This window comes from Procambarus clarkii, chromosome 39 (assembly GCF_040958095.1).
Source record: "Procambarus clarkii isolate CNS0578487 chromosome 39, FALCON_Pclarkii_2.0, whole genome shotgun sequence".
In the NCBI taxonomy this organism is placed as follows: Eukaryota; Metazoa; Arthropoda; class Malacostraca; order Decapoda; family Cambaridae; genus Procambarus; species Procambarus clarkii.
The window spans coordinates 13,894,345-14,038,523 of NC_091188.1; the positions used below are offsets into that span (position 1 = coordinate 13,894,345).

Genomic DNA, 144,179 nt, shown 5'->3' on the forward strand with positions numbered 1-144,179 from the left:
ATCAAATAAATCTCAGAATAAACAATACCCAAATTTGTAACAAATTAGATGGCAAATTCCTTGGCGTTCTCATTGACCTCAAGCTGCATTTCCAGGGACACATTCTAAATATATCAAAAAAAGTTTCAAAAACTGTTGGCATTCTTTCTAAGATCAGATATTATGTACCCCGCCATGCCCTGGTGACGCTCTATTACTCCCTCATCTATCCATATCTCAACTATGGTATTTGTGCTTGGGGTTCTACTACCCAAAATCATTTGCGTCCTCTAATTACTCAACACAAAGCTACTATTAGGACAATATCCAACTCTGTCCCCAGACATCACTCGGTACCCCTACTCAAATCTCTGAATATGTTAGATATTAAGTCACTGCACATTCTCTCATGTGTATTATACATATATAAAACGCTGAACTGTAATGCCAATCCTGACCTCAAAAAGCTTCATTGAAGGTTGTAACAGAGCCCATGAGCACCACACCAGAAATAAATTCAGTTTTGATATTCCAAGAGTACGACTTAATCAAACTAGAAATGCTCTACAAATCAAGGTACCCAGAATGTGGAATGACCTTCCCAACCATGTTAAAGACTGTACCTCTCTCAACCAGTTTAAGATAAAAAACTAAGCACTACCTAATAAATTCCATGTAACCTACTTTACCCCTCTATTGTCAACCCATGTCTGTTTTCTTAAACAACGCTGTTTGTCGACCTAATTGTATTTGTTGCTGCATTTTCAGCCATGTTTCCCCCTTTTTTATTTTTATTTGTTCTCATCACATTTTATTCTTTATACTCAATTAGTATTAAGTTTTAGTCATTAATGTTTTTCCTGCCCGAAACGCTTTGCGTAATAGTGGCTTTAGGCATTGTATGTACTAGCTCTATCTATAAATCGATCAATTTATGTAAAATCTTTTGTATGTATGTACCTTTCCTGAATAAACATTTTATTTTTATTTTATTTTATTGCAGCCTATTTAAACACTATTTCAGCCTAACTAAACACTATTACAGCCTAATTAAACACTATTGCAGCGTAACTAAACACTATTGCAGCTTAACTAAACACTATTGCAGCCTAACTAAACACTATTGCAGCTTAACTAAACACTATTGCAGCCTAACTAAACACTATTGCAGCCTAACTAAACACTATTGCAGCTTAACTAAACACTATTGCAGCCTAACTAAACACTATTGCAGCCTAACTAAACACTATTGCAGCCTAACTAAACACTATTGCAGCCTAACTAAACACTATTGCAGCTTAACTAAACACTATTGCAGCTTAACTAAACACTATTGCAGCCTAACTAAACACTATTGCAGCCTAACTAAACACTATTGCAGCCTAACTAAAAATATTGCACTAATTTTATATGGTATTATAAAAACCGCTCATTTATTAAGGGTAACGTCCAGTTTCTTTCTTATGAGCACGTTTATCATGCGACGAATAAACTCCTGACCCGGACGTTCAGCTGTTTCATTGCTCGAAATATGCCTGGTTTTTCTACAAGTGTGGTTAAACTGACATTTATATTTAAGAACATAAGGACAAAGGTAACTGCAGAAGGCCTTTTGGCTCATACGAGGCAGCTCCTATTTATAACCACCCAGTCCAACTCATATACATGTCTAACCCACGCTTGAAACAATAGAGGGTCCACACCTTTACTGCGTTTCGTGGTAATTGGTTCCACAAATTAACAACCCTGTTACCGAACCAGTATTTACCCAAGCCTTTCCTAAATCCTACGCTGTACACGTTCAAGTGAATTTAAATACATTCTATAGTACGGAGACAAAAACTGAATTGCATATTCTAAATGGGGCCTAACCAGAGCAAGATATAGCTGAATGTGAGTGTCTCTCAAGATTCTCCCACAGCTGACTGAAATGGCTCATTGCTGTGCACAGTGCACCGATCTTGTGCACAAGGTTCTATTTCTGTTAACCCTGGATAGTGACCTGGCATGTTGGGTATCTCCAGAATGCCTACTTAATCAGGAACACTTTTATAATATGAAGGCCGCCGTATGTCCAGGCAGGAAGTAGATACAGGGAGTTAAGCATACTTGCCACCAAAGGGTCAGTGGGTACAGTGGGAGGTGGGAGCGTGAGAGCAGAGGGGAGACGCTAGCAGCGTCTGACCTCTGGGGTCAACCGGCGCGATGGTGAATAACAGCTATGACGTGTTCGTGACATGTTCATGACGTCACTCCTGCTACTGCTCATCGAACGAGCTAATATGATTGGTTCCCGCCCATTTGCTGCAAACTATTGGTCAAATTGTAACTCTTTTGTGCTGGGTGCCACGACTGCCCGGCACCCCTTCAAAAACCATTCAAGTGAGGGATACCAAACCAAGAGGACGTGTTCTGTTCTGTCCAATAGACTGAACAACCGTCTATTCCTCACCGTCAAGTTAACTCAGCGTCTGAAGATTATACGACACACTCGCCCAGAATCACAAGTGTGAATATATTATTCAGAAGCCTAAAGTGACAAATCTCCAGAGCGAAACAAACTGGTATCAAAGTTACCAGGGTATATCCCTGGTGACAAAGATCGTTGTGAGTGACTTAGAGTGAACTAAGGCAGTGCCGCCGCCTAAGTAACCTGTGTGTGACTTTACCACAAGTGTACCTGCATGGTACCACAGCCGCCGCCAGCCGCCACGAGCATGTACCCCAGTACCTCAGTACCTCGAGCGCCCACCGCCGCCGCCCTCACTACTACGTGACGTCACCACCTTACTCATCGCCAGTGCCAGTGTGTGTGCGCGTGTCTGTTAAGCATACAACCCGCCTTACTGCAAGTACCCTCCGTGTCTACGAGCGAAACCAGCTGTCAGGCCACCTACGAGTGCTTGTATACACGTGCCTGAGTGAGTGAGTAAGGAAAGGTACCTTATCTGTAAGTACAACAAGATCTAGTCATTGTTTTATTGTGTCTGTGTTGATCTGAGGGATCAACCACAGTTCTCACCTTCTCATACCTGTCACAGGTCATAGGTAAATCGACGGTGAATGCGTGTTTATCTGTGTGGTATCACTGCATTTCACTCGTCTGTTGAATGTGAGCTTCACATACGCCACACACTTAGTTATTGTGTGTGTGATTATTATTGTGCATTTTATTGCCTGTCCCATTGACAGTGTAGTTGTTGATTTATTGCATATCATCATTACCGAGTATCCGGTTGGAACTCTTGTGATCCCTTTGCATACCGGCAGTTAGGTTGCAGTGTTAATGATTGGCTGTCAACTGTATCAAGTTAGGTGTTTCTTCACGAGTGGATACGAGTCGTTTAGCCAGACGTCAAGAGTCTCGCTAATATAACCATAGCTTTGCTGACGCCAATCTAAAGTAAATCAAGCACCCTGTGTATTAGTGGTTAAGTTAGTAAATAAACTACTGTTAAGCTTTATGCGGTGTTTCCGTTGAACCACTTCTGAATACTGCCAACAAATTACTCAAGCCTTCAGCTCTAGTGTCTTCAACACCGAGTTGCCTATTATTCACTAAACTAAAAATGTGATGAGGACCCTAAGAGTCCCTTAAAGTGTTAAATCATTGAGGAGATTCCAACGATCAACGTGGAGCAGGACCAGGTGAGGCTAGTCTGAGAAGATACCCTCTAGGACTCTAACTCGACCTTGCTCCCAGGCCCTGTATGGTTGCTCTCGTATTTTCTATTCTGCTAATTCCGACAGCTTCGTGAAGCGTCTGCCACATGCACATTGGCGACGTATGCATTGCAGTCGTGAAAGCAAAAAAGAAAACCCCCACATCTGGCGCCCAACGTGATTGGCTTAGTTGGAACCTATGAGCTAGGTTGTACAGTAAAATTTCGCACTTAAATTTTCCCTGCAAATTCAAAAGTGACAAGCAGTATTCAGAGTATGTTTAACACCCTGTTAGGTACACACACCACCAGTATGTCTGATTGTGTAGAGTACAAACAGCGCTACTTGCATCTTCACCTGGCCTTGATCGCTCGTAGACCTGACGACTACGACACTCTTACTGAGCAAGAGTGTAAGGAACCAGTGGAACAACACATGAGGGCCGTGGAAGAGGTGATGCTACAAGCACACATGCAGGGTAGTACTGAGGTTTCGTGCACGAGTCTCATCACACTGGATGAGGCTACCGGTGGTGAGACCCCGGTGAGAGATAACACAGAGGTAGAGACCCCTGTGGGTGACGTCACCGAGAATGATGTCACCAGAATCACGCGCGCTGCGGAAGAAAACGGAGTCACGCGGGAATCTAGCCCTTTAAATACTCCGTTGGGGGGATTCTGTGGGGAAGAATCTCAGCCTAAAATGTCCTTGTAACGACACTAACTCAAAGAGTAGGTATTACAGGTTCGCATTTATTTACCTTAGAGGAATATCGTAACCAAGTTAGGGAGTTGGGATTCGAAGGGAATAAAGTAGCAGAGCAAGCTATGAAACTCTGGACTTGTTATGTAAATGGTGGGCTTGCTATGGGGAAACTGGTACTATTAAGGGGTAAGGGTAGTTAGAAGACAGAGTTATCAAATATGGGAGAGCTAAAAGGCCCGGCCCCCAAAATAAACTATCCACAGTAATAATAACTTGCTACTAGACCATGTCAGACTAAGGGTTGATCAATGCACTCCCACACAGGAAGAAGGGATACTCTGTTCTAATTTACTTATTTATTAACCCCTTAACAACCCCCCATATACACTCACACCAATAACAATAATAATAATTACTTTACCACACTATCTTACGTAAAAGCCTTGGTCCACATAAGCAGGATACAAGGTTTACACTGGATACAAGGTTTACACTGAGAACAAGCTAGGGTAAAGTACTACTGGATAAGCACTGAAGCTGGATGCAGCTTAGGGTAGTGAGACCACATGGTACCCCTAAGACCAAAACACAACACTTAGGGGTACCCAAAACACTGGCAAATACTACCCCCAGGTCTCACCAATCGTTACTACCAGAGTAGGCACACTTAAACACACAGTACTTAACTTAATGGTACAGGAACTTAAGGTAAGGGAAATAAGTAAGAGGAGAAGGGAGGAGAGTAGGGGTGCAGCCACAGAGTAGGTCTCGTCCCCACGGACGCCAGCCAGAAGAAGTACGCTCCCAGCGACCAGCTCAGGCCTCCCGCATGTGGTGGTGCTGGGAGGAGCCTAATTGATCGTGCAGCTAAGCACATTAAAAATCTTCCCCTATGCAACATATTGTTACTTTACAAATGATTAGAAAGTATTAGTAAACATAGTTGGTGCCTATGTTATTATTTAATAATCAACCCCCAAGCTCAGTCTTTAAATGCTCTTTGAGAAACAAGAATAGTCTTACATCTGGCAGGGAAGATACAAACAAAGACACATCGACTTGCGTTTTGCTAATCTAACGTAGCTTATTTAGTACTTGGCGTTTCCCAGCTCGTCGATGCAGTCCTCGAGGAGGGACAGCGGATAGGCATCCACAATAGTCACCTTGTTGAGCTGCTGATAGTCGGTGCATAATCGCCAGGAGCCGTCTGGTTTGGGAACCAAAAGGCAGGGCGAGCACCAAGAGCCCTGGCTCGGCCGGATGAGGCCGTGCTGGAGCAAGAAGTCGACCTCCTTCCGTACGATGGCCTTCTTTTCTGGACTCATCCAATAGGGTTGAAGGCGAATGGGGGTGTAGTCCGTCAACTCGACATCATGGCAAATGGCATCAGTCTGGGTCGGGACCTTCCCTAAACAAACTGGAGAATTCATCAACCAACGACTGCACCTCTTCACGCTGGGCCATCTGCAAATGTGACAGTCCCTCCTCCACAGCATTCACAGAAATAGAATTATTGAGAAAGAGATTAGTTGGGTCCCCAGAACAATCATTCTCTCCCTCACTGGAAATGGAAACATAGGTTAGTGCAATGGGCCTGCAGGGGCCCTGGAACTTCTTCAGCCGATTTACATGTATGAGCATTACCTGGTTACGCTTGTCAGAGTGCCTCACTTTGTACGTGAGGTCCCCAGTCTTTTCTGTCACGATGTAGGGGCCTTCGTACTTGTGGGACATAGTGTTCCCTAGCCGAGGCTTTAATACCAGGACACGGTCGCCAGGCTGAAATACCCACAACTTAGATTTAGCATCATTTCGTTCTTTCATCTTTTCTTGGGCCTTCCCAAGATACTTTAGTGCCGCCGCCTTGCAGTCCTTGATTCTCTGGTGGTGTTGCGCAAAGAAAGCCGAACCTTCGGTTAACGTTACGTTCCCTAACAGATTCTCCTGTAACATTTGCAAGGGTCCACGAACTTTATGGCCAAAGACTAACTCAAAAGGAGAACAACCCAGTGAACTTTGTAATCCCTCTCTGGCCGCAAACAAAACATACGGTAAATTCTCGTCCCAGAAGGTGTGGGAACTCGTTCTAGGGAACAGCTAGAAAATGCAAACCTGAACCAGTGCCTGGAAAAAATATGCTCCGTAGCACTTGAAATATGTTCAAACCGCATACCCCTAAGAAAAAAGAGAAAGAGATGCAGATTGGAACGGGAACGTCGTTCCCTATATAGGCGAAGAAAACGAATCGCGGAACAACTTGAGAGTCGCACCTTATCTCAAGAACGGCGAAGAAGGTTAGGTAGAGAAATAGAAACAATTGAACTCAAGCTACAAGAATCATACAAAACCCAGGAGAGGCAAAGAGAGCAAAAGGCCACCAGTGAAATAGAGAGAAATCCGAAATATTTTTTCTCCTATGCAAAATCAAGATCAAAAACCACATCTAGTATCGGGCCCCTGCGAAAGGGAGATGGAACTTTCACCGATGACAACAAAGAAATGAGCGAGCTACTGAGGAAGCAGTACGACTCTGTTTTCAGTGAGCCATTAAACGCAGATTAATGATAACCCAAATGAATTTTGGGTTATCAAAACCCTAAAGATTGATAACCCAAATGAATTTTTCATGGATATGATACCAACATCAAATCATATATCAGACGTCACCCTATCCCCACTAGATTTTGAAGAAGCCATAAACAGTATGCCTATGCACTCTGCACCAGGCCCGGATTCTTGGAACTCCATATTCATCAAGAACTGTAAAAAACCACTATCGCAGGCTCTCCACATTCTGTGGAGACAAAGCCTAGATACTGGCGTTATTCCTGATATACTAAAAACAGCAGAGATAGCACCACTTCATAAAGAAGGAAATAAGGCAGAGGCAAAAAATTACAGACCGATAGCACTAACATCGCACATTATAAAAATTTTTGAGAGAGTGCTAAGAAGTAAGATCACAAAATACATGGAATCACAGCATCTCAATAACTCCAGACAACACGGTTTCAGAACAGGGCGCTCTTGCCTGTCGCAGTTGCTGGACCACTATGATATGGCATTAGATGCTATGGAAGACAAACAAAACGCTGATGTAATTTACACAGATTTCGCAAAAGCTTTTGATAAATGTGATCATGGCGTTATTGCACATAAAATGCGTTCAAAAGGAATTACCGGAAAAATAGGCAGATGGATCTACAATTTCCTGACCAACAGAACCCAATGTGTAATAGTCAACAAAATAAAATCCAGCCCATCAACCGTGAAGAGCTCAGTCCCCTAGGGTACTGTGCTTGCTCCAGTACTTTTTCTCATCCTCATTTCGGACATAGACCAGAACACAATCTATAGCACTGTATCATCCTTTGCAGATGACACTAGGATCTTCATGAGAGTTGGCAACATAGAGGACACGGCAAACCTCCAGTCAGATGTAGATCAGGTCTTTCTATGGGTTACAGAAAATAATATGGTGTTTAACGAAGATAAGTTCCAGCTCATGCGCTATGGAAAAAATGAAAATATAAAAACGGAAACCACGTACAAAACTCAGGCAAATCATGACATAGAACGAAAAGGCAATGTAAAGGATCTGGGTGTACTCATGTCGGAAGACCTTACCTTTAAATAACACAATAAAGTAGCCGTCACAACTACAAGAAAAATGACAGGTTGGATAACAAGAACTTTTCACACTAGAGATGCTATACCGATGATGACACTTTTCAAAACGCTTGTGCTCTCTAAAGTGGAGTACTGCTGCACAATGACAGCCCCTTGCAAAGCTGGAGAAATTGCCGACCTGGAGAGCGTGCAGAGATCCTATACTGCTAGAATTCACTCAATAAAACACCTAAACTATTGGGACCGACTAAAGAGCCTAAATCTGTACTCCCTTGAGCGCAGGCTGGAGAGATATATAATAATTTACACGTGGAAAATGTTAGAGGGGCTGTTCCCAAACCTGCACACAGAAATAACATCACATGAGACCAGAAGACATGGCAGGATGTGCAGAATACCCCCGTTGAAAAGTAGAGGTGCAACAGGTACTCTGAGAGAGAACTCTATCAACATCAGAGGCCCGAGACTGTTCAACACGCTTCCACTACACATAAGGGGCATAACTGGCCGACCCCTCACAGTGTTCAAGAGAGAACTGGATAAGCACCTCCAAAGGATACCTGATCAACCAGGCTGTGACTCATACGTCATGCTGCGAGCAGCCGCGTCGATCAGTCCAGCAACCAGGAGGCCTGGTCGACGACCGGGCCGCAGGGACGCTAAACCCCGGAAGCTCCTCAAGGTAACCTCAAGGTAAGGTAACTCTTGCATGATGTCTTCAACATCTGCTTCAGAGTTAGATGGAAACGTTCAATTACCCCCTGACTCTGTGGATGGTATGGGCTGGAAACCTTATGAGTTATTCCATGGTCCTTACAAAATTGTTCAAAAATATCAGACTTAAAGTTAGTACCATTGTCAGTTTGCACGACCCGAGGCAGTCCAAAAGTTGAAAAAAAATTGCAACATACGAGCAACAACAGTCTTTGCTCGGATGTTCCTTACAGCAAAAGTCTCTGGGTAACGAGTAGTGATACACATCATCGTGATTAGGTAAATATTACCAGACTTAGTTCTAGGTAATGGACCAACACAGTCCATTACCACATGAGAAAATGGTTCCTCTGGCACGACAATAGGCCTTAGAGGAGCTTTAGGTGGAGTCTGGTTTGGTTTCCCAACCAGTTGACAAACAATACATGCATTACAAAATTTTGCCACATCGCTTTTCAGCTTGGGCCAGAAAAATATACTTTAAAATTTTGTGATACGTAATATTAATGCCTTGATGTCCCCCCATAGGATCATCATGAGCAGCTGCCAAAACTCTTTCTCTATAGCAGGTCGGCAACATAACCTGGTGGACTACCTCCCACTCATTTGACAAGGGACCACTCTGTGGTCTCCATTTTCTCATCAAAATCCGATCATTGTAGTAGTACCCAGTTGCTGCGTCTACAATTTCCTCCATAGAGACGGCTGTCTCATGACAATCTGCAAGAGTGGGGTCAGCTTTCTGTAACTCACTCAAGGAGGCATCTAGGCCTTGGTCAGATGCCATTGACCGAGGCTCAACAGTGTTCTCCTCCACCTGCCCACTACTCTCGGTAGGTGGCGGTGGCAGGCTCTCCACAATGTCCTCGGCCACGTCATCGAGTTGGGCCATGAATGTGTCCGCGAGGTCCACTTGGTTTTCACCACTCGGAAAGTTCCTTGTGTCCTCAGGATTTACCACCTTGGCAAGCACAGGGCTGCCCTTACACTTAAGTCCCATAGATCTGGTCACTGCGCACGCAGGGTATACAACATTATCCTCTGCGGCGGGTGGATCCAGGCAAACCTTAGGGGTTGGCAACATAATAGGCAGTCTGGAGTCCCCTACCTTATCCCCTGCTAAATCATTATCAACTATTACATCAACATTAGGGAAAGGTAGGTATGAAGTGACTCCGACTGTACAAACACCCTTGTGGAAATCAGATTCCAGGGTAACCTTATGGAGGGGTACTGCTCGAGTATCACTAGTGACACCCTCGACCAGTACCACCTCTCCAGTGTCGAGAGTGTCGGCACCTTGCAAAGCACTCTCTAAAATTAAAGTCTGGATGGCACCGGTGTCTCGGAAGATCACCACGTCCTTCCAGGAAGAACCCTCAGACAAAAGTAATCTCCCTTTCGATAAGAATGGGGTAAGCAAGTCCAACCACTGTGGGTTGGAGGTCTTACTCCCTAACCCTTCCAAAGGCCTCAAACCCTGTGTCACAACTAGAGCATTGCGTCTTTTTTCCGGGTACAGTTGCCAACAACGGCTAATAGTTTGGTTTGGACGTTTACAGTGACCACAGAAACGTCGGGGAGAAGAGACATTACTAACAGAATTATCCTTCGGTTCACCCTTAAGTGCCGTGGGGCTAGACACTTTAACAGGGCTAGTTATGTCTGAAACAGAAAGTGCAGTAGGTAAAGGGTTAGAATGAGCTGGTCTGGACTGGCTGTGGTTATAAGTTTTGCTACTCTGTGGGGTATAATTATTTTTATTGGGCCTTTTGCACGCCAATTGGTAGTTTTCTGCCATCTTGTCCAAATCCCCTATCTTAGAATTTACCTCTATCCTACTTCTAATGTAATTTGAAACATTCTCTGGCATAATATCTATAAAATGCTCCATTAAAACTACATTCCTGAGAGCCTCGTATGTTTCGGCTTTCGCCGAGCGAATCCATTTATCAAACAATCTAATTTGATCATTAACAAATTCAGTGAGCGGTTGGTTGTGAGTAGGCCTAAGGTTACGATAAGCTTGGCGGTGAGCTTCAGGAGTAATTTCATATGCCCGCAAAATACGTTCCCTGACTTTATCATATTCAAAACACTCATCGTCAGGCATGTTTATAAAAATATCTTGTGCTTTACCCCTAAGTCTTCCAGATTCAGATGTTTATTCAGGTAAGGTATATACATACAAGTGATGTTACATTAATGGATTGATATATAGATAGAGCTAGTACATACAATGCCTAAAGCCACTATTACGCAATGCGTTTCGGGCAAGAAAACATTAATATCTAGAACTTAATACTAATTGAGCATAAAGAATAAAAAGTGTTGAGAACAAATACAAATAAAGATAAAAAAAGGGGGAACATGACTGAAAAAGCAGCACAAATACAATAGGTTGACAAACAGTGTTGATTAAAAAAAAAAAGAAAATAACAGACATGGGTTGACAATAGAGGAGTGAGGTAGATTACAGGGAATTTATTAGGTAGTGTTTAGTTTTTATCTTAAACTGGTTGAGAGAGGTACAGTCTTTAACATGGTTGGGAAGGTCATTCCACATTCTGGGCCGCTTGATTTGCAGAGCATTTCTAGTTTGATTAAGACGTACTCTAGGAATATCAAAACTGTATTTATTTCTGGTGTGGTGCTCATGGGTTCTGTTACAACCTTCTATGAAGCTTTTAAGATCAGGATTGGCATTATAGTTTAGCGTTTTATATATGTATAATACACATGAGAGAATGTGCAGTGACTTAATATCTAACATATTCAGAGATTTGAGTAGGGGTACCGAGTGATGTCTGGGGCCAGAGTTGGATATTGTTCTAATAGCAGCTTTGTGTTGGGTAATTAGAGGACGTAAGTGATTTTGGGTAGTAGAACCCCAAGCACAAATACCATAGTTGAGATAAGGATAGATAAGGGAGTAATAGAGAGTCACCAGGGCAGGGCGTGGTACATAATATCTGATCTTAGAAAGAATGCCCACAGTTTTTGAAACTTTTTTTGATATGTTTAGAATGTGTCCCTGGAAATTCAGCTTGTGGTCAATGAGAATGCCAAGGAATTTGCCATCTAATTTGTTACAAATTTGGGTATTGTTTATTTTGAGATTTATATGACTAGAGGATTTATTGCCAAACAGAATATAGAAAGTTTTGTCAATGTTAAGGGTGAGTTTGTTGGGAGTTAGCCAAAGATGGACTTTATTTAGCTCAGTATTTACTGTGGCATTTAGAGCAAGAGGGTCAGGACTGGAGTAAATGAAGGTTGTGTCGTCAGCAAATAGAATTGGTTTGAGGTGTTGGGAGGCATTTGGAAGGTCATTAATGTAGATGAGAAAGAGGAGAGGGCCAAGTATGCTGCCCTGAGGAACACCAATGTTGATGGGTAGGGTGGGAGAAATTGTATTATTCACAGAAACATATTGGAGCCTGTCAGTAAGGTAGGACTCGAGGTATTGTAGGGAGTGTCCTCTGACTCCATAATGATGTAATTTAAGAAGAAGGTTATGGTGGTTGACAGTATCAAAAGCTTTACGCAGGTCCACAAATAACCCAACAGGGAACTCCTTTTTATCAAGAGCTGTATGAATCGAGTTAAGCATACTAATAAGTGCATCGTTAGTGCTTTTTTTGGGTCTGAAGCCATATTGGCAAGGGCTAAGTATATTGAGTTTGGCTAGATATGAGTAAAGCTGCTTATATATAAGTTTTTCAAAAATTTTTGACAAGTTTGGCAGGATTGATATAGGTCTGTAGTTGTTAACATCTGTGGGGTCACCACATTTGTGGACAGGCGTTACTCTCGCTTTTTTTAGAATATCTGGAAAGGTTTGGAGTTCAAGTGACTTGTTGAAGAGCAAAGCAATAGCAGGGGCTAAAGATCTGGAGGCTTTTTTGTAAATTAAAGTTGGTATCTCCTCAAGGGCACCAGACTTGGTTTTAAGGGAAAGGATTATCTCATTGACGTCAGTGGAGTTAATAGGCTTTAGGTACAGAGACTGTGGATAGTTACCTGTAAGCTAGTCCTTAATGTCAGTACTGGAAGATGGAATATCATTTGCAAGGGATGAACCAATGGAAGAGAAGAACCTATTGAACTCAATAGCAGAATCAGAGGCTGAAAGCTGACCATCGTTATTAGACAGGAGAGTCGGTTTGTTATTTAAAGATTTCTTTGATCCCAATATTTGTGAAATTGTGCTCCAAGTTTGTTTAATGTTGCTCTTTATTTGAGTAAATTTATCTTCGTAGTATTTAGTTTTGGCTCGTCTAATTATCTTAGATAGCAATAATGAGTAATTCTTTGAGAATTCTTTGGAGACAATTCCTAACCTATACTTCTTCTCAAGGTCGTGTTTTTTGTTAATGGATTTCAGTATTCCCTTTGTAAGCCAAGGATTGTTAAGCCTTTTACTTGTGACTTGTTTTGTAAGCCTAGGACAGTGGGTGTTATAAAGGCTAAGAGTTGTTTGTAGAAAGGATTGCACTGCTAGGTTGATGTCCCCTATGTTACCTAACTCGGACTCCCAGTTGACATTATCAGCAGCAGTTATAAAATTGTTTATAGCAGTTTCATTGTGCAGCCTAAAGCTTAACTCCCTTGTTTCTAGAGGTGGTGTGCTAATGTTAGTTAAGAGAAATGTGGGGTAGTGGTCTGTAGTGCTATCGGTGATTATACCTGAAGTAAGCGGAGAGGTTATGTTGGTCCAGATGTGATCTAGAGTCGTGGCAGTGCTATCAGTGATTCTAGTAGGTCTAGTGATTAAGGGTATGAGGAAGCAGGAATTCATACAGTTGAGGAAGCTAACAGCAGTAGGGTGTTCTTTCTCGCAGAGGTCAATATTAAAGTCCCCTGCGATAATTAGGTGGTTTTTGTTCAGTCTGTTATCAAGTATTAGATTTCTAAGGTTTGAGTTGAATTCAGACACATCAGTGTTGGGAATTCTATAGACTGCACCCACAGACAGGACAGACTCGGCACCCTTGACTCTGAAGCTGGCGAAGATATACTCCCCATAGCAGTCTCTAGTTCTAATTTCTTTTAAGCATGTTAGTTCTTGGTGGTAGTAAAGAGCAGTGCCACCACCTCTCTGAAGTTGACGACAGTTGTGAATTGCTGAGTAGTTAGGCATGTTAAAGAGTTGAGTAGTATCCTCTTTCAACCATGTTTCAGTAAGTATAATAAAAGAGAATTTGTTGCCAATAGTTTCAATCAAGGCACTAACATCATCGAAGTGTTTACCTAGGGATCTAACGTTCAAATTGATTACAGAGATATTGTGATTATGAGTTAATACATTGTTTACATCATGTGCTGCAAAATATCTGCAATTTAGATCATTAAAGTGATTATTGTCATAGATAGTGGATAAGAGGTTAAGTTCTGGGTCTATACTTGTCTGCATAAAAAAAGCTGATTGTAGAATCAGAAATAAGTAGAAATAAGCTATAAAATAGGGAAAAATATGTACACAATACTGTACAAAACAAACACAAAAGGGGCTTACAGGGGTACAATGGAGTAAGGGAGTATGGCTAGGCTAGGCAACCTAGGCAATTAATGAGATTAAAGAAAAAACATGTAAACATGGACTATACAAAACACAAGATATAGAAATACAAAACAAAAAATATAAGCAAGACTAAGCAATACAAAAAAAAAAAAAAACAATTGAGCAAAAATGAAAAAAAAAAGAAAAAATGAGGTAGATTGCTTACGAGTACTCTCAGGTACACTGTAAGTAACAATTTGCAATTTGAGATGCAGGCAAAGCCAGGGGTACAATGGAGTAAGGGAGCATGGCGAGGCTAGGCAACCTAGGTAATAAATGAAATCAAAGAAAAGTTGAATAATAAACATAGGCAAATTTAAGCTAATGATTAATAACTATAGATAGTTCAGTAATGACTGTATAATTAAAAAGACCTGAAGAACTACTTAATACACTCAATTAAATAATTTCGGTAAATGACTAGGTAAGAGTAAGTTAAAAATTAAGTCAGAAAATGAACCAAGGAGACTTAGGATACCTAGCCCCACTAGTTGACAGGGGGTTAATTAAGTTAATTCATTGGGAGTGATAAGGTGAGACAAACCACATTGGGAGAGGAAAGTGTTGAGGTTTTCTTCTCTAGTAATTGTAAACATTTTGCCCTCTGCGGTTTTTCTCACCTTTATCAGACCATCTCTAACGAAGCACTGATGAATCGCATCTGGGTTTTGTTGACGGATTTGACGCAGGCGGTAGAGGATTTGCTGTCTGTTCCTGGTCAAGCACTCGTTGATGTATAACCCCTTCCGTTGGGATGCAGCTGTCCGGACTAGATGGGATTTCGTGAACTGGGAAGACAGCTTCAGGCGAATTTTCCTTTGATTTAGACCTGATGGATTCTTTTTGCCTACTCTGTAGGCAGCAATAACGTCAGTTTTGTTTAGACTGAGCTGCAATTTGTTTTTTAAGAGATCCTGAGCTATTTCGACACAATTTTCACCTTCATGTTCCACAGGTATATCTTGGGACGACACGATAACAGAGTCTAGCAGCTTTTGCTGGTCTTGTTCCTCCTGGGAGACGGAACGTTGGGCTGAAAATGTACTGATACATGCAGTCATTTTGCTGAGAGCTTCCTCCTGTTTTTTTAAGGCTTCATCAGTTTTCCGAAGGTTGTTTTCCTCATGGAGATCATTCAAATCATGCTGTAGTTGGTCATGGCTAGCCTTGTAGTTTCTAATATCCTCGCGGAGGAGGGTTATTTCTTGTTGTTGTTGTTGGAGATTAGCGCGGTTCGCTAGATTCTCGTTGAGAAGACTCAAGATGATTCCCTGTAGAATTTTCACCTACTCTTCCTTTGGCCAGTTCATGGACATGGCCAATCTCTGAAAATGGTTGAAAAACCTTTCAGGGTCCGATTTTGAAAATTCAGGCAAATTATGCTTTTTCTCATAATGTCTGGGGTTTGAATCCCCGGCAGGTGGAGGTCCAGTGGCATTCGCTCTAATTCTAGCCTCCTCGGTTTTGAGTCTTTGCTCCTCTAATTTTATTCTTGCTAACTCTAGAGCTAACTCTCTGTCCCTATGAGCTGCACTTTCCGCTTGGCTAGGCTGGCATAAAGGTGTATCACTTTCCAATAGTTCTTGATCAATACAATGTTGTAATATTTCATTCACCAAAGTCCACTTTTTATCCGCGTCATTTAATTCTAGGCCAAATTCCTTGCCTAACAATACTAAATTAGACTTGGTAAGTTTCTTTATCTCTACCACTGAAGGATTCTTTGCCAGTTCCTGCATTTCAGATGCCATCAGTAATTAATTTTAAGTAAATAATTAATTTGTAGTCTCCGTGGTGTAGTGGTAAGACACTCGCCTGGCGTTCCGCGAGCGCTATGTCATGGGTTCGTATCCTGGCCGGGGAGGATTTACTGGGCGCAATTCCTTAACTGTAGCCTCTGTTTAACGCAACAGTAAAATGTGTACTTGGATGAAAAAACGATTCTTCGCGGCAGGGGATCGTATTCCAGGGACCTGCCCGAAACGCTACGCGTACTAGTGGCTGTACAAGAATGTAACAACTCTTGTATATATCTCAAAAAAAAAAAAAAAAAAAAAAAAATTAGCTCCTAGCCAAAGAAAAAAAAAATGAAAAATTGGAAAAAACAAAAATTTGCACGGCCCCTAACACAAGGCCACACTTACCTCAATCGTGAAGAGATCCAGCTAGGTGTCTAGTCAGTAAAAATGAATCCTTTGCTAGATGAGCTGGACCCTAGGCTAACACACAACCGTTCTGCGGAAAACAAGAATTTTTAGTTTTGGCACTCAAAAATTAAATTTTTTCAATTTACTGTTCCTCCCGGACAGGCCCCCACTTGTTATGTAAATGGTGGGCTTGCTATGGGGAAACTGGTACTATTAAGGGGTAAGGGTAGTTAGAAGACAGAGTTATCAAATATGGGAGAGCTAAAAGGCCCGGCCCCCAAAATAAACTATCCACAGTAATAATAACTTGCTACTAGACCATGTCAGACTAAGGGTTGATCAATGCACTCCCACACAGGAAGAAGGAATACTCTGTTCTAATTTACTTATTTATTAACCCCCTTAACAACCCCCCATATACACTCACACCAATAACAATAATAATAATTACTTTACCACACTATCTTACGTTAAAAGCCTTGGTCAACATAAGCAGGATACAAGGTTTACACTAAGAACAAGCTAGGGTAAAGTACTACTGGATAAGCACTGAAGCTTTCAACAGTCTCCGTGGTGTAGTGGTAAGACACTCGCCTGGCGTCCCGCGAGCACTATGTCATGGGTTCGTATCCTGGCCGGGGAGGATTTACTGGGTGCAATTCCTTAACTGTAGCCTCTGTTTAACGCAACAGTAAAATGTGTACTTGGATGTAACAACGATTCTTCGCGGCAGGGGATCGTATTCCAGGGACCTGCCCGAAACGCTACGCGTACTAGTGGCTGTACAAGAATGTAACAACTCTTGTATATATCTCAAAAAAAAAAAAAAAAAAAAAAGCTGGATGCAGCTTAGGGTAGTGAGACCACGTGGTACCCTAATACCAAAACACAACACTTAGGGGTACCCAAAACACTGGCAAATACTACCCCCAGGTCTCACCAATCGTTACTACCAGAGTAGGCACACTTAAACACACAGTACTTAACTTAATGGTACAGGAACTTAAGGTAAGGGAAATAAGTAAGAGGAGAAGGGAGAAGAGTAGGGGTGCAGCCACAGAGTAGGTCTCGTCCCCACGAACGCCAGCCAGAAGAAGTACGCTCCTGGCGACCAGCTCAGGCCTCCTGCATGTGGTGGTGCCGGGAGGAGCCTAATTGATCGTGCAGCTAAGCACATTAAAAATCTTCCCCTATGCAACATATTGTTACTTTACAAATGATTAGAAAGTATTAGTAAACATAGTTGGTGCCTATGTTATTATTTAATAATCAATCCCAAGCTCAGTCTTTAAGTGCTCTTTGAGAAACAAGAATAGTCTTACGTCTGGCAGGGAAGATACAAACAAAGACACATCGACTTGCGTTTTGCTAATCTAACGTAGCTTATTTAGTTCAGTTTTGACCTTTGGTTTCCACTGAGGAACCCAGGGTCGTAACAGGACTGATCAGCAGGACAGAGAAAGTAAACTGTGGACTGATCAGCAGGAGAGAGAAAACAAATGCTGGACTGATCAGTAGAACCGAGAAAGTACTGAACGCATAGCACGCATGCAGTTGCAAGCAAGGCAGGATGACCAGACAAGTGGTCGTTCAACAGACTAACGTCGAACAAGGTAAGACTGTCAAACTACCTAAACTAGCTAACTTTGATGAAAGGGGCGACTCGATGGATGCATACAACAAGCGTTTCGAAGGTCACGCCGCTGATTGCGGGTGGGAAAGATCAAAGCGGGCACTCGCTCTTAGTCCATTGTTAAAGGGTAGGGCACTAACTATCTACCACAGTCTGGGTCCGCACCAGTGCGGAGATTATGAGGCATTGACAACAGCGCTGCTGAACGGTTTTGGCATCACTGCAGACCGGATGCTAGAGAATTTCCGCAGAGCTCAATTGCAAAAAGGAGAGACATATGTGTTAATGTTACAGCGGTTAGAATCGAATCTAAACCGTTATTGTGAACTCATGGAGACTGCTCCTGCGAGCATGGAGTTCTATCAACTGATGATTCGTGAACAGTTCTTAGAAGCATGCGAATCGTCTCTGCGTGTCAAGCTCAAAGAGCAAGAAATTGTGTCAAATCTGTCTATGGCCAAGCAAGCTCAGTCTCCGTGGTGTAGTGGTAAGACACTCGCCTGGCGTTCCGCGAGCGCTATGTCATGGGTTCGTATCCTGGCCGGGGAGGATTTACTGGGCGCAATTCCTTAACTGTAACCTCTGTTTAACTCAACAGTAAATGTGTACTTAGATGAAAAAACGATTCTTCGCGGCAGGGGATCGTATTCCAGGGACCTGCCTGAAACGCTACGCGTACTAGTGGCTGTACAAGAATGTAACAACTCTTGTATATATCTCAAAAAAAAAACCTGATCTGTGGGCTGGGGCCAGGAGACAGGTGAAGGGGGTGAAGCCGCACGAGAAGCATCATGCTACAGGTATTGGCGACGGAGCTAAGCCTAAGTCTGGTGTGTCGGGGGAGCAGGAAAACTCCTCCAACAAGCATGTGCACAAGTGCTACACCTGTGGTAAGCCAGGTCATCGTGCAGCTGATTGCAAGGTAAAACCGAAATCAGGTTACATAGCAGGTGTGAGCTCATGTGGTAAGAATCATCCCAACGTCGGAAAGGATCCACTAGCTTGGACCCTTGAGGTGGTGGACGGAAATGTTAACGGAAAATCGGCGAAAATCTTCCGTGACAAAGGCGCCACTACCCACATGGTGAGAAAAAGCTTAGTAAAGCCTGGATCTGAGACAGGTAGACATATCTATGTCAAATTCCCAAATGGCTATACTAAAGAGATGGTGGAGGTGTATGTATGGGTCGACACACCTTACATCAAAGGTAAAATCCGTGCCGTTCAACAGGAACGTGCTATATATGGATTATTATTGGGGAATGTACCGGGAGTCTCTGATTACGCAAGTCCGCCCTCAAAGAAAACGGGGGAGAGTAAGGCGCGCAGCCGACCTCAGTCAGCTGATGCCAAGGACGACTCGCCCGGGGATGACGTCACAGGGAGTGACCACACCCTCACCCAGCTGAAGAATAAGGGAGAGAAGGCAAGCTGTGATGTAATGGAGAAAGAAGCAAAACCTCTGGTTGAAGCGACAGCAACTCCATTAACAGGTAACTCGCTCGTGGCAGCTGTCACTACGAGGTCACAGAGCAACAAGCTGACTCGCCCAGAAAAACCTTTGAAATTACGAGACATTCAGGGAGTGTCTGCAAAGGAGTTTATTGATGCCCAAGGAAGCGACCCAACACTAGCCCAGATACGTAGGTATGCTGAGGAGAAAAGGGTTTTCCAACACCAGGAAGGCAAGTACTGGTACTTGCACCGTAATGGGAAACTCGTGCGCAGAGTTGAGACGCCCCACGACACTTGGGACCAACTCGTTGTTCCACAGGAGCATAGACTGGCTGTGTTCCGTTTAGGGCACGAAGCTTTGATGGGAGGTCATATGGGTCACGCAAAGACCAGTGCGAGGATACAAGCTGTGTTCTACTGGCCAGGAATTACTGGGGAAGTACAGCGTTACACTCGCTCGTGTGACACCTGTCAGCTGGCCCGGGAACAGCTAGCAAAAGCAAAGGAGTACCAGAAGCAAACATACGACAAAAAAGCAAAAGAACGCAAGTTCAGTGTAGGTGACAAGGTACTTTTCTTACTTCCCACCAGCAGGAACAAGCTCTTGCTGCAGTGAAAGGGCCCATTCACGGTAGTGGAGTGCTCGCACTCGTTAAACTATGTGTTCAACGTCGATGGTGCCAGGAAGAAGTACCACATCAACATGCTCAAACACTATGAGGACCCTCCTGTAGATGTATCGACAAAGCCAAAGAAGCATGTAAGATGCTTCTTTGAGATGAACAGGAGAGGACCACGGGCCTCGACATCGACAGAGCCGATCGACAACCCACTGCTCTCAGCAGTAGGTGCTGACTGGTTGAGTAGGTCAGGGGTGATTAACGAGACATCGAACGAGGGAGACATGAGCGAGGAAATGCAACGCGAATCACCGGACACTGGTTCCCAGTGTGTCTGATGTTTCAGGCATGACACAGGTGGAGAGAGACAGTGGACAGACTAGCGCCACTCAGGGTTTCGAGGTGTTGAGCCGACCCAGACCTGGAGCTACGTCCGACCACAGTGCCTGCTCAAAACCTGACAAGATAGCCACATGTGACCCGGTGACTGAAGAAATTCCTCACTTGCCAGAAGAAAATAGTCTAGACGCGGACCCGCCTCGCCTAGCTGTATAGAAAACGGGCCTACTAGACCCGGCCGTGCCACGTGCACTCAGAGTGCGTGCACGTGCAGTCAGCGGTGTGTGAGGTCTGAACGAGCACCACTATTTGGGCTCGGTCTTTGTTGGGGGTATTGTGAGAGTGTCTCTCAGGATTCTCCCACAGCTGACTGGAATGGCTCATTGCAGTGCACAGTGCACCGATCTTCATGCACAAGCCTATTTCTGTTAACCCTGGATAGTGACCTGGCATGTTGGGTATCTCCAGAATGCCCACTTAACCAGGAACACTTTTATAACACGGAGGCCGCCGTATGTCCAGGCAAAAAGTAGATACAGGGAGTTAAGCATACTTGCCACCAAGGGTCAGTGGGTACATTGGCCGGTGGGAGCGTGGTGCAGAGGGGAGACGCTAGCAGCGTCTGACCTCTGGGGTCTACCGGCGCGATGGTGAATAACAGCTATGACGTGGTCGTGACGTGTTCATGACATCACTCCTGCTACTGCTCATCGAACGAGCTAATATGATTGGTTCCCACCCATTTGCTGCAATGCTATTGGTCAAATTGTAATCCCCTTGTGTGTGCCAAACAAGATGCCCTGAGCTTCAGGCAAAACCATTCTTGTCAGGGATCTCTTGCAAAGGGGACGTATAGCTGTTCTGTCTATCGGCCAATAGACTGAATAACTGTCCATTCCTCACCGTCAAGTTAACTCAGCATATAACAAATATACTCACACTCGCCCAGAATCACGAGTGTGAATATATTGTTCAGAAGCCTAAAGTGACAACTCTACAGAGCGAAACAGACTGGTATCAGGTAATCCCTGGTGACAAAGATCGTTGTGAGTGACAGAGTGAACTAAGGCAGTGCCGCCGCTTAAGTAACCTGTGTGTGACTTTACCACAAGTGTACCTGCATGGTACCACAGCCGCCGCCAGCCGCCAATCGTCCCGAGCATGTACCTCAGTACCTCGAGGCGCCCGCCGCCGCCCTCACTACTACGTGACGTCACCTCCTTACTCATCGCCAGTGTCAGTGTGTGTGTGCGTGTGTCTATCTGCATACAGCACGCCCTACTGCAAGTACCCTCCGTGTCTACGAGCGAAACCAGCTGTCAGGCCACCTACGAGTGCTTGTATTAATGTGCCTGAGTGAGTGAGTGAGTAAGGAAAGGTACCTTGTCTCTAAGTACAAGATCTTGTCATTGTTTTATTGTGTCTGTGTTGATCTGAGGGATCAACCACAGTTCTCACCTTCTCATACCTGTCACAGGTTATAGGTGAATCGACGGTGAATGCGTGGTTATCTGTGTGGTATCACTGCATTTCACTAGTCTGTGAATGTGAGTTTCACATACGCCACACATTTAGTTATTGTGTGATAATAATATTGTGCATGTTATTGCCTGTCCCATTGACAGTGTATTTGTGATTTATTGCATATCATCATTACCGAGTATCCGGTTGGAACTCTTGTGATCCCTTTGCATACCGGCAGTTAGGTTGCCGTGTTAAAGATTGGCTGTCAACTGTGTTAAGTTAGGTGTTTCTCCACGAGTGGATACGAGTCGTTTAGCCAGACGTCAAGAGTCTCGCTAATATAACCATAGCTTTGCTGACGCCAATCTAAAGTAACTCAAGCACCCTGTGTATTAGTGGTTAAGTTAGTAAATAAACTACTGTTAAGCTTTATGCGGTGTTTTCATTGAACCACTTCTGAATAAATGAATGAACCCCCCCCTCTTGTAACTCTATCATCATTAGGTAATGATGATAGAGTTACAAGATATGAGCTAGATGGTGTTTGAGATTGCGAAGTCGAATTGCGAAAGGGATCTGGGAGTTATAATTAGTAAGAATTTAAAACAAAAGGATCAATGCATGAATGTTCGTAATAAGGCAAATAGGACACTTGGATTTATTAATCGAAGCGTTAGTAACAAGACACCTGGTGTGGTTCTTCAGCTATATCTTATGTAACCTATATCTTATATATCTTATGTATTTATGTTCTTATGTAACTGCAGAAGGCCTATTGGCCCATACGAGGCAGCTCCTATCTATAACCACCCAATCCTACTCATATACATGTCCAACCCGCGCTTGAAACAATCGAGGGACCCCACCTCCTACCACGTTACGCGGTAATTGGTTCCACAAATCAACATCCCCGTTACCGAACCAGTATTTACCCAGGTCTTTCCTAAATCTAAACTTATCCAATTTATGCCCATTGTTTCGTGTTCTGTCTTGAGTTGATACTTTTAATACCCTATTAATATCCCCTTTGTTATGTCCACTCATCCACTTGTAAACTTCTATCATGTCACCCCTAACTCTTCGCCTTTTTAGTGAATGCAATTTAAGCTTTATTAATCTTTCTTCATATGAAAGATTTCAAATTTGGGAAATTAACTTTGTCATCCTGCGCTGGACACGTTCAAGTGAATTTATATACATTCTATAGTACGGCGACCAAAACTGAACTGCATAATCTAAATGGGGCCTAACCAGAGCAAGATGTAGCTTAAGAACCACACCAGGTGTCTTGTTACTAACGCTTCGATTAATAAATCCCAGTGTCCTATTCGCCTTATTACGAACATTCATGCATTCATCCTTTTGTTTTAAATTCTTACCAATCATAATTAACTCCCAGATCCCTTTCGCAATCCGACTTCGCAATCTCAACACTATCTAGCTCGTATCTTGTAACTCTATCATCATTACCTAGCCTCAGAACTTTACATTTACTAGCATTAAACTGCATCTGCCAGTCTATTGACCATTTTAAAACCCTATTTAGATCAACTTGAAGTGATAGCGAGTCTTCTTTCGTGTTAATTTCCCTACCGATTTTTGTATCGTCTGCAAATTTGCAGATGTTGCTACTCAAACCTGAATCTAAATCATTTATATATACTATAAACAATAGAGGTCCCAGGACAGAGCCCTGAGGTACTCCACTAACAACATTATCCCACTCTGACTTTACCCCATTTATACTAACTCTCTGTTTCCTTTGGAATAGCCATGCCCTAATCCAACTTAATATAGCACCCTCAATACCATGAGCTTCTATTTTTTTAATTAGTCTTTCATGTGGCACTGTATCAAAAGCTTTGCTAAAGTCAAGGTACACAACATCACAATCCTTACCACTATCAACTGCCTCAACTATGCTGGAATAAAAAGTTAGCAAATTTGTTAAACATGAACGGCCATTTGTAAAACCATGTTGTGACTCATTTATTAATTTATGTTTTTCAAGATGAAGACGAATTGTATTTGCAATTATTGATTCAAGTAACTTTCCCACAATAGACGTTAGGCTAATTGGCCAATAGTTTGACGCAAGTGATGTATCTCCTTTCTTAAAAATTGGTACCACATTAGCTACCTTCCATGACTCTGGCACTCTGCCTGACTCTATTGATTTATTAAATATGTTAGACAGTGGCTCGGAAAGCTCCTCTTTGCATTCTTTAAACACCCTGGCAAACACTTCATCCGGCCCTGGGGATTTGTTTGGTTTTAGTTTTTCTAATTGTTTAATTACATCCTCCCTGGTAACTGCTAAACTCGTCAACCTGTCCTCATCCCCACCCACATAGACTTGTTCGGCTGAAGGCATATTGTTAAGTTCTTCTTTAGTAAATACAGATATAAAATATTTGTTAAAAATACTACTCATCTCCTTGTCATTATTTATTTATTTATTTATTTATTTATTATATATATACAAGAAGGTACATTGGGTTTGTGAGAATACATTGGATAGTACAGTATTTACACTCTTGTAAAGCCACTAGTACGCGCAGCGTTTCGGGCAGGTCCTTAATCTAACAGATAATTTTAAGTAGGTAATTTCTATCAGAATTGATAAATGATAATGATACATTGCAAGAGAAAAATGAGATGAGAGAGCTTAGTAAGTATATTAAAGCTCTGATTGATTACATTGACAGCTTGATTAGTAATTTAAACAAGATTAATAGACACCATACAGCAGATTGACAGCACATTATCCGTTATTTGACCTGTTTCAGTTTTTAATGGACCTCTCCTTTCCCTAGTCTTAGTTCGATATAACTGAAAAAACCCTTTAGGATTTGACTTTGCTTGCTCTGCTATGCGAACTTCATAGTTTCTTTTTGCTTTCCTAATCTCTTTTTTAACATTTCTAACCAGTTGTATGAATTCCTGTTCTAAACTGACTTCCCCATTCTTAATCCTTTTGTACCAAGCTCTCTTTTTACCTATAAGATTCTTCAAATTCTTTGTTATCCACTTTGGGTCATTAGTATTCGATCTATTCAATTTGTATGGTATACTATGTTCCTGTGCTTTGTTTCGAATATTCTTAAATAAGTTATATATTAAATCCACATCGAAATCCCTTTTTACGTCACCTATCGCTGGGTTCATGTCTCGCTCCTAAGACCTGCCCACACCCCATATCCAAGACTTTCCAATCTATTTGACCCCCAAAATTTCTTAGGCTATTAAAATCAGCTTTTCGAAAATCTGGCACTTTAACAGAATTTTCTCCTACAATGCTATGCTATACAATTTCTATGCTAAATCTGATTTCTTTGTGATCAATGTTCCCTAGCTCACTCCCTATTTCGATGTCATTAATTTGTGTTTCCCTGTTAGTTAACACTAAATCTAAAATATTATTTTCCCGCGTTGGATCCTTAATGTGTTGCGTAAGAAAGCAATCGTCAATTAATTCTAGAAAATCTTCTGCTTCACTATTCCCTGTTTTGTTCAACCAGTTTATTCCACTAAAATTAAAGTCACCCATGACATAAATACTGTTAGAACTAGATGCTCTAGATATTTCATCCCATAGATGCTTTGCTTCCATTCTGTCTAAATTTGGTGGCCTATATATAACTCCTATTATAATATTATTTGCTTTTTCGTTTAATTCTATCCAAATAGTTTCTGTGTGTGGCTCAGTTTTGATTCCCTCTTTGAGACTACATTTCAAATTGTCCCTAGCATATATGGCTACTCCCCCTCCTCGTCTAATATATCTATCTGTGTGAAATAGTTTAAATCCATTTATTTGATATTCAGCTAATAGCTCTCTGTTTTCTACATTCATCCACGTTTCGGTAAGTGCAATAATATCTATTTTTTCTGTGCAGACAAGAGCATTTAAATCGTTTATTTTATTTCTTAGACTTATAGTGTTTGTGTAATATACCCTAAGTGAATTGTTATTTTGAGGCTCTTCTCTTTTCCTGATCATTTTGCCAATTCTTTTCTCCCACAAACACATACTTTTATTACCTCCTTCCTCCAAATCGATTCCCATACCACTATCTACTAACAGTTTAACCCAAACCAACGCCTCTAACCACTGGTTCCAACGAGTTCGCAACAACAACAGCCCTCGATAGATGCACCCCATCGCGAGGATACATTTCAATTTCTTCCATAGAAGCGTTCCCAGTTGTCTATGAAAGATATTGCATTTGATTTGCAATAACTTTCCAGCCGGCAATTGATACCAAGTGCCCTCGACATCCATTCATTTCCCACTACCTTTTTGGGAAAAATGCCACATATGATCTGGATTCCTCCCTTGCTTCTAACTAATTCAATTACCTCTGAGTCAGTTCCTCACTCCTAACTCGACCAACATCATTTCCTCCCGCACTAATGCAAATAACGGGATTGTTCCCATTTCCAGCCATAATATCATTCATGTTGTTTATAATATCACCAATACCAGCTCCGGGATAGCAAACCCTTAACCTGTTCCCCCTATCTCTAGCACAAAACGTTCTATCCAAATACCTTATCTGGGAATCTCCCACAACTAAAGTTTGCTTAGGTACTTCTTTTACTCTCTGAGGGGCCTGCGCTTCATTGCTTTCCCTTTTGCGTGGTCCACAGTCTCACCACAGCACTCGTCCTCCAATACGGCAAATAAATTAGACGTTCTTAGTGCGTCTGTAGACGGCTTTATCAAAGTCTTCTTAAGGCCCCTGTCCTTTACAACTTTCCAAGACGAGGTCTTTTTACTACTGGTCTCCTCCTTCGTTCCCTCTTGTTGCTGTTTCAGCTGTCGTACCTCCTCTCGTAGAGAGTCCAACTCTGTCCTCAGAGCCCCAATCAGACTCATCAGTTCCTTCACCACAACTTCCATATTGAAGTATATACAATCGGAGCTCCAGCGAACACAACCTCTCACTTGCGTAACTGCTTCGTGAATCTGGTCTTGTGTGTGCAGAGGCCAGGTGTGCAGTGGCCAGGTGTGCAGAAGCCAGGTGTGCAGTGGACAGGTGTGCAGAAGCCAGCTGTGCAGTGGCCAGATGTGCAGTGGCCAGCTGTGCAGAAGCCAGGTGTGTAGTGGCCAGCTGTCCAGAGGCCATGTGTGGACAGGTTAGGCAGGTATGTTAGGTTTAGAATAAGTTCCGAAAGTAAAGTGATAATTGTAGTTATCTTGTAGAAACTGTAACCACTTGACCTCATTAACATTAATACTACCCACTGTCCCAAGGCTTGTGTGCCGAGCATTAAGGTCCCCAATGACCAGTGAAGGATTAGTATAAATGCAGTCAGGTAGATATATAGTTAGCGTCGAAGCAGTTCCTGGATACATACAAATTAACTACAATAAATTCCCCCTCCCTTAATGATAATTTAACACAGACACTCTCTATACCTTGCGTTTTTGACGGGGGTTCTACTAACTGCTGGTATGGAGCTCTTAACATAAATCGACGTCCCTCTGATGTTATTTGCGGCGAAGAGGTGAAACCCTTTATAGCCATTTAAATTCAATAAGCCTTCATTCCTATCCCCTGTCTCCTGGAGAGCTACAACATCAATATCATATACTTGTACTTCTACTACGTAAAAAATAAGCTCCATGCTGTTGGTGTCTTTTTCCCCTGATCAGAAAATATAACTGCTGTTAGCTTCCTCAACTGTATGAATTCCTGCTTCCTCATACCCTTAATCACTAGACCTACTAGAATCACTGATAGCACTGCCACGACTCTAGATCACATCTGGACAAACATAACCTCTCCGCTTACTTCAGGTATAATCACCGATAGCACTACAGACCATTACCCCACATTTCTCTTAACTAACATTAGCAAACCACCTCTTGAGTCAAGAGAGATACGTTTTAGACTACACAATGAAACTGCTATAGACAATTTTATAACTGCTACTGATAATGTCAACTGGGAGTCCAAGTTAGGTAACATAGAGGACATCAACCTAGCAGTTCAATCTTTTCTTCAAAAAACTCTTAGCCTTTATAATACCCACTGTCCTATGCTTACAAAACAAGTCACAACCAAAAGGCTTAACAATCCCTGGCTTACAAAGGGAATACTTAAATCTATTAATAAAAAACATGACCTTGAGAAGAAGTATAGGTTAGGAATTGTCTCCAAAGAATTCTCAAAGAATTACTCATTATTGCTATCTAAGATAATTAGACGAGCCAAAACTAAATACTACGAAGATAAATTTACCCAAATAAAGAGCAACATTAAACAAACTTGGAGAACAATTTCACAAATATTGGGATCAAAGAAGTCTTTAAATAACAAACCGACTCTCCTGTCTAATAACGATGGTCAGCTTTCAGCCTCTGATTCTGCTATTGAGTTCAATAGGTTCTTTTCTTCCATTGGTTCATCCCTTGCTAATGATATTCCATCTTCCAGTACTGACATTAAGGACTATCTTACAGGGAACTATTCCCAGTCTCTGTACCTAAAGCCTATTAATTCCACTGACATCAATGAGATAATCCTTTCCCTTAAAACCAAGTCTGGTGCCCTTGAGGAGATACCAACTTTAATCTACAAAAAAGCCTCCAGATCTTTAGCCCCTGCTATTGCTTTGCTCTTCAACAAGTCACTTGAACTCCAAACCTTTCCAGATATTCTAAAAAAAGCGAGAGTAACGCCTGTCCACAAATGTGGTGATCTCACAGATGTTAACAACTACAGACCTATATCAACCCTGCCAAACTTGTCAAAAATTTTTGAAAAACTAATCTATAAGCAGCTTTACTCATATCTAGCCAAACTCAATATGCTTAGCCCTTGCCAATATGGCTTCAGGCCCAAAAAAAGCACTAACGATGCACTTATTAGTATGCTTAACTCGATTCATACAGCTCTTGATAAAAATGAGTTCCCTGTTGGGTTATTTGTGGACCTGCGTAAAGCTTTCAATACTGTCAACCACCAAAACCTTCTTCTTAAATTACATCATTATGGTGTCAGAGGACACTCCCTACAATACCTCAAATCCTACCTTATTGACAGGCTCCAATGTGTTTCTGTGAATAATACAATTTCTCCCACCCTACCCATCAACATTGGTGTTCCCCAGGGCAGCATACTTGGCCCTCTCCTCTTTCTCATCTACATTAATGACCTTCCAAATGCCTCCCAACACCTCAAACCAATTCTATTTGCTGACGACACAACCTTCATTTGACGACACAACCTCCTGATCCCCTTGCTCTAAATGCCGCAGTAAATACTGAGCTAAATAAAGTCCATCTGTGGCTAACTGCCAACAAACTCACCCTTAACATTGACAAAACTTTCTATATTCTGTTTGGCAATAAATCCTCTAATCAAATAAATCTCAAAATAAACAATACCCAAATTTGTAACAAATTAGATGGCAAATTCCTTGGCATTCTCATTGACCACAAGCTGAATTTCCAGGGACACATTCTAAACATATCAAAAAAAGTTTCAAAAACTGTGGGCATTCTTTCTAAGATCAGATATTATGTACCACGCCCTGCCCTGGTGACTCTCTATTACTCCCTTATCTATCCATATCTCAACTATGGTATTTGTGCTTGGGGCTCTACTGCCCAAAGTCACTTACGTCCTCTAATTACTCAACACAAAGCTGCTATTAGGACAATATCCAATTCTGGCCCCAGACATCACTCGGTACCCCTACTCAAATCTCTGAATATGTTAGACATTAAGTCACTGCACATTCTCTCATGTGTATTATACATATATAAAACGCTAAACTATAATGCCAATCCTGATCTCAAAAGCTTCATAGAAGGTTGTAACAGAACCCATGAGCACCACACCAGAAATAAATACAGTTTTGATATTCCTAGAGTACGTCTTAATCAAACAAGAAATGCTCTACAAATCAAGGGCCCAGAATGTGGAATGACCTTCCCAACCATGTTAAAGACTGTACCTCTCTCAACCAGTTTAAGTTAAAAACGAAGCTATACCTAATAAATTCCCTGTAACTCACCTTACCCCTCTGTTGTCAACCCATGTATGTTTTTTGTTTTTTTTTTGTTTTTCAAATCAACGCTGTTTGAATGTAATTTTCTGTAATAATTTGTAATTGTATTTGTGCTGCTTTTTCAACAATGTTCCCCCCTCTTTTACCTCTATTTTTATTTGTACTCAACACATCTTATTCTTTTTACCCATTAGTTTTAAGCTTTAGTCATTAATGTTTTTCCTGCCCGAAACGCTTTGCGTAATAGTGGCTTTAGGCATTGTATGTACTAGCTCTATCTATAAAGCCAACAAACTTTGTAAAATCTCTTTATGTATGTACCTTACCTAAATAAAATTATTATTATTATATTATTATTATTATTATAAATCCTTTTTTTCAATAATAGGCATAGGTATACGCAACATTGTGCTGGAATTACAAATTGTGAATAAAAAACTGGCTACAAGTTTATCTAATATACCCGCACCTCACAGGCTTCACGAAAAAATTAACAAGTAATGAATAGTATGACAATGTAGAGTTGAAGACCACAAAGGAAAATTAAAACAGGAAATTACTTAAGCACTTCCTTGTTAATCAACACATCAACCAAAGTATATTATGACGTGTTGATTATCACGAAAGTGCTTAAGTAAGTTCCTGTTTGATTTTTCCTTTGTTCAATAAGCGGCAATATAAAATAGAGAACAGGCGATTGTTTTTCACTCATAGCGTAATAAACTCATGGACCCGCCCACCCGCTGAAGCCGTAAATGCCAAGACATTACTTTCGTTTAAAATTTAGCCGGAAAAATCCTCAGGTTTATCGGGGATGGGGGAGGCCTTTGAGCAAGCGCCGACTTCCTGTCCCGTCGAGGCCATCAGAGATGGTCGCCCTCAGGCAAATTCATGTAAAACATGTATGTGTGCATATTAAATATTTTGATTTATTATTTGCAGAATTTAGGATGCAGGATTTAGCTGTTAGCTCTTGGACCCCGCTTTTCTAAGCGTCGGTTGTCTAATATATGTACCGACTCTCGATCTCTTTTCCTCCATCATATCTAAACAACATATATTTTTATCTAACATACACATCCCCAGGATGCAGCCTGTAGCAGCTTTCTAACTTTCAGATTCCAATTTACTGCTAGGTGAATAGGGGCATTAGTGTGTGTGTGTGTGTGTGTGTGTGTACTTACCTAGTTGTGCTTGCGGGGGTTGAGCTCTTGCTCTTTAGTCCCGCCTCTCAACTGTCAATCATCTGATGTACAGGTTCCTTAGCCTACTGGGCTCTGTCATATCTACACCTGAAGCTGAGTATGAAGTCAGCCTCCACCACATCACTTCCTAATGCATTTCATTTGTCTACTACTCTGACACTGAAAAATTCTTTCTAACGTCTCTATGCCTCATTTGAGCACTCAGTTTCCACCTGTGTCCCATAGTGCGTGTGCTCCATATGTTAAATAGTCTGTCTTTATCAATTCCTCTGAAAATCTTGTATGTGGTGATCATGTCCCCTCTAACTCTTCTGTCTCCCAGTGACTTGAGGTTTAATTCCCGTAGTCTCTCCTCGCAATTAATTATATTTGTCAATTTAGCTTCATTAAGAATAATTTTGCAGTAAGTAGGATATTTTTAACTGAAAGATTTGTTGTTCTTTACTGTTTCTATAGAAACTGTAATTACCCTTTCTAGTAGACGTCAATCTTTGATATTTGAACTGTTATATACTTACACAAATTTCTAAAGGCAGTTCTTATGTTAGCCAATCTAACATATGCCGCTGATGATATCCTTTTGATGTGGGCCTCTGGGGACAGGTTCGGTATGATATCAACCCCCAGATCTTTCTCTCAATTTGATAAACCTTGAAAAATATAAGTTCGTCCCAAAATTGGGTTTAATAACACATTATCACACGTATTGGGTCTTTCCTTCTTCGTCATTCAAACACTACGGTAAGTTAGTTGTATATGATAATGTAAAAATAGCCACTGAAGTCTGATTAAGACTTTATGACATGTAATCAATGTTTTGCTTCACTACTCACTGGTTGAGTATGAGGTACATAATAAATTAGCCTCCTTCGGCGGCGCCTTATTTCTGAATGTGTTTCAAACTCACACTGTATCTAGTGCTACCCACTCCGTCAACTCAAATTTTGCTACAATGTACCTCTTAACAAATGTTATGTACTCTCACAACCCAATGTACCTTCGTGTATATAAATAAACATATTTCAACTGTAAGGGGTATGGTTTGCGCCTTGTTATTCTAATAATGGATGTCTTCTCTGATAAGAGTTCAATCCCCGACCGTCCAAATGGTTGGGCACCATCCTTCCCTCCCCCCGTGCCATCCCAAATCCTTAACCTGACCCTATCCAAATGCTTACCTGCTTGTTGGGGTTCTGGGAATTCTACTCCCCAAGCCCGGCCCGAGGCCAGACTTGTGAGAGTTTGGTCCACCAGGCTGTTGCTTGGAGCGGCCCGCAGGCCCACATACCCACCACTGCCCGGTTGGTCCGGCACTCCTTGAAGAAAACAATCTAGTTTCCTCTTGAACCAAAATAAATGAACTAAACTAACTCCTCTTGAAGATGTCCATGGTTGTTCCGGCAATATTTCTGATGCTCGCTGGTAGGACGTTGAACAACCTGATGTTTATACAATCAATATACAGAGGTCTATATACAATATAGACCTCTGATGCTATATAGTCTTTATGGGTTGGCGCTTTCCTCCCCTGAGAGCTCTCTTCCCTTCCCTTCTCTGATACGAGAGCGCTTTGTTAACAAACAAAGTAATACAAACAGTGCGCTAAGCATTGTTAATGGAAGCGCTATTTATTTTATTTTTTATTTATGCATATACAAGAATGTACATAAGGAATGTGAGGATACAATTATGGTAATTACAGTCTTGTAAAGCCACTAGCACGCGCAGCGTTTCGGGCAGGTCCTTAATCTAAGAAAATTTAAGGAGGTAAATACTTGCAAAATTTATAGACAAAAAAATGATAACAGATTACATGGAATGAAAAAAAAAAGATGAGAGAAAATTATAGGTACAGTATATTAAAGCACATAGGTAGCTATGATTGATTGCAATGACAGCTTAAAATGGTAGTTGACAACAAATTGGTAGGCACAATACAGCAGAAACAATATAAGATTGATTGCAATGACAGCTTGAATGGTAGTTGACAAAAATTGGTAGTCACAATACAGCATATGGCTAGCACATAAAAGAAGACAGCAATGAACACAATGATAAGGTTGTTTGATATTACATAAAAATTAGGAGATTGGGTACCACTAGGTACAGAGCAAATTTAAAGCTCAGTGTAGGAAACTAAATAGATGAAGTTAGGTACTTTTTGGTTTTGCTTTTAAATAAGGCAAAAGTTTTACAGTTTTTCAATTCACTAGGGAGTGAGTTCCATAGACTAGGTCCCTTAATTTGCATAGAGTGTTTACACAGATTAAGTTTGACCCTGGGGATATCAAAGAGATATTTATTTCTGGTGTGGTGATAATGGGTCCTATTACATCTGTCCAGGGAGAGTTTCAGGGTCGCTAATTATATGATGAAGTGTCATGTATTTATTCAGACGAGAACAGCAGCGAACACAAACCAGCGCATATACGAAAAAAAACCGGTTTAAATGTACAAACTTTTCAGTGAACGAAGTTGTTTCTAGCCCGGTATCCGAAATTGCAGTATACGACTTGACCAGTCCCCGCCAGGGACCGGTGCCTGGGACCCGGGCCCAGGCTCCAGTGACCACAACAACAAGGCCAGAGATGGCAGTCTTCCCTCTGGCCAAGCTCGGCGCCCTCGTCATTAAACAAGTGGCCAAACCTCTTGCAAACATCGCCAAAACCCGGGCTAAGAATAGCCACTTCTTTAGAACTTATATTTTGATGCCTCCCGCCCAGTGTAAGTAAAAATTAGCAGACGAAAGTACCATAAAAGGCAAGGCACCGGCTCTTTCTGGTGGATATAATAATTATATACAAATTATAGAAAAAATGATTTGCAGTGAGTTCATAATAAATATTTGTATTTTGTTTGAATAAGGATATCTCCACTGAGGTGGACGGGGTCCTTGGGGGGGCTGTCTGAGGTACTCCCTGCCCCAAGGTGTTATATTTACCTGAATGTACCTGAGGATCACCAACACTTTAGTGGTCTCGACAAGGACTGGAAGCCAGCGGCTTGTCATATAATAATAATTAGTTTTGTTAGGGACATGCAGCTTGTATGTATGGATGTGTGTATTGAAGGTGTATTCATGTTTTTATTTTGCCCAAAACGTTGTGCATATTAGTGGCTTTAGGTATTGTATGTACTAGCTCTATCTATAAATTAACATTGTTTGTAATTCATCTTCTATGTATGTACTTTTACCTGAATAAACATTTGTATATTTTTTATGTAACTTCAGGTATTACCTGAATTAACTTGAGGGCCACTAACTCTAGTGGCCTCGACAAGGATAGAAAGCTGACGGCTTGTCAAAGGTTCCCCTCATTTGCCCTGACAATTTTTCCAGCCGGGTTTTAAAATTTACCAGTTTTGGAAGTTAGGGCTTAGGTGGGTAGGCAGTTCTATGGGTTAATACCCCCGTGAGTGAAGAAGCATCTCCTATTCTCAGTCTTACATTGTGGCTTCTTGAGCTTGAAACCGTTAATCCTTGTTTGTATTACATCGTACCTTTTGAAGAAATTGTCTGGATCAACATAGTGTACTCTAATTTGTTCAGTACTGTATTTTAAATTCGCCCTGTCATGCCTGGTTTTTAGTGTTGTTAGTCTTGTGGCCCTCAACCACTCCTGGTACATGAGTTGACTTGGTTCTATAATGATTTTTGTTGCCTGCTGTTGCATATTCTCCAGAGCAGCTATATCCTTTTGAAGTGTAACGTATGATTATGTTCCGTTGTTGAGTAGATTAGATACACAGTATTTAGTGGGTTTTCATATTTATTTAGTAGTCTTGGATACAGCAGTGTCGTTGACGTTGAGATGGAGCTTGGAGCAGAGCAGAGAGCTGAATGAGGCCGGAGCTGTCTGTTCTGTGTCGAAGCTGTAGTGTCTTGGGGTCGATTAGAACTGCATATGCCGAGTGCTACATTCTTGACTGGAAACTGAACTGTCGACTATTCGCAATTCGCTTGGTTATATTCGGTGACTACACCTCAGATTCCTCTACTAGGAGAGGTGGATGGAAGAACAATAGGAGAGGTGGATGGAAGAACTGTTACCTGTAAATAAGGATAGGATTGTAGCTTGTGTAGTTAGTGTTAATTAGTTATGCCATTCAGATAATGAGATAATGGAGATAATAAGATAACAGGACTCCCCCTGCCAGGTAATGAACGAAAAGCAATACAACAAAAAATACGAGGCTACTGTTCCCTGGGTCGCTGTGGAACATGTAGTCCGGTACCAAAAGATGCAGGCAGTGTGTGGACAAGCTCGGTGTAGCAGGAGAGAAGAATGTGCTTGATTGTTGTGTCCTTGGGTCGCTGGTGGAGCATTTAGATCCGTGGTGGATGGGCTCGGGCACCAGGACAATAGGAGGTAATGTAGGCACGTAGGTAGGACAATGAGGAAATCACTGCTAGAGCTGAATTGTCCTGGAGGCGACGAAGAGTCGGAAATGCAAACTGTAAGTCCTGTACTGCACAAGGTGCTTCAGTCGGCAGAGTATCAGAATGCAGTGAACGTGTAGATGAATCTGATGACGACAGAGCAGCTGTTGTGGGAGTCTCTGTAGGACAAGCAATGCCCTGGCAGCGACGGAGAGTCGGCAGGACAGGCTGTAGATCCTACATGATGTAATCATTGATGAAGCTATTAGATGAGTGAGTAACGATCTTGGAACAGCAAGCTGTAGCAGATGAAAATGCAGAGATGATCGCAATGAAAATCATAGCTGTGGCGAGTGTTGGCAGCGTTCCATGACAGGTGGCTGCTGTCCACAGCAAGCAGCAGCAGTAGAGGTCCAGTGAGAGTCCATGTTGTCGTTCATCATGGCTGGGTATCATCGAAACTCTCCGGGGTCACCAATGTAACGTACGATTATGTTACGTTGTTGAGTAGATTAGATACACAGTATTTAGTGGGTTTTCATATTTATTTAGTAGTCTTGGATACAGCAGTGTCGTAGACGCTGAGACGGAGCTTGGAGCAGAGCAGAGAGCTGAGTGAGGCCGGAGTCACAGAGCTCTGTGGGAGAGCATTGTAGCTGGATGTGGTCCTAGTCTGCTGTCTGTTCTGTGAATAGACTGTTACCTGTAAATAGGGATAGGATTGTAGCTTGTGTAGTTAGTGCTAATTAGTTATGCCATTAAGATAATAAGATAATGGAGCGAGTATAAGGTTTACTCGCTACAGAAGATGAGGTCTCCATGCCTGGATACAGTAATTCAAGTGGGGTGCACCAGAGATATATACAGTTGAATCACTACCTACTTTTCTTTAAAGTCAAAAAGTTAAAGGTACGCTTGATTATTCCAAGGGCTTGGTTAGCTTTTTTACAGCTGCCCCTACCTGCTGTACAACTTTCACGGAATGGTGGATTTTGACTCCAAGGTCCTTTTCTTCATCAATCTGCTGCTATGTAATGTTATTAATGTGGCAGTTGTGTATGTGTATATAATTCAATATATACAGTATGTATATATAAGTATATACTGTATATGTATGTGTTAGGCTTATATCAAGGGAACCCTTAAGGGGAAACTACTGACCCTCCCCAGGATACAACCCCACAACAAGCTGACTAACTCCTGGGTACCTATTTACTGCTAGGTGAACAGGTTCATTAGATGATGGGAAATGTGCCCAACTTTATCTGCCTCACCCGGGATTCTAACTCAGGATTCCCAATTGTGAGTCATGAACGAACTCAACTGTACTATCGAGATCAATCCAACCCAGTCTAACCTAAAATAACCTATCAATATACAGTATACAGTTTTTACAATTAAGAATAAATTTTGTAAAAATGCCTTTGTAACTTGTTAGTTAATTTATACCTTTCCTGTTTACTCTGTGAGCTGCATGGGTTTATAGTTGGGTTTTTTCTTGACTCGCATTCAGAAATTCTGGGTTCGAACCCGGGTGAGACAGAAATGGCCGGGCTTGTTTCCTTTCACCTAATGCTACTGTTCACCTAACAGTAAATAGGTACTCAGGGGTTAGTCAACTTTCGTGGCATTGCATTTTGGGGAAGGTCAGTAGTTTGACCTTATGGGTACCTCGATACCAGCCTCGTGTATATACATACACCTGTACACTTCATGGGGTCTATTTCTACTCATCCCAGCTTGGTTATGTGAAACTTTACTGCACTAAATTCCATAAGCATTCATTGTTACTGTACTCATAATTTCTGTGAGGGCACCTTCCATAGCTTCCCCCAAGCTATGGTATACCTGTCATTTAATATACCAAGACTGGTATACCTGTCAGACTTTTAATACCACACCAGACTAACAATCCATGAGTACATACCAGAGACCAGTACTGGAATCTGCTCCACTCAACAGAGGGAAAGGGGAGTCTGTGGATCTAGGATTATCACAGTATCAAAGAGCAAATACAACTAGAAAGGTACTGTAAAGTGAACCAAAAACAGGCCTGAAAAAAAATTCACCAGGTCTGATGCCGGGTGCTGAGTTTAAGGTTAAGATTAAGATTTTTATTCAGGTAAAGTTACATACATTGAGTTCCCATGTGGGATCTTCACATCTTTTCCCTCCCTATCTTAAGCTTCCACAGTTTGCTTCTTTTCTTTCCATTGTGAGATAGCTGCCAATTAATGAGTCACAATAATGTGGCTGATGATATGATGAATCATATCTTCAGCCACATTATCACTCAGTTTGAAAGCTCCAGGAAGGACCGAAACATCATTGTTTCTCCACTGTGTGGTTTGGTCATCATAGTTGCCAAGGGGGGCCCTCCCAGAAAATGAGCATTGAATGTAATGAAACACTTCCTTCTGGCAGGTCCCATGGTAGCTCCTCTTTTCATGTTCTGCATTTCTTCCTCTGAGTTTGGGGGTAGTAAGTTGAAGCAGTGAGTGAATGATGTGGTTGGTTTTCCAGGGCTCTGAATGGCCCACTTCCCTAAGAGTTAAGAGTTAGCCTTACATCTGGATTAGCAGGAATGTTTACCAGGAAAGTCCAAAAATTAACATTCAGTAAGTATCCGTAAATTTTTGTATCACAACCAACATAATCCACATTTTCTCATGCAATATACATAAATTTACATGTTTGCTGGAGGCTCTTCATATAGTCATATGGCACTCAAATACTTTAATGACAATTGAAATTGTTTAACTTATCATGTTGGAGTTTATAATTGAAATTGAAATTGAAATAAGTTTATTGAGGTAAAATACACACAAAGGGATGAGGTAGCTCAAGCTATTCTCACCCCATTCAGTACATCGTGTTAATACATACATAGACACACATCACAAATAAACACATTACCAAACATTCTGAGAGGTAAACATATACATTTCCTCCCTCACAAGTAGTATGGTATCAGACGTACACACAAATACTTTTATGACCTAGGTATACTGTATAGACAATTTGCAAGACACCTGCAGATAATTCAACAAAATATTACAATCTTGGTGCAAAATTCTTATATCTCTCAAGAATATCATCAACCTTTCCGTTGTGACACATCCAGGCTATTTGTTCAGGAACAGTCCTTATCTCAGTGTTTCTATATACACTAATCAACGGACAATCAAGAATATAATGGGCAAGGGTGTGAGACCTTAACATACCACATAGTTTACACTTCGTATCATTACCATGAACATCTATCCCATATTCCCAGTAATATTTGTACCCAAGCCTGAGCCGCATGTACACAGAGTCACTCCAAGCATTTCTCCTTTTACCATAAGTGAAATGGGTGTTTTGACTCACATACATGTAGTGTTGCATGGTTTGACTACTCTCATACATTATCTCTCTCCTCTCCACTCCCGCCTGTGCCTGAATATTTCTGATTTTGCTTCTTATTTGTCTCATTGTGAATTCACATTCAATGTCAACTTGTGGTTTTGATGTGGCACGTTTGGCCAAGTCATCCGCCACCTCGTTGAGCACTATTCCAACATGAGATGGAATCCACATGAATTTCACACTATAACCTTTCAGCTGTATCTCAGTTATTCTTCTCTTACAGTCCTCCACTATTGACATGAAGACTGGGTTTCGACTGTTTAAGGACTCCAGTGCTCCTCGGCTATCGACAAATACAAAAACATTTTTGTCGTCATGACGTACTTCCTCCAAACACGCCAGAATGGCCTGCAGTTCAGCTTGTGTGGATGATATATAATTACTAAGCCGGAGTTCAATTATCCTGTCCACAGTCCCAAACTCCGTATAATCCCTTATTAGGACACCACACCCTGCCCTGCCATCCTCCGCCACCGACCCGTCGCAATATACATGTAAACTGTTGCCTCTTGGTAACCGAGATATCATGCTTCCATACAAACACCGTAATTGTCCCGGTTCATGATGAATCTTTTTCACCTTGAGGGGTACAATTTCGACGTCTATTTTCTGTACTTTCCAGGGAGCAGACATATTACACTTTCGAGAGGGTTTACAGCAGTCAAGTACGTCGTATTCCCTGAGGTCATGAGCTAATCCTCTCGTATAGCGTGTCTCCCTCAGTTTCCTGGAAGTGTGTACGTCACTCAAGCAGGTCTGAACGCTCTCAAACAGCTTATCCCCTCCTTTTCTCCGCATGAATCGAATAGATACTCTAGTGTTAATGTCACGGACTCTATCACACACACTCTGTAAATTTAATTCCATCCTCATTATTTCAATCATTGCATTTCTTTGACATCCAAGAATAATCCTCATAGCCTCGTTCTGTATCAGCTCTATTTTTTGAATTCTGCCTTGGCCTGTGTAAGACAATACGGGTGCTGCGTAGTCTATCAGGGATCGAACAGTGCTTATGTATAACATCCGCAAGATAGGTACCCCAACACCTTTACCAGAAAAAGCCAGTGCTTTTAGAGGATGCAGACGGGCTTTACATAAGGTGCTGATATGATTTATTTCAGCATTTTTACTCTCACATGTGTATCCAACATACATGCCCAGATACTTGTACTTCTGTACACGGCTCAGTTCCACACCATTTAGAGTAAGTGTTATATTTCTTCGTTTCCTATACTCGTATTTGGTTTTATCTGCATTTATAACTAAGCCTAACTTGTGACAGGTTGTACCAAGTATGTTAAGAGCATCTTGAATTTTGTTCCCAGAAGTGCCTTGTATAAGAATGTCATCAGCATATATGATCGTCATGACCCCTGGAGGATACATCTCTGATGCTAATCTGTTCATTAATACATTGAATAAGGTGGGACTTAATACTCCCCCTTGTGGGGTACCTAACTGAAACCTCCGTTCCTCAGACATGTATCCCTGGTAATACACCTGACCTTTTCTGCCTTGCAGGTAATCCCTTATCCAGTGTAGCAATCTCCCTGTTATTCCCAGATTGGCTAATTCGTATAAGATTACTTCCCCATTGGCTTTATCAAACGCTCCTTGTAGATCAACAAAAACTCTACAATTGTCATCCACATTAGACAAACACTTTAAGAGACAATCCGCAGTACTTTTGCCTTTGATAAAACCAAAGAGATTATTGGACATGTTATCACCTACAAGGTAGAGTAGCCTATTTAACAAAATCCTTTCCATCATTTTACAAAAGCAGGATATTAAGGAGACAGGTCTGTAGCCTCCGTTTGACTTAGGGATAGGAATGATGACAGCCTCTTTCCATTTTCTTGGTAACTTTCCCTCTCTATAACTCATATTAAACAAATCAAGTAAGGGATTAGGTTTCATACCGGCTAAATAATTAAGTATGTCATACGTTACTCCATCTTTTCCCGGAGCAGTGGAGCTGCCACTTTTTATAGCATCCAGTAGCTCATCGTGGGTTATCTCAGTGCATGCTATAGATCTTGTATTTAAGGCACATAAAGTTACTCCATTTCTAATATTTTCCCATGACTCAATGGTGACTCTCGTGTCTGCAGGTAAGGACTCCATACCAGCAGCACTTGCCCATTTATCTACTAACTCATTAGCAACTTTCCCTGGATCTGAGTGAGCAATGAATTTAGTCTTACAACCCCTGACTTTATTTACTGCTCTCCATATGTCTTTAAGGTTCTTAGTATTACCAATGGCCTGAGCAAAGTCTTGCCAGTATCTGTCCCGCGCCTCCTTCCTCACCTGACTGCATTCCCTAGCCACTTCCAACATTGTATTTTTCTCTTCATCCCTCATTCCATTTTTTAACCATGCTTTATGCGCACCCCGTAGCATTCTCTCCCATCCCTTGACTTGCTGATCATTGGAATATTTAAATTTCTTAGGTCCGTGCGTCTTGCTTCCCCTGCCCCCGTTAATTTCCCTCTGTACTAATTTCTCTATGTTCTCGACCATGTCCTCGTAAAAACTATCAACGCAGAGCGGCGTGTAATGTTGATACCAATCTCCCATATTTTGAATAAAATAATTTTTCATATCTTTCTTAATATTTAGCCTTTTCCTTTGAAAGTGGACTTGTTTTTTCCCCAGTGGTAATTCAACGTTCAAGGCAAAGTGGTCACTAAGTAGTTCCCGAACAACCCGAGCCTCCCCCATAATCCCCTGAGAGTTTAAAACGCAGGCATAGTCAAGCCGTCCTCCCCTGATGTGAGTTGGTTCATTGTTTCCCAATAGACAGGTATCTGGATGATCTTGTAGAAACTGTAACCACTTGACCCCATTAGTATTAATACTACCCACTGTCCCAAGGCTTGTGTGCCGAGCATTAAGGTCCCCAATGACCAGTGAAGGATTAGTATAAATGCAGTCAGGTAAATAGTTAGCGTCGAAGCAGTTCCTGGATACATACAAATTAACTACAATAAATTCCCCTTCCCTTAATGATAATTTAACACAGACACTCTCTATACCTTGCGTTTTTGATGGCGGTTCTACTAACTCTGCTGGTATGGAGTTCTTAACATAAATCGACGTGCCTCTGATGTTATTTGCAGCGAAGAGGTGAAACCCTTTATAGCCATTTAATTTCAATAATCCTTCATTCCTATCCCCTGTCTCTTGGAGAGCTACAACATCAATATCATTTCCCATCACATAACAATGAACATCTGTAACCCTGTTTCTCAAACCATTAACATTCCATGACAACACTTTCAGTCTAGGGTGATCCATTATTAATCAATTCATTGCCTAAGTCATCCCCAATAAGTTCACTAAATGATAGCCATACCTTGTATAACATCTCCCACCTCCTCCCAAGTTCACCAGTAAAAGCGACATTGCGATTCTCAAGAGATTTTTTCAGCCCTGAGATGTCCATTATTGGCCCAAATGATTCCTTCATTTTATGTGTAATTATAGGGTTCTTCCTTTCACTACGACTACCATCATTCACACACACTTCACTTTCCTTCATTTCATCACTCAATATTTCATTTTTGTCCTCAACCACTATATCCTGACTATCCTTCACCGTTTTGTGATTTTCCTTGACCTCCTGAACGTTTAATTTAGCCTCGATGGACTCGATTCTCTGCCCCAGATTTTGGAGGAACTCACCAACTTTTTTAAGTTCAGCCCACACTTCCTTGACCATATTATTATGACCCTCTCTCTGAGCCACAGTAGCCACTTCACTCACCGTTACACTGTCACTGCCGGAGTCCTGAGTGGTGGCGTGGCTGCTTGTTGCTGGAGCCTGCCTAAGTAAAGGTGACTCCTTTACCCACGCATTCGTCCGGTTCACTGGCACTGTTTGGGGCAGACTGTTTTGCTGTGCTCCCGGTGTCTGGGTAAGAGCTCTTGCTTGCTCTGTAACATTCACCGGCCGGAGAACAGCCATACTCGGCCTCTTGCTACACACAGCCGAGCTCGCATTGTGAACACCTCCACAGTTGCAGCATCTGGGAACTATTTTCTCACCCAGATTCAGTCTGTTTCTACACACAGTAGAGAGGTGAGACTTTCCGCAGAAACGACATCGTGGATCATTTTGACATCTCCAGGATTTATGCCCCCATCTGCAGCATTTCAGGCATATTATGGGCTCTTCCACATACTTTGCTACATGCCTGTAGCCAGCCCCGGTGATGAACACTTTTTCGGGTACGTCACCTCTCACTAGAGCCACCACCTGACTCCTAGCTTCACCTTTAATAAGGTGACGCTTGGCCCACACAAATCGTTGGTCGTCGAGTATAAACTCGGGGTCCAGAATCTGAGGGTATTTATAGATAATTACCTTCGTCAGCTTCTCGTTCCCCTCCGGTATTTCCATAAGAATTCCATCGTATCCTTGCTGGGTAAGATACTCCACTGCCTCCATAGAACCTACCGTTAAGTAAGGTCTGTTTACACCTTCCTTCAGCAGGGGCTCGAACTTGCGGTGTTCTCTTCCGAGTTTGACGGTCCATAGCAGCTTCTGATGATAGGCCAGCGTGCATGAGGCAGGGAAGAGAAGCCTCCATCTCCGCTGATCCTCACCTTCCTGACATCGTTCCGTCCGTTTGTCTGCATCAGTCTCGGCGTCGTTCTTCATTCTTTTATCGTTTCCGTCAAGTGTATTACTGTCCACACTACGCCTTGCCTCCTGTCTTCTTCGTTTCTTCTTATTCCTTGTCAGAACTTCTAGATACTCGCCCTCCTCGTCTGACTGGCTGCTTTCAGGGTCCATGTTAATAACGCCGTGAGAAGTAGCCATGTCTTCTGGTGACTGAGTCTCCATCTCAGTACCCAGCATGGGGGGAGGGGGGGGGAAGGTGCGGAGCAGGTATCTTGACCCGACCGCGTCCCAGGTAAGACTCAGTTTATAAGGTTGTTCGATGAAAGGTTTCAATATTTATAATTGATCTTTTAACTAAAACAGTAATAAAATTATTATATGTGAGCTTTTGATTTCCCTATATCACAGATGGTACTCACACCTATACCAATATTTTTCGGACACGCAGCAAAACGGCCACATTCATAAAAGTTCAATCACTCATACCTAATCTTTAAGGAATAGTATAACTTGTGTCTTCTTAGCCCCTCATGCCAATTGCTGCTGCTACTAGACATAGTCTTAGCAAAAAATTATCCAAGTTTATATCAGAGCAAAAAATGCTGGATAATAAAATCTTTCAGTAATGGAGCAGCGCTGCAGAACTGCATTTCTCAACCAGGGTTCTGCAAGAAGTCACTTTTGTGTTTACAAATATGGAAGAGTTTTTGTGATTAATAAATATATGTTTTTGAAATTAATAAATGCTGTATATATGTTATAATAAAAGTTGTGAGGGTACCACCTCTGGTGCAAATGTGGGGACCCATAGCCTCAGAGAAGAAAATAAGGAGTATTCAGAGAAGACCTTGTGGAATTTCACTGAACACTTTAATATTTTCTTCTACCACCCCCCATTCTTTTGTATATACATATATTTGTTTTATTTAAACTTTGTTACAAAAAAGGAGTTACATATTGGGTACAAAGATGATTATCATAAGTTGTCGAGTTCCTCCAGCTCCTCAGATGGCAAGTAGGAACCCTGAATGCAGTGTGCATTTCCCCTCTGTATCGCCACACTGAGGTGCTGGAAAAGGAAGCTGGCAGCTCTGGGGGTCTCTTGTTGTTTCAGTTAGCCTAGAACCCAGTTCCTTCAAAAAACTGGTGGCACTCTTACCCCCGGTGCCGAGTGTCTCTGAAGCAATGGGGACAAAATTATAGTGGTGATCCAGCTCTCTGTATTTACGGGATTTGGTCGATTCCCTGTGAGTAGCAGTGTCACCTGGTTGTGCAACACTGAAGTCAATGTAGGTGTTAGCCAGGGTTGATACGCACATGTAGTCCCACACCAACTGCTTGCCATTCTTCCAGGGGTTCACTGGGATACCATCTGGGCGACCAATAAGAGCATCAGAGTTACGGGGCATTAGGTAATGGGTGGCTCTCTCGACTGGGCATCCAGCTGTGGTGAAGCTCCTCTTGATGATGTCGTTAATTTCACTATGTCTCGAGTGCCATCTCCCTGTGCTTTGGCAGAGTAGGCCATGGTGGCCGTACCTGTCGGCCACCACCTCGCCGCAAATACACCTATATTTGGTGTGGATTGGGGCAGCAAGGCAAAGGGCCACAGCAATTCGGAGGGCGTGTGGTGCGAAACGTGTGCCAGTTGCCGAAATTGGGGTTGCTAACAAGAAATCCCCTGCATGTGGGGCTGCTACTGCTGTAAGGCGAGCAATGTCGTGTTGTGTTGTTGCAGCACCCAGGCACTCTGCAGCAACTTGGACTACAATGGGGTGCCATCCCAACTGGATTGCTTGTGGACTTTTGAGGATGGTGGTTGAGGTGATGGGGCTGAATGCCCCATCACCTTAATGATGGGGCATGCAGTCAATGCTGTCAATCAGGTGGCATGCTGTGCCACCGATTGACTGCAATCGGTGGCACAGCGCATAAGATTTGGATCGTGTACACCTGCCAGCTGATGTAAGTAGGCAGATAGAATTTCCTGCACAAGGTCGTCGAATGCTGAGGAGGAGGACAGGAAGGCTGGTACAGCAATTTGCGTTGCTGTTCTAACTCCAAGGCCCCCAAGTCTTACTAGAAGAGAGGCTTGTTTGCACTGTAGGTCATCAAGAGAGAGGTTGAAGGCTTTTTCTAGCATTGATTTCAATAACAGGTCATACTCACCTAGTTTTTGGCTACTGTAGGATGGTGAACACCTCAGAAAGTAGGTTAACCTGGCGAGAGACAGGCATCTGGTGATGAGGTAAAGTGCATCATGAGCATCAATATCCTCAATCCTCCCATCCATCCTCTTAAGGTTGGTGATTTTCTTATCAAGGACCTCATCGATGGTTTTCAGCCCCAGGGGGGCTTCCTAGGAGTGTACTGTCTTCAGGTTTAGTTATATGTATGGATATTTGGCAGAACACCCTCTATTCTCTCTATGATGCCCTGGTTGAAACATTATTTCACACTTAGAAGGGTTCAGTGTGAGGCCTAAAACTGCACCTTGCTCCTGGATTTTTCTGATGGCCTCCAGGAGTAACTCTTGAGAACCAGCTAGGGTACCATCATCCAAGAACCAGATGTTAAGCTCGCTGGACAGGACTTCTGTGACTTGCTTGATGACTAAGCAGAAAAGGAGAGGAGCAAGGGGGTCACCCTGTTGGACGCCTTCTTGGGAATCAATTTCATATTTGCCAAAAAGTAGCTTTAGATCCATACTGTAGTATGAATGTACAAAAGGGGTAGAGGGAAGGGAAATGACTATAAACTGCATGGAGTACAGCATCCCTCCTCACCAAATTGAAGACATTTGCTGGGGGAGCCCCGTCGGCTCCCCGGAGCTTTACCGGTTGATATGCTAATGTCAGACTTTGGCATCAGTCATGTGTATAGAGTTCTAGGGCCTACCGGGGACCACGGCCAGAACCTGGCCCCCTCAGAGAGGCAAGGGGAGCAATGGCATATAGAAACCCCCGTGTGGTTGGAAGCATTCTATGTCTGCCATCGACCGGGTCAAGCATCCAGAAAGGTAAGCATTCCAAAACAAACCCCTATTCTGGTAAAAATTGCTACCTAAAGCCGAACTAGTGGATAGAACTCTTCAACAGAAAACAAGGAAACTAGTATGACGTCATACGTCACCGCGCTGCTGTCTGCGCAGCTCCCCCCTCCCCGGGAGGGGGAAGGGGGAGCCCCAGACCTCCCACGCCGGCTATCCACCCATCAGTTCTTCGGCTGATGCTATAGGCAACGGTTATGTGCTCCGGCTCCAGTGGTTGTTTCAGCACTGTACCTAGAGTGTGGTGTCTGTTTTCTAGGTGGTGCGTGAGCCGGGAGTGATTCTCCAGTACTCGGGCTCTCCAGTACTTTTTTGCATGCGCCTAGGGTTCCCTTCCCTAGGTGCCCTGTAAGTACTGCCCTTGGGGCTTGGGGCCACCTTCCACAAGTTCCTTGGGTCCTGCCCCTGCTTGGCCGTTTACTGCTTGGTTTTTGGCCGCTCTTTGTGTGCTCGGGTGTTCTGTCTCCCTTGTTTGCCTGAGAGTAAGGGGCAGTTTTTGCACTGGTGGGGCGCAGGGTACTGTGCAGCTTGTCTTTACCAATCATAGCGGCCGGCTCTGTTCCGCTTGGGTACGCTGTCCTCTTGCGGGGTTTTCTTTTTCTTTTTGTTTATCTACCTGGTGGGGGGGGGGGGTCTGCCTTCGTTCTTGCCCTTTGTGTCCCTTGTGTTCTGAGTATTTTCTGGTGGTACCCCCTGCTAGGTCCCCGTGAGTGTACACGTCCCGGGGGTTCAGGTCTTAGAAAGTTGTTTGGTAGCTTTGGATGCCGGTTAGCAGTACCCTGCCTGGGATTACCTGAGCGCGAGTCCTCTTATAGTAAACGCTCGGGACCCTGGGAAACCCCTGGGGGCGCGCGGGTCCAATGGATGTGACCCCAGAGTCCCCCCCCTCACTTCCAGCGAGTTTGAGGGTTGCTCTCACCCTTTGTCTCTGGGTGACTCTCTGTTTTGCCTCCGTCTGCTGCCTGTGGGGTTGGTGACACCTTCGACCCGGAGTCTTGCGAGTTTGGTTGCTCGTTGTGGCTCGGTTACCCAGTTGTGCTAACAAAGCGGGTGCGGGCAGCAGGGGCGTTGCACTTGAGCCTTGGTGGTGGCAACGTTCTCGTGGTTTCCTCCCCGGGAGCCCCGGAGCTGCCCCGTTGTAGTTCGTTTTGGGACTTGGGTGTGTTGGTTCCTTCGGTTCCATCCACGCCCCCTTGTCTTTCCCCTGGATCACCCTTCCTGCCTGCATCCGGTTCCTTACCGTCTGTAGGTTTGGGGCGGGGTTTTTGATGGTGTTGAGACTCGGGCAGTCTTGGGGAATTCCCCTTCCGGGGTAGTGACGGGGGCATTTGAGCCTGTTCCTCCAGCCGTGTTGTATGAGTCTGCCAGTGGGCTCCCTTCCTTAGTGTTTTCACGGCTGCCCCGGTTTTCTGGTATGGCCGGGGCTTTGGGGGAACGGCTCGGCCCCGGGGCCTGTCGTGTAGGTTCCCGGGGCTGGGGAGGGGCTGACTTGGGGGGCCTTGGCCCCGTTGGACCCCGTGGGTTTTTTTTTTATCCCCCTCTAGGCGGGGCTTGTAGTTACGCGGAGCGGGGTCTTTCCTCCCCACTCGCCGTACGTGCTGTTGGGCGTCGGCCCAACAGCACGTACCCGTTGCGTACCCGCAACAGCAGGACCCGTCGGTCCTGTGGGTGGATGTTTCCTCCCACCCCTTTTTGGGACGGTGTTTTCGTCATGTTTCCCCATTCGATGGGGTTCTGCGTGACTTCTGATCTCGGGTGCGCCTGCGCCTTCGTGTGCCTTCGGGACTAGTGTTGGCTTCTGTGTTCTCGAGGGTACGGGAAGGTTTTTCGCTACTTCCCGCATTATTGGAACGTCTGTCGGCTCCTCGTCCTTGTCGCCCTGTTGGGCTACTTGTCGCCCGGTTGGGCTGCTTGTCGCCCGGTTGGGCTGCTTGTCGCCCGGTTGGGCTGCTTGTCGCCCGGTTGGGCTGCTTGTCGCCCGGTTGGGCTGCTTGTCGCCCGGTTGGGCTGCTTGTCGCCCGGTTGGGCTGCTTGTCGCCCGGTTGGGCTGCTTGTCGCCCGGTTGGGCTGCTTGTCGCCCGGTTGGGCTGCTTGTCGCCCGGTTGGGCTGCTTGTCGCCCGGTTGGGCTGCTTGTCGCCCGGTTGGGCTGCTTGTCGCCCGGTTGGGCTGCTTGTCGCCCGGTTGGGCTGCTTGTCGCCCGGTTGGGCTGCTTGTCGCCCGGTTGGGCTGCTTGTCGCCCGGTTGGGCTGCTTGTCGCCCGGTTGGGCTGCTTGTCGCCCGGTTGGGCTGCTTGTCGCCCGGTTGGGCTGCTTGTCGCCCGGTTGGGCTGCTTGTCGCCCGGTTGGGCTGCTTGTCGCCCGGTTGGGCTGCTTGTCGCCCGGTTGGGCTGCTTGTCGCCCGGTTGGGCTGCTTGTCGCCCGGTTGGGCTGCTTGTCGCCCGGTTGGGCTGCTTGTCCCCCGGTTGGGTTCCTTTTTGGGCTCTTTGCTTCTTTGGCCGGTTTTCTTGTTCCTGCTTCCTCTTTTGGCTACTTTTCTCGTGCAGTAATCCTGGCTGGCGCCTTCCCGCAGAGAGGGTGTGCAGTTCGGCCAGCGTGTTATGCGCATGCGCCGTGGAGTTTGTTTTGGTCTGGGCGGTGTTTCAGTGCTGGTGTTTTGCGCCCTTTTTGCTACAGTGCTTTGCCTCTCGTTCTTCTCCCTGGCTGCGGTATGTGCCCCTTCGCGCCGGGGGTGTCCTGGTTCCCAGTTGTGGGGAGGACACGGCGGTTTTCCCTGTGTCATGGGTGTGGACCGCCTCCTTCGCCTCTCCCTGCTCTCCTGCGGGTCCGGCAGGGTCCGACTCTGGCGTCTTCACCTGGCGGTGCTCCCAGGTTCTTCTGGGCACGGTTGAGTCGTGTCAAGTTCGTGCCACCGTTCGCCAGGTGAGTTTCTGCGGTCTGGCGTCTTTTGGCCGGGCGCTGGATGCGGAGTTGTTTATATGCCTGTCTTTATTTAGGTATATTTTTGTACGACTGAGACCGTTCGCACACCAGTGACTGTCCCTTTTTCAACCCTTCCTGTCCCCCTCATGTGCATGTCCAACCCATGCTGGAGTCATTCAGGGGACCCTCCTTTTTTAATGTTGTGAGGTATGGGGGTTGTAGGGTTGGTTCTGTACTCACCTGGTAAGGCTCCTGGCTGTGCTTGCAGGATTTGAGCTCTGGCTCTTGGGTGTGCCTATCTGGTAGAACTTGCGGGATAGTATCAGTGGAGTGCAGTGGTGCTCTTGGCACATTTGGGGAACACTGTATTACCATCAGAGGTCTGTGCTTGTTACACGACCTACTTGCGAGCATAAGCCTTCTTGCTGGTTCGTCCGTGGACTTCCAGGGCGCACTAGCCTGTTTTCGTATGGCAGTTCCGGCCCGTCCTGGTTGTGGGGGTATGTGGGCCGGTGGACTGCTCCTAGCAGCTGCCTGGTGGGCCACCCTCTGGCCGGTCTAGCCTGGCCTTGGGCCGGGCTTGAGGTGTAAAAGAGCTCCCAGTACCTCATCCAGCAGGTATTGAGCGGGGTTTCTCCGCTGTCGGTCGCCTGGTGCAGGTTTCTGGGCCTGCGGGGTTTTGTCGTGTCTCCGTTGGCCCTGTCTGGGGTCTGCCTGCTCCGTTCTCTGCCTTTGCAGAAGGGAGTTGCTATTTACATGTTGCAGTGGTGCCTGTTGCTGCTGCTTCACGTGTGCATTGGTACCGTGTTTCACGGTGGCGTGTCCTTGTTCCTGTGTCCGGTTGTGGAGTGGCACTTTGCTGCCGTTTTGTGCCTGGGGATTATGTGGGGTTTTTTCTGTCCCTGCCTGATTGTCCACCCCTGGTTGTTCTGGGGTTTTTGTGCTTCTGCTCTTTCTTCCTGCCTCCTCTGCAGCAGGGGTGTTCTGCGTGTGTTCTTAGGCGTTTGTCAGCCTGTGTCCTGTGATGTGCTTCTTTGTCTCGGTCTATTGCAGTTGTTCGTACCCCTTAGTTCGGGTACTGTTCTGGCGGCGACCCTTCCGCTTTCTTTGGTTTCCTAGCTTGCCCTGCCGTTTTTTTTTTTTGGGTCTTGCGATGTCTCGCGTCAGACCCGTTGTTTCTGAACTCCTGGCGGGCTTGCAAGCTTTGGGGAGTTTTTCTGTTCGGCAGACGTTCCATCTCCTTGTGCCGCCTGGGTTTCGGTGGTCGCGCCCGAGATTATCTCGCGGCTCCGCCTTTTCCTGGGCTCGGAGGGGCCTTGTCGGGGCTGCTTATGTTCTGCCTCGTGTTCTCGCCTCCGGTTGGTGGTCGGGTGGCTTCGTGGTAGGTGTCCCACCTGTGTGCTTCTCTTGGCGGCAGTATGGGGTATTTTGGCGGTCCTTCCTTTTCCTGTCCCTTCTTAGGTGGTTACTCTTGTTAGCTTGGTTTACTCTCGGCTTGGTTTTCTGGTGGGGGTTGGGGGCCGTCGTCTTGCCACATACTGTCGCCTCTTTTCGTGTGGCGCGGGCGGAGCCGCTTCAGCTTGCTTTCGGTCTTGGTGTTGCTTCTGCACCGTTAGTCAGCTGTCTTGTGCATCGTTTTACCTCCGGCCTGTTCGTGCACCGCTTGCACCATCCTGGTCTCTGGTCAGCGTGCTCTGTCTTCTCGGTTGGTAGTGCCCCTTCGGTTCCGGTGTATTTTTTCGTCGGCTCTTTCCTTTTGACCTTTGCCTCTGGGGGTCGAGTCGCTGAGTTTTCTTGCTCCTTCGGTTTTAACGTTTTGGTTGTTCGGTGGCAGCAGTCTCCATCTTTTCTGGCGCGGGGTTGGGTTGCTGCGTTCTGGAGGGGTCCAGGGTTTGTTGGTGCTTCGTTGGTCGGGCCGGGGTGTGTCGTTTTTTGTGTTCAGTGGCGGCCCTCCACTGTTGTTTGCTTGCCACGGCGTTTGGGTCCGGAGCGCGTTTTGCGTTGATCCGGTTCTGTTCTTCCCGGTTCGCGGGTGATAGTGTCTCGGGTGGTCAGCCGTGTTCTTGCGACTAAGCTGCCTGTGTTCTTCCCTCATGCCTGTGGCGTTCGTGGCTTCGCTGCTCTCGCTGCCGTCTGGGCGACGTGGCCTTGCGGTCTTTCGGGCATGGATTTTTGGTGTTCGTGCAGGGGCCTTGCTGCTCTTTGTTCTCATGTTGTTCCCGGGACTTTTCGGGGCTGTGGCGCCTTGGGTTGGCGTTTGCTGCCGGTTGTCTCGCCTCCTTGGGGGGTGCGTGGTGTCCGCCTCCCGGTTCTGTCCTTTTGACCTTCCTCTGTGGGTAGTTAGCTCCGGGGAGCCGACGGGGTTCCCCCCAGAAAACCAGCATTGAATGTAATGAAACGCCATTTTCTGGGTGAGACCCAGAGGCTCCCCGGCAACCCTCCCTCCCTCCCTCCGGTCGGCGGTTTTTCGCGTGTTTTGACATCCAGCCTCAGAACTGATGGGTGGATAGCTGGCGTGGGAGGTCTGGGGCTCCCCCTTCCCCTTCCCGGGGAGGGGGGAGCTGCACAGACAGCGGCGCGGTGACGTATGACGTCATACTAGTTTCCTTGTTTTCTGTTGAAGAGTTCTTTCCACTAGTTTGGCTTTAGGTAGCAATTTTCACCAGAATAGGGGTTTGTTTTGGAATGCTTACCTTTCTGGATGCTTGACCCGGTCGATGGCAGACATAGAATGCTTCCAACCACACGGGGGTTTCTATAGGCCATTGCTCCCCTTGCCTCTCTGAGGGGGCCAGGTTCTGGCCGTGGTCCCCGGTAGGCCCTAGAACTCTATACACATGACTGATGCCAAAGTCTGACATTAGCATATCAGCCTTTAAAGCTCTGGGGAGCCTCCGGGTCTCACCCAGAAAATGGCGTTTCATTACATTCAACGCTGGTTTTTTAAATCTAGCTTGATAAGGACATTTACGTCTGTGATGCTGGTAACAAAAGCTCAAGCTGCGTGAGCTGCCGCCTTGCAACCTTGTGGAATGCCGAACCCGAGCTGTTAAAATATGTATATATATAATAATTTTTATTCAGGGGTTCCTTGAAACATGAAAATTATTATTCCAAGGGTAAGAAGGTTTAGAAATGATGGTGTAGAACAGGCATGTCAAACATGCGGCCCTTTGCAAACACACCTGTGGCCTGCATTATTCTCAGCACCATTCACCTTTGATGTTGCCAAGGCAGTAGAAAGCCTGCAGATAGAGCTATTAGAAATGCAGTTGGATTCTACACTCAGAGCCCTCATGACAACACAAATGTATGCTCCAGGGCCATATGCCCTGGCCCATATGGGCATATACCCCGAGGGCCATATGGGCTGGCCCGTATGGGCATATGCCCCGAGGGCCATATGGCCTGACCCATATGGGCATATGCCCCAAGGGCCATATGACCCATATAGTAGCCTTCGGGGGATCCTCAATTTGACATGCCTGGGACTGTAGAATTATGCAAGGAAAGGACACATGGCTGACAAGTGGACAGCAGGTAGAAAGAGGGTGGGGCAGTAGAGTTCAGAAGGCAGAGAGTGGGCAGGTGGGCAGTAGAGTGGGCGCACAGGTTCGCTGGTAGGCAGAAGTGGGCAGATGGCAGGGGCAGCCGAGAGCTTCTGGTAAAGTAAAGCTGAAATGTAGAATTTTTTTTGACAAAGTCTGCCACACCATCTGAAATAATGTAAAAGATACCAGTACTATGGTTTCTACAAGATGGATTATTGGGCTATCGTCACATCCGGCCCCCTATCCTTGGCTCCCACTCCCGCACATGGTCCCTCCCCATGATCACCTGTCCCTTTACACCTTCCATTCCCTACTCCTCCAGCCACTTCTTGATGGGATTAATATTGTATGGTCCCCACTTCCTACTAGCTAGTGGCTCAGGAGGCCCCTTACTGGTGGAATAAAGAGAATTTTCGATGTTTAATTGTTAGCTTGCCTATCTACAGTCAGCACATGACTTGTAGATACTGGTATTTACAAGACTGTAATATAAGGAGAGAGAGATCTTCTTGAGGTTATCTTGAGATGATTTTGGGGCTTAGCGTCCCTGCAGCCAGAATATAAAGGCACAAAAAATTCATACCAAAGCAGAGATGCAGAGCTGGAAAACAGGATTGGTTCGACAGAAATTGTGAGAGACCCAGGGAGGAAAAGACAAGAAAATGGGTGCAATATTGGAAGAGGCCTATCCCCTCCAACATACCAGCAAAACAAACAAGCAAGAAACAAAGACACGGCAGTGAGGAGGGGCAGAAAGGAACTTTGAGAAATTGGTTGCAGACAAATGTACAACAGATTCAGGGTCAGGCTTTTTCTATAAATTCATTAAAAGCAAGGTACATGTAAAAAGATAATATCCAGAGATTGAAAATGGGGAACAGATTCACAGAAAATTAAAAAGAAATGTACTAAACACTAAACGTACAGTTCCACAGTGTGTTTGTGCAAAAGGAGGTTTTCGGATAACCAAATACAATGCAAATTCCAGAGAACACCATTGCATACATAGATGTGTCTTGAGATGAAGTGGAAAAGTTACTCCTGGGGCTAGGAAGAAATAAAGCAGTTGGACCAGATGGAATCTGGTTCATTCTGAATTGAATCTGGTTCAAAAACATTCTCTCATCACCTTGGGTGATGAGAGAATGTGCAACTGAGCTGAGCAATCTACTTCAATTGATATTCAGAACAGCTTTGTGCACAGGAAACTTAGCAGATATATGGAAAAAGGCAAACATAGTTTCAATCTACAAAAAGGGTACAGAAGCAGGAAAGACCCCATAAATTATAGATCCATATCACTAACAAGTGTGGTAATCAAAACACTAGAAAAAATAGTTAAAACCAAATGGGTAGAACACTTGGAGAGTAATGATATAATAACAGACAGTATCTGTGTAACAAATCTACTTAGTTTTTATGGTGGAGCCACAGAGTTTCTACAGGAAATAGATGGTTGTATTGACTATGTCTAACTGGACTTTAAAAAAGGCTTTTGATAGTCCCATACAAGAGACTGTTTTGGAAACTGGAGCTGAGCGAGGAGAGGGTAGAGGTGTTAAATATGCAAAAGCTAGAAGATAGAAAAAGAGGAGATATGATCACTGCATAGAAAATAGTAAAAGGAATCTACAAAATTGATAAAGAAGAATTCTAGAAACCTGGAACCTCAAGAAAAAGAGGTAATAGATTTAAGCTAATTAAACAAAGCTGCCAAAGAACATTAGAAGTTTAATTTGCAAGCCGAGTGGTAGACAGTTGGAATAAGTAAAGTGAGAAGGTGGTGGAGACCAAAACTGGGAATGGTTTAAAAGTGTTGTATGACAGAGAATACTGGGAAGACAGGACACAAGGAGTGTGGCTCTCATCCTGTAACTACACTTAGGTTATCACACATCCAGTATGTGGCAGCCCATGATGCTTGCATCACCTGTTATTGCGAAAGCTCTTTCAGCAAAACATGCTGACCCTGAACTACATATTCTCATTGTTGACCTTGGATGTCTAGATGATCGATCATGTGTATAATAGGAGTGATACAAGTAGGTACAGTATAGATATAAATAGCTCCATGTAATAATAATTATAATAATTTATTTTGTTGGGGGACAGGCAGCCAGAATATATTCAAACACATTAGGTTGATATTGAGGTAAAGGTTGAATTACTGACCCCGCCCAGAATGTAACCCCACAACATGCTGACTAACTCTTGAGTACCTATTTACTGCTAGGTGAACAGGTGCATTAGGTGATAGAAAATGCACCCAACCATTTCTGTCCTGTCCAGGATTTGAACCCGGAATTCTCAATTATGAGTTGAGAATGAACTCAACTGTACTACCAGGAATTTCTTTCTGCCTCTCTCCTCACTGCCGTGTAGTTGTTTCTCGCATCTTTGTATCGCTGGTATGTTTGGGGGTTTGGCCTCTTCCTGTATTGATTCCATTTTTGTGTCTTTTGGTCTCTGGCCCTCTCGCACTTTCTGTTGAACCAATCCCGTTTCCTAGTTCTGCTTCTCTGTTTTGGTATAAATTTTTTTGTGCCTTTATCATATGTTTCACAAAACCTGACATACATCTCATTCACTTCCTTGCCTAGCAACAAGTCTGTCCAATTATACTCACTAAAATTTTTTCTAAGGTTGCCATAATGTCCTCTCCTAAAGTCAGGTTTTTCATTTGCATCGACTCATATTTTCTTCCAGATTATAACGCATTGCATACTTTATTCCCAAAAAGACATGGTCACTTTTACCCAAGGGAGGAAGGTACTGAATGTCAAATATTTCTTCCTCCTTCCTGGCAAATATAAAATCTAGCATGGAGGGAACGTCCCCTTCCCTCATCCTCGTAGCTTGTTTAACATGTTGATACAAGAATGTTTCCAGGATGAGGTCTACAAATTTACAGGTTCAGAAATCTTCTGTTTTAGCTTCACATGCTTCCCAGTCTATGGATTTCAAGTTGAAGTCGCCGACTATCATGGTAGTACAGCTGGTAGTACAGTACAGACCCAACTGTACTGGGCTCGGGTTTGGGAGGTGTTCCTGGGTCCTGTTGGCCCATCTTCTTCTTGAGATGATTTCAGGGATTTTTAGTGTCCCCGCTGCCCGGTCCTCGACCAGGCCTCCACCCCCAGGAAGCATCCCGTGACAGCTGACTAACACCCAGGTACCTATTTACTGCTAGGTAACAGGGGCATAGGGTGAAAGAAACTCTGCCCATTGTTTCTCGCCGGCGCCTGGGATCGAACCCAAGACAACAGGATCACAAGTCCAGCGTGCTGTCCGCTCGGCCGACCGGTTCTGATGTAGTAAGGGCCGACCCATGCAATAAGTGTATTCCTCCTCCCTGGTATGTCCTGTTTTCCTCTTCTCTGCTGTTAGATAGCTTCAGGGAACCATCAGAAGCTTTGATGGAAAACCTGTGTTGAATGTAATGAAATGCCTTTCTGGTAGAGCCGTGGTGGTTCCCTGATTCCCTCCTCCCCTACCAGGTGCATCAGTTCATGGTTTATCAGCTCTGGGCTGACTAAATTAAATTAAATTAAATTAAATTAAACTAAATTAAAATCATTAAATTAAATTTTTTATTTAGGAAAAGTACATACATAGTTGATTTACAAACATAATGTTGGATTTATAGATAGAGCTAGTAAGTACAATACTTAAAGCCACTAATACGCATAGCATTTCGGGCCAAGGCTGAGACGGTAGCCTGGCCCCCCTGGGGTGCCACCTGTTGGCAGTCACTCACACTAGGGTATTAGAACTAGTTTTGAGTGAATCATTTCAATTTGAATAAATCATTCGCAGAATTGTTTGGCTGTTTCAGAGCTTCATTTTATGTGAATCTTGCAGTTGTTTGTATTGCGTCACCTATTTTATGGGTGGATGCTTTCTCAATGTGGGTGATCGTAACAATCCTCATCTCCCTGTGCCTCCGAGGGGTGGAGGGGCACGTTCTGGCTCATGTCCCCATACACCAAACAAAGCTCCTGTGGGTGATTTGACTCAGTAGGGAAAGCCATCTCAGTGAGATAGCTTCTTGGAGCCACTGAGGTTCCACCAGAAAGAGGCGTTTCATTACATTCAATGCTCGTTTTCTTAATTGTTTTCACAATGTGTTTTTATTGTTGAAAATGATAGGGGACAGATTTTTACATATTTTGATAAACATTTTTAAGAAAAGTAAACTTTGAGTATAAAAATAAATTTTGTTGAATTATTGACATTTATCGGCAAGGCAGATTCGGCCTAGCAAGAATTTCTCTACTGACCGGATGTCTGATCCACTGAATCTGATAACTAACCACATGAAAATCCTTCCATTACATCTAATTTTCTGTTGGAGCAGGTTCCATTGGAATGGGCATTCATTGTACATTTGTCTATCTCTGCCATCTGTAAATTTTGTTGAATCAGTCATTGTATTTTACTGAGAGAGCTTTCATACTTAGGTTTACTACAGGGTTGTTTTCCCTTTGCAGGTGGATTTTAATTAGCAGAACTGAGAGGTATTGCCCATGGCTCCTGTTTACCCTCTAGCCAAACTTGCTTTTCTCTTTGTGAAACAAGTTGCTCGACCCCTGTCCAGCTCAATAAGACGCAAGGCTGTTAGAAGTCACTTCTTTAAAGAAAAATTCTGTCTTCCTCCAGCACGACGTATGTAATAGTTTATCTGCAGGACTGACAGTGGAAGGGGGAAACTATACCAAGGGTAGAGAGAACATGGCCGAAGCGAGTTCCTTTAAATAGTAAAAAGAAGCATTCTGTAGAAATGAATGAGTATAGGAATAAGTGTATGAGTAAATATGTACACATGAGTTTTACAATTACAATACAAACTTAATATATTGATCAATGGTCAGAAATTATTTTATTATTGCTATTGATCAAATATATTCAACTCATTTCTTTGCTCCATTTATGAATTTCTTTTAGGTGCTTATTTAAATCTGTCTTGCAGCAATCCCTGATGTATTATTGTTTCTGAATATAATGTAGATTTTTTTCTCAAAGCAGCTAGACTACCCAGGAAATTTTCCTTTTACACTCGCTTCAAGACGGTCACTCATTTCACCAGTTTCCTTTACTTGTATATCACATATATTTTGCTGCATCTTTAGCATTCCTGTGAATCTGCTCCTATTATAATGTCAGTATTTTCATTTTAGAGGGATCCAGATATGCATATGAAAGTTATTTAATCAGAATGGTTACTTCTGGTATAAGTTGTTGAAATATTGTGCTTGATCCTGTTATTGACAAGAATAAGGATTTTTTATGCTTTGCTTCATATTGAGGAAAAAAATATGAATACAATAGGAAGCAAACCTCTGAGCTTGATTATTCTGCTGCGGCCAAAATTATATGAAGCATCTTTTGTTATGTTAAAGATCCTGCAAATTTCTGAGTTTAACTGAGAGCCACTAACACTAGTGGCCTTGACAAGGACATGAAACTGGTGGCTTGTCGAAGGTTCTCTCATTTGCCTTGATGATCTTTCCCAGCTGTACTTTGAAAGTTAACACAGTTTTGGCATTTACAGCTTCTGCAGGTAGGCAGTTCCATGGGTTAATAACCCTGTGGGTGAAAAACCATCTCCTGTTTCAGTCCTACATTGTGGCTTGTTGAGCTTGAAACCGTTGCTCCTTGTTTGTGTTACATCTGACCTTTTGAAGAAATTTTCTTGATCAACATCCTCCAAATTGATCAGTACTGTATTTTAAAAGTTTCCATGAGATCCACCCTGTCATACCAGGTTTGCAGTGTTGTTAGCCCTGTGGCCCTCAACCATTTCTGATGCATATTTTGACTTAGGTCTGGAATTATTTTTATTGTCCGGTGTTTGACTTTCTCCAGAGCAGCTATATCCTTCTGAAGATGGTTTCACTGCTTGGATAAAGTAACCAAAAGCACCAGAGATTTATACAGTTGAATAACTACTTTCTTTTCCTTAAAGTCAAAGGTACACTTGATTATTTCCAAGCATATGGTTAGCTTTTTTGATTGCTGCTCCTACCTGCTATGCAACTTTCATTGAATGGTAGATTTTGGCTCTAAGGTCCTTTTCTTCATCAGTCTGCTGTAATATAATGGTATTAATTTGGTAGTTGTGGCACAGGTTGTTGTGCCCCACAGGAAGGTTTTTTCATTTGTCAATATTAAAAAGTATTAAAAAGCATTTGCTAGTCATATGACCATTTGTAGAGTTCCTGCAGATCTCTTTGTAAGGTTTCAACATCATTATTATTTTCCACTTTGCCATAAATCTTTGTGTCATCTGCAAATTTGATGATGTGGTTTGTAATATTTTCATCTATGTCATTGATGTATATGACAAAAAGAGTTGGTCCCAAAATGGACCCCTGTGGTACCTCACTTACCACATTTCTTCTATCAGATTCATTACCATATAGAACAACTCTTTGTTTTCTTGGTTTTAACCATTGTTTTATTCATTCCAGTATTCTTCCACTTATTCCATGTGCCTATAATTTCTTTGCCAGTCTTTCATGTGGTACTTATCAAAGGCTTTAGCAAAATCCATGTATACTTCATCAACTGGAAGTCCTTTGTGTGAGTAACTAGTTACTGTTTTAAAAAATGTGAGCAGGTTCGTAAGGCAGGATAATCTGTCCACTTATCTATGTCATCTTGTATTGTTTCTGTCACTAGTTCTGCTCTCAATTCTGGGTACTTAATCCCCTTGACACAGGCTAGGAGTTCTTCATTGTTTCTTCTCCTTAACTTTCTTTGCCCCAAATCCTTCAAAATCTGCATTGTTATCTTCTGCAGGAAACTGATCTGATGCAGGCCCAAGTTTTCTCCAACAATTTCTTAATGTTAACTTTACTTTATCTCATGCCTTATCAATAGTCCAGATAGCTGACTTTGTCTAGACTTTAGTCCTTAACTGTTCCTGGCTATTTAATGAGACATCTGGCAAAAATCCTATTATTGAGGTGCTTAAGGTTCCTAATTAATTATTCCTTGATCCATGCGTTGGATCAGAGTTGTTGTATTGGGTGGTAAGAACATGTCTAATTATATTGCCATTTATTAGTTCATCACTTAGTGGATGCATTGCACTATTATCTAGCAGCAGCACAACCTTATGGTTTTGTGGGAGGCCAACACTTCAGGTGCTCATTCACCTCTGGTACAAAGTTCTTTATTAAGCCTCTCGGCAAATATTACTTGAGACATCCACCCACTTGACTGGTTCTTATAAATCATAGGCAAACACCTAGTTGACTTTAAAATTCTTGGGTTTTTGCTAATCCTAATCCCAATAATTTCAGTTTGTGCATGCCAGCTGTGCTAGCAGCCGGTCGGCCGAGCGGCCGAGCGGACAGCACGCTGGACTTGTGATCCTGTGGTCCTGGGTTCGATCCCAGGCGCCGGCGAGAAAAAATGGGCAGAGTTTCTTTCACCCTATGACCCTGTTACCTAGCAGTAAAATAGGTACCTGGGTGTTAGTCAGCTGTCACGGGCTGCTTCCTGGAGGTGGAGGCCTGGTCGAGGACCGGACCGCGGGGACACTAAAAAGCCCCGAAATCCTCTCAAGATAACCTCAAGATATAGCACAGCACAACACAGAAATTCTGTTTGTTTAGCTTATAACTACCTGAAGGATCATCTTCACCACCATGAGCCATCGTGTGTGTGAATAACATTAGCCAGTACAAATCTGTCTCATTGGCATTATAAATTTGCTTTCGAGATAAATTTTGTTCCTGCTTCATCTCTACAAATTTACTTAAATACTTTTCTGCACCAGTAGTGTCAGTAGACTGCCTTTCACCATGTACTCTAATGTATTTAATTCCATGGTGGAAATTAAAGCTTCCGAGTCATCCATCAACGTATAAACACTGCTCAGGAATTTTCATAGATTGGTGAAACTCAGTGTGCTTTTTCCATGGGCAGCCAGCCTGCCACTGACTTTTTGGTCTCATGCTTCTGCTTGTACCACTCCCACACTGCATTATCAACACTCCAATTTTGCTTAATTTACTTCTTGGGATTCCACTGATTTGATTGGTTAATTGTGTAATTCTTAATTATTCCAACTTTTTTCTCAAATGTCATCACTGACGTCTTTCTTTTATATATCTCGCTTATTGAAGCTTTCACTGACCGAGGTGCATTTGGAACCGACATGGTGTATGGAGGTTACTAGATTTTTACCTGATTTATCTGATTTTACCTGTACTTGATTTACCTGAGGGCCACTAACCTTAGTAGTAGCCTTGACGAGGACTGGAAGCTGGCAGCTTGTTGAAGATCCCCCCCCCCCATTTGCCTTGATGATCTTTTCTAGGTACATTTTAAAACTCAACACCGTTTTGGCAGGTACGGCTTTGGTGGGTAGGCAGTTCCATGGGTTAATAACCCTGTAGGTGAAAAAGCATCTCCTGTTTTCAGTCTTACATTGTGGCATGTTGAGCTTGAAACTGTTGCTCTTTGTTTGTGTTACATCTGACCTTCTGAAGAAAATATCCAGATCAACATCCTCTAACTTGTTCAGTATTTTAAAAGTTTCATTGAGATCGTAGGCCTTTCATGCCTGGTTTGCATTGTAGTTAGTCCTGTGGCCTTCAAGCATTCCTGATACAGATGACGACTTAGCTCTGGAATAACTTTTGTTGCCCGATGCACCTTCTCCACAGTAGCTGTGTCCTTCTGAAAATGAGGTTTCCATGCTTGGATACAGTAATACAAATGGATTACATACATGGATTATATCCATGTATGTTTAGTATATCCAACAAATCACAGAATGAATACTTCAGTCTCATGACAAATCAAAACAATGGGTGATGAATCTGTGACATCACACAGAAGGCACTGGGGTGGCTCCTGACACAATCATTGGGGTGGCTCCTGACACAATCACTGGGCAGAGACTAGGCCCATCTTCTACCCATGCACCTTTCATCGCCCCTGAGTAGCGAGGCTTTGGGCAGACACTCATTTCACCACTTTATCTTACATATTTATTCAGGCCGCTTGCCGCACTAGTTTATCTGTACATATTTATTCAGACCGCTTGCTTCACTAGTTTCTCTGATTTTTTTTATTTGGATTTACTCAAAATGGGAAATGGGCATATCCAGAAAGCATGTAGTCCTCTGCATCTAAGTATAATTACCTAAGTGTAGTTATAGGATGAGAGATGCTCGTGGTATCCCATCTTCCCAATACTCTTATCATATGACACTTTGAAACTTTTGGATGCCAAAACTGATGGTTTTGGCATCCACCACCTCCTCATGTGTTCCAACCAGCTACGACTGTTTGCAAAAGTGAACTTTTTAATTTTTTTGGCAGCTTTGATTCCGTACCTTAACCACCGTGCTGCACCGAGTTTATTGTGAAATTCCCCCGGTGCACATGAAATATGGTGTTCCCAAAAATTCTTTTTTTTTTTCTTTGTAAAATGATAAATTCCCTTCCCTGAACATGTCTATGTAAAAAAAGTACCAAATTCCACTTACTTTGGCTGTGGGGATGTGGACAAGGTGCGCTGTGACGTCATCAGGGCCTGGTCGCCCGTGCATGAATCGCCCAGACACGATCGCGCGGGCCATTCAAGCACCGGGTGTTGCCACAAATATATTTTCAATTATTTGTTTTATGTATTTCCAATGTGGTTTTATTTTTATTTTTTTATCGTATATGATGCATATTTGTGTCCTTTACAATATGTATACAGTAGAACATTCATAATGTTCCATGGAACTGTGATACATGTGTCAGTAATGTGTCCGCAATAAATGTTATTGTCGCAATATTACCTGTTAAATATTCACTAAAATTACAATATGTACAGTTTCACACACTATTTACACAGTAACACACTGTATTACACACTCAGTATTTCGGAAGCGAGTAATAATCAACAAAGTATTCCATGGTACACAGCGCGACTTCGCTCTCAGTGCGCCAGGTACAGATAAATTTTCACTTCCTGTTTCTTCATTTTGTGTGCTTGCAAATAACGCACTCACATACACCCTTGGCTTTAGTACTTGTAGGTTGTATGTAGCCAAGCTTGCAAAGCATAAGGTAGTATTGAAAAGATTATAGGAAAAGATGAATTTGTAAGGTAGTCTTGAAAAGATCGCTTTGTATAGTCCCACACAGGAAGAGATTCAGCTTGCCCCAAAGATTGTCCGTCAGTCAGAAAGAGATTCAGCTAGCCTCAAAGAGTGTCCGTCAGTTAGGAAGAGATTCAGGAATTCTTGAAAATATCTATGGAAAACACCACCATGGAAGCCGCTAACACTGTTCATCTTTGCTACTTGTATCAGATGCATCATCACTGAATGCAGAAAATGATTCATCTATGTACAGTATCATCTAAATAAATTGGAGATAGCATAGGATTGCAAGGGGTGACGCTCAGAGCTACAATTGGATACGCTTGCTGTATCGTCCTCATAGGTGCTGTATCACTTGCATCCAACCTTTGTGTTAGGTCCTTATTGCGCCTAGCTTAACCAATATTATGACCCTTATGTTCTTCAAACAATAAGGTTTGAATTTCACCGACAGGTCATTCAGTACTAACCCAGCCAGCAGCCCTAGGGCATTCTGGGAATTTTTTCCAAGATGGCTGCCTCTCACTGGAGGTCTTAAGAGTCCATTTCGTACCAACCTCGTACACATTTAGAATTGGTACCGAAAAATCAAAAAGAGTTTTCTTGGTTGGCGCAGTTTCCCACCGACCGAGAATACTCGGTTGGTGCAGTTAAGTGGTTAAATCTACGACTACTTGTTTTTGAAATTCTAGGTGTGGAACATGGGAATGATAAAATACTTTCATTCACTAATATGCAGTTCATATTATATTTTTAGAACAATAAAAATACTATACTGTTTTATTGTTACTGTATAACTATACATTTTCATGCATCATTATTCAGGGAGTTCTGGTGGGTGTAATAATATCGTAACTAGTTATCAGAGTTCAGCCTAGCCCCATATGTTTTGCTCAAAGTTATAACTGCATGAATGGAATATATATTCTTTTCTTTATATTTCTATTGGTTATGCCATTGTGGGTTTTTCCCATGCAATGATGCATTTTGTCAATAATGTAATTCATATCACAGAACATGTAGAACATAGGTATGCACAGGTGTATTTGTGTCACTAATATACTTACAATATTACACTCTTTGACCAGTAAAATGTGCTGATTTTGCTGTTATTACACTGTATATTCACATTATATATAACTATTTATATTTTTATGCACCATTATGAGCTACTGAGCCATTTTGGTGGGTGTGATAATCTCATAACCAGTGATCATTCAGCTTAGCCCCTCATATTTTGCACACAATTTTAACGAATTACATTGAATATACTGTACAGTATAATATTTTCTTCAGAATTTTAATGGTTTTATTGTGGTTTTTCAATTACAATGGTGCATTGGGCTGTCAATAATAATATTAATATCACTGAATGTTTAAACTATAGGTACACAGAAATATATTCATGGCACTAATATGAGTTCAGTATTATAGCCTTTGAACACTGAGACATAATTTTTTTCTTTTTTTGCTGTTATTACACTACACCTGGTTTACTCTCGGCTTGGTTTTCTGGTGGGGGTTGGGGGCCGTCGTCTTGCCACATACTGTCGCCTCTTTTCGTGCGGCGCGGGCGGAGCCGCTTCAGCTTGCTTTCGGTCTTGGTGTTGCTTCTGCACCGTTAGTAAGCTGTCTTGTGCATCGTTTCACCTCCGGCCTGTTCGTGCGCCGCTTGCACCATCCTGGTCTCTGGTCAGCGTGCTCTGTTCTCCTCGGTTGGTAGTGCCCCTTCGGTTCCGGTGTGTTTTTTCGTCGGCTCTTTCCTTTGGGCCTTTGCCTCTGGGGGTCGAGTCGCTGAGTTTTTTTGCTCCTTCGGTTTTAGCGTTTTGGTTGTTTGGTGGCAGCAGTCTCCATCTTTTCTGGCGCGGGGTGGGGCTGCTGCATTCTGGAGGGGTCCAGGGTTTGGTGGTGCTTCGTTGGTCGGGCCGGGGGTGTGTCGTTTCTGTGTTCAGTGGCGGCCCTCTGCTGTTGTTTGCGTGCCACGGCGTTTGGGTCCGGAGCGCGTTTTGCGTTGATCCGGTTCTGTTCTTCCCGGTTCGCAGATGATAGTGTCCCGGGTGGTCAGCCGTGTTCTGGCGGCTAAGCTGCCTGTGTTCTTCCCTCATGCCTGTGGCGTTCGTGGCTTCGCTGCTCTCGCTGCCGTCTGGGCGACGTGGCCTTGCGGTCTTTTGGGCATGGATTTTTGGTGTTCGTGCAGGGGCCTTGTTGCTCGTGGTTCTCGTGTTGTTCCCGGGATTTTCGGGGCTGTGGCGCCTTGGGTTGGCGTTTGCTGCCGGTTGTATCGCCTCCTTGGGGGGTGTGTGGTGTCCGCCTCCTGGTTCTGTCCCTTTGACCTTCCTCTGTGGGTAGTTAGCTCCGGGGAGCCAACGGGGCTCCCCCCAGAAAACCAGCGTTGAATGTAATGAAACGCCATTTTCTGGGTGAGACCCGGAGGCTCCCCGGCAACCCTCCCTCCCTCCGGTCGGCGTTTTTCGCGTGTTTTGACATCCAGCCTCAGAACTGATGGGTGGATAGCCGGCGTGGGAGGTCTGGGGCTCCCCCTTCCCCCTCCCGGGGAGGGGGGAGCTGCGCAGACAGCGGCGCGGTGACGTATGACGTCATTCTAGTTTCCTTGTTTTCTGTTGAAGAGTTCTATCCACTAGTTCGGCTTTAGGTAGCAATTTTCACCAGAATAGGGGTTTGTTTTGGAATGCTTACCTTTCTGGATGCTTGACCCGGTCGATGGCAGACATAGAATGCTTCCAACCACACGGGGGTTTCTATAGGCCATTGCTCCCCTTGCCTCTCTGAGGGGGCCAGGTTCTGGCTCGTGGTCCCTGGTAGGCCCTAGAACTCCATACACATGACTGATGCCAAAGTCTGACATTAGCATATCAGCCGGTAAAGCTCTGGGGAGCCTCCGGGTCTCACCCAGAAAATGGCGTTTCATTACATTCAACGCTGGTTTTTTTTTCAAATTTGTTATTTTTTTTTTATAGAAAATGGAGCAGCTTATCTGACATACGCTGAACAAACCTTTATGACATTTGTTCTTTTTGCAAATTTTTTCAGTTTTTTTTTCTTAACAAAAACAAACCAATGCTTTGCAACATTACAGCAGTCACCCCTTTACATCCCAGCATCATTAGCACCTTTAAAAAAAATAATTGATTTGCTTCGTCGGAGGTGTCCAAGAATTTGTGAGAACCAGCTGGAACGCTAGGAAGCACCACATGGTTTTCTCGTCAATGGAGCGGAAGCTCATCAATCGAAATTGATGAGCTTTTCGGCGAGTGGCTCGCTCATTACTCGAAATGCTCATAGATAGAGTCGCTCGTCATTCAAGGTTCCTCTATATATAATTACTGTATGCACCATAATGAATCGTTGAGCAGTTTTGGTGGGTGTGGTAACAAAGTGCCACACTCATGATGCCACCTAACTTTGCAAAATGCCTCCCAATATACTATGCACATCGCTAACTCTAACCACAACACTGATATTATTATCAGAATCCTGGTCACTAAATCATGTATTTGAATCATTATCCATAAGTTTATTTTCTAAAGAAACATGAGGTACCACTTTAGGATGTCTAGCTGCACGAAACTGTGGTTGTGTGCTGTAGACACCTGCCATGAGCTGTGAATATCATAACGAGCATTGTGTTCACTGATACTGTATCTAGACCTTGTTCATAGTCATTGTCAGTCAGGATCTTCTAAGACACTATCATGGCAAAATAATGAGTTATTTATTTTGCCATTATTAAATGCTACTGTGGACACAAACTGTATGACAATGATGTGAGCTGCTGCAGCATGTGCTGCAGCAGCTCACAGCATGCAGCAGCATGGACATGTTCTCAATACTGGGGCCTCTCACACTGAGGAAGGGTGCCCACAATTTTTTTTCCAAGGTGGCTTTTGTTTACTGGAGGCCTGAAGAAGCAAATGTGAATTCTGTGTGCATGTGGGACTTTTAAATCTTTTGCAATATTGTATGAGTTCGCTTATCTGGATTCTGCTAAACCGGATATTTGGGTTATCCAGCCAAAAATCACATCCAGGTAATTTTCTGGCAAAACTTCGCAATATCTTGATAGTGATCCGTTTAACCGGAGGTTTGGCCGGATACCGCAGACAGGCACAGAGTTTAAATCAAGTCCGAATAATTTTCTGGCATAACTTCTCCATTTCTGGACATAAATCCGGATAACTGGAGATTAGGTTACGTAAATTTTCAAGAATTACACATTTCAAGATTTACATTATCAAACAAGAAGACAAACTGCAACAAGGTTAGCTTTAGTTTCTCATCTAAATTATATTTTTTATTTATAGCGTGTGTTTAAGTTCAAATTATGTTGGATGGGGTACAAAAAATTTTGAATACTTGTATGGTCATTTTTTAACTTTCCCTGTAAGGATTCTGCTTACCTGGTCTGGCTTAATCAGATGGGGGTCCTTCCTATATAGTCTGGATAATCAAGCTCATACATACTTTAAATCATCCCTCACTGACTCGCGCAGTTGGGTCAGAAATAGCGCAATTGTCCCTTATTGGCATGTCCATTTGATGGGTTAAGGCTATGGGTTGGCAACCTTCTCCTTTACTGGCAAATAATCTGTTGGCAGGCTTCCATAGAGGTCTTTTTGTGAATGGTGCATGGTTGGTTTGGCCAAGGGGTGCATCAGTTCTTATCTGATGCACTCCCTAGCTGATCTTGTTATGGTGGCTGTGACGTAAATTTGAAAGAATAGAGTAGTGGCTATTCCGGCAGGTGATATGCCAGTCACATAAAATAAAAAAGTAAAATAAATGCTTCTGACCTCTTTACGGTGTGAGAGCTGTGGGTAAATTCCAAAAAATTGAAAAACCATAAATATTTATTATAACAAAAGTGACTAACAAATAAAACAATTCCCATATTCTACTTGGCGATACACAATACAAATGAAATATGAACAGGTGACAGTTACGTTAATGGCAAAGGTGTAAAACTGAATACAATATACAAGAAGCTGTACACATCTACTGTTTCCTGGGATGGCTATAGTACATTATGGCTTTGAGAGCACGAAGGGTATTGTGAAGACTGGCCGGTGGTGAGCTGCTTATATAGGCGGGCCAGGCTTAGTGTAGATGGCGCTAATGTGCAGGTAACTATCGCCGGCAGTCTCAAACAAGTAGTTAAGGGCTGGTTGACCGGCGAGTGGCGCTAGTCTCCAGACAGGTGTCCAGGTATCTCGGGCACTTGAGGGTGGAGGGGGGTGGTGTCTTGTGTAGACACAGGCTTCTGAGCACATATTGTTGTTGTTGTTATTGATGTTGATTTCTTATACTGGAGTATGCAGATATGTTGTTGAATAGGTAGGATCTCCTTGCCTAAGCAGATTATTGTAACAGCTCTACCCCAAAGCCTGTTCCTATCACCTATGATGCTGCTGTGGAGTGGAGAGTTGAAGTGGGAGGTTCCACCTCGTAGTTTCGGGAGAGCGCATCGGCGACGACATGTTTCAAGCCTTTGATGATGATGTTGAGATTGTAGTTCTGCAGGTACAAGGCCCAGGGAAGCAAGTGCTGGTGCTGTTTGGAGAATTGGGTCTGCTGCATGAACTGAAGAGGATGGTGATTGTAGAAGATGTTGATTTAGTACTGCAGGGCTCAGTGAAGTACAAATTGGTTGGAGAACTGAGCCTGTGAGTGGATCAAAGGAAATGGTGATCCAAGGAGATGTTGAGGAGATGGTTCGGCAGGTGCAAAGCCCAGCGAAGCAAGTGTTGCTTGGAGAACTGGGTCTGCTGTAGGAACCAAAGGAGATTGTTATATAAGTAGATGTTGTTGATGTGGTGCTGCATGACCCAGCGAAGTACGAGTCTGTTGGAGAACTGGGCTTGTTGCATGGATCGAAGAATATTGAGATCCGGGGAGATTTTGATGCGGTGCTGCAGGACCCAGTAAAGTACTAGTCTGTTGGAGCCTGCTGCAGTGCCCGAAGAATATTGAGGTCCGAGGAGATGATGAGATTGACCTTGTAGATTGAATGGTTCATTGTGTTACACGCTGGATAGGATGTTGAGTGGCTCCTTTATGACGGTAGTAGCTGGACGGCATGATATCATCTAGCTTTGGTGTCGTGATGTTCCTAATGCCAGTGTTGCTGGTGTCAACATGGAAGACGAAAGTTTTCATAACACCAGGCGAGGCGAGAATGGGATTAGTACAAAATAATGGTTTAAGCCTTTCAAATGAAATGTAGGGGGGATGTTGTTTTGAGGTATTTTAGCGGAAGGTTGGTAAAGTTGTTGAGAGAAGCATGTTTATTTGGATTTGATCCGTAGGTAGGAAGATCTTTCCTGGTGTTGGAAAAGATCAAGGATTTAGAACCATTGCAGTCAGGAGAAGTACAATAAGAAGGGCTAGACAGTACCTGGGAGATGTTGATTGTCTTACACAGGTCGTTGTAGAGACTGGTGTCACCCCTGCTCTGACTCTCCTGGGGATGTCCGCACTGTTGGCACTGTTTCACGAGGTGCTTCACAATGTTAGCAGCCATACTGTTCTTGAGGGAAACTGCTGTAGGAAACCTGGTGTAGAACAAGGGATATTACTGATATGTAAGTTACCTGAGCTTGTCTTGGACAGAGGCTCGACATTGCTGTTGATGAGATGGCTGAACGGCTCAGAAGGCACTGGAACCTGAATCAGTAGTGTATTGGGTATAGGAGCGTTCGGCTTACCTGTCCTTTGACACATGTGGCAAGTATTCCCAAGGGTCTTGATGTCACGAACCATACCTGGCCAGTAATAGTCCTGTTTCAGGGCGTTGTAGGTCTTGCTGAAGCCGTAATGTGAGAGAGGGCCATGGGCCAGACGCATGATATCTGGCCATAGGCTGGTAGGGATTACCAACTGGTTGACGTTAGCCCAATCATCGTCGTCCTTGAATTTACTGGGTCTATAGCGGCGGCAGAGTACATGGTTGTCCACAAAAAACCAGGGATAGAGTCTGATTGTGTCTCGGCCTGAAAGAGTAAAGATGTTAGGGATTGATCTTCTTTCTGCAATTTATGGAACTCCAACAGGTTGAGTTTCGGTGGGAGGCCCTGAGAATTTTTAGGGACAGCTGGAGCGGTTGGTTGTGGTTGAGCAGCTTGAGCACGTGTTGTCACCATGACAGGTTGGGAGATGTCCTCAGAATGGTTGGTCGGTTGGACCTCCTCTGCAACATATTTCATAATAGGATCTTCCACAGATGAATCACATACCTGGGGTTTGTCCCTGATGATGAGGCTCGTGGGTTGTTGATCTTCTGCCAAGTCGTTGCCCAGGAGAAGTTGAACTCTTAGCATGGAGAAAGGCTTTTCCTGGATGGTGACTTGTACTTCTCCACAAATGAATGAACAATCCAGGTGGACTCTTGCGAGTGGGTATGGAGTGGTTTCAATGAGGTCAGTGATGAGGACGGTTTCACCAATGTAGGTGACGTTGAGTGCAGCTGATTTGAGGAGTATCAATTGTATTGTATCCTTCAAGATGTTCACTTGGATCCTTCCCTCCGAATCATTACATCTGGTAGAGAGAGTTCCGGGGTATAAGTGTCTGTTGAGGAGAGAAAGATCAAAGGATGGAACATGGATATTCATTACAGGCTTATGAGTTTTAGGAGGTGATTTGGGTTTGGGGGTTTCACTGCTGACCTTACATTGAGACTTAGCACACCTTTCTATGGTATGTCCATAAATTTACAATAGCGCCAGTACAGTGATGAATTCACATTACATGTACTAGTACTCAATTTAGCACGACTAGACCAAGAGGGTTTACCAGGATGTGTGTCGGATGGCACTTGGTGAATGAGGCTGTATGTGTCAGCCAACTGCGCACACTTAGTAAGGTTGGTCTCTTCCTTGTCTGAAAGATAGAGACGTATAGGAGTAGGAACACGATGAAGGAATTCTTCCCTCAGGATGAGGTTGAGGAGATCTGCAAAGGTGGTGACTTGGGCCGATTCCAGCCACTTCATAAGATATCTTTTCTTATTTTGAGCGACCTCTAGGTTAGTAGCAGCACTACCTGTCAAATGAGATCTGAAAAGTATAGACCACTGATCCTGAGGCCAGCTGAGTTGATTAGCTAGAGCCTCAAACGAAGTAAAGAATGTATCTACCTCAGTCTCTACGAAAGGTGGCATTAACTTAATGGCTTGAGAAACACTGAAACCTACAGGGAGTTTAGCTTCAGCTTCCTGGTGTTGAGTGATGTGGATGATTTCAAGGTCAAGCTCTTAACGGCAGAGCTCTAATTTCTCCTGGTCACGTGTAAGGTCCAATGCAGCTTGTTTTTCGGCAGCTTGGAGTTGAAGTTCGGCTTGTTCCCTATCATGTTCACGTTGGAGTTCAAGTTCTCGTTCTCGTTCTCTTACCTGAAGAGCTTCCCTCTGAAGGGGCAGCTTCACGTTCTTTTACCTGAGAGCTTCCTTCTGACGTTCACGTTCTATGTTAGTGAGCTCTATTTTCAACTTCATGGCTGCCAGGGCACTCTTATCTGCAATTAGATGTTGCTCATGAGCCATCGATGTGAGTCGATCATTGTCTATTAAAAAATCGAGGATTAGATTAGATTCAGTTTTAGTGGCTCCATGAGGAGGAGTAATATGGTACTTGTTTACTAGAGTAAGCAGTTCCACCTTGGTGACACAGACTAGTGTGTCCACTTCATCTTCTGGATTATGTCTGAATGCGGCAAGGTTAAACATGGTGAGTGAATTAGAGACAAGTAATATGCAGAGAATTACCTTGAATATGTGAACCAATATATGATGTGTTAGATTGACAGGATGACGTGGCAACTTGAAACTATCCTGTGTTAAATTAATAATAAGTTAAGGTTACAAGAATTGAGTAATTAACCACGGTGATGCGCTGAGTTTATTGTGAAATTCCCCCTGTACGCATGAAATCAAGTGTTCCCCAATTTTTTTTTTTTTTTTTGTAAAAGGATAAATTCCCTTCCCTGAACATGTCTATGTAAAAAATAAATACAGTACCACTTACTTTGGCTGTGGGGACGTGGACAAGGTGCGCCGTGATGTCATCAGGGGCTGGTCGCCCATGTGTGAAGCTTCCAGACACGGTCGCGTGGGCCATTCAGGCACCGGGAGTTGCCACAAATATATTTTCAATTATTTGTTCTATGTATTTTCAATGCAGTTTTATTTTTTTTTTATCGTATATGATGCATATTTGTGTCCTTTACAATATGTATACAGTAGAATGTTCATAATGTTCCATGGCACTGTGATACATATATCGGTGTCCACCATAAATGTTTATTGTCGCAATATTACTTGTTAAAAAATTCACTAAAATTACAATATGTACAGTTTCACACTATTTACACAGTAACACACTGTATTACACAGGAATCATTATAGAAAGAGGCCAAACCCACAAACATATCAGCGATACAAAAATGTAAGAAACTATACGTCAATAAGGAGAGAGGCAGAGAGGAACTTTGAGAATGGTATAGCAGACAAATGTAAATCAGATCCAGGCCTTGTCTACAAATTCATTAAAAGAAAGCTGCAGGTAAAGGATAATATTCAGAGGTTGAAAATGGGAGACAGATACACGGAAAATGAAAAGGAAATGTGTGAAACATTAAACGAAAAGTTTCAAAGTGTGTTTGTACAAAATGAAATCTTCAGAGAACCAGACACAATAAGAATTCCAGAGAACAGCATAGAGCACATAGAGGTGTCTAGAGACGAAGTAAAGCAAATGCTCCTGAAGCTAAGTAAGAACAAAGCAGTTTTCCTAGGATGGAGTTTCACCATGGGTTCTGAGAGAATGTGTACCTGAGCTCAGCATTCCACCTGATTTTTCAGACATCCCTATGTACAGGAGTTGTAGCAGATGTGTAGAAAAAGGCTAACATAGTTCCAATCTACAAAAGTGGCAGCAGGGAAGACCCCCTCAATTATAGACCTGTATCATTGACAAGTGTAATAGTCAAAATATTGGAAAAAAATAAAAACTAAATGGTTAGAACACCTGGAGGGAAATGATATAATATCAGACTATGGTTTTTGATCTGGAAGATCCTGTGTATTGAATTTACACAGTTTCTATGATCGAGCCACAGAGATATTACAGGAAAGAGATGGTTTGGTTAACTGCATCTATCTGGACCTAAAAAGTCTTTTGACAGAGTTCCACATAAGAGGTTGTTCTGGAAACTGGAAAATATTGGAGGGGTGATGTGTCTAACATGGATGAAAAGTTTTCTGACTGATAGAAAAATGAGGGCAGTAATCAGAGGCACTGTATCGGACTGGAGAAATGTTATAAGTGGAGTACCACAGGGTTCAGTTCTTGCACCGGTGATGTTCATTGTCTACATAAATGATCTACCAGATGAAATACGGAATTATATGAACATGTTTGCTGATGAAGCTATGATAATAGGAAGGATAAGAAACTTAGATGATTGTCATGCCCTTCAAGAAGACTTGGACAAAATAAGTATATGGAGCACCACTTGGCAAATGGAATTTAATGTGAATAAATGCCATGTTATGGAATGTGGAATAGGAGAACATAGACCCCACACAACCTAAAAATTATGTGAGAAATCTTTAAAGAATTCTGATAAAGGGATTTAGAGGTGATAGAAAACTATCACCTGAGGACCACATAAAGATCGTTGTGCGACGAGCCTATGCTACACTTTCTAACTTCAGAATTGCTTTTAAATACATGGATGGCAAAATGCTAAAGAAATTGTTCACAACTTTCGTTAGGCCAAAGCTAGAATATGCAGCGGTTGTGTGGTGCCCATATCTTAAATTCTCCTTCTACGAGATTAAATTTGGTATCATTGTGTTCGCAATAAAATTCTCTACAGCACTAAATGCATATAAACTTCAAAAGCCCGGCTAATTACCCGCAGCAAACAGAGAAAGTGCGAACGAGTTACCCGGGAGCGCGCAAACGGGATAAAATGTTTTCACTATTTTCACTCTGGTCACCTCAATTTTTGTCCTAGGTCTTTCATTTTGGTCTCAATGGGTTCGTAATAAAATTCTCTAGAGGAACATTAGCCTATAAAAAAAAAAACCTGGTCACGCTCCAACCGCCGACGAGTTGAAGACGGGCCACGTGTTAGCCGTGAGTGAGTGCTCAGAGGCCTTCCTGCTACACTCCCAATTCCTACCCTTTTCAAGCCTTTCTTTCGCAATTTTCTTCCTGGAAGGGCCTTGTTCATGATTACTATCCATCGTGGAGTAAGCGTAGATAGTTTCTAAAGCCGCAGTAAGAAATATAGCCACGGAAAATAGCCGAAATGTTCACACGTTTGAGATGCGAGGGGAAGCGACATTGGTCACAACAGTGGAGCAAAGACAATGGGCCCACGGCGTGTGCCAAGCAGCCTGAGGGCGACGAGGCTCAACAAAGAAAATGGGAAGACATCGGCGCACATTTTAAAACAGTCCCCAAAAAATCGGATAAAAACCTGATTTTTGGCGAATTTTTAAAGTGGATGACGCAATGCTGCGTCATCCCCGGCATTACCGCCAGTAAACGGATGACGCAATGCTGCGTCATCCCCGAGCGAAAGTGTTAAGAAGCATATCGACAAACTGGAAAAGGTGCAAAGACATGCAACTAAGAGGCTCTCAGAACTGAAGGGCAAGAGCTATGAGGAGAGGTTAGAGGCATTAAATATGCCAAAACTAGAAGATAGAAGAAAAAGAGGTGATATGATCACTACATACAAGATAGTAACAGGAATTGATAAAATTGATAGGGAAGATAGGGAAATATAAGAAAATTCACTTTCGCAAACAGAGTGGTAGACGGTTGGAACAAGTTAGGTGAGAAGGTGGTGGAGGTCAAAACTCAGTAGTTTCAAAGTGTTATATAACAAAGAGTGCTGGGTAGACGGGACACCACGACCGTAGCTCTCATCCTGTAACTATACTTAGGTAAACAAAACTTAGGTAATTACTCAGTACTTCGGAAGTGAGTAATAATCAATGAAGTAGTCCATTGTACACAGCGCGGCTTTGCTCTCGTTGCCTCAGGTGCAGATAGATTTTGGCTTACTGTTTCTTCGTTCTGTGTGCGCAAATACCGCACTCATGTACACCCTTGGCTTTAGTACCGGTAGGTGGTATGTAGCCAAGCTTGTAAACGATAAGGTAGTATTGAAAAGATTATAGGAAAAGATCAATTTGTAAGGTAGTTTTGAAAAGATCACCTTGTAAGGTCCCACACAGGAAGAGATTCAGCCCCCTTCGAAGGGTGTCCATCAATCTAAAAGAGATTCAGGCAACCTCAAAGAGTGTCAGTCAATCTGGAAGAGAATCGGCTATTCTTGAAAATATCTATGGAAAACACCACCATGGAAGCCGCTAACACTGTTCATCTATGGTACTGTACTTGTATCAGATGCATCATCACTGAACGCAGAAAATGATTCATATACAGTATGTATCATCTATAAATTGGAGATGGTATAGGTGGGCAAGGGTGGCGCTCAGAGCTACAACTGGATACCCTCACTGTATCGTCCTCATAGGTGCTGTATCACTTGCATCCAACCTTTGTGTTAAGTCCTTATTGTGCCTAGCTTCACCAATATTATGACCCTTATGTTCTTCAAACAATAAGGTTAGAATTTCACCGACAGAGCGCAATCTTTCAACACCACGTCGGGCAGGTGTATGGGAGCTAAGTGGTGCGTGTGCCACCCATGGTTGATCACTCAGTACTAACCCAGCCAGCAGCTCTAGGGCATTCTGGGAATTTTTTCCAAGATGGCTGCCTCTCACTGGAGGTCTTAAAGAGTCCATTTCATACACAACCAACCGTGCACACATTTTAAATGGGTACGAAAAAATCAAAAAGAGTTTTCTCAGCGCAGTTTCCCACCGACCTAGTTTTCTCGGTTGGCGCAGTCCAGTGGTTAAATTGAATAATTATATCATAAAGAGTGAAACGAAGTGTTTCGAGGAAGTAGGGATTTCTATACCCAGTACTCTATAAATGACTAGGATAAGGGCAAGAGGGGTCCTACTTGAATGGTGAAACAAAAATGTTTCGAGGTAGTACAAAGGATGTAGGGATTTCTTACCTGGTACTCTATAAATGACGAGGATAAGGGAAAGAGGTGTCATACTTAACTAGATAGTACTTACAGAGTTGTTATTCTTCGTGCTCTGGAAAAGAGTGGTAAGCTCCCTACCTGGGTAAGTACCATGATCTCTGACTGAAGCATAAGGGTGCGGTGAGTGTCAATACTGATGAGAACTGCTGTATGGGATCCAATCATCCAACGAAGTCCTAGATGTGAGAGGAACTAATGTTCAGTACTTCCTCCTAAGTTAGGAATGCAAAGATGAGGTGTAATAGCCCGGAGACAGACCAAAGTATCAGAGTACCCGAGGGGGTGATCTTCCTGAGTGAGAAACTCTTCTGTAGGGAAGAGAATAAGGCGGAAATCACAGGATATAGCAAAGATTATTAGACAACCAATTACGAGTATGAATTTGGCCACAAAACACCCATGTAATCCAAAGTCAATCCAACAGTCATAAATTGCTACACCTGGAATGTATACAGTATTAGGCACCAAAAAACACTCAAATACGAGTTCTGAAAAAAACAAACGTGTTAAGTCTGGTTGACATCTGGGTCCAAAAATACAAAAATAAAAACTCGTTCGATTTCAATCAAACTTTTTTGACAAGTTCTATATGAAAAGTGTTTCATCTGGTCCAAGTTTCAGCATCGTAGCATAAATAGGAAGGGAGAATAAAAATATTGAAGTAGTTGTGAAAATTATGCAAAAATGGTCAAAATTGATTATCAATCAAAAGTGTCAACTGAAATCATAGCTACGACTCTTTGCTATCACAATAGCATATATTAAACAAACATTATAATTAGTTTAATTGGAAAAAAATTTTAAGAAAAAAAAAAGGATTTTTTTTTTTTTTCAATATATTTTTTTTTTTCCATTTTTTTTCATGCGATTTGCATCAAACTTACACACCTGACTGTACGTAAGCCTATCTGTAAGGATGCCAATTTTGGAGAAAATTGGTTGATGTCAACCTCAGCCACAGATTTTAGAACCTTAGACTTTATTCATTTGTTTTTTTTTCAATTGACACAAACGTTTACAAAACTGATTCCTTTTTTATTCAATTTACATGAAACTTACACAGTATATGTGGAGGGCATGTCTCTACATTGGGGGGCTTTCATTTTTCTCTAAGTTCATTTATTGATTTTATAATAGCAATAAACATGCCATATTTGCAAAAAAATTATGGGGAACTTTGAACATTTGTATTAGGAAAACTAAAGATGTTTTGGAAATTCTAAAGCCCCAAATCCTTTATTATATGCTAATGTGTCAGAAAAGTGTCACAGAATAATTATATCTGAAACGTGTGTTCTGAAATGTGGACTTGAAACTGTGTAAAAAACTGTTGAAAAAAAAAAAAACTCCCTTTCTATTTATGCTGCAGTACTGAAACTTGGGACAATTTAAGCACTTTTCATATACAACTAGAAAATTAATATTGGTTGACATTGAACAACTTTCATCTATAATCCTCTGATGCCCCCTTAAAGCCAAGTACAACTAACACAACTTTAAGTAAAGGATCTAGGAGCATTACCTGAGCAAGACTCCTAGGACAGGCCCCCCACTTTTATGTGACGTAAATCGGAAAGAATAGAGCAGTGGCTATTCCGGCGGGTGATATGCCAGTCACATAAAATAAAAAAAGTAAAATAAAGTAAATAAGACTGCTTCTAACCTCTTTACGGTGTGAGATCTGCGGGTAAATTCCAAAAGAATGAAAAACTTTAAATATTTAATACAGTACTGTATAACAAAAATGACTTTAACAACAAATAAAACAATTCCCATATTCTACTTGGCGATACACAATACAAATGAAATATGAACAGGTGACAGGTTAATGGCAAAGAAAAGTGCAAAACTGAATACATTATACAAGAAGCTGTACTCATCTATTGTTCCCTGGGAAAGACTACAGTACATGTTACGGCTTTGAGAGCACGAAGGGTATTGTGATGACTGGCTGGTGGTGAGCTGCTTATATAGGCGGGCCAGGCTTAGTGTAGATGGCGCTAATGTGCAGGTAACTATCGCTGGCAGTCTCAAACAAGTAGTTAAGGGCTGGTTGACCGGCGAGTGGCGCTGGTCCCCAGACAGGTGTCCAGGTGTCTCGGGTACTTGAGGGTGGAGGGGGGTGGTGTCTTGTCTAGATACAGGCTTCTGAGCACATGTTGTTTTTGTTGTTGATGTTGATGTCTAATACTGGAGTACTGTATACAGATATGTTATTGAATAGGCGGTAAAGGAATAGGCAGGATCTCCATGCCTAAGCAGATTATCGTAACATGGCTCATAGCTGTTACCTATGTACTACTGGTTCTCAGTGGATGCCTTGTTAGTTGACCCTGTTTCCTTGGTTCTATGTTCTAAGGCTCACATTTCCTGGGTCGTCTACAGTGTCATTAAGTCTAGCCAGCTTGCAGTCTATCCTCAGGCCCGTGAGGTTCTCATCTATGCAGCTTTGGCTGTCATCTTCTGCAACATGTCTTGGGCTGATATTCAGGCTTGGAGGTTTTGCTGTTTTAATGGGGTCTGTTTCTGGTCCTAGGTGGTTGTGTACTGGTTTGTGCCATGTCTCCCAGCCTGACTTGTCTTCTTCAACTTAGTGCCTACCACCTCTCCTCTTTCCTGGTAGATCCTGTTTTGTTCTTTGTAGGTAGCACGTGGAGCAACTGAGGGCTTCCTCTAGAAGCCCAGTATGAAATGTAATGAAACGCCTCTTTCTGGAGGAGGTGCTCGCTCGCTCCCTCACTCCCTTCCTCCAGGTTCATCAGCTCGTTGATGGGTTGTTATCAGCTCCATAACTGAGCAGTGGAGAAGGCTGGGGCCAGGCCATCTGGTTGTAGTAATTGGTACTAGTGAGTTTTTAGCCATTTTGAGTGAATCCCTTGTTCTGAGTGAATTGTTTGGCAGTTTTGAGGCTTTCTTTTTTTTGACTCCCCCACTTGCAAAGGTCAGCTTCACTGACTTTCTTGAAGCTCTTCTGGTGAGGTGGCAGATTGTTACCCACTCCCTTCTGTAAGGGGAAAGCCAAGAATGAATGTTACAGTACAGGTACTTAAATGTTGTAAATTAAACTAGTCACGAGTTTAGTTTCCATAAAATTAGGAACATTTGTACACTAGTCTGCAGTTAAAGTGCATTTAGGTTAATATGGTTAAGTTGTACTCAGTGTGATATTATCCAACTTTAATCCCTTGAAGGGGCAGCTATTAATAGCCAACAAGCAGCACTGTGTGCAAGAAAATAAAAAAAACATTTTCCTTCTAAGATTGTTAAAATGTGTTCCCTGACGATGGAAAAAATAAACTGTATGTGACATATTTTGGTTTTGATAGGGCGAGGAAGTCTGGCAAAATACAGGCACTGAAAGAGTACATGTCTGGGCCGGTCTCCTCCAGCTGAGCCATGAGGCAGAGTTGTCACAAAGATATTATTACCTAATTATTTCAATGTCTTTTCTTTCCAGTAACATTATTCCAGTAGTGTGTAATGTGATAAATTTTTATAATAAAATGTGTGAACCATTGCTATACTATAAAATATGGTGTAGATATTAGTGACTTGGTTATTATATTCGACACCTGAGAATTAGCAGAAACCCGTTGTATGATGTGTATTTTCCATAAAACAGATGATGGGACAGCAGTCTTTGTTCCTATAGTCTTGGATTATGTGTTTGGCTGCTTCATCATTATACAGAGAGCAAAAAACACACAAATTTCTTGTACCATGGTGTTCCTCCAACACTGCAGTTTTGAATATGGTTATAAGCCCTCTGTTCCTATGAGCTTGACTTTTCTGAACAATATCTGTGGGTCTTCTGAACAATACTTATGTCGATGTCAGTGTAAGGGAAAAGGTCAGTAACTCCTACATCAATACTGTACAGTAGTGTTAAATGCTGGAATTTGTGGTACAAAGTCCACACCATCACTCCACATGTGTACATCTGTTCTGGCGGCAGCACCAACACCACAGCCACGTATTTTAGCACCAACAAAGTACTGTTGGTTAGATGAAGACCACCACCTACTACCCACTCCACAGGCATGGATATTGGAAGATAAGGGCAGCCTTCCCTTAGTTTCAAAATGCGAGGTGGCATGCTTACATTTGGTGGGGAAAGCAGCTGATGCAGCACTTAGTAACAGCACGTACACCACTACTACCACTTGCAACAGGAATGCTAAAACCACTTTCAGATTCCATATAACTAAATCCTGAAAATGAGTTGTCTTCAACATGTTCACGGTCTTCAGGAACATCAAGTGGCACAGACTAAACACAGCTAAGCACAGATGCCGAAGAAATATAAGAAAATTCACCTTCGCAAATAGAGTGGTAGACGGTTGGAACAAGTTAAGTGAGAAGGTGGTGGAGGCCAAGACCGTCAGTAGTTTCAAAGCGTTATATGACAGAGTGCTGGGAAGACGGGACACCACGAGCGTAGCTCTCATCCTGTAACTACACTTAGGTAATTACTAAAAAGGCAAATCTGCCGGTGGCAATGGTGTTTAGTGAGGGCAACACGGCAGTGGTGGTGGTGGAGTATGCCTCGACCTCAGGACTGTAACATGTGCATCTATGTTATCGCTGTCTGTATCACTTTTATTAGTGCCCCTGGGCATAATCCTCATCAAGATCAGAATCATTCATGTGACTTTCCTCATCAGTAGAGAAAAGTTCATCCTGAATTTCTTCATCCATCATCATATGTTTGGAGCGATGCACAGTGTGGTAGTACAAGCCAGGCGATGATGCATCACATATGTGCTAGAGAGAGAGAGACAACTCTATGGCAGGAGACCTTTCTGCCAAACCGGCCTACTTAAGATTTTTTTTCAAGATGACTGCTGTTTACTATTGCCTCTGGGCAGCTTATGGGTACCCCATTTCCTATGTGGGATATTTAAATTTTACACTGTGCACCTGACAGCTGAGTGGACAACGCTTTGGATTCGTAGTCCTGAGGTTCCAGATTTGATCCTCGGAGACAGAGACAAATGGGCAAAATGTTTTTTTTCACCCTGATGCCCCTGTTTCCTAGCAGTAAATAGGTACCTGGGTACTAGACAACTGCTTCGGGCTGCTTTCCCAGGGGGTGTGTAACAAAAAGGAGGCCTGGTCGAGGACTGGGCCGCGGGGACGCTAAGCCCCGAAATCATCTCAAGATAACCTCAAGATATAACCTACTTCTGTACTTTATCTGATGGGATGCACAGTCTGAGCACATTTAGCTACCCCATCACATGATGGGATGTGCAGTCGAAGGGTTAGGTTTGGACGTTAATAAGTGGACAGCTTAGGGAACCACCAAGGGACCCACTGGAAAGAGCCATTTCATTACATTTAATGTTGGAAATTTTTAGTACACATGGGGATTGGTACTAAGGAAAGTACCAATAACCCCAATTATTAGTACCAATAACACCAATACAATACTGGTGTTCAGTTTAATGGTAGTTCGTACAGTTGGGTTTGTTTTCAACTCTCGAGCAACAATCCTGGGTTTGTATCCTATGTGGGACAGAAATGGTTGGATGCGTTTCCTATTACCTAATGGCCCTGTGCACCTAGCAGTAAAATTTGACCCAGGTCTTTTATCCTGGGTTTTCAACACTCAACGTTGGGTGATGTTGAATTCCACTTTGATACTGTATAAGCATAACATGTATATATACAGTGGAACCTCTATTAACGAGTTTAATCCATTCTGGCACCGAACTCGTTATCTGGAAAACTCGTCTTAAGAAACAAATTTCCCCATTTAAAATAAAGGAAATAAATTTAATCTGTTCCACTCCCAAATGCATCCATACTTATATGACTTTTTTTTTATGTAAATATAATACTGCACATGTAATTATAAATGTTTTGTTGTACTGATTTAATGTTTACCTTATGAAGAGTCGTTGCTGACTTGAGGGAGACGATGGGGAGGTGGGAAGGAGGAGAGGGGTTATGGTGTGGAAGGAGAATCCACCTCGGAGTCAGGCGGGCTCTCTCTTCTTGGGAATTTCACCCCACTGGGACCGGTTGTGGTTCACTATCACTAGCTCTTCTTTTCTCTACTTTTGCAATGAACGTATCTATTGACAATTGCTTTTGTCTTTGTTTTAGGATGTTCCTAAAATGAGACAGGAAATTGTCACACTTTCACGCTCGCGGTAAACAAAAAAAACTTGCCCCAAGTGCGCTGGGCGTTTCGGGCGATCGAGAGGCAACACTGAAAAGTGTTGTTTTCAAGGTACAATACAATGCCGTTCTTCCAAATAGGCTATGTGGCTATTAGAGAAAACGGAAATTTCATGGCAAGCATGTTTATGCTATCCCTATGTCGATCGGATAAGAATTGGATTTTATAGAAATATTTGTTCAAATGACGCTTGAGCGTGGCATTTGGGTGCATTCAAGAGAAAAAAAAATGTCGCGCTCAAAAAAAGTGGCATATACCTGAGAAAGTGTTAAATTAATTAAACATGTTCACACACCGGGTTGTCACTGCTATATCAAGGCAGCTTTTCCAAGAATGCATTCACCTTTTCAAACATTTCCAACACTTCCCTGATCTCAGTGGAAGAGGCAGCATCCTCCCTTACCTCCTCATTCCCTTACTAATGGTGTAAATTGTTGATGAGGACCTGCCATACTCCCTTGTGAGATCAGTCACACAGACACCACACTCATGCTTTGCTATAATTTCTTTCTTCAAATCCACAGTAATTGTGTCTTTCTTCCTCTTGACAACACTATCTTTAGCAAGCAGCAATCTAGCGTTACAAATTGTAGTCACAAAACCACTAAAAACCCAAAGAAAAGCACAAATAAATCCAGAGGGATGCTTGTCGTGTGCGATACAACAACACTGGCGTCGGAGGCGCCTGAGAATTTGCGAGAACCCGCGAGAAGCTAGGAAGCACCATGTGGTTTTGCTCGTTAATAGAGGTGAAGCTCGTCAATAGAGACAAATTTGCTGCGAGTGGCTCGCTCGTTACTGGAAATGCTCGTAAATAGAGCCGCTCGTTAATCGAGGTTCCACTGTATATGTATATAAACTGGCTGCCTGTCTCCGGACAATGAAGTACCGTATTTGCTGGCATATAAGATGCATTTTGTATATTTTAAAATGTATAAAAAAATTGCCTGTGTCTCATGCGGTCATATTACAGATGTGAGACCGAGCGCCATAGGCTAGGGAGCCAGACAAGCATACTAGGTAAGTTTGCTAGGCGCAAAAATCATTGCTAGTAATAAAATAGTGAAAACAAGCCAAATTATTACAGTAAATTGTGTTACTAATAATAAAATATTGAAAACAAGCCGAGTTATCACAGTCTATCACAAACCCTACGAAAAATTGCTTACTATATAAATACAGTACATCGGCAGTTATGAAGGAAGCTCACATTATCTCACCACCTTACCCAACATACATAACCAACACTTGATGTGTCATACATTATTTAATGACTGTGTTACTTTTAAGAAACATTTATTCATTAACTAAATGAAAAATGCTCCAAGAAATTTGAAAGAAATGTTAAATTTTCATCCGCCTGTCAGCCATTTGCTATGAGTGAATGACAAAACCAGAGTGCTGTGATAGTGCACAACCACCGGGTGTGCTGCCCTGGTGGCCTAATGCGGCAACACAAAACATCACATCCAGAAATACAATTTTCACAATCTGTATAGCAATTATCTTGCCCAAAATATAAACAACGACACAGCTGATCTTAGAGGAGGTAAGAGCTGGGGTACAAAATCTTTTAACACTTTCACTTTCCCGGTGGGTGGCCCCGCCGCGTACCCCAAGGTAGCTCGAGCGATGTTTATACTCTTATCAGTACTGTATTCGTACCTAAATTTTTGTGCTACGTCATTCAATTTGGTATCAAATTGTTTGCAATATATTGCTCTAAAGGACTATTTACATATAAGACCAACGTTGCCAATACCATAAGATAAAGTACATAAAGGTAAAGAAGAGTGGCTGCCTCACACCTGATGGTCCGGGTGTTGCAACATTGTCACTAGTAGAACTGCTGTCATCCTCATGTTCATCACCAGCATGTATGATGTCATTTTTGAGAGGCTAATCCTTATACTCAAAGTATACTAGTGACCAAATGACTACCTCATTAGTTAGAGGAATGTGAGTTTCTTGGTACCGGTTGTGTAGTACTTATATAACACAAAAGCATTATGTATAGCCACAGAGAATGGTAAAATATTGGTGCGCATTTTAAAACAAACCGCAAAATAATCAGACAATAAATTAAAATTTTTACAAATATTTTCATTTTGGACGGCACTGCCGTCCTTGGGAAAACTGCTTGTAATTATTTTAGGACGTCATTACTGTTATTAGGAAGCGATAGTATTAAAAATGTTTCAATAATTGTTTGATGAAACCTACTAAAATAGTTTTTTCCACAAAATATCCTTGTAATATTGGGGTCCTATGTCCAATGTGAGGGTGTGTCTTTTACACCAGCTAATATGGTAATTGAATTAATAGTATTTACACTACAGTATATATAGCCATTTATATAGCCATTTTATATACTGTTTATATATTTATTTACTGTTTATATACAGTAAAGTCCAATTCCTGTAATGCAAATGATTGTAGATTTCTATAACACTAATTTATTATAGTATTTAGCAATACCTAAATTAAGATGTCTTTTACAGTTTATCATTGGTGTGAGGTACGTATGAAAATGTACGTAATGAACCTTGGTCGAACAGGGCAGAATAGCACAATACCCAAGCTAAATGAAGAAGCTGCCATTGAACTCGGAGCAAATTTATTAGGTAAGGATGGAAATTGTAGCTTTGAAGTAATTTACTTTTGGCTTTTCTATAATTATTTTAGTTTCTAATTACAGTATACAGTACTGTACAGCATACTGTATATATAATGTCTGTTTTGCCTCAACATATTTGTAAATTATAATTTAGTACAGTGCATGTGCACTCTTAAAGGGAATTGATTAATTGTTGAAGATTAAACCACACAAGAGGTGGCACGGGCATGAATAGCTCATAATTAAATCAAATGATTGTTTCCACAGCTTACCATTGCAGCTGCTTTTCTGTGGGGAGCCCCTCTAGCTCCCTGGAGTTATCGGACTGACATACACTATATTATTTTTAGGCATCAGTCAGTGGAGTTCTGCCTACTGGGGACCACGAGCCAGACCTGGCATTCCATGTCTGCCATTGACTGGGGTTAGGCACCCAGAAAGGTGGGCATAACAAAATAAACTCCACTTGGTAAGAAATTGCAACCGAAGACCGAACTGTCACGATTTCTCATGAGGAAGGACAAGGAAAACAAGCAAACATCATTCACCGCTGCTGCGCCGCTTGTCTGCACATCCCTCTCCTCCTTGGACCCCTGTGCCGGCTACTTGCACCTCAGTTTGTAAGCTGATGCACTCTGGGGCGGTCGTCAACTTTGGCCTTGATTTCTTGGCAGAATTAGTGTTTTTGTGGTGTTTTCTGCTCTTTGTGATGCAGTGGCCAGGGGTAACATCAGTGTACTGGGGCTGCATGCACTTAGGGCTGCCTTCCCTAAGCACCCTGTAAGTACTACTCTTGGGCTTTAGGGTTGTGTTTGAAAATCCTTCGGGACTCCACTTCTGTAGGGGTTCTTGCTGCTCGGCATTTAACTGCCCTTGGGGCCAGTTGGGGTTTCGTAGCCTTTGTTTTGCCTTGGGTAGAAAGTGATGGTGTTGCTGCTTGGGGTGCAGGGTGCTGCGTTGCATGCTTATCTATGCAGTGGCTGTGTACTTGTTCCTTCTGGTGGTGGTGTACTTTTGCAGGGTTTTTCTTTCATTTTTTTTCTTGCCTAGAGGGGATGGGGGGTTCTGCCTTGTTTGACTATTAGTACACCTAGGGTATTTTGGTGATCCTCCTCTAGGGCCCTGTGCTTGTACATGTCACAGGGTACAATTTATAGCTCATCTCCCTCTTTGTTTCCATTTGGGTTCCACCGGCTTAGCAGCACCTTGCCTAAGCTTCCCATAGGCAAAATCCCCTATGGGCCCTAGAAAGGCCGTCGGGGCTTGGTTGACTGATGGATGTCTTCTGAGTCCCACCTTGCCTTGTGCGAGTTTGAAGGTTGTACTGTGCCCTTGTCTCAGGATGACAGTCACCAGTTTTGCCTCTGTCATGCTGTCTGTTGGGTTAACGACACCTTTGACCCGGAGTCTTGTGAGACACGTTCTCTGCTCGTGCTCCAGTATACCCATTCTACTGCCACTGAGGTTCGGGTTCGGGCAGGTTCTGTGTTGCATGCTAGGTTCAGGTTGCTGCAACACGCTAGGTTGCTTGCCAGCTCGGTTGCTCCGGGGCTGCCCCGTTTTGGTTTTAGGGACCCGGACTTGGAGGCGTTGGCTGCTTCGACTCTGGTTTAGTCTGCACCCGCAAGTCCTTTCCCAGTTGGCAGTTTTTGCATTGCAGGAGCGGGGGGGGGGGGGTAGGGGGTCCTCCTGCTCCCGGCTCCCAAACTTCAACTTCTGAGGGTTTTGGAGTCGGGGCGGGATTTATTTGGCGATATGACTCGGGCGGCTTCGGAGGCTGCCACATTCGAGCCTGCTCCTCCTCCTGAGGCTTCTGGGTCCTACCAGCAGACCCCCACTTCTTTGCTGCCTTTTCTTCAGGGGCAGAGGACATGGAGGATGGCTCTGCCCTGGAGCAGAGAGGTTCTATGTTCTCGGACCTCTCAGAAGGGTCGTGCCAGGGCTCGGGGTTCTTCCAATCAGGTTGGGCCTTTGGTGTCAGTTTCTGAGCTGGCATCATCTTGTCGGCGCAATGCTTCCTTTGCTCATTGGTCGGCTTCTCGTAAGGGGCATCGGCCTTTTTGCGGATCGCCCCGTTACAAGGGTGCTGGGGGAGGGGGTAGGCTCATGCTGTTTGCTTCACGCCTGGTCCCACGATTTGTGGGTGTTTTCAGTCGTATCCTCCGGCTTGTGGTGGTGTTAGTGGGATTGGGGCTGGCAGGGCAGGCATCTTTCCCTTCACTCCATCGGGTAATCTTGGAGTGGGTGTGCTTGGGCGTGGTTGAAATGACCCCGTCTCTCAGGTGGGTTTCCCGCCTGTTTCCAGTTCCGAAACGAGACTGTGCAGATCTTCGGTTCGTTCTGGACTTGTCCTAGTTTGAACACCTGGATTCCTTGCCCCACCTTTCGGATGACCACTCTATCCCAGGTCTGACTTCTTTTGGAGCTGGGTTCTTGAATGGTGTGTCTGGACTTCTGGGACGCGTATTGGCGCATCCTATTCATCCGGGGTTCAGTGATTGGTTAGGTTTCGTCGTGGCGGTTTGGCTGTTGCTTCGGAGGGTTTGGGTTGGTTGGGGCTTTACTATCTGACTCCATTTGGACTGCTTTGCGGTGGTTCGTTGTCTGAATTGTGGGAATTCTCTTCGGTCCTTGACTCTTTGAGGCTGGTCGCTTCGAGTAACTTGTCTGCTGGATTCTCGGGGTTTTGCTCTCCGTGTGGTTCACATCCAGGGAGTTTCCATCGTTCTGGTGGATGGCCTGTTGGGGTTCATTTCCCTGTCCACAGAATGGACGGTTGATGCCGACTCCTTCAGTTGGCTCTGCTGGACGTTCGGGCTTCGTGAGGTGGACCTCTTTGTGTCGGTGTGGTCTTGGCGTCTCCCGATATATGTGGCGCCCTTTCCCGACTGCAGAACTGTCGTGATGGATTGGTCTGGGTGGGGTTACCTGTACCTCTTCCGCCAGGCCCAATTGTTGTTCGGGTTCTGACCCTTTTGGAGTCTTACAGTGGGAGAGTTGTCCTTGTGGCCCCTTGGAAACCAGCCCAGCCTTGATTTCAGGTGCTGCTTGCTTGTTGTCCAAATCCGGGGCATTTTCCGTGGCTCCACCTCATTCAGCGGATTGAACCGGTCCAGTACGTTGCTGGTGTGGTCTTCTATATTATTGGCATCCGGTCTTTTTGACGCGAATGTATCACCACTTGTGTGGTGATCAGGTGGCTTCGTTGGTGGTGTCCCACCTGACAGCTTCATCTCTGCAACAGTATGAAGTTTCCTGGCGTTCTCTTTGCCATTTCCTCGCTCTTCATAGGTTGTCTTCTACAGTGGAACCTTGGTTGATGACTGTCCTAGAAGACGATTTGTTTGGAACACAACGTCAAATTCGTCGTAAAGTTTGAATTGAAGCACGACGGTTTATTTAGAACACAACGTCTATTTGTACGCTTATGGGTCGAACGAGCATGTGGTGGTTATCTTGAGGTTATCTTGAGATGATTTCGGGGCTTTTAGTGTCCCCGCGGCCCGGTCCTCGACCAGGCCTCCACCCCCAGGAAGCAGCCTGTAACAGCAGACTAACTCCCAGGTACCTATTTACTGCTAGGTAACAGGGGCATTCAGGGTGAAAGAAACTTTGCCCATTTGTTTCTGCCTCGTGCGGGAATCGAACGCGCGCCACAGAATTACGAGTCGTGCGCGCTATCCACCAGGCTACGAGGCCCCTGGTGGATAGTGGGGGCGAAGCACTCTCAGTTTGTTTACAAGTCAATTGCACATAGTGATGACTGCGGCCGCGCTTTGAATTCTTTGTGAAGAATTTCATTGTCTGCTTTTTAACTTTTTTAACATAAAAGTTCTTAATATATATCACGCCATGGATCCCAAGATAGATGGTGAGAGGACTGGATGGATGGTGAGCAGACTGGATGGATGGATTCGGGGGGTGGATGGATGGATGGTGGGGGACTGGATGGATGGATAGGGGGGGATGGATGGTGGGACTGGATGAATGGATGGGGGGGTTGATGGATGGATAGATAGGGGGGTTGATGGATGGTGGGGGGACTGGATGGATGGAGGGACTGGATGGATGGAGGGACTGGATGGATGGATGGTTGGGAACTGTATAAATGGATGGTGGGGGGAAATAGATGGATGGATAGGAGGGGACTGGATGGAGGAGGGGGACTGGGATGGATGGTTGGGAGAACCTCTATCCCCCACACTGCACCCTCCCCGCTACCCCCATCCCACCATTGGACCTTCTCCGCTACCTCCATCCCCTACACTACTACTCTCTGCTACCTCCATCCCATCATTGGACCCTCCCCGCTACCTCCATCCCATCATTGGACCCTCCCCGCTACCTCCATCCCCTACACTACTACTCTCTGCTACCTCCATCCCGCCACTGGACCCTCCCCGCTACCTCCATCCCGCCACTGGACCCTCCCCGCTACCTCCATCCCGCCACTGGACCCTCCCCGCTACCTCCATCCCCCACACCGCCTCCTCCCCCAGCTGTACCCTCTCAGCCACATCTGGATCTTATGAATACAGAACGCTTTCTTCCTACCAACTGGTGGATCAGGGGCAGACTGCCTGATATTAAACTCTTGTTGTTTACTGACTGTGAAAGCCTGATTGACTGTAAATGCCTGACCAGTTGCTACCACAACTGTGAATGCTTGAAATCCATGACTGAATTGTGACTAAGTGACTGGTTCTGACTGGCTTAACCAGTGATGCAGATATGATTAATGTGCTTTAGGTGAGCAGGGGTTGGTCTCACCTCCCTCCTCCTCACCCTCCCCATACACCAACACCGCTCCTCCCTCCCTCCTCACCCTCCTCACACACACCAACACTGCTCCTCCCTCCCTCCTCACCCTCCCCATACACCAACACTGCTTCTCCTTCCCTCCTCACCCTCCCCATACACCAACACTGCTCCTCCCTCCCTCCTCACCCTCCCCATACACCAACACTGCTTCTCCCTCCCTCCTCACCCTCCCCATACACCAACACTGCTCCTCCCTCCCTCCTCACCCTCCCCATACACCAACACTGCTCCTCCCTCCCTCCTCACCCTCCCCATTCACCAACACTGCTCCTCCCTCCCTCCTGGTGGGTTGGTGAGCTTCATGCTCTCCTCTGGCACAGGGGTTTCTGCTCTTTCGGTCCTGTGGTCAGTTTGTTCGGTTGCAACCGTCTCCTTTTCTGGCGAAGAATGAGATGGTGGGCTGCCAGAGGGGCCCTTGGGTCATTGATGCTTGGTTGGTTAGTCTGGGGGTGCGTTGTGTGTTGGGTCCGGTTGCAGCTTTATGCCGTTACCTGTGCGCTTCACCTTCTGTGGATGGAGACGCACTTTGGGTTGATCAGATTTCCCTCGTTCCCTGTTCCAGGACTCGGGTCTCTCAGGTCGTTCACAGAGTTATTAGGTCTAGCTCCCTGCGATCTATCCACGCTCCCATGACGTTCGTAAGTATGTTGCTTTGGCTACTGTGTTTGGCAAAATGTCTTGGGCTGATATTCGGGCATGGGGGGTTTTGGAGGACGGACAGGATCCTGGCTGCCTGTTATTTGGTAAATGTACCTGGTCCCGGTCGTTTGTGTGTGGGTTTAGGTCACAGGTTGCAGCCAGTTGTCTCGCCTTTGAGTTGATGTGCGCATTGTGGCCACTTCCCGGGTAAGTCCCTCTTTTACTTGTCTTTGGTTATGTAGCTCCAGGAAGCCGGAGGGGCTCCCCACAGAAAACCAGCGTTGAATGTAATGAAATGCCATTTTCTGGGTGAGCCCCTGAAGGTTCCCTTGCACCCTCCCTCCAGTTGGTGGTTTCATTTTTGATGCTCAGCCTCTGAACTAAGGTGTGAGTAGTTGGTGCGGGGTTCCTGGGCTCCCCTCTTCCATGGAGGGGAGAGCTGCATGGACAAGCGGCACGGCGGCGGTGAATGACATTTGCTTGTTTCCTTATGTTTTTGGGGGAGTTCTGTCTCTCTGTTCAGTCTTTGGGTGTATATTTCTTACCAGGTGGGGTTTGTTTTGTTATGCCTACCTTTCTGGATACCTAACCCCAGTTGATGGCAGACATGGAATACTCCCAAACACAAGGGGGTTTCCATAAGCCAATGCTCCTTATGCCTCTCTAAGGAGGCCAGGGGCCAGATTCACGAAAGCATTTACGCAAGTACTTACGAACCTGTACATCTTTTCTCAATTTTTGGCGGCTTTGTTTCCAATTATTAAACAGTTAAAGAGCTCCGAAGCACTAAGAGGCTGTTTATAACAATAACAACAGTTGAATGGGAAGTTTTCATGCTTGTAAGCTGTTTAATAAATGTAACCAAAGCCGTCAAAGATTGAGGAAAGATGTACTGTACACGTTCGTAAGTGCTTGCGTAAGTGCTTTTGTGAATCTGGTCCCAAGTCCTGGCTCGTGGCCCCCTGTAGGCAGAACTCTATTGACAGATGCCCCCAGACTAATATAGCACATATTAGTCTAATAACTCCAAGGAGCCTCTGAGGCTCACCCAGAAAATGGCATTTCATTACATTCAGTGCTGGTTTTTTAATGAGTAATATTGATTGAAGTTGCATTTATTGGCACTGCAAATTCAGGTTTGTGACTTTATATTACTGTAATTACTCAAGGTGAAATTCTTTGGTTTTGTACAATGTTTCAAGGGACCCAGTTCTGTTCAGGTGGAATTTCACGAGACGTTACTTGCATGTTATGACAGGATTTGATTTGTTTGTGTCTTAACAGATAATGTATAGATAATACCACATTTAGTTCTGTTTATAAAATACATTTGAAAGTAATATTTATTATTTTTAATTGCATTATGATGTATTTCTTACTGTCATAGGGGAAGGAGTAATTTTTGTAATTGCTGTTGGAATTTTGGCCTTTGAAGTTACACGTCAGAAGGAGAAGGAAAAAAAAAAAGAAGAGAATGAGCAGGCATTTATCACCAACCTTGAACATCGAATAAATGAATTAACTTTTGCTACTGAAGAGCTTGACACCAGACTGCGTGAACTCACAAGACTTGCTTATGCCAAGGAGCACAAAGAGAAGGTTAAAGAGGTATGCAATGCTTAGAGCACCTTTTATGTTTTCATTTAAATTTACAGTATATACTGCTTTCTATCACATAGCATAGTATACCATCCTAATTTTCAAATACTTCAGTCGATGTGTGTAAACCATTTTTTATCTTAGAATGTAACCTTGATTTAGAGAACTGTATGGGATCAAATCCAGTCCATTACATCTGGAAATGTCCTCAGGAGCCTATTATTTTTTTAATATATGACAGGAAAATTTCCATGCCTGTTTCTCGTAACCACTGTACTGCATGACCCTTGATATCATGGGAATGGGGGGTGCACCACCCTACATATGATGTTTATTAGTACAGTGGTACCTCAGTTTTCATATTTAATCCACTCCCAGAGATGGTACGAAAACTGAAACTAATTTTCTCATAAGAAATAATGTAAGTTGAATTAATCCTTTCCACACCCCCAAATATATTAACTAAAAATATATTTTATACTGAATTTTATACTGAATTCTTAGGTTTCTTACCTTTATTGAGGCCTCTTGCTGGCGTATGGAAGACAGTGAGGAAGGGGGAAGGAGGAGAGGTATTAGTGTTTGGAAAGGGGGAGGGGTCCCCTTCCATTATAACAGCGATGACATTAATGGGGTACTCTCTCTCTTACGTTTTGCAGGCATACCACTAGGACCTGGCTCACTGCTTGCTGGTTTTACTAAGAATCTGTCTATAGACACTTGTTTTTCCCTATGTTTTAACACTTCTCTGTAGTGAGATATCACATTGTCTCACTATGAATGATCTCTGGTTTTTTCTCTATTGTCATTTTCACAACTATTTTCTTAGGTTGAACTTTACCACTGACTTTCTTGGAACCCCATGATGTGATATATAATAAGAACTTTTATGTTCAGAAACCAAAAAAGCATACAATGGAGCCTCGACTTAAGATTGTAATAACAGAGACGATCGGAATCGGAATGGAATTTCTTACAAGCGTGATCATCACTAAGCGGGCGGCTCTGGTAAACTGAGGTAGGTCGGCCCGTGCCACCAGGAACCATGCGCTCGGTTGACCCAAACGCGTATCAACGAATATCGTTAATGAACGACACGATCATAAGTCGAGTCCCATTTTCCGACCAAATTTACATCATAACTCGAAAATATCGTAAGTCGGGGCAATCCTAAGTCGAGGTGCCACTGTAAAAACAATGAAATTATTCACAAAGAATTCAAACACGATCATCGCTAGGTGGGAGACAATGGTAAACTGAAGTCCTATGCGCTTGGTGGACCCATACGTGTGTAAACAAACTCCGAAAACTGAGGCAAACAACGAGAACCGAATAAATTTTTTTTAAAGAAATTGAGTACGAGAACCAAAAAATACAAAAATGGGCATTCGAAAACCTAGGTTCCACTGTATATCGTAAGATTGAAAGCTCCCACGGGTACATGGGGGCACACATCTTGTTCCTCAGGACTTTAGTAAACAGATGCCATCTTGAAAAAAAAAAATCATCTGAATCCCCCCGGGTTGTGAGAGCCTCAGTACTGCCAGAGCAACCGAAACTGGTGCATGCAGCTGCAGCTCACAGCACAGCTGCACAAGTCCATTCCACAACACCACTTAATTATCATGAATAAAATAAGTAGTTGCAATTACTGTATTTGGTGCTAAGTGTCATAGATGATCCTGACTAGTAAAAATTATGTACAAGGTTTAGGATGCAGTGAACACAATGCTATTTATGATGATCACAGCAGAAGGCAGACATTCACAGCACACAGCCAAGGTTTGTGAATCTACTCATCATGCAACATGACCCCAAGTTCCTTTTAGAAAATGATCTTGTGGAAAATTATTTATCTTCATGATTTAATAACAGGAATCTTGTAATACCTGTAATAGCAATGTGTATAGTATATTTAAGGTGTTTTGTTCCATTAGGTGAAGTCGTCTGCTTGAGTCAGCTGGCCTTGAAGAACACGTTCTTTAACCCTTTAACCCTTAAAGTGCGCATCACTTCATATGAAGTGTAAATCGTTTTACCAGTCAACTGCGCTTCACTTCATATGAAGTGTATGGGTACCGCGCACGATTTGAATGGCCCGCGGTGTAGCTGGGGGTCCCATACGCTGCCCAGGGGCTCTAGTAAACAGCGGCCATTTTGAAAAAAAATCCAGCTCACGCTCTGATGGCATGGGAGGCCTCAGTTTAGCGAGAGTCACCATGGCGAGCGCACGGTCAAACGCCTCACGAGCACGCATCACTCAGTCCCTCACCCCAGAGCAAATAGCCCACGAATTATTCTCTGAAGGTGAAGAAAGTGTGTTTGACGATTCAGACAACGATGAGGATTATACACAGTTGTCGGGAGATAGTAGCAGCAGCAGTGAAAGTGAGAATGACCGCCATGCCATGGCGAGGCCTATACGCTCTCCCATGCCTCCTCGCCCATTTTCTACCCCAATTCTACCACGACCTCACAGTTCCTGTGGATATTTTCTGTTTGAGGGTGACGAGTCAGAGGGAGGTGACTCCTTTTCTGGGTTTAGTGACTCAGATCAAAGTTTTATTGAGCCTGTGGCTGGTACCAGTGGTGTAACTGGGCGAGAAATTGTCGCGTCAGCAGCATCTCGCCCAGCCAAGCGCCACCGCATGGCACCACATGAGGCACCAAGACCCTAGTGTTCACGTGCACCCACCTCACGTGCACGTAGCCGCCGTGCTTCTCGCAGACGGTATTCAGCTCCTGGTCGCCGGTATGCATCGCTTCCTCGCCGTCTTTCCTCTGCATCTCGCAGGACGCCTGGTGTACTTGAGTGGAGTGATGGTGACGATTTTATTCCTAATATTCCTCACTTTGACGATAAAGATGTAGGGATTACAAACCTTTTCCCTAATCAAGGTGAGGACATGGCTGAGATGGAATATTTTACAGCATTCTATGATGAACCACTCATGGAATACATTGTACACCAAACGAACCTGCATGCTGCTTCCCTGATTGAGAGGGAAATCACAGAATTTTCACGACTGCAGCGTTGGAAAAATACCACAGTGGCGGAAATGTATGTGTTTTTGGCACTCTGTTTGTTGATGAAGCACTGTCACAAACATGCAATAAATGACTATTGGAGCAAGGACAAGACAATACCAACACCTTTATTCGGGAAATATATGTCACGAGACAGGTTTCAGATACTCCTCAGGTGTCTACATTTTGGAAGTGTTCAGGACCGAACACCTGATGATAGACTGTGGCGAGTGAGGCACTACATGAACGATGTTATTGGAAAATTCAGAGATTTTTACGTACCAGCACAGAAGCTGGTGGTTGATGAATCTCTCATACTTTTCAAGGGACGTGTTCCATTCAAACAGTACATTCCCTCAAAACGAAACCGATTTGGCCTGAAATTTTTTGTTCTTTGTGATTGTGAGACAGGATACGTGTTACACATGATTCTGTACTCGGCTAGTGATGTAGACATTCCCGGTAACGACGAACATGGATTCTCGGGGAGTGTAGTGAAGACCATCATGGCTCCGTGGATGAACAAGGGACACATTTTATACACAGATAATTACTATACAAGTCCCTTGCTAGCTCGGTTCTTGCTAGAAAATAGAACCGGATTGGTTGGTACAGTAAAGCCACAACGAAGGGAAATGCCTGTGTTTGACAACGACATTGCAGTTGGTGAGTGTCAGAGAAGGAAAAGTGATAACATTCTGTCAGTTCGGTGGAAAGACAAAAGAGAGGTGAACTTGTTGACAACAATTCATGATGGAACAATGGTGAACAGTGGGAAAGTGAGCCATAAAACAAACGCACCACTATATAAGCCAGACTGTGTTTTAGACTATAATATCAACATGCGGTTGATTGATAAATCAGACATGATGATTGGCACTGCAGAGTGTGTGCGGAAGACATGTAGGTGGACGAAAAAAGTGTTCTTCCATCTTGTGGACATGAGCATGCTGAACTGTTTCAACATGTACCTTGTGAGAACTGGACGTAAGCCCACTTTCCGTGACTTTGTATTTGATGCTGCAATACAGTTATTAGGAAAGTTTGCAAAAGATGTCCCAGGTATTCAGCGGCCCATCATAAACCCACTGTTGCAGCATGCTGGTACTCCACGCCTCGCTCACACTGAAGGCTTCCTAGCACACAAACTTAAGTATTTGCCACCTGGTGTGAAGCGTGCAATAGCCCAACGTGATTGCTTGGTGTGTAAAACAACGACACGTAGAGACAAGAAACGGAAGCTTGTGCAAACATGGTGTGAAACGTGTGGTATCCCATTATGTGCTGTCGACTGCTTCAATGACTACCACAGTCTAGAAATCTTCTAAGTGTGCTTCAAAGTGTGTATAGCGTGTGCGAGTGTGTAAATATGTAAACATATAAGCAGAACATATAATATAATAGACTGTAATGACATATTATATTGCCGTAATTGAAAACATTTGTGTGCGCCTGTGTATGCTCAAATATGCAACAATTATTGATACAAAATATGTTCAAACAGTATTTGAAACACAATTAGTGAAAAAAAATTAGATAAAATGCGCTTAGACATTGTAAATAAATAGCGCGAAAATATATTTGTGGCAACTCTGGCTGTTTGAGGACCGCGCGCAACATCTCCCGGGCGTGTACTGCATGAGCGACCATGCAGATTGTGACGTCATCGCAGAGCTTCTCGGCTCTATTGCAACAAAAGTAAGTACAATAGAATTTTTTTTTTATTTTTCCCGTGATCAGTGAACAGAACTTAACAGATTAGCAAAAAAAAAAAATTTTTTTTTTTTTCAAAATGACATGCGCCTGTGTGGATAGCAGGATATTAGACCCCGAGCATGTTAAGGGTTAACTGCGCGGCCTATAAATATGACACACCCCCCAGTGCGCAAGAAATAAATTCTCGGGAAAAAATTCTTTTTAGTTCTGAAAGTGTCAAAAACCCCTCCCTGTATATGGGTATAGCAACGGAATTTCGAAATTGTACTTACTTTGGCTGCTATGGGGTCCATAAGGTGGCATGTGATGTCATCATTCCCCGTGCGCCCGTGCAGTAAGCTCCCGGGGCCGGTCGGGCGCCCGGGGCGGGGCGCGCCAGTTGCCGCAAATATATTTTTGTTCATTTTTTTCGCACAGTTTCAAATACATTTTATTTGTTTTTATGTGCTAATCCTATGTATAATGAACACGTACACTATATTATGGCAGTGAAACATCCGTACTGTCCAAGGACACTGTGTTACGTGCATGACACGTGTGTACACACATGTTGCACATATTTACCATGTATCATGCTAATTTATGTATATATACAATCTATTTACAGACTGTCACTGTCACACACTATATACATTTACCATCAACACATTCAGAACATCGCGAAGCAGCTGCCTCGTATGGGCCAATAGCAGGTACCTCGTATGGGCCAATAGCAGGTGCCTCGTATGGGCCAATAGCAGGTGCCTCGTATGGGCTCGTATGGGCCAATAGCAGGTGCCTCGTATGGGCCAATAGCAGGTGCCTCGTATGGGCCAGTAGCAGCTGCCTCGTATGGGCCAATAGCAGCTGCCTCGTATTGGCCAATAGCAGCTGCCTCGTATGGGCCAATAGCAGCTGTCTCGTATGGGCCAATAGCAGCTGTCTCGTATGGGCCAGTAGCAGCTGTCTCGTATGGGCCAGTAGCAGCTGCCTCGTATGGGCCAGTAGCAGCTGCCTCGTATGGGCCAGTAGCAGCTGCCTCGTATGGGCCAGTAGCAGCTGCCTCGTATGGGCCAGTAGCAGCTGCCTCGTATGGGCCAGTAGCAGCTGCCTCGTATGGACCAGTAGCAGCTGCCTCGTATGGGCCAGTAGCAGCTGCCTCGTATGGGCCAGTAGCAGCTGCCTCGTATGGGCCAGTAGCAGCTGCCTCGTATGGGCCAGTAGCAGCTGCCTCGTATGGGCCAGTAGCAGCTGCCTCGTATGGGCCAGTAGCAGCTGCCTCGTATGGGCCAGTAGCAGCTGCCTCGTATGGGCCAATAGGCCTTCTGCAGTTACCTTTGTTCTTATGTTCTTAGCTCCTCGCAACATACTCCTGTTGCTGTTATTACACTATATACATACATACACTGTATATACCCATGTACATGTGTGTTCCCCCATAGCGAACCATGAAGCTAGTATGGTGAGCAAAACAAGAGTGGCTGCCACACAGTGAGGGTACCTCAATTCTCTCCCTCCCTCACCAAAATTCCTCCTTCCACAATACTACGCTCAATGCTAATTATAATCACAATCCTGATCACTAATTCGTGTAAATGAATAATTGACCACAAGTTTATTTTGAAAAGGAACCTAAAAAGTTGTTTGAAGATTCCTAGATGGACGAAATAATGCTGTGGTGCTGTGGCTAGCGCTGTGAACATCGTGAACAGCATTGAATCACTGATATTTGAACATTGTACCCAGTCATTATCACACTCAGGCTCTTCTATAATACTATCATGGCTAAATAATACAAGTTATATATATATATATATTATGACATTATTAGGCGATGCTGTGGTCACACGCTGAACAGCAGTGCTGTGCGCTCATGCTGCGAGCGCCAGCCTTGGTTGCTCACTCACTACTGAGGCTCCCACACCTGGGAATGTTGACCACGATTTTTTTTAAAGATGGTGTCTATTTACTAGAGCCCTGAGGAAGCCGATGTGAACCCCATGTAGTTGCGGGAGTTTTGAATGGAACGTGAAAAATACAAATACCAGGAGGCCCATTGCGCACCTGAAACCTGGGCCTGCAGGCGCGTTGCGCAGTTAAAGGGTTAAGGGTACAGAAGTGTGTAGCTCTATACTGTGCTAAGATTTCATTACCCCAACCAACATAATTACTTATTGGTTCGTTAGGTTCAGAAAAATATATAGTTATGTAATGTTTTTATATAGTGGAATAAGAGCAAAACCACTGTGTGATCTAAGAATATAATATACAGTGGTACCTCAGCTTACGAATTTAATCCGTTCCCAGAGATGGTTAGTAACCCAAAAATTCGTAAACTGAAGCGAATTTTCCCATAAGAAATAATGTAAATTGAATTAATCCGTTCCACACTTCCCAAAAAATTAAATTCAAAGTAAATTTTACACCTAATTCACAAAATCTTCAGTACTAACGTATGTACAAGTTATTACTTACCTTTATTGATGACTCTTGTTGGCGTATGGAAGATAGTGAGGAGGAGAGGTATTAGTGTTTGGAAGGGGGAGTCCCCCTTCCATTATAACATCAGGCAGTGATTATAACTGCCTGACACACTGAATGAACCTTTTTGACAATTTTTCTTTTTTCAAAATTTTAAAAATTTTCTGGGGGGAGTCCCGTTGGCTGCCCGGAGCTATCCAGGCTGATATGCTAATGTCAGACTTTGGCATCAGTCATGTGTATGGAGTTCTGTGGGTCTACCGGGGACCATGAGCCAGAACCTAGCCCCCCCCCCACCCTCACAGAGGCACGAGGAGCAATAGCCTATAGAAACCCCTGTGTGTTTTCTATGTGTGCCATCGACCAGGTTAGGTGCCCAGAAAGGTAAGTGTCCCAAAACAAACCCCAATTCTGATGAAAATTGCTACAAAAAGCCAAACAAGTGGATAGACCCCCCTAAACAGAAACGAGCAAACGAGTATGACGTCACACGCCGCCGCAGCTCTCCCCTTTCCGGGAGGGAATAGAGGGAGCCCCAGACCCCCATGCTGGCCATCCACCTCTCAGGTCTGAGGCTGATTCTATAGGTTGCAGTTATGTGCTCTGGCTCCAGTGGTTATCTTGAGATGATTTCGGGGCTTTAGTGTCCCCGTGGTCCGGTCCTCGACCAGGCCTCCACCCCTAGGAAGCAGCCCGTGACAGCTGACTAACACCCAGGTTCGTATTTTACTGCTAGGTAACAGGGGCATAGGGGGAAAGAAACTTTGCCCATTGTTTCTCGCCGGCGCCTGGGATCGAACCCAGGACCACAGGATCCCAAGTCCAGTGTGCTGCCCGCTCGGCCGACCGGCTCCCCTTGTTGTTGTTGTTGACAGCCACCACACACTGTGCCTTGTGTGTGGTGGCTGTCTTCTAGGTGGTGTGTGAGCCAGGAGATATTCTTCAGTACTCAGGCTGCATGCACTTAGGGCTTTCTTCCCTAGGTGCCCAGTAAGTACTGCCATTGGGGCTTGGGGCCCACCTTCCACAAGTTCCTTGGTATGGGGCACAGGGTACTGCTTAGCTTGTTTTCACTATTCAAAACGACCGGCTCTGTTCTGCCTGGGTACGCTGTCCTCTTGTGGGGTTTTCTTTTTCTTTTCCTTCCTGGTGGGGGGAGGGGGCTGCCTTGGTTGCCCCTGAGTACGGTGTCTGGGTACTACATTCTCTTCAGGTGGTACCTCCTGCTAGGTCCCTGTGAGTGTACACGTCCCAGGTATTCAGCTCTTAGTGAGTCGTTTGGTAGATTGGGCGCCGGTTAGCAGTACCCTGCCTGGGCTTTCCTGAGCGTGAGTTCCGTCTCAAGATCCTGGGAATCCCCAAGGGGTGTATGGGTCCAATGGATGTGACCCTTGAGTCCCCCCCTCGCTTTGTGCGAGTTTGAGGGTTGCTCTGTCCCCTTGTCTCAGGGTGACTCTCATTGTTTTTGTCTCTGTCACGCTCTCTGTTCGGTTGGCGATATCTTCGACCCGGAGTCCTGCGAGTTTCGTTGCATGCTGGTGACTCAGTTTACCCAGTCTAGTGATGACGTTCTTCGGGTACAGACAGCGCAAGCGTTGCATGTTAAATTTAGGTTGTTGCAACGAGCTAGGTTGGTTGTTACGCCGGATGCCCCATTTTGCTTAGAGGGACCCAGACTTGGGGGTGATGGTCGCTTCGGCCCTGGTTTTATCCGCGCCTCTTGTCCTTTCCCTCCTGTGGTTCGGTCTGGTCCATCCTCCCGCTTCCGGCTCCGAAATGTCTGAGGGTTTCCGAATCGGGGCAGGGTTTAGATGGTCTTGAGACTCGGGTGGTCTCGGGGGATGCCCCTTCTGGCGTGGCGACGGAGGCATTCAAGTCTGCTCTCCCTGCCAAAGCCTTTGGGTCTGACCAGTGGGCCCCCTTCAGTCTGGCTTTTATGGCTGAGCCGGCCTTTTCTTTAGAAGCCGGAGCTTTGGGAAATGACTCGGCCCCGGGGTCCAGATGCGAAGGATCCCAGGGCTGGGAAGGGGCTAACTTAGGGGCTTTGGGCTCCCCGTTAGACACCCCTGGGTTTTTCAGCCATCTGAGCGGAGCTTACTGTTACAAGGAGCAGGGTTTCCTCCCCCCCCCCCCCTCTGTGTACTTGTTGGATTTGGTATCTGCCCCTCCCTGGGTTCGGTTATGTGTCCCTTCAGGTGCTTTGGTCCCGTCTTTCCGGAGGTTTTTGGCTTCCCGCATCCAACCTGGTATGGTGTGTGTGGCCTTTGCGGCTTACCTCCTGCGTGACCTGGATTACGCCTCTATCATGGATCCGTCTTCGTTTCTCTACTGGATCCAGTATGAAGTTCCAAAGTCTTCCTGGCTGGCGGACTGTCCTGTTTTTGGTTTGTAGGCGTGGCATTCCTTCTGTTGTTCCCGCACGCTTGAGTGGCGTGAGACTTTGACGGTGGTCCAGGTTTTCCTGGGGGCGAATTTGAGCACCTCAATGAGTGCTTGTTTGCTCCTGCTCTTCCTCAGAATGTAGGCGTTGTGCAGTTCCATGTGCAGGTCCTACCCTTTCGGCTGTGCAGGTTGCTGAGGACTTGCGCACTTGTGGCCTCTTGGCTTTGGCTTTGCGCTTCTTTTCCCTCCTTGAGCTGTCTTCGGACTAGCTTGGGGACAATGTGGAGGCGCTTGGGGCCATTCCTGGGTCCGGTGCCTTGGGCTTGGTGGCTCGCTCATCGTCTGACTTGTTGAAGCTGTTTGTGTCGGTCCTGCAGGATGTGGTGTCACTGTTTTATGCCTCCCGGCTCGCGTGTCGGCAGACAGTGCTTGCTTCCTCCCTGGAATCTGCCTGGGCCCTGGCTCTTAGGTTGTCTTTGCCCTTCTGCCCCTTGCTGTTTGCAGATTCTGCTGCGGCACAGTATCTGCAAGCGGCTTCGGCTAGTTGTCGCCCCATGTCTGATTTGTTGGTTCTCTGTGGGCCCCAGGGGGAGGGGGGGCTTTCTTGGAGGGGTCGTGCCAGGGCTGGGGTTCTGCTCGTTGGGGTAGGCCACTGGTGCCAGTTTCGGAGCCGGCGCCTCCTTCGGAACTGCTTTCGTCTGGTCGGTGTGGTGTTCGCTCTGTGCGGGGCTCGGGTTCTCATAAGGGGCACCGGCCCTTTCACAGTTTGTCTCATTGATGAGACGATGGGGGAGAGGCTTGCTCTATTCGCTCACGCCTGGTCTCACAATTTGGGGCTTATTGGGTCGTCTCCGACGGTCTGAGATGGCGTTGAGTGGCTCCTCCTCCTTTGGGGGCTCGGGGCTGACGGGGCAGGCCTCTTTCCCTGCGCTCTGTCAGGTAATCTTGGAGTGGGTTCACTTGGGCATGGTCGAAACGACGACGTCCCTCAGGTGGGTCTTCCGCCTGTTTCCGGACCTGAGGTTCATTCTGGACTTGTCCCGTCTGAACCCCTGGGTTCATTGCCCCTCCTTTCGGATGACTACGCTGCCCCAGGTCCGGCTTCTGTTGGAGCCGGGCGCTTGGATGGTGCCCCTAGACCTCCAGGACGCGTATTGGCATGTTCCGGCTCATCCAAGGTTCAGGGATTGGTTCGGTTTTGTTGTGAGGCGTCAGGGTTACCGCTTTCGTTATCTTCCTTTCGGGTTGAATCTGGCGCCTCACGTTTTCACACGCCTTACTCGAGTCATGGTGGCCTGTCTTTGTCTGCTAGGTGTTCGGGTTTGGCCTACCTCCACGACTGGCTAGTTTGGGCTCCCAGCCAGTTCGCATGTCTGCTCGCCAGGAATTTGGTTCTTTCCTAGCTCGCTGGGTTCGGGTTCTTGGTGAACAGTAGGAAGTCCAGTGTGGTTCCATCTCAGGTTCGGACTTGGTCTGGCCTTGTCTGGGATTCTCGGACAGTGTTCTTGTCTCTCCCGCAGGCGGCATTGCTCCGACTGCAGTCTTGCCATCGTCTGTTTCTGAGGGGGGATCCCGGGTCACTCGACTGTTGCTCGAGCAGCTGTGCGGAAGTCTGAGCTTCACTGTGATCGTTTGCGCCCATGATGTTCGCAGCTTTAGCTGCTGAGTTTGGCAGTATGTTTTGGGTGGACATTTGGGCACAGGGGGTTTTGGAGATTGAACAGGGTCCTGGCTGCCCAATATCTTGTTAATGGGCCGGGCCCTCAGTGGTCTTGTGTCGCCTTGGGGCGGCAGTTGCAGCCGGTTGTCTCGTCTTCGTTATGAGTTGTGCAGTGCAGCCGTCTCCCGGGTAAGTCCCTTATAATTTATCTTTGGGTAGTTAGATCCAGGGAGCCGACTGGGCTTCCCCACAGAAAGCCAGCGTTGAATGTAATGAAACGGCATTTTCTGGGTAGAGCTCCGGAGGCTCCCTGACACCCTCACCCTGTTTGGTGTGTTTTGTTTGCGTTTTTGAGCTTCCAAACTGACGGTCTGGCTTGGTGGGCTGAAACCCCCTCTCCCACCCCCACCCAGGAAGGGTGGGGGGTGGGGGGGAGGCAACGCAAACGATTGAGTGGTGTGATGACGTGTTGCTTGTTTTTCTTTGAGTAAGTTTCTAGCCTTTGTTCGATCTCAGGTTGCAATATTTCTACCAGGAGGGGTCTGTTTTGAAGCACCTACCTTTCTGGGTGCTCAACTCCGGTCGATGGCAGACATGAATACTTTGATACATGTGAGTGTCATAGGCCATTGTTCCCTTCGCCTCTGAGGGGACCGTGTTCTGGCTAGTGGCCGACTAGTGGTGCCCGGTAGGCATGACAACTTCACATGAAGCCCCATCCTAATATTACCTAATATTCAGTCCAGTAGCTCCAGGGATCTTCCACGACTCCTCCACGACTCTACCAAAAAAATGGCGTTTCATTACACTCGACGCTGGTTGTTTTAATGCTACTGTAGTTACATTGAAAAGCAAATGATTACAGTACTGTATTAAAATGTTCAAAAAATTTTGTCATCTAGTATTAACATTGCGTGAGTTGGTTGGGATTTATACAATACTGGTATGTGAAACCCAGAATTGTTTTCAGAGAGCAAAATCTTTCCAGATTAAGTCACATTGTACTGCGAAGTTATTTATACTCTAATCTATTTATTTATATTTTTTGTTTTTCAGGTTGCAGCAACCTCATCACTTGTTAGCTAGTTCATCCCCCAAAAGATCATCTGTATATATTTAGTGCAGATTGTAAGTGTATGCAGTCACAATGTACGGTACTCTCAGATTAAGGCTGTTGTAGTGGATGAGGCTATAATTTTCATTTCAGGCCATAACTGCTTCAACCTCAAAGACCAAATCAGCAGAGGTTGTTCCTCATAGCAGTTCCCAAATGGGCTTCTCCTCAGGAGTCATGATGGCTGCTCTGATATATGCCAGGGCAAGAATAATTGAAGACACTCCAGCGAGTAGTTAAGCTCCGGCTGTGCTGTTTGTTGAGTCAATAATTAGTACTGGGGGAAATGTGCAGTTGCTAAATCATCATGTGAAGTATAATAAATCATACTTTGAGTTTAATTTATTAAGCTTTTGTATAGAAATCATAAATCTTTTTTTTTTTTACATAAGAAAGTATAGTAGTTAATCTTTTCAATGGGCCATATAATGTATCAGAATATTTGAGTACAGATATTGTATATACTTACCACTTATTAATAAATGGTTTGGTTTTAGCGATAAGTTTACAAAGATAACATTTTAATGCATATAGTTCATTGTAATTTTATATTATATAAATGATACAAAATATTATTTTGAATTTGCAGTCTTTTTGCATAACATTATAGTAATATGGTTCTCTGTTGACAGCCCTTAAGTTGCATTACACACGCTTCCTTCTAGTATGACCAGAGACGGTGCAGAACATGCTAGGCCCCCCCCCCCAACACTGCACCGTTTAGAAATCATATCTTAAGACAGTGCTCTTAGACCACTGTACAGTAAGGAACTGATGAGCACTTTAGCTTTAGGATTGCTGTAAATATATTTAGTTTTTTGCCATTGTTATTACAATCAAGATACAAGACTGCGATATTAGTGCTTGACAATTGTAATTATTTCTTCCATGAAAGCACAGTAAACTTACTTCTATCATTATACTTGAGATTGTGTTACAAGTACTGTGTGCTGACTGTAAAATGTGTAATCTTCTTGACAGACTTATGTTGTTTATATCCTTTGAAACGATGCATGACAACAATTTTTTTTTTTTACTGTTAATAGAATTATAAAATAATAAATATACCTATGTATTACTGTAATCATTATATTTTGTTCATTCATTAATTACAGATTGACTGTATAAAAGCAATTCCTCTCGTATAATTGTACATGCCAAGTTTTTTGCTTGTTTTGGAGTCATAGCATCTGCTCTTATTTGAGAATTAAATTACTAAAAATATATTTTTGAAAAATCATTACATAGCTATTTTCTTTGTATTGGTATTTCCTGATTTGTTGAATTATTAATTATTTTTAAAAAGCATATAGCTATACTCTTTGAACACAGATACTGTAGTTTCATCAGTAGTGAAAGGGCTCCTTACCTTCACTGTTCGCTTCTATGCACACACCAGTAATTGGAGACCTGATTGTGAACATGCAAATCATGTTGCAGTGAAAATATGGTGCTAAATAACCTAATAGCTTCCAGTTCCTGGTCAAAAGCTTAAATCCCTATAAAAAAAACTATTGGCATTGTCTCAAAGCTCTCAAAATGTACTCATTAGAAAGGAAATGAGAGGGGTTCCAAATAATAAGGCCAGGTCCCAAATTTTCACAGTAAATTAACAACATATTAGAGTGACAGATATGGAAAGAAATGCAGAATAGAGCCAGTGAAGAGTGGAGGTGCCATACGCACAATCGGAGAACACTATGAACATCATAGGTCCACGGTAGTTGAACATTCTCCCAAGTATAAGAAATATTGCCGAAACAAAAAGCCAGCGTTGAATATAATGAAATGCCCTTTTCTGGGGGTAGTCCCGAAGGCTCCTTGAAGCTAACTGAATTGATATGTGCTTTAATAGTTTGGGATTAGTAGTCACTAGGAGTCCTTATGTCTACTGGGGACCATGAGCCAGAACCTGGTCCCCTCAGAGAGGCGCAGGGAGTAGATTCAATATCATACAACGTGTACGGCAACCTTGGAGCATCCCAGGCCTTGATGTTAATTATAGCACCTTGATCAAATGTTCTAATATTAACTTAGTAATGTAGGGAAGGTCATATATTCGCAGCTTGCATTAATACTTTAGAAGTTTTGTGATCTGTGATACATAGATTGACACTGTAGATTTAACCTCTAGCCACTGCTTTCCCTGCCAGTGTCCCGAGACCGAATTAATTTCTGGTGTTCATTTACTCTATTTCTTGGTAATATGTTTGTCATGATACACATGGTGATTTTGATTTTTGAAATGGGCAATTATTGATAATGTTTTAAAGTTCTGTGGTAAATTCTACAGTACAGTTACTTATATGTAATTACTTTGAGTTTAGCTCGTGTTTAACTATTCCCCGCCTAATACACACCGAAACTACGACGTTGATACAACGTTCGAACAAGTTTTAATTCCTCCTAACCAGTTACAACAACAAATATAGCAAGTTGTAACAACGTTCTAATACGTCATAAACACGTTAAGTCAACATGTAACAACTTTATTACAAGTTGTAACAAGCTGAAAATAGAGACACTTACGGTTTGTGTTTCCAGGGTCGTCATATTTTCTTTGTCACAGGTTAGATTAGGTTAGGAATGGTTGGTTAAGATCGGTTATATATCTAAGATAGTTTTAGCTCAAATATAAACAAATTAACTCAAACATAATGAAATGGATAGCTTTATTATTTCATAAGAGAAACATATAACCAAAAATATATAAAGCGATTTTCGCCGCTACCGGCCAAAAACCGCTCGATTTTCACGCTAGCGGCCAAAATAGGGGCTATTTTCGCCGCTAGCGGCCAAAAATCGGGCGATTTTTGCCGCTAACTGCCGAAAACCGCGCTATTTTCGACACTAGCGGCCAGAAACCATGCGATTTTTGCAGCTGGCGGGCAAAAATCGCGCGAATTTCGCCGCTACCCGCCAAAAACCGCGCGATTTTCGCCGCTAGCGGCCAAAAACCATGCGATTTTCGCAGCTGGCGGGCAAAAATAGCGCGATTTTTGCCGCTACCGGCCAAAAACAGCGCGACTTTTGCCGCTAGCGGCCAAAAACCATGCGATTTTTGCAGGTGGCGGGCAAAAATCGCGATTTTCGCCGCTACCGGCCAAAAATAGCGTGATTTTCGCCGCTACCGGCCAAAAATCGCGCGATTTTCGCCGCTAGCGGCCAAAAACCATGCGATTTTCGCAGCTGGCGGGCAAAAATCGCGATTTTCGCCGCTACCGGCCAAAAATTGCGCGATTTTCGCCGCTAGCGGCCAAAAACCATGCGATTTTTGCAGCTGGCGGGCAAAAATAGCGCTATTTTCGCCGCTACCGGCCAAAAACCGCGCGATTTTCGCCGCTACCGGCCAAAAATCGGGCGATTTTTGCCGCTAACGGCCGAAAACCGCGCTATTTTCGACGCTAGCGGCCAAAAACTATGCCATTTTCGCCGCTACCGGCCAAAAATAGCGTGATTTTCGCCCGTTACCGGCCAAAAATCGCGCGATTTTCGCCGCTAGCGGCCAAAAACCATGCGATTTTCGCAGCTGGCGGGCAAAAATCGCGATTTTCGCCGCTACCGGCCAAAAATAGCGCGATTTTCGCCGCTAGCGGCCAAAAACCGTGCGATTTTCGCCGCTAGCGGCCAAAAATTGCGCGATTTTCGCCGCTAGCGGCCAAAAACCATGCGATTTTCGCCGCTAGCGGCCAAAAACCATGCGATTTTCGCAGCTGGCGGGCAAAAATCGCGATCTTCGCCGCTACCGGCAAAAAATAGCGCGATTTTCGCCGCTAGCGGCCAAAAACCGTGCGATTTTCGCCGCTAGCGGCCAAAAATTGCGCGATTTTCGCCGCTACCTGCCAAAAACCGCGCGATTTTCGCCGCTAGCGGCCAAAAACCATGCGATTTTCGCAGCTGGCGGGCAAAAATAGCGCTATTTTCGCCGCTACCGGCCAAAAACCGCGCGATTTTCGCCGCTACCGGCCAAAAATCGGGCGATTTTTGCCGCTAACGGCCGAAAACCGCGCTATTTTCGACGCTAGCGGCCAAAAACCATGCGATTTTCGCAGCTGGCGGGCAAAAATCGTGCGAATTTCGCCGCTACCTGCCAAAAACCGCGCGATTTTCGCCGCTAGCGGCCAAAAACCATGCGATTTTCGCAGCTGGCGGGCAAAAATAGCGCGATTTTTGCCGCTACCGGCCAAAAACCGCGCGACTTTTGCCGCTAGCGGCCAAAAACCATGCGATTTTCGCCGCTACCGGCCAAAAATAGCGTGATTTTCGCCGCTACCGGCCAAAAATGGCGCGATTTTCGCCGCTAGCGGCGAAAAACCATGCGATTTACGCAGCTGGCGGGCAAAAATCGCGATTTTCGCCGCTACCGGCAAAAAATAGCGCGATTTTCGCCGCTAGCGGCCAAAAACCGTGCGATTTTGGCCGCTAGCGGCCAAAAATTGCGCGATTTTCGCCGCTACCTGCCAAAAACCGCGCGATTTTCGCCGCTAGCGGCCAAAAACCATGCGATTTTCGCAGCTGGCGGGCAAAAATAGCGCTATTTTCGCCGCTACCGGCCAAAAAACCGCGCGATTTTCGCCGCTACCGGCCAAAAATCGGGCGATTTTTGCCGCTAACGCCCGAAAACCGCGCTATTTTCGACGCTAGCGGCCAAAACCCATGCCATTTTCACAGCTGGCGGCAAAAATAGTGCGATTTTTGCCGCTACCGGCCAAAAACCGCGCGACTTTTGCCGCTAGCGGCCAAAAACCATGTGATTTTCGCAGCTGGCGGGCAAAAATAGCGCGATTTTTGCCGCTACCGGCCAAAAACCGCGCGACTTTTGCCACTAGCGGCCAAAAACCATGCGATTTTTGCAGGTGGCGGGCAAAAATCGCGATTTTCGCCGCTACCGGCCAAAAATAGCGTGATTTTCGCCCGTTACCGGCCAAAAATCGCGCGATTTTCGCCGCTAGCGGCCAAAAACCATGCGATTTTCGCAGGTGGCGGGCAAAAATCGCGATTTTCGCCGCACCGGCCAAAAATAGCGCGATTTTCGCCGCTAGCGGCCAAAAACCGTGCGATTTTCGCCGCTAGCGGCCAAAAATTGCGCTATTTTCGCCGCTAGCGGCCAAAAACCATGCGATTTTCGCAGCTGGCGGGCAAAAATCGCGCGAATTTCGCCGCTACCTGCCAAAAACCGCGCGATTTTCGCCGCTAGCGGCCAAAAACCATGCGATTTTCGCAGCTGGCGGGCAAAAATAGCGCGATTTTTGCCGCTACCGGCCAAAAACCGCGCGACTTTTGCCGCTAGCGGCCAAAAACCATGCGATTTTCGCCGCTACCGGCCAAAAATAGCGTGATTTTCGCCGCTACCGGCCAAAAATGGCGCGATTTTCGCCGCTAGCGGCGAAAAACCATGCGATTTACGCAGCTGGCGGGCAAAAATCGCGATTTTCGCCGCTACCGGCAAAAAATAGCGCGATTTTCGCCGCTAGCGGCCAAAAACCGTGCGATTTTGGCCGCTAGCGGCCAAAAATTGCGCGATTTTTGCCGCTACCGGCCAAAAACCGCGCGATTTTCGCCGCTAGCGGCCAAAAACCATGCGATTTTCGCAGCTGGCGGGCAAAAATAGCGCTATTTTCGCCGCTACCGGCCAAAAAACGCGCGATTTTCGCCGCTACCGGCCAAAAATCGGGCGATTTTTGCCGCTAACGGCCGAAAACCGCGCTATTTTCGACGCTAGCGGCCAAAAACCATGCCATTTTCGCAGCTGGCGGGCAAAAATAGTGCGATTTTTGCCGCTACCGGCCAAAAACCGCGCGACTTTTGCCGCTAGCGGCCAAAAACCATGCGATTTTTGCAGCTGGCGGGCAAAAATAGCGCGATTTTTGCCGCTACCGGCCAAAAACCGCGCGACTTTTGCCACTAGCGGCCAAAAACCATGCGATTTTTGCAGGTGGCGAGCAAAAATCGCGATTTTCGCCGCTACCGGCCAAAAATAGCGTGATTTTCGCCCGTTACCGGCCAAAAATCGCGCGATTTTCGCCGCTAGCGGCCAAAAACCATGCGATTTTCGCAGGTGGCGGGCAAAAATCGCGATTTTCGCCGCACCGGCCAAAAATAGCGCGATTTTCGCCGCTAGCGGCCAAAAACCGTGGGATTTTCGCCGCTAGCGGCCAAAAATTGCGCGATTTTCGCCGCTAGCGGCCAAAAACCATGCGATTTTTGCAGCTGGCGGGCAAAAATAGCGCTATTTTCGCCACTACCGGCCAAAAACCGCGCGATTTTCGCCGCTACCGGCCAAAAATCGGGCGATTTTTGCCGCTAACGGCCGAAAACCGCGCTATTTGCGACGCTAGCGGCCAAAAACCATGCGATTTTCGCAGCTGGCGGGCAAAAATAGCGCGATTTTTGCCGCTACCGGCCAAAAACCGCGCGACTTTTGCCGCTAGCGGCCAAAAACCATGCGATTTTTGCAGCTGGCGGGCAAAAATCGTGATTTTCACCGCTACCGGCCAAAAATAGCGTGATTTTCGCCCGTTACCGGCCAAAAATCGCGCGATTTTCGCCGCTAGCGGCCAAAAACCATGCGATTTTCGCAGGTGGCGGGCAAAAATCGCGATTTTCGCCGCACCGGCCAAAAATAGCGCGATTTTCGCCGCTAGCGGCCAAAAACCGTGCGATTTTCGCCGCTAGCGGCCAAAAATTGCGCGATTTTCGCCGCTAGCGGCCAAAAACCATGCGATTTTTGCAGCTGGCGGGCAAAAATAGCGCTATTTTCGCCGCTACCGGCCAAAAAACGCGCGATTTTCGCCGCTACCGGCCAAAAATCGGGCGATTTTTGCCGCTAACGGCCGAAAACCGCGCTGTTTTCGACGCTAGCGGCCAAAAACCATGCGATTTTCGCAGCTGGCGGGCAAAAATAGCGCGATTTTTGCCGCTACCGGCCAAAAACCGCGCGACTTTTGCCGCTAGCGGCCAAAAACCATGCGATTTTTGCAGCTGGCGGGCAAAAATCGCGATTTTCGCCGCTACCGGCCAAAAATAGCGTGATTTTCGCCGCTACCGGCCAAAAATGGCGCGATTTTCGCCCCTACCGGCCAAAAATAGCGTGATTTTCGCCCGTTACCGGCCAAAAATCGCGCGATTTTCGCCGCTAGCGGCGAAAAACCATGCGTTTTTCGCAGCTGGCGGGCAAAAATCGCGATTTTCGCCGCTACCGGCCAAAAATAGCGCGATTTTCGCCGCTAGCGGCCAAAAACCGTGCGATTTTCGCCGCTAGCGGCCAAAAAACATGCGAATTTTGCTGCTGGCGGGCAAAAATAGCGCTATTTTCGCCGCTACCGGCCAAAAACCGCGCGATTTTCGCCGCTACCGGCCAAAAATCGGGCGATTTTTGCCGCTAACGGCCGAAAACCGCGCTATTTTCGACGCTAGCGCCCAAAAACCATGCGATTTTCCCAGCTGGCGGGCAAAAATCGCGCGAATTTCGCCGCTACCTGCCAAAAACCGCGCGATTTTCGCCGCTAGCGGCCAAAAACCATGCGATTTTCGCAGCTGGCGGGCAAAAATAGCGCGATTTTTGCCGCTACCGGCCAAAAACCGCGCGACTTTTGCCGCTAGCGGCCAAAAACCATGCGATTTTTGCAGCTGGCGGGCAAAAATCGCGATTTTCGCCGCTACCGGCCAAAAATGGCGCGATTTTCGCCGCTAGCGGCCAAAAACCGTGCGATTTTCGCCGCTAGCGGCCAAAAATTGCGCGATTTTCGCCGCTAGCGGCCAAAAACCATGCGATTTTTGCAGCTGGCGGGCAAAAATAGCGCTATTTTCGCCGCTACCGGCCAAAAACCGCGCGATTTTCGCCGCTACCGGCCAAAAATCGGGCGATTTTTGCCGCTAACGGCCGAAAACCGCGCTATTTTCGACGCTAGCGGCCAAAAACCATGCGATTTTTGCAGCTGGCGGGCAAAAATCGCGATTTTCGCCGCTACCGGCCAAAAATAGCGTGATTTTCGCCGCTACCGGCCAAAAATCGCGCGATTTTCGCCGCTAGCGGCGAAAAACCATGCGATTTTCGCAGCTGGCGGGCAAAAATAGTGCGATTTTTGCCGCTACTGGCCAAAAACCGCGCGACTTTTGCCGCTAGCGGCCAAAAACCATGCGATTTTTGCAGCTGGCGGGCAAAAATAGCGTGATTTTCGCCGCTAGCGGCCAAAAAAGGGGCTATTTTCGCTGCTAGCGGCCAAAAATGAGGCGATTTTCGCCGCTAGCGCCCAAAAATCGTGCAAATTTCGCCGCTAGCGGCCAAAAATCGTGCCAACTTCGCCGCTAGCGGCCAGAAACTATGCGATTTTTGCAGCTGGCAGGCAAAAATTGCGCGATTTTCGCCGCTACCGGCCGAAAATTTTGGGCTAAAAGTAGCAAAAGTAGCCCAATTTTGGGCTAAAAAGTAGCGAAAATAGCAAAATTTTGGGCTAAAAAGTAGCGAAATTTTGGGGTAAAAAGTAGCGAAATTTTGGGCTAAAAAGTAGCAAAAGTAGCCCAATTTTGGGCTAAAAAGTAGCGAAAGTAGCCCAATTTTAGGCTAAAAAGTAGCGAAATTTTGGGCTAAAAGTAGCGAAAGTAGCCCAATTTTGGGATAAAAAGTAGCAAAAGTAGCGAATTTTTGGGCTACAAAGTACCAAAAGTAGCGAAATTTTGGGCTACAAAGTAGCGAAAGTAGCCCAATTTTGAGCTAAAAAGTAGCGAAATTTTAGGCTAAAAAGTAGCGAAATTTTGTGCTAAAAGTAGCGAAATTTTGGGCTAAAAAGTAGCGAAAGTAACGAAATTTTGGGCTAAAAGTAGCGAAAGTACCCAAATTTTGGCCTAAAAAGTAGCAAAAGTAGCCAAATTTTGGGCTACAAAGTACCAAAAGTAGCGAAATTTTGGGCTACAAAGTAGTGAAAGTAGCAAATTTTTTTGCTAAAAAGTAGCGAAATTTTGGGCTAAAAGTAGCGAAAGTAGCCCAATTTTGTGCTAAAAAGTAGCGAAAGTAGCCCAATTTTGAGCTAAAAAGTAGCGAAATTTTGGGCTAAAAAGTAGCGAAAGTAGCGAAATTTTGGGCTAAAAGTAGCGAAAGTAGCGAAATTTTGGGCTAAAAAGTAGCGAAATTTTGGGCTAAAAGTAGCGAAAGTAACCGAATTTTGGGCTTAAAACGTAGCGAAATTTTGGGCTACAAAGTAGCGAAAGTAGCAAAATTTTGGGCTACAAATTAGCGAAAGTAGCGAAATTTTGGCCTAAAAGTAGCGAAAGTAGCCCAATTTTGGGCTAAAAAGTAGCAAAAGTAGCAAAATTTTGTGCTAAAAAGTAGCGAAATTTTGGGCTACAAAGTAGCGAAAGTAGCGAATTTTTTGCTAAAAAGTAGTGAAAGTAGTGAAATTTTGGGCTAAAAGTAGCGAAAGTAGCCCAATTTTGGGCTAAAAAGTAGCGAAAGTAGCGAAATTTTGGGCTAAAAAGTAGCGAAAGTAGCGAAATTTTGGGCTAAAATGTAGCAAATTTTTGGGCTAAAAAGTAGCGAAATTTAGGGCTAAAAGTAGCCCAATTTTGAGCTAAAAAGTAGCAAAAGTAGCGAAATTTTGGGCTAAAAGTAGCGAAAGTAGCCCAATTTTGGGCTAAAAAGTAGCGAAATTTTGGGCTAGAAAGTAGCGAAATTTTGGGCTAAAAGTAGCGAAAGTAGCGAATTTTTGGGCTAAAAAGTAGCGAAATTTAGGGATAAAAGTAGCCCAATTTTGAGCTAAAAAGTAGCAAAAGTAGCGAAATTTTGGGCTAAAAGTAGCGAAAGTAGCCCAATTTTGGGCTAAAAAGTAGCGAAAGTAGCGAAATTTTGGGCTAAAAAGTAGCGAAAGTAGCGAAATTTTGGGCTAAAAAGTAGCGAAAGTAGCGAATTTTTGGGCTAAAAAGTAGCGAAAGTAGCGAAATTTAGGGCTAAAATTAGCCCAATTTTGAGCTAAAAAGTAGCGAAATTTTGTGCTAAAAAGTAGCGAAATTTTGGGCTACAAAGTAGCGAAAGTAGCGAAATTTTGGGCTACAAAGTAGCGAAAGTAGCAAATTTTTTTTTGCTAAAAAGTAGCGAAAGTAGCGAAATTTTGGGATACAAAGTAGCGAAAGTAGCCCAATTTTGGCCTACAAAGTAGCGAAAGTAGCGAAATTTTTGGCTAAAAGTATTTTGTGCTAAAAAGTAGCGAAATTTTGGGCTACAAAGTAGCAAAAGTAGCCCAATTTTGGGCTAAAAAGTAGCGAAATTTGGGGCTAAAAAGTAGCGAAAGTAGCGAAATTTTGGCCTAAAAAGTAGCGAAAGTAGCGAATTTTTGGGCAAAAAAGTAGCGAAAGTAGCGAAATTTAGGGCTAAAAAGTAGCGAAAGTAGCCCAATCTTGGGCTACAAAGTAGCGAAATTTTGGGCTATAAAGTAGCGAAAGTAGCCCAATTTTGGGCTAAAAAGTAGCGAAATTTTGGGCTAAAAAGTAACGAAAGTAGCGAAATTTTGGGCTAAGAAGTAGCGAAAGTAGCGAAATTTTGGGCTAAAAGTAGCAAAAGTAGCGAAATTTTGGGCTATAAAGTAGCGAAAGTAGCCCAATTTTGGGCTAAAAAGTAGCGAAATTTTGGGCTAAAAAGTAACGAAAGTAGCGAAATTTTGGGCTAAGAAGTAGCGAAATTTTGGGCTAAAAGTAGCAAAAGTAGCGAAATTTTGGGCTAAAAAGTAGCGAAATTTTGGGCTAAAAAGTAGCGAAAGTAGCGAAATTTTGGGCTAAAAGTAGCCCAATTTTGGGCTAAAAAGTAGCGGTTTTTTGAAAACTGCAAATTACGACGTTTCATATCGAAAATATGCCAATTACTGAAAACGGCAATGGGTCATATTTTGCCCAAACCCTCCTGCAGTTTTTAAAATGTCTGAAATGTCGGAAATTTGACTTCTGAGCGTGATTTTTGAGCCGAAATCTGACTCTCTCAACCTATTTTCAGTTTCAAATTACGACGTTTCATACCGAAAATATGCCAATTACTGTAAACGGCGATGGGTCATATTTTGCCCAAACCCCCCTGCAGTTTTCAAAATGTCTGAAATGTCGGAAATTTGACTCCTGAGCGTGATTTTTTATCCGAATTCTGACTCTCTGCACCTATTTTCAGTTTCAAATTACGACTTTTTATACCGAAAATATGCCAATTACTGAAAACGGCGATGGGTCATATTTTGCCCAAACCCCCCTGCAGTTTTCAAAATGTCTGAAATGTCGGAAATTTGACTCCTGAGGGTGATTTTAGAGCCGAATTCAGACTCTCTGCACCTATTTTCAGTTTCAAATTACGACTTTTTATACCGAAAATATGCCATTTACTGAAAACGGCGATGGGTCATATTTTGCCCAAACCCCCCTGCAGTTTTCAAAATGTCTGAAATGTCGGAAATTTGACTCCTGAGCGGGATTTTTGAGCCGAATTCTAACTCTCTGCACGTATTTTCATTTTCAAGTTACGACGTTTCATACCGAAAATATGCCAATTACTAAAAACGGCGATGGGTCATATTTTGCCCAAACCCCCCAGCAGTTTTTAAAATGTCTGAAATGTCGGAAATTTGACTCCTGAGCGTGATTTTTGAGCCGAATTCTGACTCTCTGCACCTATTTTCAGTTTCAAATTACGACGTTTCATACCGAAAATATGCCAATTACTGTAAACGGCGATGGGTCATATTTTGCCCAAACCCCCCTGCAGTTTTCAAAATGTCTGAAATGTCGGAAATTTGACTCCTGAGCGTGATTTTTGAGCCGAATTCTGACTCTCTGCACCTATTTTCAGTTTCAAATTACGACGTTTCATACCGAAAATATGCCAATTACTGAAAACGGCGATGGGTCATATTTTGCCCAAACCCCTCTGCAGTTTTCAAAATGTCTGAAATGTCGGAAATTTGACTCCTGAGCGTGATTTTTTAGCCGAATTCTGACTCTCTGCACCTACTTTCAGTTTCAAATTACGACGTTTCATTCCGAAAATATGCCAATTACTGAAAACGGCGATGGATCATATTTTGCCCAAACCCCCCTGCAGTTTTTAAAATGTCTGAAATGTCGGAAATTTGACTCCTGAGCGTGATTTTTTAGCCGAATTCTGACTCTCTGCACCTATTTTCAGTTTCAAATTGCGACGTTTCATACCGAAAATATGCCAATTACTGTAAACGGCGATGGTTCATATTTTGCCCAAACCCCCCTGCAGTTTTCAAAATGTCTGAAATGTCGGAAATTTGACTCCTGAGCGTGATTTTTGAGCCGAATTCTGACTCTCTGCACCTTTTTTCAGTTTCAAATTACTACTTTTTATACAGAAAATATGCCAATTACTGAAAACGGCGATGGGTCATATTTTGCCCAAACCACCCTGCAGTTTTCAAAATGTCTGAAATGTCTGAAATTTGACTCCTGAGCGTGATTTTTGAGCCGAATTCTGACTCTCTGCACCTATTTTCAGTTTCAAATTACGACGTTTCATACCGAAAATATGCCAATTACTGTAAACGGCGATGGGTCATATTTTGCCCAAACCCCCCTGCAGTTTTCAAAATGTCTGAAATGTCGGAAATTTGACTCCTGAGCGTGATTTTTTATCCGAATTCTGACTCATTGTACCTATTTTCAGTTTCAAATTACGACTTTTTATACCGAAAATATGCCAATTACTGAAAACGGCGATGGGTCATATTTTGCCCAAACCCCCCTGCAGTTTTCAAAATGTCTGAAATGTCGGAAATTTGACTCCTGAGCGTGATTTTTGAGCCGAATTCTGACTCTCTGCACCTATTTCCAGTTTCAAATTACGACGTTTCATACCGAAAATATGCCAATTACTGTAAACGGCGATGGGTCATATTTTGCCCAAACCCCCCTGCAGTTTTCAAAATGTCTGAAATGTCGGAAATTTGACTCCTGAGCGTGATTTTTGAGCCGAATTCTGACTCTCTGCACCTTTTTCAGTTTCAAATTACTACTTTTTATACCGAAAATATGCCAATTACTGAAAACGTCGATGGGTCATATTTTGCCCAAACCCCCCCGCAGTTTTTAAAATGTCTGAAATGTCTGAAATTTGACTCCTGAGCGTGATTTTTGAGCCGAATGCTGACTCTCTGCACCTATTTTCAGTTTCAAATTACGACGTTTTATACCGAAAATATGCCAATTACTGAAAACGGCGATGGGTCATATTTTGCCCAAACCCCTCTGCAGTTTTCAAAATGTCTGAAATGTCGGAAATTTGACTCCTGAGCGTGATTTTTGAGCCGAATTCTGACTCTCTGCACCTATTTTCAGTTTCAAATTACGACGTTTCATACCGAAAATATGCCAATTACTGAAAACGGCGATGGGTCATATTTTGCCCAAACCCCCCTGCAGTTTTTAAAATGTCTGAAATGTCGGAAATTTGACTCCTGAGCGTGATTATTGAGCCGAATTCTGACTCTCTGCACCTATTTTCAGTTTCAAATTACGACGTTTCATACCGAAAATATGCCAATTACTGAAAACGGCGATGGGTCATATTTTGCCCAAACCCCCCTGCAGTTTTTAAAATGTCTGAAATGTCGGAAATTTGAATCCTGAGCGTGATTTTTGAGCCGAATTCTGACTCTCAGCACCTATTTTCAGTTTCAAATCACGACTTTTTATACCGAAAATATGTCAACTACTGTAAACGTCGATGGGTCATATTTTGCCCAAACCCCCCTGCAGTTTTCAAAATGTCTGAAATGTCGGAAATTTGACTCCTGAGCGTGATTTTTTATCCGAATTCTGACTCTCTGCACCTATTTTCAGTTTCAAATTACGACGTTTCATTCCGAAAATATGCCAATTACTGAAAACGGCGATGGATCATATTTTGCCCAAACCCCCCTGCAGTTTTTAAAATGTCTGAAATGTCGTAAATTTGACTCCTGAGCGTGATTTTTTAGCCGAATTCTGACTCTCTGCACCTATTTTCAGTTTCAAATTGCGACGTTTCATACCGAAAATATGCCAATTACTGTAAACGGCGATGGTTCATATTTTGCCCAAACCCCCCTGCAGTTTTCAAAATGTCTGAAATGTCGGAAATTTGACTCCTGAGCGTGATTTTTGAGCCGAATTCTGACTCTCTGCACCTTTTTTCAGTTTCAAATTACTACTTTTTATACAGAAAATATGCCAATTACTGAAAACGGCGATGGGTCATATTTTGCCCAAACCACCCTGCAGTTTTCAAAATGTCTGAAATGTCTGAAATTTGACTCCTGAGCGTGATTTTTGAGCCGAATTCTGACTCTCTGCACCTATTTTCAGTTTCAAATTACGACGTTTCATACCGAAAATATGCCAATTACTGTAAACGGCGATGGGTCATATTTTGCCCAAACCCCCCTGCAGTTTTCAAAATGTCTGAAATGTCGGAAATTTGACTCCTGAGCGTGATTTTTTATCCGAATTCTGACTCATTGTACCTATTTTCAGTTTCAAATTACGACTTTTTATACCGAAAATATGCCAATTACTGAAAACGGCGATGGGTCATATTTTGCCCAAACCCCCCTGCAGTTTTCAAAATGTCTGAAATGTCGGAAATTTGACTCCTGAGCGTGATTTTTGAGCCGAATTCTGACTCTCTGCACCTATTTTCAGTTTCAAATTACGACGTTTCATACCGAAAATATGCCAATTACTGTAAACGGCGATGGGTCATATTTTGCCCAAACCCCCCTGCAGTTTTCAAAATGTCTGAAATGTCGGAAATTTGACTCCTGAGCGTGATTTTTGAGCCGAATTCTGACTCTCTGCACCTTTTTCAGTTTCAAATTACTACTTTTTATACCGAAAATATGCCAATTACTGAAAACGTCGATGGGTCATATTTTGCCCAAACCCCCCCCGCAGTTTTTAAAATGTCTGAAATGTCTGAAATTTGACTCCTGAGCGTGATTTTTGAGCCGAATGCTGACTCTCTGCACCTATTTTCAGTTTCAAATTACGACGTTTCATACCGAAAATATGCCAATTACTGAAAACGGCGATGGGTCATATTTTGCCCAAACCCCCCTGCAGTTTTTAAAATGTCTGAAATGTCGGAAATTTGACTCCTGAGCGTGATTATTGAGCCGAATTCTGACTCTCTGCACCTATTTTCAGTTTCAAATTACGACGTTTCATACCGAAAATATGCCAATTACTGAAAACGGCGATGGATCATATTTTGCCCAAACCCCCCTGCAGTTTTTAAAATGTCTGAAATGTCGGAAATTTGAATCCTGAGCGTGATTTTTGAGCCGAATTCTGACTCTCAGCACCTATTTTCAGTTTCAAATCACGACTTTTTATACCGAAAATATGTCAACTACTGTAAACGTCGATGGGTCATATTTTGCCCAAACCCCCCTGCAGTTTTCAAAATGTCTGAAATGTCGGAAATTTGACTCCTGAGCGTGATTTTTGAGCCGAATTCTGACTCTCTGCACCTATTTCCAGTTTCAAATTACGACGTTTCATACCGAAAATATGCCAATTACTGTAAACGGCGATGGGTCATATTTTGCCCAAACCCCCCTGCAGTTTTCAAAATGTCTGAAATGTCGGAAATTTGACTCCTGAGCGTGATTTTTGAGCCGAATTCTGACTCTCTGCACCTATTTTCAGTTTCAAATTACGACGTTTCATACCGAAAATATGCCAATTACTGAAAACGGCGATGGGTCATATTTTGCCCAAACCCCCCTTCAGTTTTCAAAATGTCTGAAATGTCGGAAATTTGACTCCTGAGCGTGATTTTTTATCCGAATTCTGACTCTCTGCACCTATTTTCAGTTTCAAATTACGACGTTTCATTCCGAAAATATGCCAATTACTGAAAACGGCGATGGATCATATTTTGCCCAAACCCCCCTGCAGTTTTTAAAATGTCTGAAATGTCGTAAATTTGACTCCTGAGCGTGATTTTTTAGCCGAATTCTGACTCTCTGCACCTATTTTCAGTTTCAAATTGCGATGTTTCATACCGAAAATATGCCAATTACTGTAAACGGCGATGGTTCATATTTTGCCCAAACCCCCCTGCAGTTTTCAAAATGTCTGAAATGTCGGAAATTTGACTCCTGAGCGTGATTTTTGAGCCGAATTCTGACTCTCTGCACCTTTTTTCAGTTTCAAATTACTACTTTTTATACAGAAAATATGCCAATTACTGAAAACGGCGATGGGTCATATTTTGCCCAAACCACCCTGCAGTTTTCAAAATGTCTGAAATGTCTGAAATTTGACTCCTGAGCGTGATTTTTGAGCCGAATTCTGACTCTCTGCACCTATTTTCAGTTTCAAATTACGACGTTTCATACCGAAAAATATGCCAATTACTGTAAACGGCGATGGGTCATATTTTGCCCAAACCCCCCTGCAGTTTTCAAAATGTCTGAAATGTCGGAAATTTGACTCCTGAGCGTGATTTTTTATCCGAATTCTGACTCATTGCACCTATTTTCAGTTTCAAATTACGACTTTTTATACCGAAAATATGCAAATTACTGAAAACGGCGATGGGTCATATTTTGCCCAAACCCCCCTGCAGTTTTCAAAATGTCTGAAATGTCGGAAATTTGACTCCTGAGCGTGATTTTTGAGCCGAATGCTGACTCTCTGCACCTATTTTCAGTTTCAAATTACGACGTTTCATACCGAAAATATGCCAATTACTGAAAACGGCGATGGGTCATATTTTGCCCAAACCCCCCTGCAGTTTTTAAAATGTCTGAAATGTCGGAAATTTGACTCCTGAGCGTGATTTTTTATCCGAATTCTGACTCTCTGCACCTATTTTCAGTTTCAAATTACGACGTTTCTTACCGAAAATATGCCAATTACTGTAAACGGCGATGGGTCATATTTTGCCCAAACCCCCCTGCAGTTTTCAAAATGTCTGAAATGTCGGAAATTTGACTCCTGAGCGTGATTTTTTAGCCGAATTCTGACTCTCTGCACCTATTTTCAGTTTCAAATTACGACATTTTATACCGAAAATATGCCAATTACTGAAAACGGCGATGGGTCATATTTTGCCCAAACCCCTCTGCAGTTTTCAAAATGTCTGAAATGTCGGAAATTTGACTCCTGAGCGTGATTTTTGAGCCGAATTCTGACTCTCTGCACCTATTTTCAGTTTCAAATTACGACGTTTCATACCGAAAATATGCCAATTACTGAAAACGGCGATGGGTCATATTTTGCCCAAACCCCCCTGCAGTTTTTAAAATGTCTGAAATGTCGGAAATTTGACTCCTGAGCGTGATTATTGAGCCGAATTCTGACTCTCTGCACCTATTTTCAGTTTCAAATTACGACGTTTCATACCGAAAATATGCCAATTACTGAAAACGGCGATGGGTCATATTTTGCCCAAACCCCCCTGCAGTTTTTAAAATGTCTGAAATGTCGGAAATTTGAATCCTGAGCGTGATTTTTGAGCCGAATTCTGACTCTCAGCACCTATTTTCAGTTTCAAATCACGACTTTTTATACCGAAAATATGTCAACTACTGTAAACGTCGATGGGTCATATTTTGCCCAAACCCCCCTGCAGTTTTCAAAATGTCTGAAATGTCGGAAATTTGACTCCTGAGCGTGATTTTTGAGCCGAATTCTGACTCTCTGCACCTATTTCCAGTTTCAAATTACGACGTTTCATACCGAAAATATGCCAATTACTGTAAACGGCGATGGGTCATATTTTGCCCAAACCCCCCTGCAGTTTTCAAAATGTCTGAAATGTCGGAAATTTGACTCCTGAGCGTGATTTTTGAGCCGAATTCTGACTCTCTGCACCTATTTTCAGTTTCAAATTACGACGTTTCATACCGAAAATATGCCAATTACTGAAAACGGCGATGGGTCATATTTTGCCCAAACCCCCCTGCAGTTTTCAAAATGTCTGAAATGTCGGAAATTTGACTCCTGAGCGTGATTTTTGAGCCGAATTCTGACTCTCTGCACCTTTTTCAGTTTCAAATTACTACTTTTTATACCGAAAATATGCCAATTACTGAAAACGTCGATGGGTCATATTTTGCCCAAACCCCCCCGCAGTTTTTAAAATGTCTGAAATGTCTGAAATTTGACTCCTGAGCGTGATTTTTGAGCCGAATGCTGACTCTCTGCACCTATTTTCAGTTTCAAATTACGACGTTTTATACCGAAAATATGCCAATTACTGAAAACGGCGATGGGTCATATTTTGCCCAAACCCCTCTGCAGTTTTCAAAATGTCTGAAATGTCGGAAATTTGACTCCTGAGCGTGATTTTTGAGCTGAATTCTGACTCTCTGCACCTATTTTCAGTTTCAAATTACGACGTTTCATACCGAAAATATGCCAATTACTGAAAACGGCGATGGGTCATATTTTGCCCAAACCCCCCTGCAGTTTTTAAAATGTCTGAAATGTCGGAAATTTGACTCCTGAGCGTGATTATTGAGCCGAATTCTGACTCTCTGCACCTATTTTCAGTTTCAAATTACGACGTTTCATACCGAAAATATGCCAATTACTGAAAACGGCGATGGGTCATATTTTGCCCAAACCCCCCTGCAGTTTTTAAAATGTCTGAAATGTCGGAAATTTGAATCCTGAGCGTGATTTTTGAGCCGAATTCTGACTCTCAGCACCTATTTTCAGTTTCAAATCACGACTTTTTATACCGAAAATATGTCAACTACTGTAAACGTCGATGGGTCATATTTTGCCCAAACCCCCCTGCAGTTTTCAAAATGTCTGAAATGTCGGAAATTTGACTCCTGAGCGTGATTTTTGAGCCGAATTCTGACTCTCTGCACCTATTTCCAGTTTCAAATTACGACGTTTCATACCGAAAATATGCCAATTACTGTAAACGGCGATGGGTCATATTTTGCCCAAACCCCCCTGCAGTTTTCAAAATGTCTGAAATGTCGGAAATTTGACTCCTGAGCGTGATTTTTGAGCCGAATTCTGACTCTCTGCACCTATTTTCAGTTTCAAATTACGACGTTTCATACCGAAAATATGCCAATTACTGAAAACGGCGATGGGTCATATTTTGCCCAAACCCCCCTGCAGTTTTCAAAATGTCTGAAATGTCGGAAATTTGACTCCTGAGCGTGATTTTTTATCCGAATTCTGACTCTCTGCACCTATTTTCAGTTTCAAATTACGACGTTTCATTCCGAAAATATGCCAATTACTGAAAACGGCGATGGATCATATTTTGCCCAAACCCCCCTGCAGTTTTTAAAATGTCTGAAATGTCGTAAATTTGACTCCTGAGCGTGATTTTTGAGCCGAATTCTGACTCTCTGCACCTATTTTCAGTTTCAAATTGCGACGTTTCATACCGAAAATATGCCAATTACTGTAAACGGCGATGGTTCATATTTTGCCCAAACCCCCCTGCAGTTTTCAAAATGTCTGAAATGTCGGAAATTTGACTCCTGAGCGTGATTTTTGAGCCGAATTCTGACTCTCTGCACCTTTTTTCAGTTTCAAATTACTACTTTTTATACAGAAAATATGCCAATTACTGAAAACGGCGATGGGTCATATTTTGCCCAAACCACCCTGCAGTTTTCAAAATGTCTGAAATGTCTGAAATTTGACTCCTGAGCGTGATTTTTGAGCCGAATTCTGACTCTCTGCACCTATTTTCAGTTTCAAATTACGACGTTTCATACCGAAAATATGCCAATTACTGTAAACGGCGATGGGTCATATTTTGCCCAAACCCCCCTGCAGTTTTCAAAATGTCTGAAATGTCGGAAATTTGACTCCTGAGCGTGATTTTTTATCCGAATTCTGACTCATTGCACCTATTTTCAGTTTCAAATTACGACTTTTTATACCGAAAATATGCAAATTACTGAAAACGGCGATGGGTCATATTTTGCCCAAACCCCCCTGCAGTTTTCAAAATGTCTGAAATGTCGGAAATTTGACTCCTGAGCGTGATTTTTGAGCCGAATGCTGACTCTCTGCACCTATTTTCAGTTTCAAATTACGACGTTTCATACCGAAAATATGCCAATTACTGAAAACGGCGATGGGTCATATTTTGCCCAAACCCCCCTGCAGTTTTTAAAATGTCTGAAATGTCGGAAATTTGACTCCTGAGCGTGATTTTTTATCCGAATTCTGACTCTCTGCACCTATTTTCAGTTTCAAATTACGACGTTTCTTACCGAAAATATGCCAATTACTGTAAACGGCGATGGGTCATATTTTGCCCAAACCCCCCTGCAGTTTTCAAAATGTCTGAAATGTCGGAAATTTGACTCCTGAGCGTGATTTTTGAGCCGAATTCTGACTCTCTGCACCTTTTTCAGTTTCAAATTACTACTTTTTATACCGAAAATATGCCAATTACTGAAAACGTCGATGGGTCATATTTTGCCCAAACCCCCCCGCAGTTTTTAAAATGTCTGAAATGTCGGAAATTTGACTCCTGAGCGTGATTTTTGAGCCGAATGCTGACTCTCTGCACCTATTTTCAGTTTCAAATTACGACGTTTCATACCGAAAATATGCCAATTACTGAAAACGGCGATGGGTCATATTTTGCCCAAACCCCTCTGCAGTTTTCAAAATGTCTGAAATGTCGGAAATTTGACTCCTGAGCGTGATTTTTTATCCGAATTCTGACTCTCTGCACCTATTTTCAGTTTCAAATTACGAAGTTTCATACCGAAAATATGCCAATTACTGAAAACGGCGATGGGTCATATTTTGCCCAAACCCCCCTGCAGTTTTTAAAATGTCTGAAATGTCGGAAATTTGACTCCTGAGCGTGATTTTTGAGCCGAATTCTGACTCTCTGCACCTATTTTCAGTTTCAAATTACGACGTTTCATACCGAAAATATGCCAATTACTGAAAACGGCGATGGGTCATATTTTGCCCAAACCCCCCTGCAGTTTTTAAAATGTCTGAAATGTCGGAAATTTGAATCCTGAGCGTGATTTTTGAGCCGAATTCTGACTCTCAGCACCTATTTTCAGTTTCAAATCACGTCTTTTTATACCGAAAATATGCCAATTACTGTAAACGTCGATGGGTCATATTTTGCCCAAACCCCCCTGCAGTTTTCAAAATGTCTGAAATGTCGGAAATTTGACTCCTGAGCGTGATTTTTGAGCCGAAGTCTAACTCTCTGCACGTATTTTCATTTTCAAGTTACGACGTTTCATACCGAAAATATGCCAATTACTAAAAACGGCGATGGGTCATATTTTGCCCAAACCCCCCAGCAGTTTTTAAAATGTCTGAAATGTCGGAAATTTGACTCCTGAGCGTGATTTTTGAGCCGAATTCTGACTCTCTGCACCTATTTTCAGTTTCAAATTAAGACGTTTCATACCGAAAATATGCCAATTACTGTAAACGGCGATGGGTCATATTTTGCCCAAACCCCCCTGCAGTTTTCAAAATGTCTGAAATGTCGGAAATTTGACTCCTGAGCGTGATTTTTGAGCCGAATTCTGACTCTCTGCACCTATTTTCAGTTTCAAATTACGACGTTTCATACCGAAAATATGCCAATTACTGAAAACGGCGATGGGTCATATTTTGCCCAAACCCCCCTGCAGTTTTTAAAATGTCTGAAATGTCGGAAATTTGACTCCTGAGCGTGATTTTTTAGCCGAATTCTGACTCTCTGCAACTATTTTCAGTTTCAAATTGCGACGTTTCATACCGAAAATATGCCAATTACTGTAAACGGCGATGGGTCATATTTTGCCCAAACCCCCCTGCCGTTTTCAAAATGTCTGAAATGTCGGAAATTTGACTCCTGAGCGTGATTTTTGAGCCGAATTCTGACTCTCTGCACCTTTTTTCAGTTTCAAATTGCGACGTTTCATACCGAAAATATGCCAATTACTGTAAACGGCGATGGGTCATATTTTGCCCAAACCCCCCTGCAGTTTTCAAAATGTCTGAAATTTGACTCCTGAGCGTGATTTTTTATCCGAATTCTGACTCTGCACCTATTTTCAGTTTCAAATTACGACTTTTTATACCGAAAATATGCCAATTACTGAAAACGGCGATGGGTCATATTTTGCCCAAACCCCCCTGCAGTTTTTAAAATGTCTGAAATGTCGGAAATTTGACTCCTGAGCGTGATTTTTTATCTGAATTCTGACTCTCTGCACCTATTTTCAGTTTCAAATTACGACGTTTCATACCGAAAATATGTCAATTACTGTAAACGGCGATGGGTCATATTTTGCCCAAACCCCCCTGCAGTTTTCAAAATGTCTGAAATGTCGGAAATTTGACTCCTGAGCGTGATTTTTGAGCCGAATTCTGACTCTCTGCACCTTTTTCAGTTTCAAATTACTACTTTTTATACCGAAAATATGCCAATTACTGAAAACGTCGATGGGTCATATTTTGCCCAACCCCCCCCCCCCCCCCGCAGTTTTTAAAATGTCTGAAATGTCGGAAATTTGACTCCTGAGCGTGATTTTTGAGCCGAAATTCTGACTCTCTGCACCTATTTTCAGTTTCAAATTACGACGTTTCATACTGAAAATATGCCAATTACTGTAAACGGCGATGGGTCATATTTTGCCCAAACCCCCCTGCAGTTTTCAAAATGTCTGAAATGTCGGAAATTTGACTCCTGAGCGTGATTTTTGAGCCGAATTCTGACTCTCTGCACCTATTTTCAGTTTCAAATTACGACGTTTCATTCCGAAAATATGCCAATTACTGAAAACGGCGATGGGTCATATTTTGCCCAAACCCCCCTGCAGTTTTCAAAATGTCTGAAATGTCGGAAATTTGACTCCTGAGCGTGATTTTTTAGCCGAATTCTGACTCTGTGCAACTATTTTCAGTTTCAAATTGCGACGTTTCATACCGAAAATATGCCAATTACTGTAAACGGCGATGGGTCATATTTTGCCCAAACCCCCCTGCAGTTTTCAAAATGTCTGAAATGTCGGAAATTTGACTCCTGAGCGTGATTTTTGAGCCGAATTCTGACTCTCTGCACCTTTTTTCAGTTTCAAATTACTACTTTTTATACAGAAAATATGCCAATTACTGAAAACGGCGATGGGTCATATTTTGCCCAAACCACCCAGCAGTTTTCAAAATGTCTGAAATGTCCGAAATTTGACTCCTGAGCGTGATTTTTGAGCCGAATTCTGACTCTCTGCACCTATTTTCAGTTTCAAATTACGACGTTTCATACCGAAAATATGCCAATTACTGTAAACGGCGATGGGTCATATTTTGCCCAAACCCCCCTGCAGTTTTCAAAATGTCTGAAATGTCGGAAATTTGACTCCTGAGCGTGATTTTTTATCCGTATTCTGACTCTCTGCACCTATTTTCAGTTTCAAATTACGACTTTTTATACCGAAAATATGCCAATACTGAAAACGGCGATGGGTCATATTTTGCCCAAACCCCCCTGCACTTTTCAAAATGTCTGAAATGTCGGAAATTTGACTCCTGAGCGTGATTTTTTTACCGAATTCTGACTCTCTGCACCTATTTTCAGTTTCAAATTACGACGTTTCATACCGAAAATATGCCAATTACTGAAAACGGCGATGGGTCATATTTTGCCCAAACCCCCCTGCAGTTTTTAAAATGTCTGAAATGTCGGAAATTTGACTCCTGAGCGTGATTTTTTATCTGAATTCTGACTCTCTGCACCTATTTTCAGTTTCAAATTACGACGTTTCATACCGAAAATATGTCAATTACTGTAAACGGCGATGGGTCATATTTTGCCCAAACCCCCCTGCAGTTTTCAAAATGTCTGAAATGTCGGAAATTTGACTCCTGAGCGTGATTTTTGAGCCGAATGCTGACTCTCTGCACCTTTTTCAGTTTCAAATTACTACTTTTTATACCGAAAATATGCCAATTACTGAAAACGTCGATGGGTCATATTTTGCCCAACCCCCCCCCCCCCCCGCATTTTTTAAAATGTCTGAAATGTCGGAAATTTGACTCCTGAGCGTGATTTTTGAGCCGAATTCTGACTCTCTGCACCTATTTTCAGTTTCAAATTACGACGTTTCATACCGAAAATATGCCAATTACTGTAAACGGCGATGGGTCATATTTTGCCCAAACCCCCCTGCAGTTTTCAAAATGTCTGAAATGTCGGAAATTTGACTCCTGAGCGTGATTATTTATCCGAATTCTGACTCTCTGCACCTATTTTCAGTTTCATATTACGACTTTTTATACCGAAAATATGCCAATTACTGAAAACGGCGATGGGTCATATTTTGCCCAAACCCCCCTGCAGTTTTCAAAATGTCTGAAATGTCTGAAATTTGACTCCTGAGCGTGATTTTTGAGCCGAATTCTGACTCTCTGCACCTATTTTCAGTTTCAAATTACGACGTTTCATACCGAAAATATGCCAATTACTGAAAACGGCGATGGGTAATATTTTGCCCAAACCCCCCTGCAGTTTTTAAAATGTCTGAAATGTCGGAAATTTGACTCCTGAGCGTGATTCTTGAGCCGAATTCTAACTCTCTGCACCTATTTTCAGTTTCAAATTACGACGTTTCATACCGAAAATATGCCAATTACTGAAAACGGCGATGGGTCATATTTTGCCCAAACCCCTCTGCAGTTTTCAAAATGTCTGAAATGTCTGAAATTTGACTCCTGAGCCGAATTCTGACTCTCTGCACCTATTTTCAGTTTCAAATTACGACGTTTCATACCGAAAATATGCCAATTACTGTAAACGGCGTTGGGTCATATTTTGCCCAAACCCCCCTGCAGTTTTCAAAATGTCTGAAATGTCGGAAATTTGACTCCTGAGCGTGATTTTTGAGCCGAATTCTGACTCTCTGCACCTATTTTCAGTTTCAAATTACGACGTTTCATACCGAAAATATGCCAATTACTGAAATCGGCGATGGGTCATATTTTGCCCAAACCCCCCTGCAGTTTTTAAAATGTCTGAAATGTCGGAAATTTGACTCCTGAGCGTGATTTTTGAGCCGAATTCTGACTCTCTGCACCTATTTTCAGTTTCAAATTACGACGTTTCATACCGATAATATGCCAATTACTTTAAACGGCGATGGGTCATATTTTGCCCAAACCCCCCTGCAGTTTTCAAAATGTCTGAAATGTCGGAAATTTGACTCCTGAGCGTGATTTTTTATCCGAATTCTGACTCTCTGCACCTATTTTCAGTTTCAAATTACGACTTTTTATACCGAAAATATGACAATTACTGAAAACGGCGATGGGTCATATTTTGCCCAAACCCCCCTGCAGTTTTCAAAATGTCTGAAATGTCGGAAATTTGACTCCTGAGGGTGATTTTTGAGCCGAATTCTGACTCTCTGCACCTATTTTCAGTTTCAAATTCTGACTTTTTATACCGAAATCTCTCATTATTGTTATAAGACTTTCTCTTTTACTATCTTCTGTCTGTTTTACTAATCTTCTGTCTCAGATCTACACCAACCAGCACATTGATCATCATTATTGCAAGTATTACACAGCACACCAGGCTAAAAACAAACTTCAAAATAGCACCTGCTTATCTGTTTACAACCAAAATGTTAGATCACTTGGTAAACATTTTGACGATTTAAATGCATTACTCACAGCAATAGGTACTAACGATAGGTACTAACCTATCGTTCATTATTTTAACAGAAACTTGGCTAAATAAAGACTATACCCAACTCTACAACTTAGCTGGTTATAAAGCCATTCATAACTGTAGGCCTAATAAAAAAGGTGGTGGCACAGCTATATATTACCGAGATACATTTATCTGCAACAGTGTTATTAGTGACAGAGATGACTACTGTGAATATACTTTTGCTCAGTTTACAATTAAATCCCTTAAATCCTCTTTGACTATTGGAGCCATCTATAGATTTCTCAATACTAACATAGCTTCTTTCTCAGACAACCTAAGGAATCTTATTATAAACAACAATCTCAACAAAAACCACATCATTCTGGGAGGAGATTTTAATATTGACCTGGGTCAACAAAATTGCTCTCAAGTTGACTATTTCCTTAACAGCATGAACTCCTGTATGCTAATCCCCACAATCACCAAACCTACCCGAGTCACTCAAACATCAGCCACTACCTTGGACCACATATGGACAAACATAACAGCTCCCCTTGTATCTGGTATAATCTACGACAGAACAACTGACCACTATCCTACTTTTCTCATAGCGAACATGGACATAACACCACCAAAAAGCAAGAAACTTTCAGTTAGGCTACACAGTGAATCAGCTTTAGACAATCTTACAGAGGCACTTTACAATATTAACTGGGATTCTGAATTCAATAATACCCATGATATAAATTCATTAGCTAACCTCTTCCTCTCCAAAACTCTAAGCCTCTACAACCTTCATTGTCCCCTTCTTACCAAGCAAGTAACTGACAAAAGATTAAACAATCCATGGCTCACAAGTGGCATTCTCAACTCAATCAACAAGAAACATGAATATGAAAAGAAAGTTAGGATTGGCCTAGTTTCAAAGGAAGTAGCTAAAAGGTACTCATCAATGCTTACCAGTATCATAAGAAAGGCAAAACTTGCATATTATGTGAATAGATTCAATGAAGCAAAAGGCAACATGAAAAGCACTTGGAAAACTATCTCTAGTATCCTAGGAACTAAACAACACTCACATAACCAAATAAAACTCTACAAGGATGGGGATATACCGTCAACTGATTTAGAAATGGCAAATGAATTTAATAGCTTCTTTTCATCGGTTGGTGCTAATCTTGCCAGTAAAATCCCACAGACTCAGACACATATTAACACATATCTCTCAGGCAGCTATCCAAACTCTCTTCTCCTTTCACCAATCAGCCCGGCAGATGTTGTGTCCATCATACATTCTCTAAAAACCAAGGCAGGGAACACCAGTGAAATTCCGTCCATTGTGTACAAGAGAGCCTCCCATGCCCTATAGAGTATCACACCTTCCCTGATATCCTCAAAAAAGCAAGAGTAACGCCAGTCCATAAAGGAGGCAATCCGGCGGACATAAACAATTATAGACCAATATCAAATCTACCCATTCTATCAAAAATATTTGAAAAAATTATTTACAAACAGCTCTATTCCTACCTCGTAAAATTCGACATACTCAGCCCCTGCCAGTTTGGCTTCCGGTCCCAAAAGAGCACCAACGATGCAATCATTAGTCTCCTTGACATTATCTACTCAGCCCTTGACAAAAATGAGTTTCCGATTGGACTCTTCATTGACCTAAGAAAAGCCTTTGATACTGTTAATCACAACTACCTCTTACTTAAACTCCAGCATTATGGAATCCGAGGCCTTGCCCTTGACAACATCCGATCCTATCTTAGTGACAGACACCAATATGTAACCATCAATGATACAACTTCTTCCACTCTACCAATTACCGTTGGAGTGCCACAGGGCAGCATCTTAGGACCTCTTCTATTTCTTATATATATAAACGATCTGCCTAATGTCTCTAATATTCTCAAACCTATATTGTTTGCTGACGATACTACCCTTATCTACTCAAACCTCAACCCACATACACTAAATAATGTTGTGAATAATGAATTAAAAAAAGTCCACTTATGGATGTCAACGAACAAACTAACATTAAACATCGAAAAGACTTACTACATCTTATTTGGAAGCAAATCATCAAATGCAATTCAGCTACAGATAGACAACATTAACACCAGTAATAAAAATGATGGCAAGTTTCTTGGCCTATTCCTAAACAAGAGACTCAACTTCAGCACCCACATTCAACACATAACTAAGAAAGTCTCTAAGACAGTTGGTATACTCTCTAAAATCAGATATTATGTTCCTAACTCTGCTCTCCTCTCACTATATTATGCACTAATCTACCCCTATCTTAATTATGGTATCTGTGCATGGGGGTCTACCACTGCAAACCACCTTAAGCCCATCATCACACAGCAAAAATCTGCTATTAGAATAATAACTAACTCTGCTTTCAGACAACACTCAGCTCCCTTGTTTAATTCCCTAAACTTGCTAAATATTAACTCCCTCCACACATTCTCTTGTGTCAACTACATTTACAAAACCCTGTTCTTAAATGCAAACCATGCTCTGAAACTCTCCCTGGACAGATGTAATAGGACCCATTATCACCACACCAGAAATAAATATCTCTTTGATATCCCCAGGGTCAAACTTAATCTGTGTAAACACTCTATGCAAATTAAGGGACCTAGTCTATGGAACTCACTCCCTAATGAATTGAAAAACTGTAAAACGTTTGCCTTATTTAAAAGCAAAACCAAAAAGTACCTAACTTCATCTTCTTAGTTTCCTACACTGAGCTTTAAATTTGCTCTGTACCTAGTGTTACCCAATCTCCTAATTTTTATGTAATATCAAACAACCTTATCATTGTGTTCATTGCTGTCTTCTTTTATGTGCTAGCCATATGCTGTATTGTGACTACCAATTTTTGTCAACTACCATTCAAGCTGTCATTGCAATCAATCTTATATTGTTTCTGCTGTATTGTGCCTACCAATTTGTTGTCAACTACCATTTTAAGCTGTCATTGCAATCAATCTTAGCTACCTATGTGCTTTAATATACTGTACCTACAATTTTCTCTCATCTTCTTTTTTTTCATTTCATGTAATCTGTTATCATTTTTTTGTCTATAAATTTTGCAAGTATTTACCTCCTTAAAATTTTCTTAGATTAAGGACCTGCCCGAAACGCTGCGCGTGCTAGTGGCTTTACAAGACTGTAATTACCATATTTGTATCCTCACATTCCTTATGTACATTCTTGTATATGCATAAATAAATAAATAAAATAAATAAATAAATCTAGCTCCTCCTTTGACCATGTGCTGCTTAGCGGTGGACTGTATGCATTTATGATCATTATTTTATCATCCTTATGGCAGATTTCTAGTGCTGTACAGATTCCTGAGCCTACTGGGCTCTATCATATCTACATTTGAAACTGTGAATGTAGTCAGCCTCCACCATATCACTTCCTAGTGCATTCCATTTGTTAACAACTCTGACACTGAAAAAATTCTTCTTTCTAATGCCTCTGTGGCTCATTTGGGTACTAAATTTCCACCTGTGCCCCCTTGTTAATGTTCCACCTGTGCTGAAGAGTTTGTCTTTGTCCACCCTGTTAATTCCCCCTGAGAATTTTGTAGGTGGTTATCATGTCTCCCCTTACTCTTTTGTTTTCCAGGGACGTGAGGTTCAGCTCCTTTAGCCTTTCCTCATAGCTCATACCTCTCAGTTCCGGGATGAGTGGTGGCATACTGCTGAATCTTCTCTAACTTTGTCTTGTGTTTAACTAGGTATGGACTCCAGGCTGGAGCTGCATATTCCAGGATTGGTCTGACATAAGTGGTATACAGGGTCCTGAACGATTCCTTACACAAGTTTCTAAAGGCAGTTCTTATGTTGGCCAACCTAGAATATGCAGCTGATGATATCCTTTTGATGTGGGCCTCTGGGAACAGGTTTGGTGTGATATCAATCCCCAGATCTTTCTCTCTAGTTGACTCTTGCATGATTTCACTTCCCAGATGGTACATTGTATTCAGCCTTCTGCTCCATTTGCCTAATTTCATTACTTTACACTTTCCTGAGTTGAACTTTAGTAGCCATTTTCTACACCATTCCTCAGTTTGTACAGGTCATCCTGTAGTCTCTGTATTAAAAACAGGATGGGTCCAAGTACAGAGCCCTGTGGGATTCCACTGATGACATCTCGCCACTCTGATGTCTCCCCCTTCACAGTTACTCGCTGTTTCCTATTGCTTAGATACTCCCCTTATTCACTGAGCACCTTCCCTTTTACTCCTGCCTGTTGCTCCAAATTTTGTTACAGCTTTTTATGGGGTACTGTGTCAAAGGCTGTCTAACAGTCCAAGAAAATGCAGTCTGCCCACCCTTCTCGTTTTTGCCTAATTTTTGTTGCTTGGTCATAGAATTCTATTAAACCTGTGAGGCACGATTTAACATCTCTGAACACATGCTGGTGGTGTGTTACAAAGCTATTTCTTTCCAGATGCTCTATGAGCCTTTTCCTCACGATCTTCTCCGTCACCTTGCATGGTATACAAGTTACGGAAACTGGCCTGTAGTTCAGTGCCTCTTGCCTATCTTGCCTGGTTGGATGCCCCAGAACTGGCCAGCTTTGTGTTTAGGGGCTTGGAGTTGTTGGTGAACTCCATGTCGACTCCTTATGCATCTGTTCCTTTCCCCTGGGTGTTGTTCTTCGGCTTCTGTTCGTCACCCACCATCCCTCCCGCTTCCAGCTCTGAAACATATGAGTGTTTAAGTATTGTTCAGTCGCTGCTCGCTGCAAAAGGTCAGCCCGGGTCAAACATCATCATTTCCCACTCAGCTGCTGCTCGCTTCAAAATGTGCTACACCACCTCGCCTCAACACGTGCTCCAGACACTGTTGCCATCACCAGTCATGCCATCAGGAATTCAACACCCTACTCGTCAAGCCGATCCAGATAGACCTCCTTACCTCATCTGGTCATGACTGTCAATCTTGGACGGTGCACCGGGGATGCCCTTGGACTTAGCCATGTCACCCTAAGTCCCTTGGACTTACCCAGTGCCATGCCATGTGGTCTGCCCCCACTGACAGGAGCTCTCAAGGTCTTCCTCCACCCACTCAGCAATGTTGGAGCTTCTCTACTATCTCCAGGAGTACAAGTTCAAGCCTGGGTGCCCTCTTAGCGCCAGGTCCGTCCTCTTCCCAATGGCGCCCAAGGAAAGCCCATGGACATTGCGACCGCCAACTTTAGGTACAGTTTGGTTACTCTCGTTGATGCCATCCCGTGTCCACCCCCTATTTGCGCAAGTGCTCCCCAGTGCCTGCTCCCAGTGTCTGCCGCCCCCTAGATGTGTGCTCAGTGCCTAGCTTGTTACCCGCCTTCAGCATCCACAGTGCGGTCCACACCACCGGAACACTCCCCATCCCCCACCTTTCGCATTGCCCTTCCAGCACCCTGGTGTTTGCCAGCTAGGTTGTGAGTTGGTTAGGTCATGAGTTGGCTAAGCCATGCATTGGCTCAGCCTTGAGCTGGCTCAGTCTCAAGTTCGTCTGATGTTTGGTAGGCCATGTGTTTATTAAGTAGTTTTAAGTCTCATGTTTTACAGAACACAGACTCATGCCACCTAGTCGCCGCTTGCTATGAAACACGCCTCCACTCCACCACCTCGCCACATACTCCAGACACCGTCACCACCATCAGCCACGCTGTCAGGTAGCAACCCAGGTAGCTGTCAGGTAGGAACCCAGGTAGCTGTCAGGTAGCAGGTATTCAACGCCGCCATACTCAAGTCTATCCCGACGTACCTCCTCACCTCGTTTCTGAACCAGGCAGAAAAGGTCTGGTTCAGTACAGTATCATATTTGTCTGCTACTCTGACAGTCAGAGTAATTAACAATGCACAAAATAAATATACATGTATATAAAATATAACATTTTATATATATTAAATTTTTGTATACACCTATATGCAAAACCCGTGTTGAATATAATGAAATGCCTCTTTCTGGATGAGTCACGGTGGCTTCCTATAGTTATCTCGCTGAGATTGCTCCATACAATTGTGTCACATCAACCGTGGGAGTTCTGTTTGGCCTACCAAGGATCAGAGGCGAAAAACAGTAAGTGCCAATTTGCCACTACACAAGAGAAAAAAAGTCAGTAAAGCATTTCAGAAAACTGCAGGGATGACAAAGATCAAAGCCTTGAAAATGCCAAGCAACTATGCAAACAATTCACACAGAACAAGAGAAACACTCAGAAGTTATGTGAAACCAATACAATACAATACAATACAATACAATACAATTTTATTTAGGTAAGGTACATACATACAATAAATATTTACAAGGATTGTTTAACTTATAGGTATAGCTAGTACATACAATGCCTAAAGCCACTATTACGCAAAGCGTTTCGGGCATGATAAACTTAAATGACAAGCTTAATACTAATTGAGCATAATGAGTAGAATGAAAACAAGAAATGAAAACATAGATGAAAAAGCAGCACAAATACAATTATGTCGACAAACAGCGCTCTTTAAAGAAAAAAACAGACATTGGTTGACAATAGAAGGGTAAGGTAGGTTACAGGGAATTTATTAGGTATAGCTTCGCTTTTAACTTAAACTGGTTGAGAGAGGTACAGTCTTTAACATGGTTGGGAAGGTCATTCCACATTCTGGTCCCCTTGATTTGTAGAGCATTTCTAGTTTGATTAAGTCGTACTCTAGGAATATCAAAACTGTATTTATTTCTTGTGTGATGCTCATGGGTTCTGATACAACCTTCTATGAAGCTTTTGAGATCAGGATTGGCATTATAGTTTAGCGTTTTATATATGTATAATACACATGAGAGAATGTGCAGTGACTTAATGTCTAACATATTCAGAGATTTAAGTAGGGGTACCGAGTGATGTCTGGGGCCAGAATTGGATATTGTCCTAATAGCAGCTTTGTGTTGAGTAATTAGAGGACGTAAGTGATTTTGGGTAGTAGAGCCCCAAGCACAAATACCATAGTTGAGATATGGATAGATAAGGGAGTAATAGAGAGTCACCAGGGCAGGGCGTGGTACATAATATCTGATCTTAGAAAGAATGCCCACAGTTTTTGAAACTTTTTTTGATATGTTTAGAATGTGTCCCTGGAAATTAAGCTTGTGGTCAATGAGAATGCCAAGGAATTTGCCATCTAATTTGTTACAAATTTGGGTATTGTTTATTTTGAGATTTATTTGATTAGAGGATTTATTGCCAAACAGAATATAAAAGGTTTTGTCAATGTTAAGGGTGAGTTTGTTGGCAGTTAGCCACAGATGGACTTTATTTAGCTCAGTATTTACTGTGGCATTTAGAGCAAGGGGATCAGGACTGGAGTAAATGAAGGTTGTGTCGTCAGCAAATAGAATTGGTTTGAGGTGTTGGGAGGCATTTGGAAGGTCATTAATGTAGATGAGAAAGAGGAGAGGGCCAAGTATGCTGCCCTGGGGAACACCAATGTTGATGGGTAGGGTGGGAGAAATTGTGTTATTCACAGAAACATATTGGAGCCTGTCAGTAAGGTAGGATTTGAGGTATTGTAGGGAGTGTCCTCTGACTCCATAATGATGTAATTTAAGAAGAAGGTTTTGGTGGTTGACAGTGTCAAAAGCTTTACGCAGGTCCACAAACAACCCAACAGAGAACTCATTTTTATCAAGAGCTGTATGAATCGAGTTAAGCATACTAATAAGTGCATCGTTAGTGCTTTTTTTGGGTCTGAAGCCATATTGGCAAGGGCTAAGTATATTGAGTTTGGCTAGATATGAGTAAAGCTGCTTATAGATTAGTTTTTCAAAAATTTTTGACAAGTTTGGCAGGATAGATATAGGTCTGTAGTTGTTAACATCTGTGAGATTACCACATTTGTGGACAGGCGTTACTCTCGCTTTTTTTAGAATATCTGGGAAGGTTTGGAGTTCAAGTGACTTGTTGAAGAGCAAAGCAATAGCAGGGGCTAAAGATCTGGAGGCTTTTTTGTAAATTAAAGTTGGTATCAAATGAACTAAACTAAAAAACTCTCCTCAAGGGCACCAGACTTGGTTTTAAGGGAAAGGATTATCTCATTGACGTCAGTGGAATTAATAGGCTTTAGGTACAGAGACTGTGGATAGTTACCTGAAAGATAGTCATTAATGTCTGTACTGGAAGATGGAATATCATTTGCAAGGGATGAACCAATGGAAGAGAAGAACCTATTGAACTCAGTAGCAGAATCAGAGGCTGAAAGCTGACCATCGTTATTAGACAGGAGAGTCGGTTTGTTATTTAAAGACTTCTTTGATCCCAATATTTGAGAAATTGTTCTCCAAGTTTGTTTAATGTTGCTCTTTATTTGGGTAAATTTATCTTCGTAGTATTTAGTTTTGGCTCGTCTAATTATCTTAGACAGCAATAATGAGTAATTCTTTGAGAATTCTTTGGAGACAATTCCTAACCTATACTTCTTCTCAAGGTCATGTTTTTTATTAATAGATTTAAGTATTCCCTTTGTAAGCCAGGGATTGTTAAGCCTTTTGGTTGTGACTTGTTTTGTAAGCATAGGACAGTGGGTATTATAAAGGCTAAGAGTTTTTTGAAGAAAAGATTGTACTGCAAGGTTGATGTCCACTATGTTACCTAACTCGGACTCCCAGTTGACATTATCAGCAGCAGTTATAAAATTGTCTATAGCAGTTTCATTGTGTAGTCTAAAACGTATCACTCTTGACTCAAGAGGTGGTTTGCTAATGTTAGTTAAGAGAAATGTGGGGTAATGATCTGTAGTGCTATCGGTGATTATACCTGAAGTAAGCGGAGAGGTTATGTTTGTCCAGATGTGATCGAGCGTCGTGGCAGTGCTATCAGTGATTCTAGTAGGTCTAGTGATTAAGGGTATGAGGAAGCAGGAATTCATACAGTTGAGGAAGCTAACAGCAGTGGGGTGTTCAGGCTCGCAGAGGTCAATATTAAAGTCCCCTGCGATAATTAGGTGGTTTTTGTTCAGTCTGTTATCAAGTATTAGATTTCTAAGGTTTGAGTTGAATTCGGACACATCAGTGTTAGGAATTCTATAAACTGCACCCACAGTCAGGACAGACTCGGCACCCTTGACTCTGAAGCTGGCGAAGATATACTCCCCATAGCAGTCTCTGGTTCTAATTTCTTTTAAGCATGTTAGTTCTTGGTGGTAGTAAAGAGCAGTGCCACCACCTCTCTGAATTTGACGACAGTTGTGAATTGCTGAGTAGTTAGGCATGTTAAAGAGCTGAGTAGTATCCTCTTTCAACCATGTTTCAGTAAGTATAATAAAAGAGAATTTGTTGTCAATAGCTTCAATCAAGGCACTAACATCATCGAAGTGTTTACCTAGGGATCTAACGTTCAAATTGATTACAGAGATATTGTGATTATGAGTTAATACATTGTTTACATCATGTGCTGCAAAATATCTGCAATTTAGATCATTAAAGTGATAATTGTCATAGATAGTGGATAAGAGGTTAAGTTCAGGGTCTATACTTGTCTGCATAAAAAAAGCTGATTGCAGGAAAAAAGGGAAGAAAGGCAAATAACAAGGTAGAAATAAGCTATAAAATAGGGAAAAAGATGTACACAATACAGAACAAAGCAAACTCAAAAGGGGCTTACAGGGGTACAATGGAGTAAGGGAGTATGGCTAGGCTAGGCAACCTAGGTAATAAATGAGATTAACGAAAAAACATATAAACATGGACTATACAAAACACAAGATAAAGAAATACAAAACAAAAATATAAACAAGACTAAGCAATACAAAAACAAATTGAGCAAAAATGAAAAATGAGGTAGATTGCTTACAAGTACTCTCAGGTACACTGTAAGTAACAATTTGCAATTTGAGATACAGGCAAAGCCAGGGGTACCATGGAGTAAGGGAGCATGGCGAAGCTAGGCAACCTAGGTAATAAATGGAATCAAAGAAAAGTTGAATAATAAGCATAGGCAAATTTAAGCTAATGATTATTAACTATAAATAGTTCAGTTATGACTGTATAATTAATAAGACCTGAAGAACTATTTATGCACTCAATTAAAAAATTTCAGTAAATGACTAGTTAAGAGTAAGTTAAAAATTAAGTCAGAAAATGAAACAATGAGACTTAGGAAACCTAGCCCCACTAGTTGACAGGGGGTTAATTAAGTTAATTCACTGGGAGTGATAATGAGCTGAGACAGACCACATTGGGAGAGGAAAGTGTTGAGGTTCTCTTCTTTAGTAATAGTGAACATTTTGCCCTCTGCGGTTTTTCTCACCTTTATCAGTCCATCTCTAACGAAGCACTGATGAATCGCATCTGGTTTTTTTTGACGGATTTGACGCAGGCGGTAGAGGAGGTGCTGTCTGTTCCTAGTCAAGCACTCGTTGATGTATAATCCCGTCCGTTGGGCTACAGCTGTCCGGACTAGATTGGATTTCGTGAACTGGGAAGACAGCTTCAGGCGAATTTTCCGTTGGTTTTGACTTGATGGATTCTTTTTGCCTACTCTGTAGGCAGTAATAACGTCAGATTTGTTTAGAATGAGCTGCAATTTGTCTTTTATGAGATCCAGAGCTATTTCGACACAGTTTTCACCATCATGTTCCATAGGTAAATCTTGGGACGACACTATAACAGAGTCTAGCAGCTTTTGCTGGTCTTGTTCATCCTGGGAGACAGAACGCTGGGCTGAAAATGTACTGATACATGCAGTCATTTTGTTGAGGGCTTCCTCCTGTTTTTTAATGGCTTCATCAGTTTTCAGAAGGTTGCTTTCCTCACGGAGATCATTTAAATCATGCTGTAGTTGGTCTTGGCTTGCCTTGCAGTTTCTAATTTCCTCGCGGAGGAGGGTTATTTCTTGTTGGAGATTAGCGCGGATCGCTAGATTCTCATTTAGAAGACTCAAGATGATAGCATTTTGAGACTCGAGGACTTGGCACAACTTTTTGAACCACTGATTCTCGGCCCAGTTATAGAATTCCGGTGAGGGACCGGAAGCTCGCTTGAGTTGCTTATAGTGGGATGCTAGCATGTCCATAGGAGAGGGTTGAGATGTCTCTGCTCCCTTGCTCAAAGGGGTGGAGGGGAGGGCAGCACCGCTGCCCTGGACCCCAGAGCTTCCAGACGGAGAAACACGAATATTGTTTGAGTTGGCCGGGATGGTTGCCTTGTTAAGGGGTTTGTTGTCCTTCTTTCTCTGCACAGAAATTTTTTTCTTACTTAAAATTACTATTTAAAAATTACTATTTTAAAATAGTACCTAATGCCACCACCAGGTAGCCTGGCAGCCATCTTCCCCCCTCGGTTCTGGAGCTGATGAACAGCACATCAACAAACCGACTAACCTAGTAGAGAGGGGCAGTCAGGTAGCCACAGGGCTCATCTAGAAAGATGCAATTCATTACATTCATTTGTGGGTTTCTAGAGAGAGCTTTCCAATGGCTCCCTGAAGCTTACTAATGACAACAAAAATAAGACTTGCCAGGAAGGGGGGGAGAAGCAGCTTGCGCTAGGATGAAGAAGAAAACCTGAAGTGTGTAGCCCCCCTACCTACCCCCTCTGCCTGCAGGGAAAGGAAGAATGAGTACAGTCATTTTAGGTGGAGATGAAGGGAGACCTCTAATGACCGGTCCCTAAACAGCATAAGCGCTTTCTCTGGGATATCCAACCATTCACAATATCGCAAATGCCTAACCCCTAGCAAGCCTAGCTTTCAAGGTGGCAGCTGCCTGAAAAGTTTCTGCATCAGCAGCACATTCAATACATCGCATCAGGCTTGGATACCTATGTGCACGGGAAATAGGCTTACAGGTTCCAGAATAGAGCAATAACTGGAATTTTAACAAATATTTTAATTCTTGAAGCTCATCATCATAATTATTTATATCTTTCCAGTGTTCTGACATTAATTTTTGTGTTACATCTTTCATTTTGGTATCAAATTATTCGTGACGTAAAGGCGCGCATTTTAAAACTAGTCCCAACATAATAGCACAATAAATAGAATTTTAACAAATATTTTAAAATTTTGACCAAAAACCTATTTATAATCATATAAGTGTTTGGACATCAAGTTTCATGTTACATCTTTCATTTTGATATCAAACTGTGTGCATTCTAAAGGCGCTTATTTTTATACTATCCCGAGGTCGATTGGATAAAAAATGAATTTTATACAAATATTTTTGTAGTGGACGCAAGTCCGGTCCACGGCTAGGACTCAGGAGAAAAAAAATGGACGCGAGTCATGTCCAAAGAGACCGATAGTGTTAAACACAAAGTTGGAGAAGATTCGGCTGTATGCCACCAGACTCATCCCGGAACTAAGAGGTATGAGCTACGAGGAAAGGCTAAAGGAGCTGAAACTTACGTCCCTGGAAGACAGAAGAGTAAGGGGAGACATGATAACCACCTACAAAATTCTCAGGGGAATTGACAAGGTGGACAAAGACGAACTCTTTAGCACGGGCAGAACACAAACAAGGGGTTATAGGTGGAAACTGAGTACCCAAATGAGCCACAGAGACATTAGAAAGAATTTTTTAAGTGTCAGAGTAGTTAACAGATGGAATGCATTAGGCAGTGATGTGGTGGAGGATGACTCCATACATAGTCCCAAATGTAGATATGATAGAGCCCAGTAGGCTCAGGAACCTGCACACCAGTTGATTGACAGTTGAGAGGCGGGACCAAAGAGCCAAAGCTCAACCCCCGCAAACACAACTAGTACATAAGCCCCAGTGTTCCTTAGTACAACCATTCAAAAGCTCTTGGCCAAGTGCCCAAACAGAGGCGTAAAAGACTCATGAATTGCTCTAGGCAAGGCTCTCCACCCTGGTAGCCTGGCCCCTTGGGCAAACTCATACACATCAGAGAAGATATCTCTGTCAGTGCAGGGGCAGTGCTAGCAGGCACCCTGGGAAGGAATCTGGACCACATGCATCCCAAAACACAACAAAGCCAAACCCACACAATCAGACAGGTAGAAAATATGCACATGGAACAAAAACTAAATGAACTCTGCCAAAACAAATCCAAGGAGGGCTGGTGCTTAGCTTGAAGCAGCGGGGCTTGCCATGTCTTATTGTCCTAGGAACAGTAGTGCACCCACAGGTCATCAGCAAAAGAACTGAAAAAGACAATGGTTCCATGCGGAAACCAAGCCACCTGGTGGTGGCATTTGGTATTATTGGTTTCACAATAGTTTTGAATTTTTTTCTTGATCCATGAAAATCGTTCATAGAGTTGTTTGGCATTTTTGAGGTTTTGGTCTTTATTAACCCTCCAGTTGTCTGTAACGCTTCACTGGTTTCTGGATGCTTTCCTGGTGTGGTGACGACTTGTCACTTGCTCTGTTCCTCTGTGAGTGGGGGCAGGTTTAGTGTCTGGTCCTTGGTAGGCCAAACAGAACTCCCACGGCTGATGTGACCCAATTGCATAGAGCAATCTTAGCAAGATAGCTTCAGAGAGCCACTGGGGGACTTGTCCAGAAATAAATGTAAAAGAAATGATGTGGATGTTGTATATATTTATCTAATGTATAATGTTCATATGTAAAATTAATGTAATGTAAAATTCATTACAAAATTTAACAAAATACATGTACAGTACTATAAATATACTGCATCTCCATTTTGATGATGAACATTGATTATATATAAAAGTTTTAGATGTCATGTCTAAAGCTAAAGCTTTACCATGTGCATTAAGATAACTACTCTGCCTTAACTAAATCTGCATATCAAGATGACTTATTTTCTGGTATCATAATGCAAACTTTAGAGCCTTAACATTACATCTTATGCTCAAGCATGGTCAACATGCTTGAGCATGTTGACCTTTTCCTTAAGTGATAAGATATTAAAATCCATTTAAATAACCTTGAATGTAAAGACCGCTTAGAAAGCATATGGTGAAGGTAAAGATATGTTAA

The 144,179-nt window shown here is 43.3% G+C and overlaps 1 protein-coding gene across 5 annotated transcripts; it reads left to right on the forward strand.

Moving 5' to 3' along the window:
- Positions 1–33,642: 33,642 nt before the first annotated feature.
- Positions 33,643–105,821, forward strand: LOC123760412 (putative OPA3-like protein CG13603). Of its 5 annotated transcripts, none has more exons than XM_045746095.2 (5): positions 33,706–33,866; positions 57,577–57,751; positions 85,045–85,167; positions 92,008–92,228; positions 104,521–105,821. In XM_045746095.2, the coding sequence occupies exons 2-5, from the start codon at positions 57,613–57,615 to the stop codon at positions 104,548–104,550; spliced, it is 513 nt and encodes a 170-aa protein (XP_045602051.2). In that variant the 5' UTR covers positions 33,706–33,866; positions 57,577–57,612; the 3' UTR covers positions 104,551–105,821. The 5 variants fall into 5 exon arrangements, with proteins under 5 accessions (XP_045602050.2, XP_069194488.1, XP_045602051.2 ...); XM_045746093.2 differs by having other exon boundaries at positions 104,672–105,821; XM_069338388.1 differs by having other exon boundaries at positions 33,729–33,866; positions 57,577–57,603; positions 104,672–104,962.
- Positions 105,822–144,179: the final 38,358 nt, after the last annotated feature.

Bases quoted from the DNA above. Each gene is read 5' to 3' on its own strand.
- LOC123760412 (XM_045746093.2), top strand. From the start codon at position 57,613: ATGGCTCCTGTTTACCCTCTAGCCAAACTTGCTTTTCTCTTTGTGAAA. The intron at 57,752-85,044 runs GTATGTAATAGT...TGTCTTTTACAG, and splicing joins CTGTCTTCCTCCAGCACGAC to TTTATCATTGGTGTGAGGTA. The intron at 92,229-104,671 runs GTATGCAATGCT...TTTTCATTTCAG, and splicing joins ACAAAGAGAAGGTTAAAGAG to GCCATAACTGCTTCAACCTC.